Raw genomic sequence first — 133,658 nt, forward strand, 5'->3', positions numbered from 1 at the left:
ACTCCAACTTCCTTATGCTTAGTTTATTTCTTGATGGAACTTTTTTTCCATTCTGTTCTTTTAACTGGTCTGTGCCTTTTTTTAAAGTTTTTTAAATGCATTTATCCATGAGAGAGGCAGAGACCCAGGCAGAGGGAGAAGCAGGCTCTGTGGGGAGCCCGATGCAGGACTCGATCCAGGGACCCCGGGGTCACACCCTGGGCCGAAGGCAGACGCTCAACCGCTGAGCCCCCCAGGCGGACCTTTGTCTGTGTCTTTATCTGAAATGCATCTATCGACAGCATGAGGTTTGGTCTTTTTTAATCTCTGCCTTTTAATTGGTCTCTTTAATTCATTTACATTTAATGGTTGGGTTTAAGTCTACCATCTTGCTATTTGTTTTCTGTTCATCCCATCTGTTCTCTGTTCCTTTTCTCCTCCATCCCTGACTTCTTCTGGGTTAATCACATGTTTCTGGTCTTCTATTTGTTTCCTCCACTATTGGCTTGTTAGCTCTAATAACGGAGACCACTGATTCTCCTCAGGAGACTCCTTCCTGCACCATGATCTGAAAAGTGCCTTGAGGCAGAAGTCCAGGCTGCTCACTGGGGTCACTACATTTACTTTCCTTCTCATCACAGCCTGGCACTGCCAGTTGTTTTCAAAATTTTGCCTAGTATTTGAGTTGTTCACAAGCAGAAGGCTATTCTGGTATTTGTTATCCCACCGTGGCCAGAATGCCAGGTTTGTCTGTTCTGAGCGATTCTTCACTCCTCAGGTCACTTCATCTTTCTCCTGCATCATCAGGCATGTCCCAGTAGCATCCATTCTTGAAGAACTCCTTTGACCCAATACCTCTCCCCAGTCACAACCCCGATTCTTTGTTCCTCTTGAAACTGTTTTATTTTATTTTGGGGGAGAGGGAGGGGCAGAGGGAAAGGGAGACAGAGAGACTCTCAAGCGGACTCTATGCCCAGTATGATGCCCAACGTGGGGCTCTATCTCACGACCTTGAGATCATGACCTGAGCCAAAATCAAGAGTTGGATACTAGGGGCACCTGGGTGGCTCAGAGGGTTAGGCGTCTAACTTTGGCTCAGACCATGATCCTGGGATCGAGCCCCATGTAAGGCTCCACACTCAATGGAGAGTCTGCTTCTCCCTCTGCCCCTCCCCACACCTGTGCAGTTGCTCTCTCTCACTCATTCTCTCTCTCTCTCAAATAAATAAATAAAATCTTAAAAAAGAGGGACGCCTGGTGGCTCTGTGGTTAAGCATCTGCCTGGAGTCCCTGGATCAAGCCCCTCATCGGGCTCCTTGTGTGGAGCCTGCTGCTCCCTCTGCCTGTGTCTCTGCCTCTGTGTGTGTGTGTGTGTCTCTCATGAATAAATAAATAAAATCTTTAAAAAAAAAGTGTTGGATGCTTAACGGACTGAGCTACCCAGGCACCCCGTCCCTCTTTATAGCTAAATTTCTCAAAATAGTTGTTTCCTTCTCCACATTGTCTCTTCAACTCATTTAAAAAAAAAAAAAAACACATACACACATAAAGATTTATTTATTTATTTATTTATTTATTTATTTATTTATTTATTTGAGAGTGAGAGCATGAGTGGAGAGGAGGGGCAGAGGGAGAGGGAAAAGCAGACTCCCCACTGAGCAGGGGGCCCAATGTGGGGCCCAGTGCCCGGGATCATGACTTGAGCCCAAAGCGACACTTAACTGACTGAGCCAGCCACGTGCCCCTCTTCAACTCCTTCCAGTCTGGCTCCACCCCACCCCTCCACCAGAGTGGTATGTCAAGGACACCAGTAATCATGTTGCCAAATCAAGTGGCCCCTTTGACTTCATGGTCAAAATGGGGGTCAGCCGGCCCTCCTCTTGCGACCTCTGCAACAGTCCCCCCTGTTTGTAGAGGAGTCCCCGGGGGAGCACCCTGGGCCCACTCAGCCCTGTGCTGACCTCACTCATTCTCAGGGCTCTAAACACCACCTGTTTGGGTCATTCCCAAATGACATCCCCAACAATGAACTCTCCCCTGAGCTTTCCTCCCAGACTTCCAGCTGCGTACCAGACACGTCCTCTTCGATGTCCCGCAGCTATCACAAGCCGAAATGAGACAATGGAAAGTTGGATTCCCAGTCGCCGGAAGCTTCCTGTCTCAGTGGGTGGCAGCACCGTCACGGTCCACCTTCCCATCCAAGCCAGATCCTCAGAAGTTAGGCTTTTGCGATAGACGTCATTAAGCAGGTACAACTGAAAAGTCGAGAAGTTCACAAACTGTACCTGCACAGCTCAGTGACTTTTCCTGTGCGTAGACAGCCGTCGGCAGGCACTGGGTAGACTGCGCAGTTGTCTATCGCTATGTACCACTCCGCCCCAAAACTTAGGGGCTGAAACAATGACGTTTATTTGGCCCACAAACCTGCAATGTGGGCAGGGCTCGGACAGGATGGCTCATCGGCTAAAAAAAATAAAAAATAAAAATAAATAAAAATAAATTTAAAAAAAAATTAAAAGGATGGCTCATCGGTTCCACTCCATGGCGGCTGGGGTGGTCTGAAGGCTGGGGGCTGGAACCATCCAGAAGCTCCCCACACATGTCTGGTAGTTGATGCTGGCTGTCAGCTGAGGACCCTGCTGGGGCTAAGACACCTAAACATACCAGGTGGCCTCTTCCCAGCACGGGAGCTGGTTCTAAGGGTGTCTTAAGAGAGCCTGGGAGGGGCTGTGTCACCTTTCGTGGCCTGCATTCTGCCGCGCTCTTCCTTAGAAGCTGGCTGCTCAGGCCAGTCCGTACTCTAGGGGAAAGGCAGTACAGTCCAACTCTTGGTGGGAGGCGTGCCAGAGAACACATGGGCATGTTTAAAACCAGTACAAGGGCACTTCTGACATTCCAGAAAGATCCCTCACACAAAAGAGCCACATACATACATCAGTTTTGCATGGTTTTTTAAAAGATTTTATTTATTTATTCTTGAGAGAGAGACCCAGGCAGAGGGAGAAGCAGGGTCCATGCAGGGAGCCCAATGCGGGACTCGATCCCGGGTCTCCAGGATCAGGCCCTGGGCCGAAGGTGGTGCTAAACCACTGGGCCACCCGGGCGGCCCTGTCCCTTCTCCCGTCAATGGACGTCAGGGTTGCATTCAGTTTGGGGCTGGGGTCAATAAAGCTGCCATGGACACGCATGCCCTGGTGACGTGAGCCCCCATTCCTCTTGGGTGTTGCACCGGCCTCGGTCTGCGAGGTAGACCCGCCACAGGGCAGAGGGTAATCGTGCAGGTGACACCTGTGTCACCATATCCATGAGCTGATGGCATGGGTGGTCTGCAGAGCCAGGGTGCGCCCTTCATCACGAACTCGTAGGACACCTGGCCTGGAACGAGGAGGTTGGCCCCTGCTCCTGGTGGGCACGTGGCCCCCAGCAGCCATCAGGGCATAACAAGTGCCTACTACCTCACTCCCACTCACCAGACCCCACGCACGTTAGTCCTGTGGCCGGACATGGGCAGCTGTGTACGTGGCAGGAGTGGGCACGCCGGGTCAGCGGTCACCGGGGTGGCCTCCCGGACGGTATCGGAAGCGGCTGGGCCCCTTTCCTCCCCCGGCGGTGTGCGGAGCTCTAGATGCTGCACGTCCTCGGCAACACTTGACCTGGTCAGCGTGTTCGACCTGCGGCCACTCAGACAGGGTGACAGGCCGTGTCACCGCGGTGACCCTACATTTCCGCCACGACCGATGACATTGAATGCCGCATCCTTTGCTCACTGGCCCTGTGTGTGCGGGAGGCGCGTGCACGTCCCTGACGCTGCACGGGGGTGGGGGGGGTCGTCCCTCTTGTTAGCGGGTCGGACCTCAGTGAGTGGCCAGGACATGGCTCCTGGGTGACCCGTGTGCCACGGACGCCAGATTTCGCCTTTTCCCTCTCCTAGCGCGGCCTTCCGATGAATCGTCCTTGATTTCAGTGGGGCCCACCCTACCAGCCTTCTGCCCCCCATTTAAGAGAGGTTTGCCGGGCGGCCCGGGCGGCCCAGCGGTTTGGTGCTGCCTTCAGCCCAGGCCGTGATCCTGGGGTCCCGGGATCGAGTCCCCCTTCGGGCTCCCTGCAGGGAGCCTGCTTCTCCCTCTGCCTGGGTCCCTGCCTCTCTCTTTATGTCTCTTTGTGAATAAATAAATAAAATATTTTAACAAATGAATAAATAAATAAAATTTTTTTAAAAAAAGATGTTTGCCTACGCCAACGTCTTGAAGATAGTGTCCTTTGACTTCTAGATGCTTCGCTGCTTGAGCTTTTAAATGTAGGTCTATGCTAGGTGTCCAAGTGACTTCTGTCTCGGGCGCAGGCTCACATCGGACGCCCTCCTCCACGTGCCACAGCGGGTGGGCAACACTGTCTTGCCCCACGAACCAGAGAACCTTCTGGGCTCAGTCCTGCCGCACGCACACCACGAGCTTTGGTACTGTGACCCTACGGGAGGTCTGGGGTCTTCCCCATGACCACCTCGGGCAGTTCGGGTGGACAGACTTACATGCTGCCCTATAGACCTGGGCCCCTGGACACCCCCCCCACGCGCCCCGTGTCAGGTGGTTCCCCGCTCCGGAGACCGTGGGGCAGCGCAGTACCCCGGGCGGCGACCGGCCTGTAGGACGCACCTCGCCATCCACACAAAGTGGTCGCAGGGGCTCTGGGCACAACACCAGACGGCGGCAGCCACCCCAGTGCACAGGAGGCGCCCGGACGAGCAAGGATGTGTCCGCACAGCGGAGGACCACTCAGCAGTGGGGGGGGACGCCCCGCGGTCACAGTGACCACTCAGGGTGACAGCAGCGCGTCCCCACCCGCAGCTCTGGGCTGTGCAGACTTCTCTCTTGGGACACAAAGCTGCTCAGCAGCCGCCTGGGGGGGTCGGGGGCTGCAGGGAGGGGCTCCCCGGAGCCAGGAGGAAACCAGGAGGAAACTTGGGGGGATGATGCTTTCCCAGACCCCCCCTCACAGTGTGCACTTTAAGCACCAGCGCGGTTTTTCTATATCAGTTCTACCTCGAGCAACTGTTTTTGTTTGTTTGTTTGTTTAAGATTTATTTATTTATTGGGCAGCCCCGGTGGTGCAGCGGTTTAGCGCCGCCTGCAGCCCAGGGCCTGATCCCGGAGACACGGGATCGAGTCCCACACCCGGTTCCCCCCAGGGAACCTGCTTCTCCCTCTGCCCGTGTCTCTGCCTCTCTCTCTCTGTCTCTATGAATAAATAAATTAAAAAGTCTTAAAAAGGGATCCCTGGGTGGCGCAGCGGTTTGGCGCCTGCCTTTGGCCCAGGGCGCGATCCTGGAGACCCGGGATCGAATCCCATGTCGGGCTCCCGGTGCATGGAGCCTGCTTCTCCCTCTGCCTGTGTCTCTGCCTCTCTCTCTCTCACTGTGTGCCTATCATAAATAAATAAAAAAAAAAAAAAAAAAAAAAAAAAAAAAAAAAATAAAAAGTCTTAAAAAAATAAATAAAATCATCTTTAAAAAAAAGATTTATATATTTATTCATGAGAGACACACAGAGAGAAAGACAGTGACACAGGCAGAGGGAGAAGCAGGCTCCATGCAGGGAGCCCGATGTGGGACTCGATCCCGGGTCTCCGGGATCACGCCCTGGGCCGAAGGCGGCGCTAAACGCTGAGCCCCCCAGGCTGTCCCTCCATCAACTGTTTTTGAAAAATACAGTATCTCAAAAAAATAGGCCGCATCTTCTAAGCAGCATTTTGTTGGGGTTTTTTTCCCCCTTCAATCCAGCCTTGCGATCCTCGTTTGTCCATTGACATTTTAATGTATTTACCAATATGGGTGTGTGCGCGTGTACGCGCGTGTGTGCCTATTGTAGCCAAATACACATGACAATACCCATCATTGGAATGTTTTGGATACAATTCAGCAGCACTAAATATTCACAGTGCGGCACAGCCACCAGCACCCTCCACCCCAGAACTTTTCCGTCCTCCCAGCAGGAGCTCTGGGCCCCATCTGCTCCTGGTTCCCCGCCTTCCTCCTTTTCCCGTCTCAGTGTCCCTGTGTGATGACTGCAGGGTGACCATCATGCAGCCCTGCGTTTCCCTCTCCCCCTTGCCTTTGACACTGTTCTTTTCATATATTTCAAACCCCCAGAGGCGTTACCCTGTTATTTTATTTTATTTATTTATTTATTTATTTATTTTTTATTTTTTATTTTTTATTTTTTTTACCCCTGTTATTTTAAACAGTCCATTTTTACTTCCATTTACTCACATATATTCCTCGGGTCGGTTCTTCCATCCTGGGTCCCTCCCTCCTTCCCCCCCTTTCATCCCCAGATCGCTTCATTTCTTGGCAGAAAATTGGGTCAAGAAAAGCAGCACCGCTCTAGGAGACCTTAACGAACCTTCTGACCTCGGCTGCCCTGTGGACTCTGCCAGAGCCCCTCTCCGGGTCCCACCACGTGGACATCAGCGTATTTCAAGTCACACGTGCGTGACGAGCGCGCTCCGGGGCAAACGTGCGTGTCCTTCCTGAATTCCTCAGGAGGGCCGGGGGCACCTGCGAGGCTGTTGAGCAGCTCCATGAAGATATGCTCCGTCCCACCAGCACCGCGAAGAGGCCCGACTTCCCCTGTTGTCACCGCCGCTCGGCACTGTGCATCCGACTGATGACAGCCACCTAGTGCACGGCCCTAGGGACCGATGGTGCAGCATCCTTTCAGGTGTAGGGCCATTCCCCTCATCCTGAGGAACACCCGCAGCATCCCACAATCCGGGCAGGCCCGCTAGCGTCGAGTTGCCCCATCCTTGGCCGGAAACCTATTTCTTTTGCTTCTATGTATGCATGTATTTATTCACTTATTTTTTTTATTATTTTTGCCTTCATTTGGAGAGGCCACTCCTCTGGGTACAGACGTCCACGCTGGCGCCTTTCTGTTCCAGCCCCTGAGGGACACTGTGCCGTCCATCACCTGTTGGCCTTTGCGCTGGGAGGGCGGTCGGGGCTCACCGGCCTGTCACCGGCTCCCTTGGCCGGTCCTTCCCCGTCCGAGACTCTCCGCGCCTTACCTGCGAGGTGCCTGCCTGTCATTTGCTCCACGGCTGTGCTGTTCAATGTCTGTAATGCTGTGACCTCCTCGAATCTGGGGTTTCGGAATATCCTCGGCCACGATCTCTCCAAGTATTTCTTCCGCCCTCACCTCGGGTCATGCCTTCGCTTCCTGTTCTCCAAAATGTACATTTTGTCCAACTTTTTAGAGCTATTTTCTCTAAGGATTAGTCTCCTGTGCCCTCTCGGGGCCAGAATCCGATTCTCCCCCCCACCCCACGCACAGCCAACACCAAAGAACCAACACATCTTGCCTTCTTCCTTGCGTATCTCTCTCCCATTTGCCCGGTGCCATCTGCGCGGCCCGTACTGGGCCCAGGCCACTGTCATCTGTCATCGCACCGCAGGCACCCACCCCTGCCTCGCCCTGCGGCCTCCTCTGCGGCCCTGCAGGGAGCTCCGCACGGTGCAGCCTCTGGGCCCTCGGTTCTGTCAACATGAGCACAGCAGGGGCGCTTCACACGCAAAAATAATAATAAGATGTTGATCGGTGCCATTGGTTCACCCTCGTTTAGGACAGATGTGTGCCCAGGCCGTGAAAGAAGTCGCTTCCCACCTGTGTCCCTTAGCCTCTCTCTCGCCTGGTTAACGAGCCATATTCGGTTCCACCACTAGTGGCGGGTGGGTTGTTTTGGTTTGCTTTCGTTTTTTTCTAAATATCTCCCAGAGCCAAGCTCCTGGTGGATCCGCCACCAGTTGCTGTAGCAACCTTGGGGAAGCTTTACACTGGCAGCAGGAGGGTCTCGAATGAAGGCTGTGTACTAAGCAGAGCCAAAGGACAGGCTGGCACAGAGACGGGGACCGTGGTGTCCTCGGCACAGGACGACAGAGAAACGGTGCTCGCCTTGGGAGCACCTGGGGAGGGGGTCGACTGCTCTCCCCCCTGCATCTTGCATGACCTCACCAGGCTTCAAATGTGACGCCACAAGTCCTCCCCCGCTGTTGTTTTTGCAGAAGAGAACGAAAGTCAGCAGTGAATGGAGACCTCCCTCTTGGGTTGGCTGTTCTGCTGAGTCACTGCCTTCATGGCTACCCGAGATAACTGACTCCCCCACTTTTAGCTGGTTTCTAAGGCAACCAGTGAGCAGGCTGGGAGCGAAGCCAACCTGGGATCACAGGGAGTCCCATTCCCGGCCACCATGTGGCCATTTGTTTTTTCTAGCCAGAACATTTTTAGAGTCCTTTTTTTAAAAAAAAACAACAACTTTTCCTTTTAAAAATACCTGTGCATTACAAAGACGTCCAAACAGTACAGAAGAAGAAAAACCCTCTCTCCCTTTCCCAGCCTGGACTCTCCCCCAGCAAGAGTGGCCACACGAGCCTTCACCGTCGCCTCCCATGACTCAGGCCACACTCACAATCCTGCACCTTCCAGGCTCTACTGAGGCTGTTCCCCGTGGCACAGATGAACCTTACTTTTGTCCTCCCGCAGAGCAGACGCTGTGTGAATGCAGCATATATAGATTCGACCGGTACCCTGCGGAGGGTCAGGTCCTTTTCAGTTTTTCTTTTTTTTTTTAATTTTTAAAGATTTTATTTATTTGTTCATGAGAGACACACAGAGAGAGAGAGAGAGGCAGACACACAGGCAGAGGGAGAAGCAGGCCCCATGCAGGACTCGATCCTGGGTCTCCAGGGTCACGCCCTGGGCTGAAGGCAGCGCTAAACCAGGACACCAGGGCTGCCCCCTTTCCAGTTTTTCTGTTTGTGCTTTTGCCATCCTAAACCATCCAGGAGCTCCGGGCGTGTATTTTTGCACACTTAAGCAAGGGCATCTCTAGCTGAGAATTCTAGAAGCCGGATTACTCGGTCATTTTGCTGGATGTAGCCGAAAAGGCCTCTGAAACACTGGGTTTGGGCCAAAGTTTCACCTTTGTAACTCGAATCCATGAAAAAGCATAGTTTGCTTTTTACTTGCATTTCTTTCAGTACGAAAGAGGTTATGCACGCCTTCACTGTCTTCACCGGACTTCGAAGCTGCTTTCTCTCTTTGTAAAGAATTATTTATTTGAGAAAGAGCACGTGTGCACACATGCAAGGGGGCGGGGTGCAGAGGGAGAAACTCAAGCAGGTTCCCCGCTCAGCACGGAGCATGACGTGGAGCTCGATCTCATGACCCTGAGATCATATCCTGAGCCGAAGCAAAGAGTCAGACATTCAACCGACTAAGTCACCCGGGAGCCCCGAAGTTCCTTTCTGGGCACAATCTAGTCATTTCTGTGGTCAGATTTCCACAACATTTTCTTTTTTTTTTTTTTTAAGATTCTTAAAATTTATTCATGAGAGACACACAGAGAGAGAGAGAGGCAGAGACACAGGCAGAGGGAGAAGCAGGCCCCATGCAGGGAGCCAGATGTGGGACTCGATCCTGGGACCCCAGGATCACACCCTGAGTCAAAGGCAGATGCCCCACCACTGAGCCCCCAGCTGCCCCTCCACAACTTTTCCTTATTGGTAGGGAGAGTTCTTTCCATACTCGGGAGCATAACCTTGATTTGTGCACACATGGGTTGTGCATATTCTATCCCGGCTTGTGATGTGTCTTTGACTTTGGTTGTGGTGGTTTCCATGCAAAAATTTACTAATCTGTTTCTTTACGGCTTCTGGCTTGCGATATCAGGCTTCAAAAGGCTTTTCCCAGTTCAAGATCATTTTGAAAGGTCATCCGTGTTTTGTTATGAGTTTATCTTTTAACGTTTAAATGTTTTAGGTAAAAGACTAACGTTGAAAAAAAAAAAAAGACCAACGTTGATCCGATACACAGAGAATTGTACCCAACGAACAGAGAATACACGCTTTTCAAGCATACGCATAACAGTCGGAAAAATACCACGCTGTTTGCCACCGAGAAAATGTTACCCGATTCCAAGATATGGAAATGCGACATGTCACCGACTGCAATGCAAAGAAATTAGGATGAACCGGGAAAAGATAGTACCTCCTTCCTGCGGAATCTCCAACTGGAAATTTTTTTAAAAATATTTTATTTACTTTAAGTAGGCTCTGCATCCAGTGGGGATGCTCAAACTCACAACCTCGAGGTGAAGAGTGGCATGCTCTTCCCACTCAGGCAACCAGGCACCCCTTCAACTGGAACTTTTAAAACATCCTTGTAAATAAAGTTTGGGTTGAGGAAGAAATTCAAATAAGGGATCCCTGGGTGGCGCAGCGGTTGAGCACATGCCTTCGGCCCAGGGCGTGATCCTGGGGACCCGGGTTACGTGCACGGAGCCTGCTTCTCCCTCTGCCAGTGTCTCTGCCTCTCTCTCTGTGTCTCTCATGAATAAATAAATAAAATCTTAAAAAAATAAAAATAAAAAATAAAAAAATAAAGGGCCAGACAGGCACAACCCATGGTCGAGTTAAATAAATGGTTCTCGGCTTGCAGAGAGGCAGTGACTCCAGGTGGCGAGCCCGGGAAGCCTCGAGTGTTAGAAGAACCGACTCTTCCGACACCCGGAGGCCCTGCCCTGGCTTTGGACCTTACTCTGCATCTTTGGCTAATTAACTTGGGAACCAAACACAACCGACTTTGAGGACGTATATGGTGTCTTTCTACCTTGTGCGCAGCCACCAGAGCCACCAGAGCCATCAGAGGTCATAAAGGGGGTCCCCGCCTCATTTTCCGGTTGTACCTATTGGCCATGGGGCCCCTGAAATGACCACCGGAAAAACCTGTTGATCAAGCCAGGCTGAGTTTCTCGGACTCTCTGCAATGAGGAAGAACACCGCCTCGACAGAGGGAAGGACAAGAAACGCTCAGAGCCGTAGAGTCCGGGGTTATGACATCATCACAGTGGCTTGGTGGACGCAGCCTAGAGCATGAGTCAGCAGGCGCTCCAGAAGCGTTGGGCCGCAGGCTTATCTTCCGGGAATGAGCGTGTCCTGGCGCCAGAAGCCAGTTTACTTTGCTCTCACCCATTTTGACGACGGCATGAGAAGGGACACCTGTCCTGGACGTGTTCCTCACGGGGACAGGAAGCCACGTCTGCTGCCACCGTGGTTTAACACAGGCCTAGGAGAGGATGGTGGTTTCAGATCTCTCAACTGAGCCCCCTGGGCCAGTGCTGGCTCCCGCTCCCCTAGAGGCCAAGCAAAATCAAGCTTCTTGGAAGTGTGAGGTCAAGGGTGGGGTGTCTCTAATTAGGGCTGTTGGGCCTGGTTTAAGGTGGCAGCTTCCATGAGCGCACGTGATGGGCACTGGGAGAAGCTGTCCCAGATGGGTGGACGCTTCAAGGCACGGGCCCTCTGAAAACCCCACTGGGCGAGCCCGTGTTCTCCTGTGGGACGCCAGGGTATTACCCTGATGAGGGCTAGTTGAATAATTTCATGTTTGGATAAATGGATTTTGGGGAAGTTCCTGAAATAAACAATCAAGTTATTTTCAACTTCCTCTTCCCAGACGAGAATTTCCTGGCCTGGTGAAGGCATGTGAGTACTGGGAGACCAGAGGCTGGGTGATCATCTACGGTTTCAGTTCTCGGCCGGGTAGCTCACATTCTGAGGTCAAAAGCTGCTGCGTTTGGGGGGGCACCTCTGCTTGGAGCTAGCTGAGGGGTGTAACGGAGCAGAACTGGCCCTCCCGACACCACCAGCTGTCACACGCGCGTCCTGACAATGAGGGGCGTCAGCTGGTGTGACTTTGAGGGGAGTGAACGGGGAGCTTGCCCCCTGCTCGAGTCCCCCTGACTCATGCAGGCGTGGGAGAGCTCCCAGGGCCAGGGGGCTGCAGCCATCAGCGGCCCCGGAGGGCCCAGCCCCCGTTTGGCAGGAGGTGGTGGGTTTCAAGTGCTTGTCTCGCCGGCTCCTACCCACGAGGATCCCCTACTGAAGGGCCACCAGCAGCAAGGACTGTGGGGTAGGCAGGGCCGAGGGGTGAGGCAGGGGAGTGCTTTGCACTGGGTACAAGGGTCATGTTTGAAAACAAACACCAAAAAAAAAAAAAAAAAAAAAAAAAAGAACACCACTGCAATTAAGAACCAGAATGAGAATAACTACAGGATCCTGAAAAGCAGTGGATGTGGCCTCTGTTATCTTAGGAGGGATCATAACCGAAGGGAGGGGCAATTAATCGCCGGTAAAACTTAAATCATCACATGTGTCTGCTTCTACAGAGTTGAGAGTCCTCCCAAGACTGGGTAAAGGGGCCAACCCGGTGCCACCATCCCACAACCCTGGAGAGCAAGTGGGGCCCAGTCTCAAGTTAGGCCCAGTGGAGAGATGGGAGCCCAGGCTGGCAAGATGGTTCTAGCACATGGGACCACGGGACCCTGCCCTGGCTGATAAGGGGCGCCCGCCGGGCTCAGTGCCACCACAGTCAGAGCTGGGGCAGGGGACGAGCCCCTTCCACGGGGTCACCGACTGACATCTCACCCAATGGCACTTGATCACATACAAACCTCAGCTCTCTTGCGTACTGGTTGGTTTTTCTCGTTGGTGGTGTTGCTACAGGAAATGGGTACAGAATGGGGTCCTCCGCTACATTTTCTAACTTTTTTTAAAGAATTTATTTATTTATTCATGAGACACACAGAGAGAGAGAGAGAGAGAGGCAGAGACCCAGGCAGAGGGAGAAGAGGCCCCATGCAGGGAGCCCGACGCGGGACTCGATCCCAGGACCCCGGGGTCACGCCCTGAGCCGAAGGCAGGCGCTCAACCGCGGAGCCACCCAGGGGCCCCAAAATATATATTCCTGAAAAAAATATGGCTGGGACGCCTGGGTGGCTCCGTGGTTGAGCATCTGCCTTCGGCTCAGGGCATGACCCCGGGGTCCTGGGATCGAGTCCCACATCGGCCTCCCCGCAGGGAGCCTGCTTCTCCCTCTGCCTGGGTCTCTGCCTCTTTCTCTCTCTGTGTCTCTCATGAGTAAATAAATAAAATCTTTACAAAATATATGGTTGGAGTAAATATTTCCCGTCCCACTTGCTCTTCTAGAACATTTCCACCCCCCCCCCACCAGGAGGTGGAGTCTCCTTGACCCTGGGCGGGCCTCTCCGTGCCTTGGCTACATGGAGTCTGGCCAAAGGGACACTAGTGACTTCCAAGGCCGGATCCTCTCACGGGCCGCTCTCCCTTGGAGGGGAACACGGTGCTGTGAGGAAGGCCACATGGAAAGGCGCATGTGCCCCCCACCTTGAGCCCCGGCTGAGCGCCGGCCGACATCCAGCACTTCTTGGCGACGGCAGCTGCGGCCCTCTGGGAGCTGGGCCCGGCTGTGCCACCCACGGCAACAGGAGCCCTGCTCACTCTGTACATTCGCAAGCGTAACAAAGACTTGGCGTTGTTTTAAGCCGCTGTTTGGGGGGGATTGTTGCAGCAATAGTCACATCACTGATTCCTACATTGTTAAGAGAAGCGAATTTCATCAAATACCTTTTTCTTCTGCTTTGTTATTGGGAGAAAATATGCATGTAAAATTGCCTACTTGCACCATGTGGAGCTGTACGGGTCAGCGGCATTGAAGTTCGGGTCATTCACCTGGTCGCGTGACCATCCCCACCATCCATTCCCTCAATGCTTGCATCTTCCCAAACTGAAATCTGGCCCCATTAGACATCTGCTCCCCACCCCCGGCCCCCGCCCCAGCCGGGCACCCACCGTCCTAGGTTGCCTACTGCAGGCACCTCACAGAATGCAAGCGCACACTGCGCGTCCTTCGGTATCTTGGCTTCTTTCACTTAGTACGTTTTCGAGGCTCATCCCTGTTGAAACGTGTATCAGAATTCTATTCCTTTTTGGGGGCCCTTGTTGGCTCAGTCCGTAGAGCACATGACTCTTGATCTCCGGCTTGGGAGTTCGAGCCCCACATTGGGTGTAGAGATTACTTTAAAATAAAATCTAAAAAAATAATAATAATAAAATAAAATCTAAAAAATAAAAAATAAAATAAAATAAATAAATAAAATAAAATAAAATAAAATAAAATAAAATAAAATAAAATAAAATAAAATAAAATAAAATCTAGGGGATCCCTGGGTGGCTCAGTGGTTGAGTGCCCGCCTTCGGCCCAGGGCGTGATCCTGGAGTCCCGGGATTGAGTCCCACGTCGGGCTCCCTGTGTGGATCCCACTTCTCCCTCTGCCTGGGTCCTTGCTTCTCTCTCTCTCTCTCATGAATAAATAAATAAAATCTTAAAAAAATATGAAATCTATCAGGGGATGCCTGGGTGGCTCAGCAGTTGAGTGTCTGCCTTCGGCTCATGGTGTGGTCCCAGAGTCCCAGGATGGAGTCCCACATCGGGCTCCCCGCAGGGAGCCTACTTCTCCCTCTGCCTGGGTCTCTCATGAATAAATAAATAAAATATTTTTAAAAAATAAAATAAAAATAAAATCTATCTAGTTAAAAAGCCTTATTTATTTATTTATTTATTTATTTATTTATTTATTTGAAAGCGAGACAGAGAAGGGGGAGGAGCAGAGGGAGAGGGAAAGGGAAAATCTCGAGCAGACCCCTGGCTACGCATGGAGCCTGACGGAGGGCTCAATCCCAGGACCCTGAGATCAGGACCCGAACTGAAATCAGGAAAAGCATCCCCAAGATAAAGTCTTTTTTTAAAAAGGGAATTTTATTCCCTTTTAAGGCTGAATCACATTCCATTGTCTGTCTCTATCCCATTTTGTTTATCTATTCATCAGTTGATGGACACTTGGGTGGCTTCCACCTCTCGGCAGCTGTGAGTCACGCTGCTGCGAACACTGCTGTCTAAGTCTCTGTCCCAGGCCCTGCCTGCAACTCGTTCCAATCTACACCCCGAAGTGGAATTGCTTCAAATACCTTTGACATCTCCTGATGTCATGTTTTCCTCCTCCGACACATTAATATTACTAATGATAGTAACATCATGCCTCATTGAATCATCCGGGCACTGTCGGAGTGAACTCTGATTGTGCTTGCTCGCTCGCTTGCAATCGTGCCCTTTTATCATTTTTAGAAGTGTCCTTCTGGGGCAGCCCGGGTGGCTCAGCGGTTCAGCGCCCGCCTTCGGCCCAGGGCGTGATCCTGGGGTCCCGGGATCGAGTCCTGCATCGGGCTCCCTGCATGGGGCCTGCTTCTCCCTCTGCCTGGGCCTCTGCCTCTCTCTCTCTGTCTCTGTGTCTCTCATGAATAAATAAATTTTAAAATCTTTTTTTAATTTAAAAATCTGGGGATCCCTGGGTGGCGCAGCGGTTTGGCGCCTGCCTTTGGCCCAGGGTGCGATCCTGGAGACCCGGGATCGAATCCCACATCAGGCTCCCGGTGCATGGAGCCTGCTTCTCCCTCTGCCTGTTGTGTCTCTGCCTCTCTCTCTCTCTCTCTCTCTCTCTCTGTATGACTATCATAAATAAATTTAAAAAAAAAATAAAAAAAAAATAAAAATCTTTAAAAAAATAAATAAATAAAAATAAAAATCTTAAAAAAAAGGAAGTGTCCTTCTGTAGATGATAAATTATCTGGGCATAGTTCAATACAGGGGAGCTACAGTGGTTATTTCTACTCTATAGGTGAAAGGGGAAGGTTCAGAGAGGTTAGGTGACCTGCTCAAGGCCACGCTGCTAAGTGCGCAGAATTTAGCCAGTTAAAATAAAGGTGCGTAGCAGGCCAAGTGTTACTTCTGCCTGGAGTAGTCCCTCTCCTCCCACCCACGACACAATCCCACGCTTGATATTTGCACGTGTGTGTGTGTGTGTGTGTTTATTAAATCCTCTCCTCTATTAGATCAGCAGCCCCAAGGGAGTCCGAACGAGGCTGGTCTTATTCATGACCGTACGGCAAGATATATTCATTTCTTAATCTGCTTTTGGATCATATTAACGAATATATTTTTTTTTAACGAATATTTTTATTTTCAAAACGTGCATCAATGCTCACGGGTGACAGTGATCTGCAGCTTTCTTTGTGGGGTCTGTGCAGGGGGCTGTTATCCTTGTCAGGTGTGGAAAGCAGTTTCCCTTATTCGGTCGGCCTGGACTCCTGGGACGAACCCACAGAGAGTAACTGTGGCTGCTGGTGTTCTGGGAGGGGAAGGCTCTTCTGGTTTCATAAAGCACATTTGGAAGCTTTTCTTTATTTTCTTTAATGCACTAGAACGACCTGTTTCTGAAGGGCCTGAGGCTGTTGCAGGGGTGGCTGTCTGGTGTCTCTCCCCTGTTTCCTCTCTGTTCAGCTGTTCTCTTTCTTCCAGGGTCAGTTTTGGCCACGCAGCTTCCCTGCTCTCCTGGCTGTCCCACGACGGAGTGGGAGTGAGCCTGAAAGCCCTGCGGCCCACGGGGCCTCCCCACCCCCAGCCAGGAAGCCTGGAGCGAGGGCGGCAGGGGCCCCACCCAGAGCCCGTGGCTCTCCCCTGGCTCAGGGCCACGGACCCAGAAGGCAGCTCGCCTCCAGTTACTGCGGATCCAGAGTGGGGAGCCCGCCCGAGGCCCCCGTGCTTCTCCCTGCGGGGCTCTCGGCCCCCCGGCCCTCTCCTTCTCTGCTGTCCTTGCCTCCGGCCCTCCCCACTAGGGCGGACAGAGAGGAAGAGATGCCCGACCTCCTCATCAGTCAAGGGGACATGCAAGAGAAAAGCAGGGGACAGTGACACACACACAGACACAGACACACACACACACCCCAGAATGATTCCAGTAAAAAGACTGGTCATACTAAGTATCGGTGAGGACCTGGAGCCAGGGGAAGGGTAAATTGAGACAGTCACTACGGATACCACGGATAACTGTTGGGAAGTTTCTCTTTTTTTGCTTTTTTCTTATTTTTTTTAAGATTTTATTTATTTATTCATCAGAGAGAGAGAGGCAGAGACACAGGCAGAGGGAGAAGCAGGCTCCCTGTGGGGAACCGGGTGTGGGACTCAACCCCAGGACCCCGGGATCATGCCCTGAGCCACCCAGGTGTCCCAATAAAATCTTTTTATTTTATTTATTTTTTAAAATATTTTATTTATTATGAGACACAGAGAGAGGCAGAGACACAGGCAGAGGGAGAAGCAGGCTCCATGCAGGGAGCCCGATGCAGGACTCGATCCCAGGTCTCCAGGATCACGCCCTGGGCCCAAGGCAGCTCTAAATCGCAGAGCCACCAGGGCTGCCCTCTTTTCTTTTCTTTTCTTTTCTTTTCTTTTCTTTTCTTTTCTTTTCTTTTCTTTTCTTTTCTTTTCTTTCTTTTCTTTTCTTTTCTTTTCTTCTTTTCTTTTCTTTCTTTTCTTTTCTTTTCTTCTTTTCTTTTCTTTTCTTTCTTTTCTTTTCTTTTTTTCTTTTCTTCTTTCCTTTCCTTTCCTTTCTTTCTTTCTTTCCTTTCCTTTCTTCTTTCTTTCTTTCTTTCTTTCTTTCTTTCTTTCTTTCTTTCTTTCTTTCTTTTTCTTTCTTTCTTTCCTTCAGACCTAGAAGTTTATTGAATAGACCACAGAGGAGCAGAGGGCAGGACAGCAGAGCAGGGGCTCTCTGTTGCTTGGCAGTTTCTTACGATCTTGACCTTCACCCCAAGCAAGCAATTCCACTTCAAATTTTTATACCAAAAAAAGAATGGAAGCATATGTCCACACAAAGACGTGTGCGTAAGTGTCCGGAGCACTTGGAAACAACCCAAATGCCCAACAAAAGGAACAAATCCACAGAACTGCCCAGTACCCACACTGATGTGGGCCGGGTGGATCTGAGAACCCAGTCAGGGGCCCTAAGACCAGCCAGGAGGGTCCTCGGCTTTACGCAGGATAGAAACCCAATGCGAGCCAAGAGAAAGTGAGGGTAGAGTTCATTGAAGACCTAAGAGAGGGGGTTGGGGGTGACTGGGTGACGGGCACTGAGGGGGGCACTTGACGGGATGAGCACTGGGTGTTATTCTGTATGTTGGCAAATTGAACACCAATAAAAAGTAAATTTATTATTTAAAAAAATAAAATGATTATTACTAAAAAAAAAAAAAAAGACCTAAGAGAGTCTAGATACAGGTAGTGTCCAGGAGACTCAGAAAGGAAAAGGGAATGAGTCTCATGCTTGCTTGGGGCCGGGATTTTTATTGAGGACGGTAGGCTGGAGCACGGGTCTTTGCAGTAATCAGGGAACAAAGAGGAGTGTTTAGGTGTCCTCCTTAAGTCTCGTACGCACTGGAGCCAGGGGTCTTGATGACTCGGTGGGCTTGGAGAACGTTCTCGACAGCCCTGCCCAGTCCCCCCTTACGCGCTATCCGTTGCACTGGAAGACTCCAAAACATCACCACCTCCTTGACCTTCACAAGGAAGACATAGACTATCTGTTCCGTAAAGCGTGTGTGAGGGGCAGGTATAGGTCCTAGCAAGAACAGGAGCAGGAAAACCAGCGGGAAAGGCAGTTTTTCATGGGGTCCCTTTAGTTTCCCTGTGTCAATACGGTGGAATGACACTCGGTGATAGAAAGGAATGTACGTGCTGTTATGAGTATGACGGTCGCTCGGGACACGCTGCCATTTCTGTGAAGTTCCAGAACATGCAAAACCAATCTGTAGGGGATCCCTGGGGGGCTCAGCGGTTTGGCGCCTGCCTTCGGCCCAGGGCGCGATCCTGGAGACCTGGGATCAAATCCCGCGTTGGGCTCCCTGCATGGAGCCTGCTTCTCCCTCTTCCTGTCTCTCTCTCTCTCTCTATCATGAATAAATAAATAAATCTTAAAAAAAAAAACAAAAACCAATCTGTAGTGATGGAGGTCACCCTAGTGTTTACCGTCGGGGGTTGGTTTGATGGGGCCTTCAGTGTGCATATGTGGAGAGTTCCGGTCGTCCCCCTAATATGCTCATAGAAAGAATTTCTGTCAGCTTCTAAGGCCGTAGGACTCACTTGACGCGCCATCAGCCTCCAGTGTCATTATGTACTTGTTCCTATTAAGGTGGTTCTAAGAATCTTAAAATTCTCATCACGACTTTTAAAACTTTGCCATGTATGGCAATTGCATGTGCGCATGCTATGCGCCTCCGACCTAATTGCGCTGAGCTCCAAGAATGTGGTCTAACACCAAGTCTTTCTTTTATGTTTTTTTTTTTAAGATTTGATTTATTTATTCATGAGAGACATAGGGGGAGAGGCAGAGACACAGGCAGAGGGAGAAGCAGGCTCCCTGCGGGGAGCCCGATGCAGGACTCGATCCCGGGACACCCCCCCACGCCCCAGGCGTCCCGGTCTAACACCAAGTCTTCAAACTTACTTGCTTCTTGCTTTGTGGCCACGATGCTATTCTTGGGTTTCAATGCCACTCGTGGATGTGGGGGGACGTGGGAGGCCGCCTGCCCGTCAGAGCGCCCTGAGTCACAGGCTTGTTCACATTTGCTGCAACTCCACAGAGCTCTTGTCTCCTTGACCCGCACACCTTTGAGGGAAGCCCATAGAAACTTCCATCTGGGATGCTACATCTGTCTACTTCTCCCTGGAGTCCTGTCAATTTTTGCTTTGTGTGTTTTGAAAGTATGTTAACGGGATCCCTAAAATGTTCTTGCAGCGCATTTTATCCCATAGCTGTGCCAGCTCTCTGGGTTAGCAGGCGCCGAGGTAGATCTTCTTTCTCACTCGTCCGCGTGTAATCTTGCACAGTCATGTTGTAGGTGTGTCTCGAGTAAACAGCATATGCCTGGACATCATGGTTTTGATACAGTCTGACAATGTCTGACAGTGTCCCCGTCTGAAGTCCCCTCAGAGGTGACATCTGTTGTAAGTGGTGGCTGTGGCTCAGTCCCTTGGGGGCGTCACAGGCTCGGCTCCTCTACCTGTTTGGGATGTGCCATATAAGCAACAATCATCTGGGAAAACAGCCCATCCCAATGCAGAGATGAGTTTCATGGGGAAACATCTCTGACTAACTCGCCCGGCCAGGGCAGGGTTGTCTCCAGTGGAAGCGACGTTGGAGGACTCCCGTGTCCACTCCTGGCCCCCAGCTCTTGCTAGGGCACCTACTGTGGAGGTTCTGATTAGAGGCTTTGGAAATTTCAGAATGAGGGGCACCCGGGGGGCTCAGCAGTTGAGCATCTGCCTTTGGCTCAGGTCGTGACCTCGGGGTCCCGGGATCGAGTCCCACGTCGGGCTCCCTGCATGGAGCCTGCTTCTCCCTCTGCCTGAGTCTCTGCCTCTCTCTCTGTGTGTCTCATGAATAAATAAATAAAATCTTAAAATTAAAAAAAAAACTCAGATAGTGTTTTCAAAGCTTCACACCCACTAGAATGGCCATAATGAAGCAATAGTAACAAAAGCTGGGACGGAATGGCCTTGGTGGCTGGTAGGAAGCTAAATGGGCTGCGCCTGTTGGAGACAGTGTGACGGCTGGGACTTCCACTCGCAGCCAGACACCAAGGGAAGGGACAACTTCTGTGCTCAAAGACATGTATCCAGAAAGGTTCAAGCCGCGTTCCTCCTAAGAGCCAAGAGGTGGAAACAGTGTGTCTGACGAGCAGATAAGTGAAAGTGGCCTGTGCACGTACTGGGGTACGATAGGGCCCTACGGCCAGGGGAATAGGGACGCGCTACAGAAGGAACAGACCTCGCGCCCACGCTGGGTGAAGGGAGCCTGACTCCAAACACACTGAGCGGTCCCGTTCCTATCAGGTGTCCGTGACCGGCAAGTGCACAGGCGCAGAGCGCAGCTGAGCGGTGTCACGGGTGGGGGGGAGGGAACGAGGAGTGACCGCTCATGGGTCCTGGGATTCTTTTCAGGATGGTGACAACGTTCTGGAATGAGACAGTGGTGACCGTTGTACAACCCTGTGACTATACTAAAAGCCATTGAACCGTACCCTTTAAAAAGGCGAATGGGGGGCACCAGGGTGGCTCAGCGGTTGAGTGTCTGCCTTTGGCTCAGGGCGTGATCCTGGGGTCCCGGGATCAAGTCCCGCGTCAGGCTCCCTGCATGGAGCTTGCTTCTCCCCCTGCCTGTGTCTCTGCCTCTCTCTCTCTCTCTCTCTCTCTGTCTATCATGAATAAATAAATAAATCTTTAAAAAAAAAATAAAGCCCCGGAGCAAAGCCCACCTGGACTACTTCCCACCTCCAGGAACTTGACGGTCCTTCGACGTCTGTAACTCACCTTCCTGGACAGTAAGCCCTTGATTCAGAGCTGTTAGCTCCGCCGGTCGGACCCCTGTCTCCCGTCCCGGGGCAGCCGCAGCGGTGCCGCAGCGTGTGCCGGGCTGATGGCGTGGTCGCCTCGCCAGGTGTAGACGCTGCCTAAGGGCCTGCAAGCCCGCGGCCGCACAGGAGCGGCAGGTGAGGCACACAGAGCTCACAGAGCCCACCCACACTCGTGAAAGGCAAAAATCAACACTGATTTTTTTAAATGTGGTTAGGGGGCGTCTGGGGGGCTCGTCGGTTGAGCGTCTGGCTCCTGGTTTCGGCTCAGGTCACCATCTCAGGGTCCTAGGATCGAGCCCCGCATCGGGCTCCGGGCCGGTCGTGCAGCCTGCTGGAGGCTCTCCCCTCCTCGACTCCCCCACGCAACGCTCACTCTGTGTCTAAAATAAAAATGTGGTTAAACCCCGAGGACCTCAAATTCACCATGTTAACCATGTGCACGGCGCGGTGGCACCAAGAGGGTCCCTATTTTGTGCAGCCGCCCCTGCCACCCTGCCCCGGCACCTTTCGGACGTCCCCACTGAAACCCTGTCCCGTGAGACACGGACGCCCCCTCCGCCCCCCCCACCAGCGCGCCCACCGTCCCACGTCCCGTCCCTCCGAATCCGACTGCTCCGGGCACCTCGTAGACGCGGACTCCCGCGCATCTGTCCTTTTGTGTCTGGCTTCTCAGGCTCAGCAGGATGTCTCCCGCGTTCACGCGTGTCGTGTCGTAGCAGGTGTCTGAAAGTCCTCCCTCTGGGGGACCGCACGGCGTGCCATTGCACCGCCGGCCACATCGGGCTTATCCCCCCGTGCCCCCGGGGCCCTGGGGCTGCTCCTGCCTTTTGGTTTCTGTGAATTGGACTGCACTGCGTGGAGCATGAACACGAGTGTGCAAGCCTCTCTTCAACCCCCCACTTTCTCTTTTTTTGGGGAGACACCTAGAAGTGCCATTGCCGGCTCCTATGCTAGGTTTCATTGACGCAGGCAGCCTCAATTTTAAGCCGGGAGAGGCAACCAAGAAGGAAATGACATTCCAGGCCCCCCCGCGTTAGATCGGCCCACGGTAAGGCCTCTGACAGCACCCCGTGCGGGTGTGGACGGGGAGCGGCGGGACCTGTGCGGGGCAGTCATTCCAGCAACCTCTTCGGCGATGGATTTGGCTCCTCCGAGTCACGCGCGGCTTGCGAAGGGCTTGCACGTGAGAAGAGAGGCGTGGACGTGGCACCAGAGGAGGAACCCCCTGGGTGGGCACCCCGGGAGCCCCGGGGGGAGCCTGCCGGCGATCCACATCTGCAGCCTGCGAGAGAAGGGGTGTGGACCATGCGGTGCGTGTGTAGACAGTTGCAAACATCGCCAGTGCGCGGCCCCAGACACGGGAAGGGGCCAGGGCACGTGGGGAGCAGCCTGGATGGGGGTCACCTGCGGGGCAGGAAGGCAGGCCTGGGGCTCCAACCGAATCGGCCAGGTTTCATGTCTTTTTAAAAAAATATTGTAGTTATTTATTCATGAGAGACACAGAGAGAGAGAGAGAGAGAGGCAGAGACCCAGGCAGAGGGAGAAGCAGGCCCCTCGCAGGGAGCCCGACGCGGGACTTGATCCCAGGACCCCAAGATCACGCCCTGGGCCGAAGGGAGACACTCACCCGCGGAGCCCCCCAGGCGCCCCACGGTTTCGTGGTGTCGGGGCAGAGGGCTGAGCTGGCCGGGGCGCAGGCCGCCCACACGCCGTGGCGGAGGCCCCGGTGGAAGTCAGGCGGGGCCCAGAAAGAAGACACAGAAGTAAAACCAGAAGTCAGCGATTCTGAAGAGAAACAGAGGGCAAAGATCAAAGCGAGGGGCAGGAAGTGGAAGAAAAGACTAGAAAAACACGACCACGGGTGAAGGACCTGCCATGCGACCGTGGCCCGGGCCGCAAACTGAGCAGGCCCTGGAAGTCAGGCGGCCGGTGGAAAGGCAGCGGGCCCAGGGCCGCCGGGGGTGGGGGTGGGGTGGGGGGAGCACACCGCCTCTGGGCACCGGGCACGGGGGTTCCGGCAGGACCAGGGGCCCCGCCTCCACCGAGAGGCGGGGAGGTGCGCCCCAGCCACGTTGGTGTTTGGGGGCTCATAAACCGCCCGGTTCCGCTCATCCTAAGATTTCACCTGCTGGAGATCTCCCGGGGCAGGGGGCTGCTCTACCTGTTGGAAGGGCTGCGTCCCCCCAGGCTTCGCGGAAACCCCGGGCACAGAGCTTTGGGATCGCCTCGCCTCGACGGGACGTGACCCCAAGGAGCGCCGGCTGACTACTACCGTCCGGCAAACTGTCACGTAGACAAGAACAGCTGAACGGTGTTATTTCTAAATGTACTTTTTAAATTTTTTTTTTAAGATTTTTTAAATTTATTCAGAGAGAGAGGCAGAGACCCAGGCAGAGGGAGAAGCAGGCTCCATACAGGGAGCCTGATGCGGGACTCGATCCTGGGACTCCAGGATCATGCCCTGGGCCGAAGGCAGGTGCTAAAGCGCTGAGCCACCCAGGCGCCCCCGTTTTAAGGATTTTTTATTTATGATTACCGCTTTAAATGATTTTTGAGCGTACTCTCTATGCCCCACGTTGGGGAGATGACTTTCACGACCCTGAGATCAAGAGTCGCAGACTCCACCAACAGAGCCAGCCGGGCGCCCCTGCCTCTCCCGGTATTATAGGGCAGATTTTATACTGAAAAGGATCGGAAGCAGCTGTAGGAGATGTTAAGATTTGACAAAGCTGCCTGATGAGTAGACAGTAGGCACCTGGGAAAGCGTCCGAAGTGAGACCAGAAACAAAAGCTATGTAGAGAAACACAGCCGTGGACACGTAGAGGGCCATGGGAACCTCCAACCCCGTGACTTTGAAATATCCACAAAGTCCAAAGACAGATGATCAAGAAAACATATTCATCATCTGCACGCCAGGTGAACGGTTAATGTTTATAATATAAAACAGAGTTCCTACAAATCAAGAAGAAAAAAGATCAGGGCCTGATCCTGGAGACCTGGGATCGAGTCCCACGTCAGGCTCCCTGCGTGGAGCCTGCTTCTCCCTCTGCCTGGGTCTCTGCCTCTCTCTCTCTCCTCTCTGTGTATTCTGATGAATAAATAAATAAATAATCTTTAAAAAAAAGAAGAAGAAGAAAAAGATCAATAATGAGGAGGAACAGACCCAAACTTCCAACAGACAGAGGCCTGAGCCCTGGCTGCCTCCAGCCACACGGCTGACACGCGCTGAGCGGGGACGGAGCCAGGGCCCTGCGTGAGGGTGCGACGTCGGGGGAAGGCGCCCGGAGCAGCCCTGGCCACCGACACCTCATCACTCAAGCACGAAGGGGCCTGGGGCAGCATCTGCACCCAGCACGCAGGTGCAGGGGCGCGCGGCCCCGTGGCAGGGCCCCTGGAATCCTGACAGGCCTCCCAGGGGGCTAGTCCCCCCCCCCAACATGCAACCTCACCCCAACAAGCCCGTGTTACCTCCACGGTCAGCAAAAGCACCCCAACTACTTTCACTGGGGGGCAAGTGCCCGGGCTGTGGGCTGGGAGGGCGAGGCCGCGGCGCCAGGGACAGGTGGGGGCGCAGCGGGCAGGACCCCGGGCAGGGGTGGGATGTGGGGTTTCTGGTGCAACTGTCGGCCAAGTCCAACTTCTAGAGTTTCCGTTTCTCTGAAACTCGGTGGGGGGGGGGGCGGACAGCTCTGCAGATCCCTCCCAGCTTAGGGACCTCTGAACCGCTAGGGCCCAAAGCAGGGAGGGGGCCCCGCTGGTGCCCAGGGGCTTCTCGGGCTTCTCGGGCAGGGGCGGGCGGTGGTAAGACGGAGAAGCGAGCACACGGGGCGGGGAGGACATGAAAGTGCCGCAGGGCCCAGAGGGGGTGGGGGACGGGGTGGGGACGGGCGGGGGTGGCACCGCCACCAGCCTTCTTCCTCTAGCGCCTCCAACGTTGCTCGCACCCTGGAGCCCAGGGGCTGGGTGGGGGCGGTCAGCCCCGGAGGGGATGCAGGAAGCCGCGTGGCCCATGCTGGTCACACTTTGAGGAAACAGGGGGCAGGGAGAGAAGGTTCTGGGCCTCCGGGTTCGGTTGGGTTAGCTGATTGAGCAAATAAAAGTGTCTTTTTTGAGTGCACCCAGTTAAATCTGAATTTATTTATTTATTTTAAAGATTTTATTTATTTATCCAAGAGAGACAGAGACAGAGAGAGAGAGAGAGAGGCAGAGACCCAGGCAGGGGGAGAAGCAGGCTCCATGCAGGAGCTGGACGTGGGACTCGATCCCGGGTCCCCAGGATCACGCCCTGGGCCGAAGGCGGTGCTGAGCCGCTGAGCCGCCTGGGCTGCCCTAAATCCGAATTTAAGATAAACAACGGAACAGTTTCTTTTTTCTTTTCTTTTCTTTTTTTTTAATGCAACAGTTTCTTAGTATAAGTGCGTCTGGTGGTATTTGGGACACGCTTCCTTCGTGGAGCTGCACTTTATCTGCCAACCCGGATGGGAGATGGGAGGACGGAGGGTCTGGCCTTCGGGAGGTCTCGCCCCCGCCCCGTGTGCCTTCCACAGCAGTGTACACTTCGGGTGCCGTCCACCCTGCCCAGGGGCTCCCCGGGCCCCGGCGCTCCCCCACCCCCACAGTGGCGTGCATACTTCTCCATGAAACCGTCCTGAGTCACCCTAATCTGAGCATGCCACCTGTTTCCTGTGGGGACCCAGCCTGACACAGGGGTGGAATGAAAACCAGAAGGTTCTCGAGCTTATTTATTCAGTATTGGTAAGAAATGAAATGAAGTCGAATGAAAAGTCATTGCTCAATGAACAAGGCCGGGCGGAACCCCAGCCGCCCTCAGGGGACCTACTCCTCGATGAGGCAGACAGCGGCTGCGACAGAAACAGCCCAAGGGGGGAATCACCAGCTATTAGGTGGAGAGCCCACCCCGTGTAAGACCCCGGGGCCCTCTGCCTGCACCCCCATCCTCATCCCTAGCTGAGCCCCCCAAGCGGGTGAGTCTTCCCCTCGCTCCCGCCGGCCTCGCTGAGGTCAGGGTGGCCTCCCTACGGACACCCATAGCCTTTTTCCTCTTCTTTTTTTTTTTTTTTAAACTTTTTTTAAATTTTTATTTATTTATGATAGTCACAGAGAGAGAGAGAGAGAGAGGCAGAGACACAGGCAGAGGGAGAAGCAGGCTCCATGCACCGGGAGCCTGACGTGGGATTCGATCCCGGGTCTCCAGGATCGCGCCCTGGGCCAAAGGCAGGCGCTAAACCACTGCGCCACCCAGGGATCCCCCTCTTCTTTTTTTTTAAAGGTTTTATTTATTCATTCACGATAGACAGAGAGAGAGAGAGAGAGAGAGAGAGAGAGAGGCAGAGACCCAGGCAGAGGGAGAAGCAGGCCCCATGCAGGGAGCCCGACGCGGGACTCGATCCAGGAACTCTGGGATCGTGCCCTGGGCCCAAGGCAGGCACCAAACCGCTGAGCCCCCCAGGGATCCCCTTTTCCTCTTCTGAAGCATGCGGAGACTTCAGAGCTGCTTCCCCGAGCAAATGCCGCCCTGCTCCTCACCCACTAGCATGCCTCGCCCCCGGGCCCCACACCCTGAGCCGGGCCACGCCATGCGCCCAGGCTTCGTGGGCCGGGCAGACGCTGCTTGGCTGCTGCCCAAGCGGAGGCGCGGCTCACGGGCCTTCCCCTGCGGGGTTCCTCAGGCGAGGCTTGGTTCACTCCCCACCCCCCTTGAGAGGTGCTCGGGTGGGGCAGGACGTCCAGTCCCAAAAGCTTCTCAACGCTCATGGCAACGGTCTGCGGGCCAACCTGCAGGCTCCAGGGGGAGGGGCCTCGGGGGACACGGAGCAGGTGCATGTGGGCAGCCCGTCCTGAGATGCCACTGGGCACAGACGGCGTCCTCCTTACCTCCGCCTTTGTCTTCCAAACTTTTTTTTAAAGGATATATATATTTTTAAGATTTTATTTATTTATTCATGAGAGAGAGAGGGAGAGAGACAGAGAGAGGCAGAGGGAGAAGCAGGACCCACGCAGGGAGCCCGACGTGGGACTCGATCCCCGGTCTCCAGGATCACACCCTGGGCCGAAGGCAGGCGCTAAACCGCTGAGGCACCGAGGGATCCCCCAAACCAGATGCCCTTCTGAAGACGGGATGGAAAGAGCGTGTAAGGGCGTAGTAACACGCGGGAAGAAGGAACATGGCGAGAAGAAGGAACACGGCGCGGGTGGCCCCCAGGGGTCTGTAGAGGGCAGAGATCCTCAGCATGTCTTCAGCCACGGCGTCACCCCTGCGCTTGCTGCTTCAAATATTGTCACCTGCATGGCAAGCACGGCAGGGGGTTTCAAGACGCCATCCGGACACCATGGCTCCTAAGGGCCTAGGGTTGGGGATCCCCGGGGGGCTCAGCGGTTTAGCATCTGCCTTGGGCCCAGGGCGTGATCCTGAAGACCCGGGATCGAGTCCCGCATCGGGCTCCCTGCATGGAGCCTGCTTCTCCCTCTGCCTGGGTCTCTGCCTCTCTCTCTCTCTCTCTCTCTCTCTCTCTCTCTCTCTCTCTCGGTGTCTCTCGTGAATAAATAAATAAAATCTTAAAAAAAAAAACAAAACCCTAAGGGCCTGGGGTGACAGGGAGGCAGGGCTTGCTCAGACCATGCTCTGGGTCTCTCTCCAATGGAAACAGCCACACGACGCTTCAGTGACCCCTGTCGCTAAGAACATCTCAGCCACCGCCTGGTTCTGGGGGCGACGTTCCGTTGAGAACTCATTCTTTAAATTTTTATTCTTTTATTTTTTTAAGATTTTATTTATTTATTCATGAGAGACACAGGCAGAGGGAGAAGCAGGTCCCCACGCAGGGAGCCCGACGTGGGACTCGATCCAGGGTCTCCAGGATCACGCCCTGGGCTGAAGGCGGCGCCAAACCGCTGAGCCACCTGGGCTGCCCCTAAACTTTTATTCTTTTAAAGATTTTTATTTATCCATTTGACAGAGAGAGAGCAAGAGAGCCGATGCAGGACTCAATCCCAGGGCCCTGAGACCATGACCCGAGCTGAAGGTAGACACTGAACCCCCTGAGCCACCCAGGCGCCCCTCTGTTGAGCATTCAACTTTTGACGTTTGTGTTTCCTTCATCTAGACCCACCGTGCCCTGCCCCACAAAGGAGCTGACGTGGTGTGGCTTCTTCTGCGTGACCTGCTGTCAGCTTGGCAGTCGCACTGTTGATTTCCCCATCAGTCTGCTCACCATGTGTCTGATGTGACTCGGTCTCCCTGAACCCACTCGCCTCTGGGGACGCCCGCTGGCATCCCCGCTGCCTGGCCTGGCATGCGGGCCAGAAGCTACCCTGCATAGTGGTCAGCAGCCCACGTGCGTGACCTACAGCCTGGAGCTATTGCGGGTCACCATTTCTCTCCAACTGTGACAGCGATAGATTTCTTGGGGGTCATTTGCCCCCAACATTTTATTTTGAAAAAATGTCAAACTACAGAAAAGTTACAAGATTAGTACAATGCCCCCCACATCCCCTGCACTTGGATACCTGCTCTAGGTCTTTGAAAGTTGCCGACAGCATAACATTTCACCCCTAAATATCGAAGCCCGTAACTTCGAGGGGAGGGACAGTCTTTCATGTAAGCCACATGTCTTTTTTTTTTTAAGAATTTTTATTTTATTTATTCATGAGAGACACAGAGAGGGGCCGAGACACATGCAGAGGGAGAAGCAGGCTCCACGCAGGGAGCCCGATAACTGGGTGCCCCTTTTCTTCTTCTTCTTCTTCTCCTTTTTCCTCCTCCTCCTCCTTCTTTTCCTTCTTCTTCTCCTTCGCCTTCTTCTTCCTCCTCCTCCTCCTCTTCCTTCTTCTCCTTCTCCTTCTTCTTTCTTTTGTTTTTCTTCTTTAGGTTTTCCTCTCCACACTTTAGTGCACCTTCCCCTCAGGAGGAAGTCTTTGGCCAGTGTTTAAATTTGTCAGAAACAAAAATGCAAAGTGGAACTGGAGCACGTCACAGACTTTGGACCAGAAGTGGCCCGTGAGCCGCTGGAAGGGGTACCAGCGCGCGAGCCGATGGTCACACAGCTTGAGGACCACGAAGCCCAAGCAGGAGAGCGTGCCCAGAGCCAAAGAGGTTCCTGAGGTGGCACTGCCATAGCGCCTGTGAGTACGCAGGGCCTGGCCCACGACAGCTATGATGTGGGCGCCCAGCGCGACCTCAAAGCCATAGGGGTGCAGCAAGGCGAGGCCGTAACTGCCCAGAGAGAGACACTCGATGGCAAGGAGCAACCAGGGCTCCCAACCCCTGTCGAGGGAGAGGCACCAGGCCACCGGCCATGCGAAGATGGGCAGGGTGAGCCACTGGTCAAGCACGGCGGCGTGGTGCAGCTGCGTCGCGATCCGCAGCCACTGAACCGGGCCGTAGACCAGGGCCATGCTGGCAAAGACGTCCTTCAGGTAACGAGCCCTCCACACCTCCACGGCGCGCCCCGGGGCCCTGGCACGTCTCCGTAGCCAGTACATCCCCAGGAGGACGTAGGCCACGTTAATGAGGGAGTTGAAGGGCATGGCCAGGAAGGCGGGGAGGCTGGCCACCGGCGCTTCGGCATAGTGCTCGTAGCCCACTTGGATGAAGATGCCATCGAACACCCCGGCGTAGACGGTGGCCGTGCAGAGGCAGCTGGCCACAGCGACATGCAAGAGGGCCTGCCTGGACTCGGGCTGCATGTGCAACCCCGGGTATGGCTCGAGGCGGCCACCACTGCTGGTTCAGAGCTGAGAGAAACCGCTGCTGCGAGCCAGCTTCTCCGGCAGGAAGACGTCCCCGTGATTTCCGATGCAGATGCCGCGGCCTTGCCCCAGGGCGGCGGACGCCCGCGAGAGAGACGTCGTGGTCCTGCTGATTGGCTGGCAAGAGTGGAAGAGCGCGCTGCCTTTTTCCTCTGTGGTTACCAAGAGAGTGTGGTTAGAAAGCAAAGCATCCTAAAGACAGGCCCCGTCTTCCCCCCCTCGGCCTCAGGAGCCGCCAACAGTTTTCATCAGAAGAAAACAGACGTAAGAGTGAAGCGATACCCACAGCGCGTTCACCTTCTGGAAGCTTCTAGAATCGTCTGTCCCCTAGGGGCTTCACGCCTCTCTCCCCTGCCAGCCTGCTCATTGCACTAGTCCCCTTAGAGCCACTGCTTTTGGAGACTCAGACCTTTCCTAGGTCTGTCGTTACACTGCAGAACGGGCTTTCCCGCCTCAGCGGCAGACAGAGGAGGGGCATCACCCCTCTGCTTCTCAGGTGCGAGGCCAGGCAGCGCAGGCAGCTGGTCCCCAGGCCTGCCACCTCGGCCAGCCCTCCTGCCCTCCCCTGAGGTGCCACACTGTCCCAAATCACCTTCTTTCCTTGGCCCACGACAGAACCTTCCATTTCCTGCAGCTACAGAAGCAGAAGGTGTGAAAGCGGCGTGCACTTATCATTCGCTGTCAACTGCTTTGGGACCAGCTGTGGTGTGAGTTGGCCTAGTGGCCGAGAAATGTGTCACCGTCGTAGAGAGAAAAGGTCCAATGCTCTGAAATTGGCTCAGAAGCCAAGGTGGTGCCAGGTGGGGACGAGAGGGACTGCGGCGCTCCAACTCCGGCTCCCGCCACCTACCGATCATGTGCCCTCGGGCCTCAACTGGTCTGGGCCTCAGTTTGCACACCCGGACGGCGGCGACGCCGCCAGTGCCTCCCAGTGGAGTCATCGTGTGGATTAAGTCAGTTCTCAGACGTGAAGACCACAGAGCAGTGTCTATTTTGGAGGCATTACAATGCCCATGTCCCCTCCTGCCACTTAGGCCTGGAAAGGGCAGGGCGGGCTCTGACTCTGCTCTACTTCCCCGGCGCTCAGCGGACCCCTGCTCAACTCCAGTCCAATCCAATCGAAGCTTCCACTGGCACATTACCATTTCGCTTCCCACGCGGGCCCTGGGCATCCCCCTATATCCTCTGGGGAGGGAGCGGCTGCGCCTCCCACGGCCGTTCCCATCATGCCTTGGGGGTCCACTGTGGAGGAGGGCCACAAGGCCCCGCATTTCCACCAGTGAACTAAAGCCCTAACCTCGACTCTGCATCTCACTGACCATAAGCCTCCATCGCAGCTTGTGGCACTGTCACACACCTCCCCCAACCCCCTCTCTAAGGAGTTTCCAGGTCCAGGGGGCTGCCCCTGCCCTGGGGTTCCCATTTCCAGGCTGGCCACTGTCAACGTGGTCTGCGCACAACAGCCCCCAGTATCGTCCTCAAGTATCTCCGACGGGTTCGTGCCAGGTCCCGCTCAACACGGTTCAGTGGCTGGCTCTCCACGCCATGCACGAGCACACCCCAATCTCTTGGCCACACATCAAAGTACCATCCCCAGGGAGCCCTGAAAGCTCCCTAGGCCCAGGCTGTCCTTCAGCTGCGATGAGACTCTGCAGTCGTCATTCCCTCCTGCCTCGGGTCGGCTAACACCTTGAACTTGGCTTCCCCATTGAGCTCCTGGCTCCAGCTGGGACACCTTACCTGCACGTATCTGGGGCCTGGCTCTGTGGCATGAAGTGCCGGGCCTTTGGGACCTCCTGTCTGCCAGCCAGTATGGATGGGAGCCGGGGACAGGAGTCAAACAGTGTCAACTTGATAGAGAAGGAGGGCAGGAAGGGCGTGGAGAGTGAGTCCTCTCTCTGGCTGTGGGGCAGAGTCCACCTGAGCCCTTGTGCAAGCTGAGAGTGACATGTTATGAAACCAACTCACCAAGTTCACCAAGAAGACCAGTCTGGGTACTTTCTGACCTAGCTCCTCCGTCTACCTGAAGTGCCACGATGCTTGTTATGTGACACTACAAGTTCTTCACAGATTTCCTCAGCACCTGGCACACGAAGGCCAAAGGCACAACAGCATTGGCTTGAAGTTTTGGGGGAAGTTCTGCAAAGCATGACAATCACCTGGCTCAGGGGTTCCTTAGAGTCTCCTGATTCCTGGGATCCCTGGGTGGCTCAGCGGTTTGGCACCTGCCTTTGGCCCAGGGCACGATCCTGGAGTCCCGGGATCGAGTCCTGTGTCCAGCTCCTGGCATGGAGCCTGCTTCTCCCTCCTCCTGTGTCTCTGCCTCTCTCTCTCTAGGTGTATCATAAATAAATAAACAAATCTTAAAAAAAGAGTTCCCTGATTCCTGCAGCTATATGCCTTTAAGCAGGAGTCACTGTCACCCATCACAGTGGTGGCTTCTTTCCTGTAGTGTTTATGACAATAGCAAGTCGTGTCCCCTTCCTGCACATGAGGGGATGCCAGCCCGAAGGGTGTAATGTGTGGCAACCCCAGTGGGTGAGGCCAATCTGGGCCACCTGGATACCTAAGAAGCCTGGAGCAACTGCAGTGATCCCTGAACTCTAGGGAGCGAATAGCTGAATTCGGGCAAGACCCTTGGAAACCAGCAGCTTTTCTTCTTTATTTTACCGGGGAGGGCCTTGGGGCCACAGAGGTGAGGTGGATGCCCAAGGTCATTTAGGGCGGTTGGTGGCACGGCTATTTATAGGAGAGGGCTCTTGTCCTTTGGCAGTCCTAGGTATCTTTGGCTTTTGTCAAAGAAATCCTTCCAAATACATAAAAACATAGAAGTACACCATAAACTTAGTACATGGAAAGGTGATACAAAAATGTCTTTGAGGGACACCTGGGTGGCTCAGTGGTTGAGCGAATGCCTTTGGCCCAGGGCGTGATCCTGGAGACCCTGGGATCGAGTCCCACATCGAGCTCCCTGCATGGAGCCTGCTTCTCCCTCTGCCTGGGTCTCTGCCTCTCTCTCTCTGTGTCTCTCATGAATAAATAAATAAAATGCTTTAAAACAAAAAACAAACAAAAAAACCCCCCAAAATGTCTTTGAACATGACTACGTAACATGCGCTGCTCGGAGAGCATCTCGGAAGAAGAGTAACTACAGCCTTTGCAAAGTAGCTACTCTGCCCTCCGGGCAGATCCTGCTACTTTGGTTATCTACAGCGCACCTGCAAGAGTCAAGGATGTGTCACTTGCACTGGTAACAGTCACAAGGCTAACACGCTCTACTTTGAAGCCTACGGTGGTAATTGCGGGAAAGGCCACATTTTCATCAGCAGTTGGTGTAAAAAAAAAGGTACAATAAAGCTGAGCAAAAGTGGAAGAAAGCCGGGGTTGCGCCTGCAAGCTCCGAGACCCGGGCGCAGGCCGCCCGCAGGCGGCCCGAGGTGACAGCGCACGGAGGCGTCCCGCACGGCCTGGCCCGCGGGATCCGCGCGGGCACCCACCTCTCCAGGCGGCTGCGACAACTTACAGTATTGGCGCGAAAGGCCAGGGATCACCATCCGGGTACTTGCCTCTCTGTATCTGCTGGGGAAAATTCAAATCTCGGAAAAGGGCGGACCCGAAGGGCGGCCCCGCGCCTGCGCGCAGGGGCGGGACGCGGGTCTGGGAAGCAGGCGGGGCAGGGTGACGCGAGGTGACGCGAGGCGACGCGGAGCTCTCCCGCGCCCGCCTGCGCCGCCCGGGGACCGCCGGCCCGGCTGCCCGCCCTGCAGGCGGCGGCGCGGGGACCGGGGAGCGGCGCGGGCGCTCGGCCCGGCTCCCCTCGGCGCGCAGCGGACGGCGCCGCCGGCTCCCGGGGGCGGGGCCCGCGAGCCTGGGAGCCGGCGCGTCTCCGCCCCCCGCCCCGCCCCCGGCTCCCCCGCGGCGCGTCTCGGGCCGCCTCTCCCGCGGCCGCTGGGTGTGGGGACTGCGAAGGTGCCCGCCCCCGGGCCCGAGGCGCAGCGCATGTCTCCCGCCGGCCTCCCCCGGCAGTCCGTGCCCCGAGCCCACGGCTAGTGAACGGCAGCCCCTCGCGCGTGTGTTCCTTCAGCGACCCGGGGGACTGTTCCCAGGGGGGCGGGGCCGAGCTCGTTTGAGGCTTTCGCATCCGGGCACTCAGCAGATGCCTCGACCGCCATCTTTGTTTTGTGCTGAAAGTCGCTATTGACGCCCGTGAACGGCCGGGCGAGGGGAAGTGGCAAGATGGCGGCTCCCAGGGCGGAGGCGTGAGGGCGCAATGGGGGGGGTGGGCCGCGGGGCTGGGCGCGCCTGCGCCAGACCCGAGAGCGGCCAGAACCCAAGCTAAGTGTGCGGCGGCCCAGGGCCCTCGCCGCGGGGCAGCGCGGGGGTTCTTTAAGAAGCCTCGGCTCACAGAAGCTGCCGTGCGAGGGCGGGGGCGGGTGTGGGGGGGGAAACAGTGACGTAGCCAGACTCCGCCCCCTCGCCCGACCGTCGCTGCCGCCATGTTTAGTTGTTACTTCTTCACACAAGATGGCGGCTCCCAGGGAGGAGGCATGAGCGCCCTGCCGTTACCGCTCCTCCTGCCGTACAGTTGCCACTTCGGGGCCTAACTCTGGCTCTTTGAAGCGGCTCCTGTGGGAAGGAGTCATAAGGAGGGAAGCGAGGATCGGACGCTGCCTTGCGTTTGGTTTGCAGTGGAAGAACTGACCCAGGAGGAAGAGAATAGGGGGGAAGGGGGAGTTAGTCTCAAGATGGCGGCTCCCAGGGCGGCAGGCGCAGTCTGAGCAGCTGAGGCGGGCTCGGGGAAGAGGTTCGAGACCTCACAAGCTGTACGGCGCGAGTCTCCGAGCAGCCCCCGAGAGTTCGAGTTCGTTCCACCGGCCTCCGGCGCGCCTCTGTCCCTTACGAGTGTCGAGGCTGTTTCGGGAGCGGCGGCTGCACTAAGCGCTGGGCGGGGAAGCGGGACGGTCTCAAGATGGCGGCTCCCACAATTGTGGTGTGAGCGCCGGCGGGGCTGGGACAACCGCGGTGCTTGTGGCTCCTTTCCACCCGCCCCGGAAGCCGGCCAGTGCAGGGGACTTGGGGGGTGTGGGAACCGGGCCGGGGCTCCGCCATTTCCGGCGGGGGAGGGCTACGACTGAGGAAGGGAGGAGAGAGAGGCGGCTCAAGATGGCGGCTCCCAGGGCCTCCCGCCCGAGCTTGTAAGCGGGAGCGCCCGGGCGAGTAGTCAGGGCGGCGGGACTTGGCGGCCTCCAGCTTCTCGGGGCTAGGCGCTCGAAAGTTTCGGGAGGCTCTTGAAGAGACGGGGTGAGCTAGAAGCAGGGGAAGAGCCAAAGGGAAGGAGGGTAGTTAAGATGGCGGCCTCCATGGAGCCGTCCACCGCTGTGTGAGGAGCGCTTCTCCGTGAGAGCTACCTTAGACTGAAGGGGGTGTGTGTGAGAGCAGTTGGGGGGCTCCTTTCCCGCCTGGTGACTTTTTTCCACCGCGGCCTTTCCCGCAACTATGGCTTCGGCCGTGTCGCCCGCCAACTCGCCAGCGGTGCTCCTGCAGCCTCGCTGGAAGCGAGTGGTGGGCTGGTCGGGTCCAGTGCCCCGGCCCCGCCACGGCCACCGCGCCGTGGCCATCAAGGAACTCATCGTGGTGTTTGGCGGCGGCAACGAGGGGATAGTGGACGAACTGCACGTGTACAACACGGGTGAGTGCAAAGCCCGCTGGGTCCTGGGATCTTTCCCTCCCTCCATCTCCTCCCTCTCCCTCTCCCTCTCCTTCCCTCCCTCCCTCCCTCTCCTCCTCCTCCTCTTCCCCCACCCTCCTCCCCTCCCTCCTCTCCCCCTCCCTCCCCTCCTTTCTCTTCCCCTCCCCTCCTGCCTTCTCTCCCTCCTCCCTTTCCTCCCTCTCCCTCTGCACCGATCTGCTCTCTCCTCTGTTCTGCGACCCTTTGCTCAGCCCGGCTTCCCTGCCCCCCCCCGTCTCCCCGTACCCCCCCCGCTCTCGCCCCCCTCCCGCTCCCCTGCATTTGAGGGGCGCTTTTCATTATCAGAAATTCTCTAGTCCGCTTGGTGAGGGGGCGGGGGCGTTGCCGGCGTTGACTTGAGACCCACACCGTTACCCGCCGGGCGGGCTGGCGGATGCGTCCCTTTGGCGCAGGGAGTCCCACCCCTTTCCTCCCTCCTGCGCCTGCTCGGCTCTTCTTCATCTTTGATGCTTATTCGGGAGAAATGACAGCTTCTAGATTACGGATTAGGGGCAGAGTTGAGCAGCCTAATCCCGACTGGGTAGGGGGCGGGGAGGGATTGTGTGCCCGGCTGGGGAGCCCTGGGGACTGGAAGATAGGGCGGCATTGCTGGCTCCCCCCTTCGCCATTTACTTCTGTACTATTCTTCTTTTCGGGTTGCTTCTTTTCTTCATCTGGGGGCTCCAGTGTAGGAGCTGCATTCCAGGGATCCGTAGTGCGCTAGGTGGGCCCTTAGCTCTTCTGCTTCTGGGCTTGACGTTATCCTCTCCATTTTCATTTCTCCCTCAAACCCGAGGCGTTGTTGATTGGGAGGAGTGGGATTGTCGGACACGGAAAGACCTAGCGTCCTTGCTAGGTCTGGGACTGGGCCGCATATTCCCCTCTTCCTGCGGCCACTGGCCTGTAGTGGCCTCTTGGCCTGGTTTGCGCACCATGTTGCTGCCTGTTGTAGGCACGTTGGCCCACCGCACCTTGCCTCGCTTGGAAGGAGGGCTAGGCACTCTCCCTGAGGCCACTGGGCTTGCAGGCCGTCTTTCTGAGGAGAGCCTGACAGACCAAGACACCCTGAGGGGAAAGCACAGGATGGCTGGCGCGCGTGCACGCACACCCACACGCCTGTCAGCGGTCTTTTAGGAAGTTCCCCTCTGCAGCAGGGGGATGCGTTCGGGTTGGTGGTGGCCAGGAGCTGTTTTCCAGCTCTTCCTCCTGACATGACACCTAGCACAGTCCACTTGCTCCAGATCCATTCTTTCCCACGGCTCTGGCAATACCAGGTTCTCGAACCCGAGCACCTCCTCCCAGCTTTGAGGTTGCTCTGGCGTGGGGACCTGGCGCCCAAGGGAGAAGGTGGTTAGCATGGTGAGAACTGGGTGCTCCTTCTCCCTCCCCTGAGGCAGAGAGGGCAGCTCTCTGTGCTCCCGGTAGGTTGTTGCCCCTACCAAGTTGACTTTCAGAGGCTGGTGGGGTGCTGGTGACCCTTTGCATTCCGGGACTCAGCACCTGTTGCCTCCAGCAAGGCTGTGCTGCTTGGTGGTGCTCCATGCCAGCTCAGACAGCTGCTGTGGCAGCAGTTAGCTCGGTAAGGTAAGGCCGAGGGGCAGGGCTGTTTTTAGAGAGGCCACTGCCCTGAGCAGAACCTTCTAAACTCCTTGGACTGACTTTATTCTCATAAGGCCTGGAGCAGCCTCCTTAACAGGGAAATACAATTTTAGAAAGTAGGGCAGGGGCCTAATTACCATCCGCTCTAAAGTCCACTGCTTCCAGGGGCTTGTGCATATTCATTAGTTTATTAAAATGAATTGGCCACTTTGGCATTAATTCGTTCCCCATCTGCTAGGGCATGTCATGTACTAGAGGGTAGGCAGCTTCCAAAGGGCTGCGGCCCTGGATTCCTTCAGGTTAGCAGTTTGGAAACTGCGCTAATCAACTCCTTAGGCGACTTCTCAGGAGAGCCGCTAGCTGACCCAGCTCCCCGTTCCTCGCCAGGTGTTTACCCGTTATTTGAACGGAGCAGGAATTTGGCCTGTGTTTGGTGTCTGCTCCTGGTTCTGGTAGTGGAAGGTTTTTGAGTTCTTGGGAGACACCGGGCTCAGTGTTGCCCCTCTTCCCCCTGTGGTGGCACAGATGCACGTGCCCGTCAGCCCGAGCTGTTGCCTTGACAGATGCCCTTCTGCTTACCGTTACTGTTTCCAGGCGGGTCAGAGCACGTATTCCTTAGGCCTCTTCTACTTTGCTTTCTGTGGGATGAAAGACCTTTTGGAGAGAGAGCTGATCTGCCTGGAAACATTCCCTGTTGCTAAGATTAAGGGCTCCAGGGGGCGCTTTCGGGTGTATGTGAGCACTTTGCTGCCTTGGTTAGCTCAGCGATCTGGGGGTGACACTTGAAGTGTGTGTGCTTCCTCTTTCGCGACAGCTATCACAGCGGCTGGGGGACACTTGTTTGGCCTTTGGGAGGTCTTAGGGTAGCTACTGTGCTTGGCCTTAGGGAATTTTATTTCATCGTAGCCAAGTGGATTACCGAGAGGACCTGGTACTGACAGTGGGGTGCGCCCTGGCAAGGGGAGGGTGTGGCTGGCCACCGAACCAGTTGCCCAAGGCTGGTCTACCTCAGTGGTCCTCTAACATCTGGTGACTGTGACAGCTGCAAGGAGCCTTGGAAAACATGTAGTATAACTTCCTTGTTTTTGCACATGAGGAAATCGGGGTCCCAGAGGGGAAGTGACAGGTCTAGGGTCACCCTACCAGCTGGCGGTAGGGTCACGCGGAAACGCTTGGGGTACAGATCTTCATGAAGACCGTTGGGCTGTCTCTTCCTTCAGTTAACAGGCACAGGCCACCACCTTGGCAGTACCTCCCTGTGCCTCTGTCCCTGTAACTAATTGGCCGCTAAGTTAGGTTTGTGTCAAATCTGTTTGCCCTCTATTCCGAGACCTCCTCTCTTCTCACTTGGCTCTTGCAGTCACTTCCTGATTGGCCCTGTTAGTTTCATTTGTCAGGAAATCCTGTTCACCCTTCAAGGCCTGGCTCCAAATTCACCTTTTCTGAGAAGCCCCCCCTGCCAGATGCCCTGTTCTGTGCTCCCAAGGTTTGGGTGTGGTGCAGAGAGACCTCTCCCAGGCTGCTGTTCCCCTTGCAAGTGGAGGGCATGGCAGCCTTCCTACTAGGTTGGGAGTTCGAGGATGGGAGTGGTCTTCTCTGTCCCTCCCCACGTTTGGCATTGCGTCTGCCACACAGGAAGCGCCCCGGCATGACAGAGCGAGCAAAACGGGCACCTGTGGACTGTCTCCCCAACTGGGTGGTACGGTCTCTAGGGGGTGATGCGTAGAGGTTGACAGGAGCTACTACAGATGGGTTTTGGCGAGTGTGGAAAGGGGTGCGGCAGCTGATAAAACCCAGAAACTGTGGTTTCAGGCTTGCTGAGGAAAGAAAGGGTGGAGTCATGTTTCTGGTCATCCCATGAAGGGTCCTGCATGCAGGTGGCCTCGTCTCCTCAAACCCCCCCCCCCCCCCCAGCTGAGAGCACTGACAAGCCAGACTGAATGGAGAATGCGGGATCCAGAGGGGGTTACGAGATGCCCTGCTCGATGAGCTAGAGATAATATGATTACGGGACAGCTGAGCAGCAGGTGTGTTTGAGACGGCGGCTGTGCCATCTCGCGGGCAGAACCGGGCGTGTGGCTTCACACCAGAAACAGTGCTCGCTGACAAGACTGTTCTTGACATTGGCGTGGAGGGTCCCGGCCCTGAGTGTTCTAGAGCATCAGCTCCTCTTAAATGAGCTGGCGATTGTGAGCTCTTGGGACGTCGCAGGTCACTTCCAAGCTGGCCAGCTGGATCAGTGATTAGAGCGTGATGGAAAGCTGTGGGTTGATCCTGTTTGCCATGTGGCTTTGTCCCAGCCCTGAATACTGGGCCCCTAATGGCCCCAGAGCTCTGTGCAGCAGCTGTGAGGGTGCTCAGGTGAGTGAGGGCGGCCGATGGGTCTGGGTACATGGGGCCCTTGGGTGGGCACATAGTGATGACTTTGAAGTTGGTGACAAGGCTCTTGTCTGTCTATTTTGCTCTATGACCTCAGGTAAGTCACTTGCCCTCCTGGCCCTGTTCCTTTATCAACCGCGGGGTCTTGGCTGAGGTGGTCTCCAAGGCTTCTTTCAGCTGTTATCTTGGTAACTTGGGTGGAACCCCACCTCTTCCGATGTGTGCATGGGGGTCTGCCTCGGCGGCTCCACCATTGTTGCTTTTCACATGCAGTAGGGGTGACAGCAAGGTGGGGGGGGGGACTGGGGCCTGGGCGCATGCGTGTGCCACAGGCACTACAGCGCTGCACCCCCACCAGGAGAATGGCAGGCGGAGGGTGGGGGCGGCTTGCTCCTGGGTATCCTGGAGTCCTGGTGACTCCACTGAACCGTGGAGGAGGGATGGGGGTGCTGCGGAGGAGGATCAACAGCCTGTTCCAAACTGACTTGGAGATTTTGGGTAGCGGTGAGTGTAGGGGCACTTCTACCCCAGGAAAGGCTGTCAGAGTCTCAGGAGGTACAGTGTGCTTTTAGATGAGGGCAGGAGGCCCAAGTGTACATGGGGATTTGGGGTGGTGACATAGGACTTGTCACCTAGCATGCAGGAGAGAGCTGCTAGAGACCCGGTACGTGCCTATAGAGAAAGGCTGAGAAGCAGATGAGCAGCTGGGGGCTCTCAGGGCCCTCTCCATGGGAGGATCCTAACCCCCATTTGGACGCAAGGGCTGCTCCTTTCATGCTCGGGTCCCTTGCGCACCCCCCCAGGCACCTCAGTCTCAAGTCACTCTCATTTGACCACAGCCTGTTTAGGGACGTAGGATCAAATGTGTGTCAGGCACCCAGTTTTTGGAGAGAATGTGGTTTGTTGTTTAGGGACGGTTCTTTAAATAATTAACATGTAATGAAAAGGACCCCTCAAAAGAGGAGGATGTGTACTCTGACTTTTCTGGGAGGCCCTGGCTTGGCAGGTGTACAGGGAGCTGAAACCAGGACACAAGCCTGGAGTGGAGGGGAAGAGTGGGGTGATGGGTGGGGCAAGGGAGGACTTCTCATTCACCTTCTTCGGTGGTGGCCTCTCCACTCCACCCCCATTTAGAGATGATGGATTTGGGGGAAGCTTCCACAGCCAGCAGAAGCTGTAAGGCTGCCATAGAAGCTAATGCTGCTGCCACCACTTCTGGCTTTCAAGAATATTCTAGATCAGTATGGGTGTGGCACGAGGGGAGGGGTGGCTGGTTGTGGACCATCACCTAGGAGACGCCAGCAGAGATTGATTCTTGCCGCTGCCCCCCCACCCTCAGCCAGCAGGCTGGGCTGCTGTGATTGGTCTCCCTCACCTGCTCCCCCCCCTCCTGCCACTAGCACCTGCAGGGAGGGAGGGCCCTGGCTGGCCACAGTCACTCTTTGAGCCACTTAGAGGTGTAGCCCTGCGCTCCCATAAAGAGGTTCACACAGCCACTGAAGGGTGTTTTGGGTATTAGACATTTCTTTCCAATATGGGTCCTACTGAGCAGTGCGGAAAGGAAGTCAGTGGCCACATTCCCAGAAGCTAATAAATTATCTTGGTTAGTGACTTCCTGCTTATTAAGACAGGCTTGATGAGAAACGGGTGATTGCAGGCTGTTTTGAGGTGGCCTCTGAGGTCAGGGGGCTTAGAACTCTAGGTGGCTTGGAGGGAGGGCCAGCCCCTTCTTTCTCAGACTATGTTTGGCAGGCTGCTGGATTCGGGGAGTAAGAGGAGTGGGGACTCTGGTTCTTAGGAGTTCCTGAAGTGTTCTGACTTCTGCTTCCTTTCGTTCCCCAGCAACTAACCAGTGGTTCATCCCAGCCGTGAGAGGGGACATCCCCCCTGGGTGTGCAGCCTATGGCTTCGTGTGTGACGGGACCCGCCTGCTAGTGTTTGGTGGGATGGTGGAGTATGGGAAATACAGCAACGACCTCTATGAGCTCCAGGTAACGGCCCACACTGTGTTCTCAGTGTTTGAGGGGGAGGTGAGGCTGCCCTGAACACCCCACCCTCAGGAGAGGGGGCGACCCTGCGCTGCCCAGGACCTTCCTATTCCATTCGGGTGCCTACCTCCTCCTGCCTGGTTTCTCCCTCTAGGACAAATGGCCCAGGCCCCAATGGGGGCCAGTTCATCCCTGATACAATCCAAATCTTGATTTTACAGGCAAGCCGGTGGGAATGGAAGAGACTCAAAGCCAAGACGCCCAAAAATGGGCCCCCTCCATGTCCTCGGCTTGGGCACAGCTTCTCCCTTGTGGGCAACAAATGCTACCTGTTTGGGGGTCTGGCCAACGATAGTGAGGACCCCAAGAACAACATTCCAAGGTGAGGCTTTGTCCTCTTCATGTGGAATCATGGGGGTGGGTGTTCTTAGCTACGTGCCAACCAACCCCACCGTGCCAAGTCCCTTTCTTCTGAGAAATGAGAGGGTGACAGTAGGTGCCCCATAAGGAGCTTTCTGTCTCAGAGGTCTCTAACGCAGAGGAGGTGGCATGGCAGGAGGGCTGGGCCAAGAGGTAGAAACTCATCTTGCCTTTGGCTGACCCCTGCTCCTCAGACCAAGTTAGAGCTGGTGCTTTCCTTCCTAGCTTTTGCTGCCTGCAGACTTAGCGATGATATTTTCCAAGGCCGGTGGCCGAGTGCCTTTCTGAAGTCTGAAGGTAGTCCGAAACCAGCACCCCTCTTTACCCCAGGAGGCCTTAGCATAACGCCCGTTTTGTGTGCGAGGCAGCCCTGCACACCCCATCCCACTGCTCCTCTTGGACTCCCACTCATCCTTGGGAGCTTCTGGCAGCCCCTTCTTAGGACCAAGGGTAGAAGAACTTGCAGTCCATGTGGACCTAGCCCCTCTTTATCTCCTGCGGACTCTGCTGTTCACCCCTAGAAGCTGGTGAGGCCTCTGGTGCAGGCAGTCAGGGCTTGCCATAACTGACTTTTCTTCTCCAGGTACCTGAATGACTTATATATCCTGGAATTGCGGCCAGGCTCCGGAGTCGTAGCCTGGGACATCCCCATCACTTACGGCGTCCTGCCTCCACCCCGGGAGTCACATACGGCTGTGGTCTATACTGAGAAAGACAATAAGAAGTCCAAGCTGGTGATCTACGGAGGGATGAGTGGCTGCAGGCTGGGGGACCTCTGGACCCTGGATATTGGTAAGACATGGGTGCACCTGTCCCAGGAGCCTTGGAGCACAGCTAGTCTATGGGGTGGTGGGCGTAGGGTGGGTTTGTGCGGAGATGGAGTGAGCATACCACTTAGCTGCTCCTCCTCTTCGTGGCAGAGTAGGAGCGGGACCCTGTTTGCGGCTGTCATCTTTGCCTTGAGCTTGTGGCATTGCTTTTCAGAAAGAGTAAGGCTTCATTGACGGAGTTGGTGACTATCTTAGAGGAGGATAAGGGAGGAGATAAAGCTCTCTCTAGGGTGGTATTGGCTGGGTGAGGTAGCGTTCGTCTCTCTCCATTCGTCAGAGGTCAGACTAACGGGAATGACACACCTTGGTCTCTCACAGTTAGACCGGATGTTGAGAGACCATGAGACCTGCAGGGGCTACTTGGGATCGTAACCAGAGTGGGTGTCAGGAGTGGTTGAGAGAAGTTCAGGTTTTTGGCCTGAAGGAAAGCTGAGGGGACGAGATGGCTGATGACACATCTCTATAGGGTTACGTCGTCCTGTAGGTCAGTGTTGGCACTCAAACCATTTACCGTGAGATTCCTAGCAGCACGGCGCTTCCCAGAACTCGGTCTTAGACAGTGGAGGTGGAATGGGGGTGAACGCATTTTATGGAGAGTAGGGCGTATGAAGTGCGGTGCCTTTTGAGGATGTGCTTTCCGCTCCTACCCCAATCCCTGAGAGCAACACTGGCTCATAGCAGGTGCTCAGTAAGTGTTGGAAGAGATGCAGTTGCCAGGATAGTGAACCGAGCTTGGGAAATGCTGGAACCTGGTCACTAGAGGGCCTCTTGTGCGCTGTAGGGAGGCCAGGCATGGAATTCTTGAACTGGGTGGGCACCCACCTTCCAGAGCCTTCCCTGCATCTGGGGACCATCTTCTGGGGTGGAGGGCCTGGTTCTGACCTAGTGTAGCTAATCCTCCCTTCTCCATTGCTCTGCAGAGACCCTGACGTGGAATAAACCCAGTCTCAGTGGGGTGGCACCTCTTCCTCGAAGTCTTCACTCAGCCACGACCATAGGAAACAAGTGAGTAGCTGGCCATGGCTCCTCTCTTCCCAGCCCACCCCCGCTCCAAAAGGGCTCTCAGTGTTCGTTCCTGCAATTCCTAAGGCCCGAGGAGGCCTCTTCCTGGCTGGGCTAGCATTCCGCAGCCCCGTCTTTACATTACGACCCTGGGAGACCAAGACAGACTCAGGGTAGAGGGGCGCAGACTGTTCTAGATACTCTCCACGAGCAGGTGGGTGTCTTTGTCAACACCAAGGTCCCAAAGCACATATGAGAATGATGGGGACTGAGGTGAGCTTTAGGTGAGCTAAGGAACGGTGCCACATGGTGGAGGTGACACAGTTCTTGTGAGGGCTGAGCCACCTAGGAGAGGGCTGCATCGAGACCTTTCATGCGTCCTGGGGGACTCTCCTGGGGAGAGCTGGAGGACCAAGCGTGTTTAGAACTTTCTGGATGGAAGAGGTGGCCTCTAGCTTGGCACCTCCTCTACAACCCTCTCCTACTCTTCCCTCCCTCGTCCCAGAATGTACGTGTTTGGTGGCTGGGTGCCTCTCGTCATGGATGACGTCAAAGTGGCCACACACGAGAAGGAGTGGAAGTGTACCAACACACTGGCTTGTCTCAACCTGGGTATGGCCTCCTCGGGCTTGGAGTGGCCTGCGGAGGGCTGCGGGAGGCTGGCCCTCCTCAGTCCCGAGAGCTGTGTGGGGTGTGCAGGGAGTGAAGCTGCTTCTAAGGCCTGTGCCTCTAGAATCCACGAGCAGTAGCCACTGGTCAGAGCACTCTGAGGATGCTCCTCGCTTTCATTTTTTGAATAGGCTCTTTCCCTACACATGGTCCGGCATCTGAAAGCACGAAAGCTTAACTGTGCAGAGCCTCCCTCCTGCCTCCCATTCTGCAGAGACAGCCACATTGGTGGCTTCTCGTCCACCCGGCAGGGACTTTTCTACATATACAAGCACCGTCTATAGGTTCCCCTATAAACAAACCCACACCACGGCAGCCTGCTCTCCGCGGCGCTGCGCCTGGCCTTTTCCGTTTACTCTGTCTTGGAGACCATCCCATCCCATCCCCGCACGGCGAGCGGCCTCATTCTTTTGAATTGCTATCAAGGTGTTGAAACTTGCACAGACGCTACTCCGTGAGTATTCTTGCACCATTCTCGCCTACGTGCAAGTGCATTTGAAGGGCAAAAACCTAGAGGTAGAATCACTGTCGAAGGCTGTTGCCCAGCCATCGTGTGCAGAGCTTGTGCCCACGTAGATGTCCCTGGCAGTGCGGGCCCGGCAACCGTCAGACTGCACTTCAGTGAGTCGGATAGGTGATCGACTCTCCCCCCGCCCCCCGGGCCAGCCCCCGCCCCCCGCCCCCTGCTCACCTTGAGCCCCGGCTGCAACAGGCTCGGGAATCAATGCCAGGCGCCTTACGGTTTAAGTGCATTTCTCTTATTTTGAGTGAGGGTATGTATCTCTCTCTAGATCCTTCTGTCGCCTGTTCTGTAACTCGCGTTCCTCTTTGCCCATCTCTTTCTAGAGGCTCTTGTGTTGTTTGATGTGCAAGAAGTGAAACCTTTGGCTGTGCGTTTCAAATAGTTTTCCCAGTTTGTAGTTTGTGGTTTATAATTTTATCTTTTATGGTCTTTTTGCCATACTGAGTTATTTTTCGTTCGTTTGTTTGTTTTTAATTTAGTAATCTTTGATGACTTCCTGTTTTTAATTCCCCATCCCTGACAGCGAAAGGCCAAAGGGCCACTGGGGGTTATGGGTTCCTCTGCCCCCTTGCTGACCTCCCCCCTCCTGCCCTCCCCAGATACCATGGCCTGGGAGACCATCCTGATGGACACGCTGGAGGACAATATTCCCCGGGCCCGAGCTGGCCACTGTGCCGTAGCCATCAATACCCGCCTATACATATGGAGTGGGCGCGACGGCTACCGAAAGGCCTGGAACAACCAGGTCTGCTGCAAGGATCTCTGGTACCTGGAAACAGGTAAGGCAGCTGGATCGGGGTCATAGGCCGCCCCAGCACAGCTGCGCCACAGGTAGGGGTCTTATGCTGAGGCCCCTTCTCACCAGCTGTGCTCTATTGCAGAAAAGCCACCGCCCCCCGCCCGGGTACAGCTGGTGCGAGCCAACACCAACTCCCTGGAGGTGAGCTGGGGGGCAGTGGCGACAGCCGACAGTTACCTTCTGCAGCTCCAGAAATATGACATTCCTGCCACGGCTGCTACTGCCACCTCCCCCACACCCAATCCAGTCCCGTCTGTGCCTGCCAACCCTCCCAAGAGCCCTGCCCCAGCAGCAGCCGCACCTGCTGTGCAGCCGCTGACCCAAGTAGGCATCACGCTCCTGCCCCAGGCTGCCACCGCGCCCCCGACCACCACCACCATCCAGGTCTTGCCGACAGTGCCTGGCAGCTCGATTTCCGTGCCCGCTGCAGCCAGGACTCAAGGTGAGCTGGGGGCCTGGCAGTTTACCTGAGGGTAGGGGCTAGCCCACCAGGAGTTGGTGTCCCTGAGTGAGGGCTGCTCGAGACAGCACACCTGGCGGTCGTTAGCACCAGGGCTGGGAGAAAGGTCAGTTGTGCCTACGGACACACTCACTGAGGGTGTCTGGAAGGAGCAGACATGAAGCACGAGCAGGCACTTCACGTTTGCACGCTGAACCGGGCAGAGGCCTGGGACTCTGCTGATGTGGCCGCTTACTTACCTTACCAGGTGTCCCTGCTGTTCTCAAAGTCACCGGTCCTCAGGCTACAACAGGAACCCCATTGGTCACCATGCGACCTGCCAGCCAGGCTGGGAAAGCCCCCGTCACCGTGACCTCCCTTCCTGCAGGCGTGCGAATGGTTGTGCCAACGCAGAGCGCCCAGGGGACGGTGAGGATCCATTGAGTAGGGTGGGACTTCTTGGTGATCCGTGGTGCCGACTGGGCTTAGACTTTACCCAGCCCCAGCACCGTGCAGCCTGGGCTTTTCTTGGCTGCAAAGCACTGATGAGGCAACCCGTTGTTACCGAGTTAATACAAGTTTGTAAGCTGTTGCCTGAGAAAGACTTCCCTGTTGTCTGAATCTATTCCGATGAAGGCGTCTTAAAACGTGAACTTTCTTGTTAGGAAGCCTGAGGGGAGAATCTAGCCAGGTAGGGTTTGACCCAGGCTCAGGAGGAGAGCGCTGTATCTGACTCCGTGGTCTTTAGAAAAGATCTAGAGTTTCTGGCAGACTCTGGCTGCTGGGTTGCCGCACCTGGTCAGTGCAGGAGGCCAGGTTGGGGCCAAGAGATGCTGCTGAGATGAATGCTAAGCTGGCAGGGCTGAGCTGCTTGATGGGGTTCCCTGCTATGGGGACTTCAGCAGAACCCACCACTGCTGCTCTCTGTGGGCTCACACTCCCCGTGCCCACCACAGGTGATTGGCAGCAGCCCACAGATGAGTGGCATGGCTGCGCTGGCAGCTGCAGCTGCCGCCACCCAGAAGATCCCTCCTTCCTCAGCACCCACTGTGCTGAGCGTCCCGGCGGGCACCACCATCGTCAAGACCGTGGCTGTGACACCTGGCACCACGACCCTCCCGGCTACTGTAAAGGTGGCCTCCTCACCAGTCATGGTGAGCATTACTTGGGCCTGCTTCTGAGCCAGCAGCCTTGGGGTGAGGGCCTCCTGGGCACTAATAAGACAGGGCTCACTCCTTTCGGGCTTTGGACCAACCTGCAGGGCTGTTGGCCCACATGGCTGCTTGCCGTGGGCTGCGGCGTCAGTGGTTACTTTTGGGGGTGTGCTGGCCTTAGGCTAGATGTGCGGTCCGTATCCTCCCTTGCTTTACTAAAGAAAAGGCAAAGCAAATTGAGCCGTTGTTCAGGTGGCTTGGTGGGGGCAGGTAGGAGAACAGGCAGGTGGGAGCTGTCGGCCTGCCGGGACTTTCTGGGTGGAGGCTCGGCCTCTCTGTCCCGCTCATCAGCTCTTCTCTGCCCCTTCAAGGTGAGCAACCCAGCCACTCGAATGCTGAAGACTGCAGCCGCCCAGGTGGGGACATCCGTCTCCTCTGCTGCCAACACATCCACTCGCCCCATCATCACAGTCCACAAATCAGGGACTGTGACTGTGGCCCAGCAAGCCCAGGTGGTGACCACGGTGGTGGGTGGAGTCACCAAGACCATCACCCTGGTGAAGAGCCCCATCTCTGTCCCAGGAGGCAGCGCTCTGGTGAGTGACAGGTTCCACTCTGCTGCATGTGACAGCTACCAGGTCGTGGCACTGCCCTGGGCCTATGCCAGGAGAGCCCGAACCCAAGCCATACTGTTGATTGGTTTCCAGATCACTCCTTGCTCCATCCTTTCCCTTTTAGATTTCCAACCTTGGCAAAGTGATGTCAGTGGTTCAGACCAAACCAGTTCAAACGTCAGCGGTCACAGGCCAGGCATCTACGGGCCCGGTGACTCAGATCATCCAGGTGAGCTCGTGGGCCCCGGGCTGCAAGAGGGGCTTGTATCCCTGCCTAGAGCAGGTCTCTCAAGCACGTGTGGCACAGAGTCCCATGGCTTGGTCCCGTCACTCATGGTCTCCAAACATTCCCTGAGTGCTCAGGCCACCAGTAGAGAGGAGGCACAACAGACTTTGTGCCAGACTTTCCATGTTGGCAGTGATGCCAGTTCCCCTTGCCTTCTACCTGTTTGACTCTTGCAGACCAAAGGGCCCCTGCCAGCCGGGACCATCCTGAAGCTAGTGACCTCAGCAGATGGCAAGCCCACCACCATCATCACCACCACGCAGGCCAGTGGGGCTGGGACAAAGCCCACCATTCTGGGCATCAGCAGCGTGTCCCCAAGCACCACCAAACCTGGCACGACCACCATCATCAAGACCATCCCCATGTCAGCCATCATCACACAGGCTGGCGCCACAGGTAGGGGCCTCCCCTGATGACAGAGGGTGTTGGGAGGCTGACGCTGGACAGGCGAGTGGATGCTGGATGCTGGGTTAGGGCGTGCTTTTGGTTTGGTTCTGCGTTTCCTCTCTTCCTCTCTCTGCCTTTTTTTTTTTTTTTTTTTTAAGATTTTATGTATTTATTCATGAGAGAGACAAGGCAGAGGGAGAAGCAGGTTCCATGTAGAGAGCCTGATAAGGGACTTGATCCTGGGACTCCATGGATCACACCCTGGGCCGAAGGCAGGCGTTAAACCACTGAGCCACCCAGGGATCCCCCTCTCTTTGCCTTTTATTTCACCTTTGTAGGGAGGCAGCAGGGGTGCGGCTGTAATTGGTACTTGGTTTGAATCAAGGGGTGGTAGAAGGAACTACTTTCGAGAGGGCTCAAGGGAAATGGGGAATGGGCACTGACGTGGAGAGGAGCCCCAGAAGCCAAGCTGTCCCTCTCGCCCAGGTGTGACCAGCAGTCCTGGCATCAAGTCCCCCATCACCATTATCACCACCAAGGTGATGACTTCTGGAACTGGAGCACCTGCCAAAATCATCACAGCTGTCCCCAAAATCGCCACTGGCCATGGGCAGCAAGGAGTGACTCAGGTGAGGCATGCCTGCCTCTCCCCTCACCCCAGTGTCCAGTCCAGGACCCCAGCAGGCCACATGTGTCCTCCTGAGGGGCCCGGGGGTGGGGGTGGCACGGGGTCTGGGCAACGTTGGAGTGACATGGGGGTGCTTTCCTCTGGCATTCCAGGTGGTGCTAAAGGGGGCCCCTGGACAGCCAGGCACCATCCTCCGCACCGTGCCCATGGGGGGTGTCCGCCTGGTCACCCCTGTCACTGTCTCTGCCGTCAAGCCAGCTGTCACCACGTTGGTTGTGAAGGGCACCACAGGTGTGTAGCCTAGATTTCTGGGCCCGCCTCCCCACGGGAGAGGTGCCTTCTCCCAGCCTTCTGTTCCCATGGAGTGTGTTCCAGAGCCCCCAGTGCCCTGGCCCCACCAGGTGAAAAGTTGCGGGCAGGGGTAAGGCCCCAGCTGAGGGCCTAACCCTCCCCGTGGCCCCTCCCCTTCCAGGTGTCACAACCCTCGGTACAGTGACAGGCACCGTTTCCACCAGCCTGGCCGGAGCTGGGGGCCACAGTACCAGCGCCTCCCTGGCCACACCCATCACCACCTTGGGTACCATTGCCACCCTCTCAAGCCAAGTGATCAACCCCACTGCCATCACAGTTTCGGCCGCGCAGACCACACTGACGGCGGCCGGTGGGCTGACCACCCCCACCATCACCATGCAGGTAGGGTGCCTGCGTGCGTGAGCGTGCGGATGAGCCCCAGCCCGAGGCTGTCCCTCTTTTCCTCCCCTGTGTGGCTCCTTTTCCTTCCCTGTTGCGCCACTGCGATTCTTAGTCACCATCCGATAGTCTGTTGCGGTGAGACATCAGGTCTCAGGCGGTTACAGGTTTTGAACACTGGCCAAGTGTTTTTTCTTACGGCGTAGAGGATGCAATCGATAGTTCATCTTCGTGCGTGTATAGCGTTTTTCTCTCTTTTGTGCATCTTAAGCTGAACTGGTGGATGGCAAAAGTGGCTGTTGCTGGCCTTTGTGTGGTGCAGGGTGGGTGGGGCTCCCTCCCTCCCTCCCTCCCTCCCTCCCTCCCTCCCTCCCTCCCTGGCCAGGCACTAGCCTCAGCCTCTGCCTCTGACTTGACCCCACAGCCCCTTCCCAGTCCTCATGGCCTTGGAGGTGAAGCCATGCCTCTTCCCTGGTCTCTGAGCTGGGCGACAGGGCGAGCAGGTCCTGCATGTACTAGGGCTGTGGCTTTAGGAGCCAGCACGGGTGACATGATAGGATGGTGGGAAGGCCAGACACATGACAAGCTGCAGAGGTGTACAGGTAACTCTTCTCTTCTGTCTCCTGCCCTAGCCTGTCTCTCAGCCTACACAGGTGACTCTCATCACGGCGCCCAGTGGCGTTGAGGCCCAGCCCGTGCATGACCTCCCCGTGTCCATTCTGGCCTCACCTACTACAGAGCAGCCCACGGCCACAGTCACCATTGCCGATTCAGGCCAGGGGGAGGTGCAGCCAGGCACCGTGACGCTGGTGTGCTCCAACCCGCCCTGCGAGACCCACGAGACGGGCACCACCAACACGGCCACCACCACCGTTGTGGCTAATCTCGGGGGGCAACCCCAGCCCACCCAAGTGCAGTTCGTCTGTGACAGACAGGAGGCAGCCGCTTCTCTCGTGACCTCAACGGTCGGGCCACAGAACGGCAGCGTGGTTCGCGTCTGCTCCAACCCGCCGTGCGAGACCCATGAGACGGGCACCACGCACACGGCCACCACCGCCACGTCCAACATGGCCGGCCAGCACAGCTGCTCCAACCCGCCGTGCGAGACCCACGAGACGGGCACCACCAGCACCGCCACCACCGCTATGTCCAGCATCGGCACCAACCCACAGCCAGACGCCCGGCGTGCCTACGTGGCTGGCAGCACTCCCGCTGTGGTCCGGATTGGCGTGGCCCCTGGGGCGTCAGAGGGAGCCCAGGGTTTTGTCAAGCCCTTGTGCCAAACCCGCCAGACCAGTGTGACCAGCACCACAATGACTGTGATGGCCACGGGAGCCCCATGCTCAGCTGGCCCACTCCTTGGGCCAGGTCTGGCCGTGGAGTCTGGTGGCCGCGGCACCACTTTTGTGCAGCTGGCTCCCGTGAGCGGCCAGGTCAGACCCAGCGTTCCTGGTGGCAAGGACACCCCCGTGGCCAGCCTGAGTCAGCTGGTGTCCGTGGGGCGCCAACTGGAGGCCCATCACACCCACACAACCAACACCCCCACCACAGTCCGCTCCACCATGGGTTCCGGGGAGCCCAGCGAGGCCCGGGGGACCCCCATGCCCGCGTATGAGAGCTCACCTGGTCCTGCTGTGACTGTGACAGCCCTGGAGGCGCTGCTGTGCCCCTCGGCCACCGTCACCCAAGTCTGCTCCAACCCACCCTGCGAGACCCACGAGACGGGCACCACCAACACCGCCACTACCTCGAACGCAGGCAGCACCCAGCGGGTCTGCTCCAACCCACCCTGCGAGACCCATGAGACAGGCACCACCCATACACCCACCACCGCCACGTCCAGTGGGGGTGCGGGCCAGCCCGAGGGTGGGCAGCAGCCCCCTGCCGGCCGCCCCTGTGAAACACACCAGACCACTTCCACCGGTACCACCATGTCAGTCAGTGTGGGTGCCCTGCTCCCCGATACCGTCCCCTCCCACAGGACCCTAGAGTCGGGCTTGGAAGTAGCGGCACCACCCACCATCACCCCCCAGGCTGGTGCTTCGTTGCTGGCTCCTTTCCCGACACAGAGGGTCTGCTCCAACCCCCCTTGTGAGACGCACGAGACGGGCACCACGCACACAGCCACCACAGTCACCTCCAACATGAGCTCAAACCAAGGTGAGTGAAGACTGGCTTGGCGTTGGTTGTCTCCCAGAGCCCAGGGCTCAAAGGCTGAGGGAGGTGACCAGGATCCACCTAGGTAGAGGCCAGTAGTCAGATTTCTTGGGGCTCGGTGTTCCAGCACAGATCCAGGCAACCGAGTACCTGGAGGCTCTGGGGCTCCTGCTGGCCTAGTACTCGTCACCCTCCCATTTGCCTCCTTTCCCTACAGATCCCCCACCAGCGGCCAGTGACCAGGGAGAGGTGGAGAGCACCCAGGGTGACAGCGTGAACATCACCAGCTCCAGTGCCGTTACAACGACCGTGTCCTCCACACTGACGCGGGCTGTGACCACTGTGACACAGTCCACACCGGTCCCAGGTCCCTCGGTGCCGGTAAGAGCCCCAGGATCCCCTGTGCCACCTCCCTGCCACCCACTGCTTTCGGCCTGTGCTGTTCCCGAATTGGACACCAGGTGTCGCTCTTGCACCAGGCACGGGCTGCTCCTGGGCCTTCTTCCTGACCATAAAAGGGCAGCCTGCGGCGCACGCGCTCCCTGGGCCAGGAGGCGGGGGTCTCCCAGGCCCCAGCGTCTCTGAGACGCTTTGATTTCCGTGGCTGTTTCCCATCGCTTGTCGTTTGGCTGTAACCTGTACGAGTGACGCGGCGGGAGCTGGAGTGCCCTTTTGGCTAGACCAGGAAGCCTCTCTGAGGATGGGCGAAAATCGGCCAGCAGGTCCCAAGGGTCTCCCTTGCTGCGCCCCTCGCTTCTCTTGTCACCTGCTGCCCCTTCCCATCGAATGGGGTTACGCTGGCCCACGGAGAGTGCAAATCCAGGTCTCCAGGGAAAGATGAAGGCTGCCTGGTTCTGGCCGCCCTCTCCTCCCCTCTGACGGGGGCTTCTCTCCCTTTCTAGAAGATCTCATCAATGACTGAGGCTACCCCAGGGGCTCTGACCACCGAAGTCCCCATCCCGGCCACGATAACAGTGACCATAGCCAACACAGAAACTTCTGACATGCCCTTCTCTGCTGTTGACATCCTGCAGCCCCCAGAGGAACTCCAGGCCTCGCCAGGGCCTCGCCAGCAGCTGCCGCCACGGCAACTCCTGCAGCCTGCCTCCACACCCCTGATGGGGGAGTCCGCCGAGGTCCTGTCAGCTTCCCAGACCCCTGAGCTCCAAGCCGCCGTGGATCTGAGCAGTACAGGGGACCCGTCTTCGGGCCAGGAGCCCACCAGCTCAGCTGTGGTGGCCACCGTGGTGGTCCAGCCGCCCCCGCCCACACAGTCCGAAGTAGACCAGTTGTCCCTTCCTCAAGAGCTGATGGCTGAGGCCCAGGCGGGCACCACCACCCTCATGGTGACGGGCCTCACCCCTGAGGAGCTGGCGGTGACTGCCGCCGCTGAAGCGGCTGCCCAGGCCGCAGCCACAGAGGAGGCCCAGGCCCTGGCCATCCAGGCGGTGCTCCAGGCTGCACAACAGGCCGTCATGGGTAGGTGCTGGTCGGGGTGGGGGTGGGGTGGGGGCATGGAAGAGCTAACCACAGCATCTTCAGTCTGGGCCAGATGGGAGCCCCAAGGGGAAGATGGGTCCCTCAGGAGGAGCAAGGACTTGGGGTTCTGGAGCCTCTTGCTGACCGCCCTGGCTGGGTGGCTACAGTGATGGGCAGCCCCAGAAGAGGAGGCTCGCTCCCTGCCAGAGTGGCAGGAGTTGGATATGAACAGGAGGATGGGCCCAGCGAGTGGGTTGGGCTTGGCACCCAAGAAGTAGGCAGAGCGCCTCAGTCCAGGGAGGGCCAGGAGGTGGGGCCCACGGCCATCACAGCTGCCCCCAGGGACTCGAGGCTAGGAGGGGAGTGGAGCGGTGGCAGGAAGTGGGGCTGGGCCATGCCGTGTGGCACACCTCTTGAGTAGCACTCCTTGCCCCCCGCTCTCCCCACTGGAGCAGGCACCGGGGAGCCCATGGACACGTCCGAGGCAGCAGCAGCTGTGACGCAGGCGGAGCTGGGCCACCTGTCGGCTGAGGGCCAGGAGGGCCAGGCCACCACCATTCCCATCGTACTGACACAGCAGGAACTGGCGGCCCTGGTGCAGCAGCAGCAGCAGCTGCAGGAGGCGCAGGCCCAACAGCAGCACCACCACCTCCCCACTGAGGCTCTGGCGCCCGCTGACAGCCTCAACGACCCGACCATCGAGAGCAACTGCCTCAATGAGCTGGCCGCGGCTGTCCCCAGCACTGTGGCCCTGCTGCCCTCCACGGGCACCGAGAGTAAGCAGGGGTGGGGGCTGGCCTAGTGCGCCCTTCCCGGGGAGAGAAGGTCTGCGGGCGGGCGGCTGGGCCTTCCCCGCAGAGATGACAAGTGTGGTCCGGCCCCATAGAAGGGCTCCCCCGCAGAAGCCAGGTGTCCAGGGTGGCTCCCGCTGACGTTTTCCTTCCTCACAGGCCTGGCCCCCTCCAACACCTTTGTGGCCCCCCAGCCCGTCGTGGTAGCAAGCCCCGCAAAGCTGCAGGCTGCGGCCACCCTGACCGAGGTGGCCAACGGCATTGAGTCTCTGGGCGTGGTGAGTGTGCTATGATGAGGTTTCAGGGGGTGCTGCCTCTGGGCCCCAAAGGCTGAGGGTTTGATCTTTCCTTCCCACCTTCCAGAAGCCAGACCTACCGCCCCCGCCCAGCAAAGCCCCCGTGAAGAAGGAGAATCAGTGGTTTGATGTGGGGGTCATTAAGGGTACCAACGTAATGGTGACACACTATTTCCTGCCACCAGATGATGCTGTTCCTTCAGACGTAAGTTTTCCTGGGAGCTGATGCCCTGGGGGCGGGGGGGGGGGGTCGTGGCTGTGAGGCAGGTATTGGGACTTGTGGGAACTTCTAAAGTTCCCCAGGACCGTCTTCCAGTTTGAGGCCAGCCCGACGACAGCCACGTGGAGAGCGTGCTCCATATGCTTCCTTTGCCTGTGTCCCTTTCCCCAGGATGACTCGGGCACCGTCCCCGACTACAACCAGCTAAAGAAGCAGGAGCTGCAGCCGGGCACAGCCTATAAGTTCCGTGTTGCCGGGATCAATGCCTGTGGCCGAGGGCCCTTCAGCGAGATCTCGGCCTTTAAGACGTGTCTGCCTGGTTTCCCAGGGGCCCCCTGTGCCATTAAAATCAGCAAAGTGAGTGTGCTGTGGGATGACCGTGTGCCCAGCCGGAGTAGAGCAGGCCTAGGCTGAGTCCGTGCGCTGGGAGTGCCCGTCTGAGGTGCAGCTTCTGGCCGTCCCCCTCCCCGTCTCGGACACTAGTCCGAGCTGCTAGTGTTCAGTGAGGGTCTGTCACCTGCCATGTTGCACGTGTTTTTTTATGCAATCCTTCATCATCTTGAAGAGGTCTGGGATCTCATGAGGAAACTGAGGCGCCAGGAGACTAAGTGCCAAGTCGCATGGTCGGTGGCAGAGCAGGTGAAGGAAGGCTATGCTTTCAGTCCCTGTTCATTGTATTTCGCCGTTCCGTCAGGCCGCCTTCTGGGTCAGGGCAGGCGAGGCCATGTCCTCAGAGCTCCGTACGTCTGCTGTGAAATAGCTCTGTTGTGTCAGGAAGGGGGGTGAGGTATGAGCAGTCGGTTCTGGAAGCTGTGAAGCGTTCTCGCTCCTGTTCCTGGACAAGCAGAGTGAGATAGTCACAAAGGCCACAGGCAGCATGGCTTGACCTCTGGCCCCTTGGTTCTAGAGTCCGGATGGTGCTCACCTCACCTGGGAGCCGCCGTCTGTGACCTCCGGCAAGATCATCGAGTACTCGGTGTACCTGGCCATCCAGAGCTCGCAGGCGGGTGGCGAGCCCAAGAGTTCCACCCCGGCCCAGCTGGCCTTCATGCGGGTGTACTGTGGGCCCAGCCCCTCCTGCCTGGTGCAATCCTCCAGCCTCTCCAATGCTCACATCGACTACACCACCAAGCCCGCCATCATCTTCCGCATCGCCGCCCGCAACGAGAAGGGCTATGGCCCGGCTACTCAAGTGAGGTGGTTGCAAGGTGGGTGTCATTCGTCTGGCTCCTTGGGCGTCACGACATAGGGTGGGGTGCCCGGACTTGGAGCTTTACCGTTGCAGGAGTTAAGGGAGATAGCCTGAGGTGGGTGCTCCATGGTGGAGGAGCCTGGCGGGGGGCACCTTGCCTCATCCGTGGGTTCAGGGAAAGTTTTCCAGGGATGTTTGAGGCGAGATGAGGGATTGCAAGAACTTGAAGGGAAGGAGGTACAGGGTGAGGCCCAAGTCCAGGGGGCAGGGTGTGGAACGGACATCGTGGCATGCCCCGTCGGGCTTTGTGCCAGTTCCCATGACGCTGACTGGGGAGAACAGTGAAGGCCTCTGACCTGGGCCCAGGACGACCGCAGGAGGTGGCACATGCAGGTGGCACACATCAGTCTCCACGTGCCTGCCGGTGACGGCGGGGCCAAGAGGCTTCTCTAGGGTGCAGGCAGGGTGGCCACATCATGTCTGCTCTCGTCCTCTTGGCTGGTGGACTGCTGTGTGGCCGAAGTCGTCCTGCCTGCCCACCTCGCTGACCTGCCCATGGCTCCACTTTCCTTGCAGAAACCAGTAAAGACAGCTCTGGCGCCAAGCCAGCCAGCAAGCGGCCCATGTCCTCTCCGGAAATGTAAGCAGGAAACCCCTTTCGGGAGCCTTCTGAGGCTGGGGGTAGACAGCTCCTGGGAAGAAGCAGCATCGGAGGGGGCTGCTAACGGGGTGTGAGGTACCGGCCCGGGGGAGGCCCACGCGAGGCCCACCTGTGCTTTCCCCGCGTTGTCAAGATCCACGCTGATCCTTCCTTTTTCTTCTCTTCTCCCAAGGAAATCCGCTCCAAAGAAATCTAAGGCAGATGGTCAGTGAGAGGCAGCTCCCCTGCACCTGGATTCTTCGCCAGACCCCCCCTTCTGCTTCAAGAACGCCACCTGCCAGGGCCCACCCATCCTACCCACCCGGCGCTCACACTTCACCCTCAGGAGCCACTGGCCGCCACTCATTCTCTCTCTCTCTCTGTTTTTAAAATACTCTCAAGAAAGCACATCTTACCATTGCTGTGGGAGGAAGCAGAACGCCGATCTGGAAGAGCAGTGAGCAAGTGAGACAACAGTGTGCCCTCCTCCTCTCTTCTCCCTACCAGTGCCGTCCACTGGGAGCCGAGCGAGCCCGGAACTCCGAGGCCCTTGAGGGAGCTAGACAGACACTTCAGATGAAGCAGACACGACGCAGAGAACGGGAAGCACGCGCCTCCAGTACCCGCACGCCTCTTGCAGTTTGTCACCTTGGTTCCGAGGGGGCAGCCAAGGGTGGGAGGGGCTGCAGCATGGAAGCAGAAGAGAGGCGCCCCTGGCCCCCCTCCCCTGCCTCTGCTCCGAGAACGTTGGCGGGGCGCCCGCGCACTAGATGTCCACCTGGTTCCGTTTTACTTTGTTACCTTTACATATCCCACCACCTCTTGGCCCCGGGCTTCAGCTTTGTGCAACCCCGCCTCGGCGGCCTTCGTACTCCGACCCGATTCCCCTTCCTTCTTTCCCCATTAGAGAGCTAGAAAATGAGAAGAAAAAGAAAGAAAGGGGGAAGAATGAGCCCACGGTGGCCTGAGCAGCGTTCCGTGCAAATCTCCTGACTCCCAGCGGGGTGCAGAGCAGCCCCCGCCGAGCCTGGCTTTGGCCCCTGGGTCGGGGCCAGGGGCCACACCACCAACTGCTGCATTTGTTGTATTTTTTTTAAGTTGGAATTGATGAAGTTAACATTTTTATTGTAATTTTAGCCTTAGCGTGTGGGGTTTTGTCCCTTTTTTTTGTTGTTGTTGTTGTTAGCTGTGTACAGAATGTGTATCTTTTTTTTTCCTCCCCCCTTGCCCCTCCCCCCCTAACTTTTACTTTTTTCTCCTTGGCTAAGCCTTGGCAGGGACCTTTCTGGAAGAAAAGCTGGGGGCAGCCGGGACAGGAGAGGCGTGGGATCTTCCCTGCGGGCCTGGCATTTGCTGCCTGGCCCAGTCTCCTCTTGATGGCCCCTGCCATCCGCCCCTTCGCTTGTCCCTGGGCTTCTGGGACAAAGGAGGGGTGAGCTGTCAAACCTCACTCCCCATGGGTGATTGCTCTTTACCTGTAAGATTGAACTTGAGTCTGTTGGAGCCTAAAGTCAGGTTTTTAAGGAGCTGGTCCTGGGTCCACGTGCTCTCAACACCCCCGCCCCCAGGGTCCCTCCTTGGCCAATTGGCTTATAGTATCGCCACCCTCAACTGCTGCTTCCTGCAGCCACCCACTTCAGGCAGCCTTGTGTCAAAAGGGGTGGGGCGAGGGGATGGAGGGGAACTGGGTTTCGGAGAGCAGATATGTGTGGTGTCATTCCTGATGGACCCTGGGGAAGACGCGGCCCCTGGGAAAGACACGGACCCTGGAGAAGCGGGCTAGTAGCACCAGTCACCAGTTCTGTGAATTTGCAGGGCTGTGCCCATGTTCCCAGGACCAAACCTGGGAGGCTCGGGCTCTGCTTAGCGTGGCTCCTGAGTCAGCTTTTTGCCCCACGCCCAAGCTTTAGGAGCTGAGCAAGGCTTGCCAGCAGGTTGTGCAAAAGGAATTCAAGCGAGCAGCCAATCTTTCCAGATCCCCCATCTCTGCCCTGGAGATGCAGCTGCAGTGAGGGGCCCGGCCTCCGCAGACCCCTGCCACTGGCCCACAGCTCCTGGGGCCTCTGGTCTGTTGTACTATAGTATACTTCGCTGTGGAAAATGTCACGTTTAGTCAGTCACCTTGGAGCCCACTCGCCTGGTCCCGTTGTTTCCCTGCCCTTCTCTTGAGCGCCCTTTGATTTCTCTCGTTTCTGAGAACAGTACATCCGTTCATCTATTGTAGAGTAACCCCCGTGACTCAATATTACCATAGTGCGATGTCGTTTTGTGCTATTTTGAACAATTAAAAGACTTTTTTTGAAATAACTACCTACTCTTTGACTGTGTCTAGGGCTCCCGGGGAGGAGGCTAGAGGTGTGACACAGCCGTCCACCCCCGTGGCTCACCGACACCCCCCCGCCCAGGAGCTTCTTGCTCCGAAGGGCAGTGAGCAGGGTTCCCGATTGCCTCCCAAGCTTCAAGGCTCCAGTGAGGTCAAGGGACTCTGGCCAGCTGCTGCCCATTCCTTGCCTAGAGACTGGATCACCTTCCCTCCTGCACCCAGAGGACGGAGGACTGGGATAAAGGACTGGCAGGTCACTAGCCACCAGCCACCCTGGACAAGTGGGGAGGGCTGACCTGGGCTCTTTCCACTGAGAGCTCAGGTCCCCTGGAGCGTCTGTTCCGTAGGATAGACCTGGATCGCCTACGGGGTGGCTCTTGGGTCTGAGGCTTATTAGCAGGCTCTGTAGGACCGAATACCATGCACACACGAGTCAGGCCCCCAAAAGAGAAGGAGCAGAACTTTCAACTGTTGGCGGCGGCATCATTGATGCGGGTGGTACAGCCAGGGTGAAACGGATGGGCTTAGTGCCTAGCGCCACCTGGTCGGGAGGAGCAGCGCTCTAGCCTGGCACTCTGGCACTCGTGCTAGGGACCCAAGGGCCTTGTTACCCTCTCATCCAGTCGCTCCATCTCCACTCTTTGGGTGCGTGTACCCATGCAGTGCCAGCGCACGGCCACCTCTCGGAAAGCCTCTGAGGGCAAGCTTCTCTCTCCCTGGTGCTCACTCCAGTGGGCTCACAGTGTCCCGTGTGGGGTCCTGCCCTGTTGATCTTGATACCAGGAGCCGTGGGCTCTGTCATCCCCACAGCACCAGTTCTCATCTGATTCGGAGCCCAGGTCTGGTGGGGAGGGGGTGCGGACATGGGCCCAGGGGGAGGGGAGGGCGCACACACACACACACACACACACACACACACACACACGCCGGCCAGCTGGTGCAAGGGGCCCGTGGGGGGCTGGCCCCAGGAGGGGAGGGGCCTGTGCAGGTCTGCCGGCTGTTGGAGGGCTGCAAGGATTCCTGCCTCCCCCCTACACCATCCCTCCGCTTGCCTGCCCCCTGCCCCGCGGTGGCCCGCAGGGCACTTGGGGCCAGGCCAGTGTAGCAGCTTTGGGGCCGCGGTCTCCCGGGGAGAGGCCTGTGCGTGGGGAGAGCAGCGGTACCAGTTCTCTGCCTCAGGACTGGCCAAGGCCCCATCCACTGGACCCAAGGCCAGGGTGCTCACCCACAGGAACCTTAGAACCTTCCACATACCAAGGCTTGTCCCTGGCTAGGCATGAAGGGGACAGAGTCCAAGGAAAGCAGGGAGAGGCCGGTCGGGAAGGGGTTTACCGTAAATAAGGACACGCATCTGTGAGCAGGGCGGGTGAGCCCACAGTCCCCTGCCCACTGCCCCCTCAACTCAGTTCGACGGTGGGGAGAGGTGGCTTGGAGGAGCGGGTGTCGGGGAGCCAGTCCCGCCGTCCCGCCCCAGACCCGCCCCAGACCCTCCCGGCTCAGCCAGCGTTTCCCATCAGCAGGATCTCCAGCCTGCTGCGCTCCGCCCAGCATCGGGCCCGAGGGGCGGGGCCGGCGAGCGAGGGGGCGGGGCCTGCGGCCGCCGAGCCCCGCCCCCAGGCCCTACGGAACCTCCCGGAGGAGGGGGCGGGCGGGGCGCGGCTGGGTCAGCTGAGTGACAGTCACGGGACCCAGACCAGCTCGGTCTGGCTTCCTGGAGGAGAAGGAAGGATGAGCGGGGGTCTCCGAGTGTGGCAGGCCAGTGGGGGGGGCCTAGTGGGGAGGGTGTTGTCCTGGAGGACTCCCAGGACGGTGGGGTCATCCCGGGGCGGTCCCGGGTCGGAGGACAGCCCCGTGCAACGGTGTGGGGAACCCTGAGGTCTGGGCTCCGAGGCCTGGGGGCCGAGGGGAGACGGCTCAGGCAGCCTTGGGGTGACCTGGAGCACAGAGGAGCCTGTTCGGGAGGTTGGGACCTGGGAAGATGGGGAGGGCTGTGGGGAAGCTGCGCTTCCAAGTCCCGAGTCCCCCCCAGGACATGGACAAGGAGCGGGAGGCTCTGCAGGCCTGGAAGGAGCGCGTGGAGCAGGAGCTGGACCGAGTGGTGGCCTTCTGGATGGAGCACTCGCACGACCAGGAGCATGGGTGCGCCTCGCCCTTCCGCCGCCCTGAGCAGGGGTCCTTGCCCCTCCTGAGCCTGCACCTCACTCTCAGCTGACTCAGATCTGCTGAGCCCAGCAGAGCAGTGGACCGAGGGCTGGATGCAAGGCCCCTTCCCGCCTTTCAATACCGTGCATCCCACAGGGGTTTCTTCACGTGCCTGGGTCGAGACGGGCAGGTGTATGATGACCTCAAGTACGTCTGGCTGCAGGGGAGGCAGGTAGGGGTGTGCCCAGCCCGGAAGCTCTCCCAGAGGCAGAAGCCGGAGGCCGCCTGGCCTGTCCTCAGTGTGCACACACAAGGCCGGTCATGTCCACACTGTCCCCCCCATGACGGGGGCCCCTTGGGACTCCCTCTCATCCCAGCCCTGAGAACCCCCGCAGCTCCCACTTTAGCCTTATTCCCTCCACTTGCGCACAGGTGTGGATGTACTGTCGCCTGTACCGAAAATTTGAGCGTTTCCGCAGCCCCGAACTTCTGGATTCAGCTAAAGCAGGTGCCCTCTCCCCCCCCCCCCCGCGCCCACCTCCGCAGAGGCGCCTCCCAGTTTACTCTAGTTCCTAGAGAGGTCCGGAAGCTGTCCAGGGCCTGGGGGCACTCGCGAGCGGAACGAAGGCAGGGGAAGGTGGGGTGTCCTCACCTGGGTTCTAGCGAGCTGACTTCCAACCACCAGGTGGCGAATTTTTGCTGCGTTTTGCCCGAGTGGCACCTCCTGGCAAGAAGTGCGCCTTTGTGCTGACGCGGGACGGCCAGCCCATCAAGGTGCAGCGAACCATCTTCAGCGAGTGTTTCTACACCATGGCCATGAACGAGCTGTGGAGGGTGACTGGGGAGGCGCGTTACCAGGTGTGCGGAAGGAGGGCGGCCCCGTGGGTCTCCGTGCCCTCACTCGAGCCGGAAGGGGCCACCTGATGCGTCCCCGATCTGCGCAAGCCACCTTCCTGGGCTCTGGCCGCAGGCTGGGTTGCTGCCCGTCCTGTCTCTGGGCCTCTGTGGCCCCAGGGCTGCTGGCAACGCCCCCACCCCAGCCCCGCTGTGCTGTGTTGTCATGGGTGTCCCCTCCCTGCCGTCTCTACCTCTGAACCCACGGTAGAGGGTAGAGCACAGGAGCACAGAGGGACCAGTCCTTGCAGGGCCCTGGCTGGAAGGGAGCGCTCCCTCCGCCCTGAAGCCCCCCCTGCTTTCTGGCCTCGCTGCCTGGGAGTGGCCTGCAGCCACACACTGGGAGCCCGAGGCAGGGTGGAGCAGAACCCCTCGGGGGCGAGTGGGCCAGCACCCAACCCAGGGCCGGGCCCGGAGTAGGCCCTTGGTGGAGGTGTCTCCCTGTGCATGGGTGGGAGGACGAGGCTCTCCCAGCCCAGGTCAGGACCCGAGGGACCACACTGCACGGAACGCAGCCTCGGCCTGGGCCTCCCCTCGCCTCCTTTCTCCCCACCCAGAACGAAGCGGTGGAGATGATGGATCAGATCGTGTACTGGGTGCGGGAGGACCCCTCGGGGCTGGGCCGGCCCTGTCTCCCGGGGGCCCCCGCCTCTGAGTCCATGGCGGTGCCCATGATGCTGCTCAACCTGGTGGACCAGCTCGGGGAGGCGGACGAGGAGCTGGCGGGCACCTACGCGGAGCTGGGGGACTGGTGTGCCCAGAGGATCCTGCAGCATGTCCAGGTGGGGGGCACACCGGGGGGGGGCGTGGATAGGAGGCTGACACTCGCCTGCTGGACGGGGCCTGGGAGCTGGGGAGTGGGGTGACCCCAGTCCCCACTCTCTGGGGCACCTCCTGTGCCCACACCCACACCCCCAGCTGGGTCCTGACGGCCCCCTTTACAGATGGGGAGACACGGCGGGAGGGGAGAGCTCGGCCTAGACCCTGGGAAAGGTGGGGACCCCGGGGAGCCCGGTAAAGGGCCTCTGGCACCTTAGAGAGCAGGAATCCCAGCCAGATCCAAGGCCTTCTGGGCCTCTGGGGGCAGCCCAGCTGACCAAATCTGTCTTCATTCATTTTTTAAAAGATTTTATTTATTTGAGAGAGAGACAGAGAGGGAATGGGTAAGGGGGCAGGGCAGAGAAAGAAGCAGTCTCCCGGCTGAGCCACCCCTGGACCCTGGGACCGTGACCCGAACCAAAGACCCCCAACCAACCGAGCCCCACCCAGGCACCCCCGAAGCCCCCATTGGGTGTGCCACTCTTCTCACCTCGGGGGCCCAGGCAAGGGTCAGAACTCAACCAGGTCCTCGGGCCCCTTCTCAAGTAACCCCTCTGAGCCAGGCCTGCCCAAGACTGCAGATCCCGGGGTGGAGGCGAGGGCGGGGGGACGGAGGGACAGAGGGACGGAGGGCCTGCCTTCCTGGTTGGACGGGCAGGAGCTGAAGGCAGATTTACCTTCTGTTCCTCTCTTGGCAGAGGGATGGACAGGCTGTGCTGGAGAACGTGTCAGAGGATGGCGGGGAACTTTCTGGTTGCCTGGGGAGGCACCAGAACCCAGGTGAGGAGTAAAGTGGGCTGGGGCTGGCCCAGGAGGAAGGGAATGCTCGGTCTGGGGTTCTGTGCTTTAGCTGTGGGGAGTGCCTGGGGTCTGCCTTCCTCCCCGCACCCTCCACCTGCTGCTGAGGACCAGGCAGGGAAGCCGGGACAGGCCTCCTAGGCTGGGGTGTCCCCAGCAGGGACAGACCCGGAGGGCAAACTTCCTGCGGGGCGGTGGCTATCGTGTGAGCTCCGAGCAGCTCCCAGTGGAGGAGGAGGGAGGGAGGCACAGTGCTCAGCACGGGAGGTTGAGCCCCCCCCCCCGGAGCATCTGCTGCCTGCCTTATCTGGAGCACTCACCAGGCCATGCGCTGGAAGCCGGCTGGTTCCTGCTCCGTCACGCCATCAGGAAGGGTGACCCCGAACTTCGAGCCCGTGTTATCGACAAGTTCCTGTTGTTGCCTTTCCGCTCTGGATGGGACCCTGACCACGGAGGCCTCTTCTACTTCCAGGACGCCGATGGCCTCTGCCCAACCCAGGTGGGGATGTGCCCAGGGCCACACGGTACCGGCCTGTTCAAGGCTTTCTTCCCTGGGAGGTGGGTGCCGTCATCACCCGGGTGGGTCATAGAGGCGGCCTGGGTCTCAGAGCGAGGAACTTGCCCAGTGAGACCCTGGGGGTAAACTCCTGACTTCGACACCAGCCACCAGCGGCCCTCGACCTCCTGTGCATAGGGAGGCTGTTAGGGAAGGCAGACAATGCCAGTTCTGAGACATGTGTCCCCTTCATCTGTGAAAGGCTCTCGGGTGGGTGACTGCAAGGTGTCAGTGGCGGGGGCAGATCGCTCCCTTATGTCTGTTGCCTCTGATCGCGTTTTGATCCTGCTGAGATCCGCGGGGGTGACTGACCCTGCCACCGGCAGGAGCTGGTGTCCAACGGGCTTTAGACAGACAAGACATGGTTTCGAGTCCAGGGTTAAAGGGGAGGTCACCCCGCCCTGGCCCTTTGGAAGGGGCATCTGGTCAAGAAGCTAGTCCCATTCAGACGGGCCATTCAGACCCTCAGGGACATCCATCCCATGACGAAGCTCCAAGTGCTTGGGCCGCGCGGAGTCTGAGCCATGATCTGGAGGATGGGCTGAGAGTGGTGGCGGGCGGGGTGGGGGGCGGCGGGTTCTCAGACACCTGCCCCTGCTCTGCTCTCAGCTGGAGTGGGCCATGAAGCTCTGGTGGCCACACAGTGAAGCCATGATTGCCTTCCTCATGGGCTACAGTGACAGCGGGGACCCCACCTTGCTGCACCTCTTCTACCAGGTGGCTGAGTACACCTTCCGCCAGGTAGGTGCTGCTTCCTGGTCCAGAGCCCTCTATGGGCTCAGGGTGGGTGTGGATGAGACGGCAGGCAGCCACTCCTCTCCAGGTGGGCCTCAGCCAGGCTTCCTTGGGCTGTGGGAGGAGGCTAGGCCCCGAGGGGGACGCTCATCCCACACCCCCTTCTTCTCTCCCTCACTGGGCACGGTCCCTCAGCTGGCCTGAGTTCCTGGAGGTCCGGCCTCTGCTCCTCTGGAGCTGATGTTTTGGTTGCGGGGTGTGTGTGGGGGGGGTGGGGGCAGACTATAAACAAGTAAACAAACATATAGACGGTAATGACAGCTTTGGAAAACAGATCAAGGTCAGGGGACTGGGGGATGAGCAGGAGGCAGCAAAGGCAGAGGGGGTTGCCCTGCACAGAGGAGTTACCTTGTGGGATTTAGGCATTACTGGGTCCTGGGGCTTCGGGAGGGGAGTCTATAGAACATGGGCAAAGGCAAGGAGACAGGAGGCCAGTGAGGATGGGGGCCTGGCCTGGGGTGTGAGCTGCAGTGGGCAGAGGGGTCAGAGTCTGCACTGGCCACGGTCACTTGGGTGTTTTTTTTTTTTAAGATTCTATTTATTTATTCATGAGACATACACAGAGAGAGAGGGGCAGAGACAGAGGCAGAGGGAGAAGCAGGCTCCATGCAGGGAGCCCGATGCGGGACTCAATCCCGGGACTCCAGGATCATGCCCTGGGCCAAAGGCAGGCGCTAAACAGCTGAGCCTTCCCTCACTTGGGTGTTAGAAGGAGGTAGAGGATACTGTGAGCCGGGAGGCAAAGTAAGCTTTTGGGTACAGAAGGGGAAGAGAAGAGAGAATAGGAGACAAGGATCAGCTGTGAGGTAGGAAGGAAGCCAGGGGTCTCCCAGAAGCAAAGCCCTGTGAGCGGAGTGATGTACCAGCTGGTGCTCAGGGGTCACCTTGGGTGCAGCGCCTGCCGACGAAGACTCTTCATGTGTTTCTAACGCCGTGATCCCCTGGCTGGTCAATCCCAGTACAGTAGGGACGCTGTTATTCTGGGGTGTGTGGGCTTCGAAACCTGGGAGAAAATTATACCTCCATTTGCACCAAATTGGAACCCAGCGTTTGCTTCCACAGTGGTGTCAGTGGTGCCAGACTTTGCCATCAGTAGAGGTCCCCAGTGTGTTCACATTACAAGCATTGCACAGACACACATCACTGCTTCCAAACACAGGAATCCGGAGACCTGAGGCTGTTCATATCGAATGCACTGCTAAAGAGCATGTGTTAAACAGCACCAGTTTTAACTGCATGAAAGGGGATTTAAGGAATACCTTTTTTTTTTTTTTTAAGATGTATCTATGAATTTGAGCGAGGGAGGGCCAGAGGGAGAATCTCCAGCCCAGGCCTCTGTGGGGGAGCAACTTGCTTCAAAGTTACATGGAGGTCCCCGCCTCCACCAGGGTTGTTTCTTTAAATCATTTTTTATTTAAATACAATTTATCGACATGATCTGTGTCCACGCACTCAGCTCAGCAGAGGGGACAATGTATGCATTTGTAACCACCAGGTCTGGAACATTTTGGTCATCCCCAAACAGGGTGCTTCCCAGTCCCACTTGTGGGGTGTCGAGTCCGAGCCCGTGCCCCCCCCCCCCAGGGTTATGTAGCTGCACACTCACATCCCCGGGCAGAAAGGGGAAAGCCCCACGCCTTCATCTCGGCCCTGGACGCGGTCTCGCCTTGAAAAGCGCTGATTCTGGAGCCACCGTCCTGAGCCGTGACCGCGGGGGAGCGGTGCGGTGGGGACGGTGAACGCCCCTTTCCCTGGCCTTGTGGCCCCAGGGAGACTCCTGCAGACCCTGGCTGTCACCGTCTTGTGATTGCAGTTTCGCGATCCTGAGCACGGGGAGTGGTTTGGCTACTTGACCCGAGAGGGGAAGGTCGCTCTCACCATCAAAGGGGGTCCTTTCAAAGGTGAGTGGGGGACGGCAAGGGCGGCGCCGCAGGGGCTTGGGGCCGTCGGCTGCCCCTCGGCCTGCGACCCGCTGTCCTGCCTCTCCCCGCAGGCTGCTTCCACGTGCCGAGGTGCCTGGCCATGTGCGAGGAGATGCTGGGCGCTCTGCTGGGCCGTCTCGCCCCGGCCCCGAGCCCCGGCCCCGGCTCCCCCGCCGCCGTCCCCGCCCGCCAAGCCGCGAAATAAAGCTGAGCCTGCTCCACTGGCCGTGTGCGCGCGTCTGTGGGGTCGCGGGGAGGGGGCGGCCGCCCACCTGGCGGCAGGGTACCTGCGGCCCCCGCCCGGCCCCGCCCCCGGCCCGGCCCCGCCCCCGGGCGCCCGCCCCGCGCCGCGGCCATTGGCTCGGCCCCGCTCCGCCCCGCCCCGCGGACGGGTCCCGCCCCCGGTCAGCCGCGGGGGCGGGCTCGGAGGCGCGCACTTCCGGCCGGTGGCGGGGCCCGGCGCGCACCGCCCCTTCCGCCGCCGCCCCCGCGAGCCCCGAGACCCAGCTCCAGCCCCGGCCCCAGCCCCGGCCCGGCCGCCCCGGCGTCGCCTTGGAGCGCGGCGGCAGCAGCTGACTGCGTCTAGACCCGCTGGGAGCCGCGAGCCCCGCCGCCGTTATGAACATCCGCAATGCGAGGGTGAGGGGCGGGGGCGGGAGGCTGTCCGCGCCGCGTGGGTGCGGGGCCCGGGGCCGCGTGCGCATGCTCCCGAGGGACCCGGCCGGGCCCCGGGCGGCTCGCCCCGCACGCCTGCGGCCTCGGGGCACGGACAGGTGAGGGCCCCCGTCCCCGCGGCGTGGACGTGCCGCAACGGGGATGTCGGGGCGCCCGTGCACGGTGTCCCGGAGCCTCCCGGCGCTCCCGGCCGTCCCTGGGACCGAGGAGCTCTGCACGGCGGCTGTGCAGACGGTGACGGCGCCCGCCCGGCCCCGCGGGGGCGGGGGTCGGGGAGGAGAGCGACGGGGAGCTGGCTGCTAGGGCGGCTGAGGCCTACTCGGTCACCACGGCCCCTGGCCCGACCGCGCTCCCTGCCCGCCTTCCCGCAGCCGGAGGACCTGATGAACATGCAGCACTGCAATCTCCTGTGCCTGCCCGAGAACTACCAGATGAAATACTACTTCTACCACGGCCTTTCCTGGCCCCAGGTGGGCAGCTCGGAATTTCGGGAGGGGGCAGAAACCAGGCCAAGGAAGATCCACGTGGGAGGAGCAGCAGTGGGCTGTGCGGCAGGCAAGCCAGCTAGTGGACCTAGGGGTCGGGAGCTGTCACTAAAGCCACCCCTTGACCCGTTTCTGTCATGCACCCAGTGACAGGCCAGCAGCGGGACCAGGGGTCTGCCACGGGCTCGTCCAGCTCTGACAGGAAGTTATTTTCTGACTTCTTTCTCTTCCTTGTCACCCAGCTCTCTTACATCGCAGAGGATGAGAACGGGAAGATTGTGGGGTACGTGCTGGCCAAAATGTGAGTCACCAAAGACGGAGACAGAAGCCTGGTGCCAGAGTTGGGAGTGGATGGCGGGAGGGTGAACGCCAACACCACGTGTGTCAGCTGGATGCTGCCCTGCCTCGCTACTTCCTGTTTTAAGGGATTAATATACTAGTCTTCACTTCACTTTCCAATTTACAAAAAACTGGGTGGGAAGGATAGACTTCCTGGGTACTCCTTACCCTTTGCCCCCTAGTTTTCTCGATCGTTAACATCTTGCAGTACGTTTGTGACCGTGGATGAACCGGTATTGCCACATGACGGAGATGTGCTTTGTGTTGTACTTTCTGTGGATTGGGGCGTGTGTCTAGGAACGCGTATCTGCTGTTCCACACGCAGGAGCTTCAGTGTCCTAAAAACCTTCCGGGTTACTTCACTTCTCTCCCCACACCCCACGGGAACCACAGACATAGTCACTTACCACGTCTGTAGTTTCTCTTCTCCAGAATGTCATAGGATGGGAATCCTACAGTATGTGGCCCTTTCACGTTGGCTCCTTTCGCTTAAGTCTTGTGCATCAAAAGTTCCCCCATGTCTTTTCATGGCTTCGTAGGTCAGTTCTTTATGGCACGATCAGCATTCCCATTGTACCCCCCCAGACGCTGCATTTGTCTTTGGGCCACTGTGTGGGCTTGTGAGCGTCCCAGCTCTCCTCCCTCTGGGGTCCAGGGAGCGAGGGACTTCGGAGCCACCAGAGGACTTTGTGCTCCTGCTTGGCACGCGCCCCGGGAATGTGGGGTGGTGACTGCATCTGCACCAGGCTCCTTTCTAGCCTCTCCTTTCTTCTTGTTCTAGGGAAGAGGACCCGGATGATGTGCCCCATGGACATATCACCTCCCTGGTACATGAGGCCTGCCCAGGTCCTGGCATGGGTGGAGGTGGGCTTAGTTGAGGCAGCCCTCAAGGTCCCACTCTTCTCCCACCAGGCTGTAAAGCGTTCCCACCGGCGCCTTGGCCTGGCTCAGAAGCTGATGGACCAGGCCTCCCGAGCCATGATCGAGAACTTCAATGCCAAATACGTCTCCCTGCATGTCAGGAAGAGGTGGAAGCCAGGCTGAGGGAGGAAGGGAGGGGTGGGGGGAGGAGGTACTGTCTTCATGTGGGTCCTGGGGTGCCTTGGCTCTTGGAGAAGATCTGGGACTAGTGGGGAGGGGGGCACAGGGAGGGGGGGCCAGGCCTGGACGTGCCGTCCCTGTCTGGCCCAGTCTGTGCAGCTCAGCAGCGCCTTGTTCCCCTGCAGTAACCGGGCCGCCCTGCACCTCTATTCCAACACCCTCAACTTTCAGTAAGTAGATCAAGATTTTTCTAATGGAATGGGGTGGTCCCAAGTCTGGCACATCCAGGCATCTGAGACAGGCTGAGCTGCCTTCCAGGTGGAAGGATGTGGGCGACTGGGGAGAGACCTGGGCTCAGCTGAGATGGCGAGCAGGCCGTGGACTTCCAGACATTACCAGAATGTCTCCTTCAGGCTCTGTGGGGACGACAGCTGCCTGCTGCAGTCTGCTCAAAGCACGTTGTGATGCAGGAGTGTTTGGTGTGGCTGGTTGTGTCGCTCGATGCCGGCTAGGGCTAGGTGGAGGGCCATGTGGTGAAGCGCAGTCTTCTCAGTAGAGGTTCGGGAGTAGAGGTGAGGGCCCGGGACATGAGCAGAAGCAGGGCTCAAGGTGGCCTGGCACCTAGAAGCATCTAAGAGCAACCAGGAGAAAGGAGAGTGTGGTGCTATGGAAACCTAAGCACGTCCAGGCAGGTAGAGTCATCGGCAAGAGCAGTGGAGGGATGCAGAGCCCTGGGGTATCCTGGTGGATGAGGGCAAGCCCACTTGAGGACATGGGAGTCTCTGTGTGCCTGGCGCAGAACAGAGAAAACCTGGCAGGGAAGTGATGTGGTGGAAGCTGCTCGAAGGGGAGGCTGGGGGTGGAGGACCCCCAGAGACAGCTTCAGCTTCAGTTTGCTGGGGGTGAAGAGGGACCGCCAGGAAAGGCATTCAGGGAGGGGTCCTGATCTGGATATAGAGTCTCTGGTGGCCAACAGTTGTGGGGTCTCGGGGCTGGCCAGCTCTCCTAGGCCATCAAGTCCAACACCCTTCCAGTGGCAGGGTACCCGAGTGTGTGCATCCATCCTCCACTGCAGGCTTGGCCCCTAAGGTCCTCAGAGCAGGGGTCACAGGGCCTGGCAGTGACTGTCAGGAACCAGAGGTCCCAGCTCCCGTCCTCCTCCATTCCAGTGGCTAGGCCCAGGAGTCAGCCTTGGTTGCTCAGTGAGTGACAGGGAACAGGGCATGGAGGGAAGGGAACAGCTAATTCAGGGCTTGGGCTCACAGCAAACCACAGAAACAGATGTGTGGGAGCCAGCTTAGGGACACAGGACAGTGGGAACCCCCAGAGGGTGCAAGGCGCTGGGTGCTACTTGCTGCCTACTGCTGGCGAGCGCAAAGGGCAGGCCGCGTCGGAATGGGCTTGCTGTCTCCGTCAGGGAAGACAGACGTGCCGCCGCACTAGCGCAGGATGCCAGAAGACTGAGGAGACTTGACCCTCTGATTTGGGTCGTTCTTTTCTGCTCCTCCTGCTCCCAGGATCAGCGAAGTGGAGCCCAAGTACTACGCCGATGGGGAAGACGCGTACGCAATGAAGCGGGACCTCACCCAGATGGCTGACGAGGTGAGTGTCCCTTGGGGTGCCTGAGGCTGTCGGAGGCCCTCAGAGGCTGTGCTGCCCAGTCGGCGCCCCTTCCCCTCACGTTCTCAGCTGCCAGGCAGGGAGCAGGCCATGGCCGGGCTGGAAAGGAGGTATCACCCCAATGTTCCCTTCTCTGCCAAAGCCTGTCCTGTCTGAGGCGTGATGGCAGAGGAGAGGGAGGAGGCTCTTGGAAGTGCCCAGAACTTGGTCCCCTGGTCTCAGGGGTGAGACTCGGCTGGGCAGAGGAGAAAGTCAGGGTCCTGCCCCAGGCTCGTCAGGGGCCAGGGCCGTTCTGAGGGCTTGGTGGCAGCCCGTGTGAGGGAGGCATGTGCACGCTCACTCAGAGGAGATTGCAGGGCCCAAGAGGTCTCCTGCCCCAGGCCTGCCGCCCTTCATCCCCGGTGTGGGGGGCGGCGGAGGGCCTGCGTGCTCAGGAGACTTAGGTCCCGTCTCCCCTTCCGTCCCCCCGGGCTCCTGGCGGCAGCTGCGAAGGCATCTGGAGCTGAAGGACAAAGGCAGACACGTGGTGCTGGGCGCCATCGAGAACAAGGTGGAGGGCAGGGGCAGCTCGCTTCCGAGCTCTGGAGACGCCTGTCGTGACGAGAGAGGCCTGGCTGCTGACGATAGCGGGGGCGACAGCAAGGATCTCAGCGAGGTCAGCGAGACCACAGAGAGCACCGACGTCAAGGACAGCTCAGAGGCCTCTGACTCTGCCTCCTAGAGCCCGCACTTGCTCCTCACCCCACCCTGGCCTGCCCATCCTGTGCTCGCCCCTCGAGGTTTCCCAATAAACTTCCCCCAGTGGCCTTGGGGAGTGTGTGTGTGCGAGTATGCACATGGGGGGCGGGCGGGGGGCCACCTCTCTCCAGCCACTCTGTGTCCCTGTGGTTATGGACATCACAGCCTTTCAGCACCGCATGCCCTCCAGAGCCAAGTAGAGGGGATTTGGAGGTGGGGCTCCCATGTCTGATGGCTTTCGGCACCTTTGGGCCCGGGAGAGGGACACCCTGGAGTTCTGGAGGCTGGTTCCTGCCGGGAGGCAGATGCTCTGCTGCTGCCTTGCTGGGCTCCTGATGCCTAGAGTCCAGCTGCTCACTGGGCTTATCTGGTGCCGTCCTGTCTTGTCATGGCCCAAGCAGCCACCCAGTTGCTCAAGTCCTGGCAGCTGTCCTTGATTCCTCCCTCCCCTGCCATCCAGAAGATCAGGAAGTCTGGTGTGTTCGACTACCGTAATACCCATGGAATCTGCCCCCTAACCTAAGCCTTCATTTGGAAATAGTTGATAAACTTTATTTTTAGTACAGCGTTAGGTTTACAGAACTGAGCCATTGGATAGTTCCCTGGAACCTCCCTCCGGCCTCCTTCACCATCCCTGAGTTACTTTGTATCAAATGTTATATTTTGTATCAAATGTTACATGAGCCAACATTGATACATTATTAGCCCTAGTCCCGACTGATGGTTCCTTTTTCTGTTGCACATTCTGGTTTTGGACAAAGGCATAAAGTCATTTCCTTTTTTAAAAAAGATTTTATTTATTCATGAGAGACAGAGAGAGAGAGGCAGGCAGAGACCCAGGCAGAGGGAAGAGCAGGCTCCATGCGGGAGCCCGATGTGGGACTCGATCCCGGGTGTCCAGGTTCATGTCCTGGGCCGAAGGCAGACGCTAAACGGCTGAGCCATCTGGCCTGCCCTTTTTTTTTTTGTTTAAAGATTTTAATGTCATTTTTAAAAAATTCTTTTGAAAGATTGATTTGGGAGAGTGTGAGCATGAGCAGAGGGAGGAGCAGAGGGAGAGGGAGAAGCAGACTTCCTGCTGAGCAGGGAGCCCCATGTGGGGCTGGGTCCAAGAATCCCAGGGTCTTGACCCGAGCCGAAGGTAGATGCTTTACCTACTGAGCCACTCAAGTGCCCTGCACAGGGTCATTTCATACAGAACATGAGCCCTGTTTTTTTTTAATTGGATTGGTCGGCATAACAATGTTAGATCAATTTCAGGTGTAAACAGTGCTGCGCCACGTCTATAGGTGATGCTACGCTCAGCACAGGTGGAGCTCCCATCTGTCACCACGCGCTGCTGTTACGGTGTCCTTGTATTCCCGGTGCTGTGCCTTTTATTCCCCATACACTCATCCCACAACCGGAAGCCTGTATCTCCCCCTCCTCTTAACCCAGTTTGCCCATCCCCCTTCCCCTCTGGCAACCAGTTTGTGCTCGGTATTTTATTTTTTATTTATTGACAGAGCGGGAGCGGCCACACGCAGGGGGAGTGGCAGGCTCCCCGCCCAGGGCGGGTGCAAGCGGGGCTCGAGCCCAGGACCCTGGCATCACGACCTGAGCCCGAGGCAGACGCTTCGCCAGGCGCCCCGCGCTCTCCGTGGGCGGGCTTCTGTAAGCCGTCCGTTTTCCGTGGCTTTACTCCAGCCCGGAGATTTGCTCCCGCGCCTTTGTCCCCGTCCCCGTCCCCGCCCGGGGCTGCACAGCGTCCCCCGCGGCGGTTAGGCTCGGGCAGGCTCTGCCTGGGCTGCCCGCCGCGGCGGGGCTCAGCGCCCCGGAGCTGCCCCTGTGCTCGCTGCGGCTGCCCGTGCAGACGGTGCGCGGCTCCCCGGCGAGGCCCGCTAGGCGCCCCCGCCCCCGGCGGCAGCTCGCTGCCCTCTCCTGCGCCGCCCGCCACGCCACGTGACCGCCGCGCAGCCGGAGCCCAAAGCCGAGGGGGCGGGGCGCAAAGCTGCGCCTGCGCCAGCCCGCCCGCCCGCGGCGCCCCGCCCCGCCCCGCCCCTGCGCCTGACGTCAGGGCCGCTCGCGTCGCCCGCGCGGCCGCCTCCTTTCCCAGGCTCTGAGTGGCCGGGCGGCGGCGGGGCGGGCCTTCCCGCGCGGGGCGGGCATGCGCACTGCCTCGGCCGCGCCCCAGCGCGGGGCGGGGGCCCGCGGTCGCTCCCACGGCGCCCGGCCGCACCCTCCTCCGCCGCGGCCGCCCGGGGCCCGGCCCGCCCCCTGCCCTGCGTGCCCCGCGGCCTGGGGCGGCTGGGCGGCTTCCCGCGGCCGGGTTTCCTGGGCGGAGGTGGGGGCCGCGGCGGGGGCGGGGCGGGCGGGGGAAGCCGCAGGCCGCCGGCCCCTGGGGCCCAGCGCTTCCCGCGCCTCTGCGGCCGCCGCCCGTGGGAGGAGCGGCTCCGGGGCGGGGCGGCGCGGCGCGGCGGGGAGGCGGGCCCGCCCCTCCCTCCTCGCCGCGGGGCTGGGGGGCTCCGGGGACGGCCCCGCAGGCGGAGCGCCCGTGCGCCTGAAGCCCCATCGCTGGCGCCTCCTAGAGAGCTCGTGGGAAAATAGGGGCCCCGCGGCGTCTCCCGTGGGACCTTCCCTGCCCGCTTAATGCTCCCCCCCTTCTCGCTCTGACGCCCAGGCTTAACGTGGAGCTCGTGTCCCTCTGGCCCATCCTCCGCGCCGCACACCTGACCACGGCGGCCCCGAGGTCGCCCTCAGGACCCAGTGTTTACTCCGCTCCTCAGCTCCTGGACCGAGGTCCCAGAGGTCCCATCGGGTCCTCGCCCTCTGCAGGATAATGGGCTTTGGGATTCTTTGAACGGGAATGGAGGGGCGTGAGGATGGAGAAAGCGCTAGGCCCTCAAAGGCCAAACAAGCGTCCTTTTTTTTTTTTTTTTTTTTTTTTTATTTAGTCATGAGACACGGGGATGGAACTGGAGGGTATTATGCGGAGTGAAATAAGTCAGTCGGAGAAGGTCAAACATTGTATGGTCTCATACATTTAGGGAATATAAATCATAGTGAAAGGGAATAGAAGGGAAGGAGAAAAATCGAGTGGGAAATATCAGAAAGGGAGACAGAACACGAGAGACTCCTAACTCTGGGAAACGAACTAGGGGTGGGGGAAGGGGAGGAGGTCGGGAGGTGGGGGTGACTGGGTGGGGCACTGGGGGGGCACTTGATGGGATGAGCACTGGGTGTTATTCCATATGTTGGCAAATTGAACACCAATAAAAAATAAATTTATAAAAAATAAAAATAGTCATGAGAGACAGGGAAAGAGAGAGATAGGCAGAGGGAGAAGCAGGCTCCACGCTGGGAGCCCAATGTGGGACTCGACCCAGGACTACAGGATCACAACCTGGGCTGAAGGCAGGCGCTAAACCGCTGAGCCACCCAGGGATCCCCAAACAAGTGTCCTTACAGCCAGGGCTTTTTATGTCAGTTTTATTTTTAAAGATTTTATTTATTTGTTCATGAGAGACACAAAGGAGAGGCAGAGACACAGAGGGAGAAGCAGGCTCCCTGCGGGGAGCCCGATTAGGATTCAATCTCAGGACCCCAGGATCATGCCCTGGGCTGAAGGCAGATGCTCAACCGCTGACCCACCCAGATGCCCCCCCTTTTTAAAAAGATTTTATTTATTCATGAGACACACACACAGAGGCAGAGACACAGGCAGAGAGAGAAGCAGGCTCCATGCAGGGAGCCCGATGCGGGACTCGATCCAGGACTCCAGGATCACGCCCAGGGCCGAACGCAGGCACCAAACCGCTGAGCCACCCAGGGATCCCCCTCCTCCTTTTTTTTAAGTCAGTTTTAAAGCAGCGGCCAAATGGGGCATCGCATGAGTATTTCTGGAGCCATAAAAGGATAGAAGAGAGCATTTGAAAGTAGGGGCTGAGGCGAGTTCAGCAGCAGTTTCCTGTGGGCTTGCCCTCCGTGCATGGCTCTGCTGGGTGGGCGAGGGACTAAAGGGGGCCGGTCAGGGCACAGTTGGAGGGTAGGGGCCAAGGCATGTTGGGGTTAGCTTATGAGGTATGGGGCATGGGTTCCTGACACAGGAACAGGTTTGGGGGCGGGAGTGCCTGGACATGCTTCGGGAAGGGGTAGGAGGCTTGCCTGCCTTGCTGGAGGACTCCCAACAGTGGTAGTGCTGACGTCAGCTCCTGGAAGCCCAGGTCCTGGGCCTGCTGGTGTCTTGCCAGCCCCGGAGCCTTCCAACCCCAGGCGCCTTGGACGCGTGGTGTCTTAGAGAAGGGCCTTGGTCCTGGGTGGGAGTTAGGGTTGTAGGGCAGGGAGGTGGGGAGGTCTGTTTTCCCCTTCTGAGCAAGAGGATTGCTCGTAGCTTACAGGCAGGAAGTGCCTGCACAGTCTCCCCCACTCTCCCTCCCCCTAAGCTGCGGGTCGAGGTCCCATGTGCCCACATTTGCACTGAGACTGACTTTGACATCCTTGCACACACGTGTCTACATGGAGTCCTTGCACTAGTGCTTATAGGCTTGCCTCACCTCCAGGGGCACAAGTCTGGAGTTCAATTGCCTGGCCCCTCGCCCCCCGCCCACCATCTGTACCCCAGGGATTCCCTCCCACCCAACTGAAGACCGTTGTCTGGTCTGCTTTGTCAACTGCCACCTGCATCCTGCCTTCCCAGTTTACTGGACCAGATCCATTGCCCTTTGGCTTCAGGTTGGCAGAGAGGGGTGGAGGGCGACTCCAGCACCCCCGGATGAGGGAGGCCCCCAGATTGGCCCCCAGGCTTGCTACAGCTTTGCGATGGCTGAGGGGGGGAGGACGAAGGCTGAACCCCCAGCCCCAAGCCTAAGACAGGGCAGGTGCAAGGGCAGGCCAAAGAAGGCAGAAGAGGCTCTTCCGGCAGCAGGAAGTGGTAGGAAGTGGTAACTACCTATGGGGAAATGAGGCTTGTTCCTCCCTATGGGGTTGAGCAGAAGGGGAACCTCAGCCATGGCCTGGGCTCCCCACCATGAGGGGGCCTGAGGGAACAGTGGCTGAGGTTCTGATCCCTGGTGGTGCCCTTCCTTCCCTTCCCACCCCGGGCGTCCCAGCAGGCTCCCCAGGCTCCTAGCACTTGGCTCGCTCGGGTGGGGCGGGGTGCGTTGCGATCGGGAGGTCCGGCGCGATGTCCGGGGGGAAGCAGGTGGCCCGGGGCGCCCAGGGCCTGGAGCAGCTGTGGCATCAGTGCCCGCTGGCATCCAGGGCCCGGGGCGGCGCGGGAAGCGTGCGGCTCGGGGCGGGGGCGGGCCGGAGGGTGCCAGCCTGCTGGACGCCGGGCGCTGGGCGCGAGGGGGCGGCAAGGTCCGGCCGCCGGGGACCCCGCCGGAAACCCCTCCCGGCGGTGCCAGGCTGGGGGGCGCCCCGCCCAGGGGCCCGCGGCGGGGGCGGGGCGGGGCGGGGCGGGGCCGGCGGGGCGGGGGTGCGGGCGGCAGAGCCCCAGGGCCGGCCCGGCGCGCTCGCGGCCGCGTGGGAGCAGCGGGGCTCGACGGCGCGGCCGCCCGGAAGCCATGGCCGCGCACGGGAAGCTGCGCCGGGAGCGAGGGCTGCAGGCGGAGTACGAGGCGCAAGTGAAAGGTGAGAGGGCGCGGGTGCCTGCGGAGACCCGGCGTCGGGGGGGCCCCCCCAGGCCCGCCTCGCCCGGCCGCTGCTCGCCCTCCCCGCACCCCGAGCCCCGCCGGGCCCCTCAGCCGCGGGCTGTTTCCCTTTCCTCCCCCCGCTCCCTCCCCCCTTCCTTTGGTCGCTCTGCCCTCCTTGCTGCTCCCTGCACCTCACCCAGGGAGGGAAGGGGGCACCCGCTGCCCCCCAGAAAGTGACATTCTAGCCAGAGTGAAATGGAGCACCTTGCTTTTGCTGAGGAGGTCCGGGTAGGGGAGCCTGAGCGCCTCGAGCGCCTGGATTGGGGATAGCTTGGCCTGGAAACCGGTTCCTTTGCCCTCTCTTGGGCACTGAGGTGGCTGGGAGCTGAGGGCCGCCGTGTCGGGGTCTCGGGGTCTCGGGGTCTCGGGTCGCCGCTTAGAGATTCAGCGGGCCAGCTTCAAAGCCTGCGGGGCGCCGACCTCCTTGGGTTCTGATAAACACTGTGCAAATCACATGCAAATCAGCTTCGCAAACCCTTGGGCGACAGCTTCTGCCCCTCTTATCCAGGGCGTGCTAACTCTTGCAAACGAAAGAAGGTGGCATCCAAGTGCCCGCAGTTGGGGCTCTAAAGTTTCCCTGAGTCTTCAGATGTGTGACCCCATATGTCAGTGTCATTCGCTCCGGTTTACCAGTGAAGGAAGCCAAAGCTCAGCGAGAAGGGCCTTGCGCTCGGTCACCCAGCACAGCCCCTTCGAGGGAGAAGGAAATGACCCTCGAGGTGCCTGCCCGACCCACAGATGCGGGTTCTAACGTAATTTCCCAGTTCAAGCCATTTACACCAAAGTATGCCTGAGTCCTCCCCGTCTGGGAAAGGTGGCCTGCTGCCCGGAGCCGGCCTCAGGTGGCCTGCGGTGGCTCTGTGCGGGCCGAGCTGCCCCTCCAAGCCTTGCCCTCATCCTTTCACAGGTGAAGACACTGCCCCCCATCCCTGCTTCCCCCAAATGTCAAGAAGCTGGAGGACTTTGGAAACTCTTCAGTCGGCAGATATGGATCAGTTAATTCACACTGAAAAACTGGGGATCCGAGCAAGGCTGTCTTTAAAAAGTTTCTTGCCTGCTCCGGACCGCCAGTGACTTTAGCTCCTGAACCCTTCCTCTCCCCAAAGAAACTTCTTACCATGCTAAAACAAACAAACAAACAAAAAACCCAGGACCACTGTCTTGACACCCTAAATTCTGAAAGGTCAGCACAGTCGCGGTTTGGGTGGCCATCTTCTCTTCTGCTTTATTTGTCAGCAGAAGTGAGACCGTACGCCTTGCTCACAGGAAGTGTTGGTGGGGCCCAAGACCCAGCCGCGCAACTGAAGCAGATGTGGAAGGCTTCCATCCTTCCTTTTCACAGATGTTCTGCGCGCGTCTATTCTCTCCCAGGCCCTGGGAATACAACCCTGAGCAAAAGACCCAGGCCCTGCCCTCGTCCGGCTCGCAGGTCCTGTGACGGAGGGAGACACGTAGCAGACGACCCCTGACGGTTAGGCTCGTGTATGATGACACCCCCTGTAAAGGGAAAGCACGGATGTCAAGAAAGGAGGGAGGAGGGCCAGACCCAGTTGCAGGGGAGGTCCGGGAAGGGTTGATGACGGGGTGCATGGGAGCTGAGATCTGACAGCTTGAGGGTGACGGCCCAGGGGCTGGGGGCCGTGCACCAGCTCACTGCACTCCGGGGAAGCTCCGTCACGGGTGTTCTTGACACCAGCCAGTGTGGGAGTCCGGGTTGGAGGGTTGGAGGGCAGGCCTCGCAGAAGGAAGAGCCCCCCCCCCCCCCCCTCCCCGGGAGCTGTTGTCTTCACAGCGCTCAGCTGCCATTGGTCTCCAGGGACAGATTGCTTGGGAGGGCGGGGCAAACACCAGAGGAAGGTGAGGTGAGCTGGGACCTCTCAGGTCTTCCTGAGAATGAAATGCGAGGTCCTTTTAGCCCCCAAATGGTACCCTGATTCGGTGACGAATGTCCAGACTGCGAGGGGCATAGAGCCCACTCACCTGGCCGGGGAGCTGAGCGCCGGAGCCGGCCCCGGAGGGGACAAAGAGGCTCTGGGTCGCTTGGCGCTGCCCTCCCCTGCGCTGCTTTCACTGTCGGAAGGGAAGGGAGCAGCTGCCACCGGCCACCTCTGGCTCCTCTTCACCCAGCTCCACCCCGCCCTGGAAGGAGCACTCCCTCAGTAATCCCCCGGAAGGCGCGAGCGCTGTGGCCCTGGCCCATCCCTGAGCACTGCTGGGGGCGGGGGCAGGGGCTGGAGGACTGTATGTGGGTGCAGCCAAGGCCAAATTGGAGAGAGGGCCGGGCAGGAGGAAGGATGCCTTCTCCAAACGGAGAGCAGAGGGGGCGATGGGGATGCCGGGCAGGTGCACCCCGGGGAGGCTGCCCCGCACCCACCGCCCCTGGGAAGTCGCTGGCAGCACAGAAATGCCATTTGTCACCCCCTCCCAGGCCCGCTCCCTGCTCTGAGCCCTCGCTGACTTCTGCCTAGACTGGTTCAGGAGGTGCCAGCCTGGCCGGGCGCTTTCTGTGTGTCACCCGCCCTCTGCCTGGCCTCCCCGCAGCAGCCCGAGGGAAGCCCCACCGTGTGGCCCAGCTGCTGGGGCTCCTCCTTCCCTCGGCGACCCGCTGCACATCCTCCCCTGACCACGGGCCTCTCGCAGGACTCCGCTTTCCCCCTGCAGCCACACTGCTTCCAACAGCCTTCTCTGTTCTCTCGGCCAGAACACTCTTCCCGAGTGGCCCCGTGGCCCCTCTGTCACCTGCTCACTTCCTGGCCACCTGTTCTAAGAGAACTCCTCCCCGCCCCCACCTGCCACTCTGACCTCACCTTGCTGTTCGCCTCCTCAGCGCCCCTTGCTCCTGGACATTCTAGTGTATATGTGTCCGCTTGTGATCTGTTTTTTTTTTAAGATTTAATTTATTTATTCATGAGAGACACAGAGAGAGAGGCAGAGACCCAGGCAGAGGGAGAAGCAGGCTCCATGCGGGGAGCCCGATGCGGGACTCCATCCTGGGACCCCCCGATCATGCCCTGGGCCAAAGGCAGGAGCTAAACCGCTGAGCCACGCAAAGATCCCCGTCTGTTTTTTTTTAAAGATATTTATTTATTGGAGAGAGAGGGAGAGAGAGCATGTGCATGTGTGCCTGAGCGAGAGGAGGGGCAGAGGGAGCCAGAGAGGCAGCCCCCCCTGCCCCCGCCATGAGTGCAGAGCCCAACTCAGGGCTCGGTCCCAGGACCCCGAGAGCATGACCTGAGCTGAACTCAGACGCTTAACCAAGAGAGCCACCCAGGCACCCCCACTTGTGGTCGGCACCCCCAATCCCATCCCAGCTTCACGGGCACAAGCTGCTGGTCGGCCCTCTTTGCCGCTGTGTCTCCTCATGTGGAACATGCCCGGCCAGACTGGGTATGTCATCAACAGTCTGCAAGATGGGGAAAGCAATCAGTGTGCCTCCCTGGGGACGTGGATGGGGTTAGTAAGCAGGCGACCTGTTTGCCGGAAATCCAGACAGTGCATTATTCCCCGGGATCCCCCGTGCGCACCTGGGCACCCAGTGGGCGGCAGAAGTGTTTGTAGCAGGTTGCTTAAACCTGCCATTCAGGCGGTTCTTTGCTTTGGTGGGGAAAGCAGTGTTGCCAAATCGAGCCAGCGATAAGGTGTCAAAAGCCAGCAGTGTGGGGGCCCCGGGTGTGGCTGTCTCTGGCGGGGGGTGGGGGTGCCCTGTGGATGGGTGATGCCGAGTGGAAATGGGGGACAGAAAACAGGCCTGCCCTGTCTGTCCCTTGGCTTGCCAGCTCCAACCAGCCTGCTCTGGCCATCGGCCCTCACTGTGGGGCTGCCCTTTCTCCTTGGGGGGCCGGGGGCAGGGTTCCCAGCTACTAAGGCCACGAGTTCGCTGCGGGTTCGGCAGGGTGCCGTGGCAGCCTGTGTGTGTTTGCAGGAGAGGCCACCCTGCCTGGGGTCGTGGGCACCCGAAAGGCAGGAAGTGGCAGGGCAAACAGCTCAGGGGCTTTCCAGGAACCAGGGAGTGATGGGAAGCCGAACTGAAAGGCACCTGGCCGGGGACAGGGCGACGCGGGGCCGGGGCCGCTCTGGGTTCCCGCCGCCAGCGCAGGCCCCAGCCCTCCCTCTGCCCCTGGAACAGCAGCCTTCCCGTCTTCCCCGGCTGGGTCCGGCCCGGCCGTTAGCCGTAGCCCAGAGCTCCCTTTCCCCGAGGGCTGTGCCCAGCACGCGTCCCCGGCCTCGGGCCTGGTCCTGGGCCGGTCGCGGGCCTGAGCCGCCGTCCCCCGCAGAGATGCGCTGGCAGCTGAGCGAGCAGCTGCGCTGCCTGGAGCTGCAGGGCGAGCTGCGGCGGGAGCTGCTGCAGGAGCTGGCCGAGTTCATGCGGCGGCGCGCCGAGGTGGAGCTGGAGTACTCCCGGGGCTTGGACAAGCTGGCCGAGCGCTTCTCCGGCCGGGGCGGCCGCCTCGGGGGCAGCAGCCGCGAGCACCAGAGCTTCCGGTAGGTGCTCGCGGGGCAGGGTGGCCCGGCAGGCTGCGGGGCCCCGCTCCCGCCCTGAGCGCCCCTCTGCCCCAGGAAGGAGCCGTCCCTCCTGTCGCCCTTGCACTGCTGGGCCGTGTTGCTGCAGCAGACGCGGCAGCAGAGCCGGGAGAGCGCGACCCTCAGCGAGGTGCTGGCTGGGCCCCTGGCCCAGCGCCTGAGTCACATCGCAGAGGATGTGGGCCGCATAGTCAAGAGGGTAAGGCCGCCTTCGCCCTGGGCGCGGGAGGCGTGCACGGCGTTGGGGTCCAGGGAGGCCCGTGGGTGTCGGGCACAGGGAGCTGGCGGAGCCTCGAGGGCCGATGGGTGGCAGCGGGGGCAGCCGCACTGGGGCTCACGCTCGGCCTCCTCGTCAGAGTAAGGATCTGGAGCAACAGCTGCAGGACGAGCTGCTGGAGGTGGTGTCGGAGCTTCAGACGGTGAGGACAGGGCCCGCCCGCCCATCCCGGCTCCCCAAACTCCCCAAGGCCGGCGCACGAGGACCGAGCGCCCGGGAGAGGCCTGGGTGGGGGCACGGCAAGCACAGCCCCTCTCCCTGCTCTGGGCACGCGGTGGGGATGGGCCAGCCGTCGGCTCCGAGCCCCAGATGCGCTGGGGGGGGGGGGGGGCGGGCTGGCCGCGGCCTTGGACTTCAGGAGGGCAGCCTGGCCCCGGTGCTCCCTGCAGGCCAAGAAGACGTACCAGGTGTACCACATGGAGAGCGTGAATGCTGAGGCCAAGCTCCGGGAAGCCGAGCGGCAGGAGGAGAAGCGGGCGGGCCGCAGTGCCGCCTCTGCGGTCGCTGCCGCCGCCGCTGCCGCCGCCGCCACCGCCACCGCCACCGAGGCGGGGCCCCTGCGCAAGAGCTCCCTCAAGAAGGGAGGACGGCTGGTGGAAAAGGTGGGCCTGGGGCACCTATCTGTCTTCGAAGGTTCTGGTTCCAGCCTTTGTCCCTGGAATCCCCAGCCCTCGCCTGTCGGGGCCTGCTGGGAGGTGGGGCTTGGAGGCAGAAGGCAGGGCTGGGGAGAGGAGAGCCCCGGCCCTCTGGTAAGGCTGGGCCTAGTCAACTCTGCTGGCTTTGGAGTGCTCCCCTAGCGGGGTGGGTGACGCGACGGGAGGGGGGGTGTGTGGTGGAACAGTCTCCCCCCACGCTCCTACGTGCTCCTAGCTCTCCCCCACCAGCCGGAAGAGAACTTCCGTGCTCCCAAGTTAGGAAGCCTTCCCCGCCCCCCACCACCCCTGCCTCACGCAGTGCTCTCAGGTGTCAGAGGGGCAGCAAGGCACATAGGATGGGCGATTGGGTGATGTGCACGGAGAGGAGGCTGGAGGTTGCCCCCAGAGGTTGGGGAGGTACCAAGCCAGGAGGAGTTGATGCAGAACTGGGGCTACCGGCCCGGGTTGTGGGGTGTGTGTCCGTGGCAGGGTGCGGCAGAGTGGGGCAAGGGAAGAAGACATTGGGACTTCTGGGCCATGTGGTGGGAGGGGCCTGTGGGACGTCGGCTGCAGGTGTCCCCGTGGAGGTGGAGATTCTGTGGAAGGCCGCAGATGGGGGCTGGCCTGCTGGCCGAGTAGGTGACCCTGCTGTACTTGTGTGGCCTTGAGCAGCGTCAGGCCAAGTTCTTGGAGCACAAACTCAAGTGCACAAAGGCGCGCAACGAGTACCTGCTCAGCCTGGCCAGTGTCAATGCTGCTGTCAGCAACTACTACCTGCGTGACGTCTTGGACCTCATGGACGTGAGTACTGGGTGGGCAGGCAGGGGCTTGGGCCCGTACTCCGGGGGCCCACCCGAGCCACGTGCTTGCCTCCTCCCCAGTGCTGCGACACAGGATTCCACTTAGCCCTGGGGCAGGTGCTCCGGAGCTACACGGCTGCTGAGAGCCGGACCCAAGCCTCCCAGATGCAGGGCCTGGGCAGCCTGGAAGAGGCCGTGGAGGCCCTGGATCCTCCAGGGGACAAGGCCAAGGTGTTGGAGGTGCATGCAGTCGCCTTCTGCCCCCCACTGCGTTTTGACTACCACCCCCACGAAGGAGATGAGGTGAGGGTCACTGCCCCGGCCCCTAATGCCCCAGGCATCGGCACAAAGGTCTTTGCAGCTCTCTGGCCTTCATTGTGACCCTCCTTAAGTCCAATGAATGCCACTTTGCAAAGGAGTGGAGACTCCTGAAAGCAGCTTATTTCTCCGACCCTCATTCAATGGCCTGGAGGCGAATGAGGCTGTCTAGAAGTTTCTCCACTGGCATTTGAAACAAGCAACCTGCAGTACTGCCAATGAATGCACCCCTCCCCCACCACAGCAAACACAGTAAAAATACCGCCAGGTGGACGCCAGATAGTAGGTGGGCATCTAGCTGTTCATACATTTTTCATCCAAATGTTCTGCATGTTTAGACATTTCATCATGCCAAGTTGAGGGGAAATAAACCATACAAGCAGTAGAATGTAGCTGGCATCCTTTTACTTGTTTACAATTATTCCTTTTCTTTTCCCAGTTTGTCCACATGGGCATTGTGAGTGGACAGGGGTTTCATGGAGCTTTTAGCTTTTTAATCTATATTTTGTTTTTTTTTTAGCTTTTCTTTTTTCTTAAGATTTTATTTATTTATTCATGAGAGACACAGAGAGAGGCAGAGACACAGGTGGAGGGAGAAGCAGGCTCCATGCAGGGAGCCTGACGTGGGCCTTGATCCCGGGTCGCAGCTAAACCACTGCGCCACCAGGGCTGCCCTATTTTTTTTTTAAGATTTATTTATTTATTCATGAGAGAGAGAGAGAGGCAGAGAGAGAAGCATTAATCTATTATTTTGATCCGAGTCATATTTGAAAGAGTCAAGTGTTACTCAAGGCTCACGATGGCACATGGCAGTTCTCTGATTCACCTTTTCTGTTCTCGATTCCGCTCCTCACAAACGCTACTTCCTAGTCTCCTAGCTGCTGCTTCTGGTGCTTCCCTCCCTGGGTTCAAATTGCATAGCACGTGGCTAGTTGCTTTTCAACTGACTTCCTTCCACTCAGGGCTAACCCTAGCGCAGCCCGGCCCCCGGCTCCTCATCTGTGACTTCTCTTGTCTGAAAATGCCTGGATTCTAGCCTTCAAATTGATTGATAGTTTAGCTGGATATCGAATTCAGAGTTGAAAATCGGTTTCCCTTTCGACCGTTGGGCATCGCTCCAATGCCCTTCTGATTTCTGATCCTTGGTGTGCGACCTGCACATTTTCTCCCTAAAGTTTTCAGGAGTCTCTTTCCTGCCTGGTGAAATTTTATGATGATGCTCCTCGGGAGATCCTTTTTCCTTCACGGTGCTGGGCAGCCGGTGGGCATTGTCTGGAGTGGTGTGGCCCTAGGTTTGGGGATCATATTATTGCTTTGATAATTTCCTCCTCTTAATTTTCTTTTCTCTCACTTTTAGGAATGCTTATAATTGGATGTTGGACCTCATGGATTGATTCTCTAATTTTCCTCTTTTCCCTTTCCTATTCCCTCACCTCTAGGCCTTTTAGTTCTGCTTTTTTAGAGATTTCTTCAACTATCTCTTTCAACCCTTTGTTGAATATTCTAAAAAATTTACTTTTGTAGTTTTTGTTTCTGAAAGTTCGGTTTTGTTTTCCAGGTTCCTATTTAAAATGATGCTTTGGGGGTCCCTGCCTGGGTGGCTCAGTCAGTTAAGCATCTGCTTTGCCTCAGGTCAAGATCCTGAGATCTTGGGAGGGAGCCCCACGTGGGCTCCCTCCTCAGTGAGGAGTCTGCTTCTCCCTCCACCTCTGCTGTCCCCCATGCTCATTCTCTCTCTCTCTCTCTCAAATAAATAAATAAAAATCTTAAAATAACCCTTTGTTCTTGTTTTGTGGGCATATCATCTCAAATCATTCTGAAATGTTCATTTTTGTTTTCTGGACATTTTTCTCTGCTCCCTGCATTTTCTAGTTTCTTTGCAGTTAAAAAAGAAAGAAAGAAAAGCTTGCTTTCGCCTTTCTCTTTCATTTTAGAGCTTCCCTCAAATGGCTGGCAATTCTTGGCCATCAGGTCATATTTCAGAGGAGGTGCTGAGTGGTGGATTAGATATCCGATGTGCTTGAGCAGAGCTTGTCAACAGGAGACTTCCCCTCGGGGACTTGGACCATTGCTTTGAGGGAGACCCCCATGGTGGGGAGCGTGGGGCATCCTGGTAAAAGGGTGCTAGAAAGGACTAGTAGGACCTGGGCTGAGACTAGAGGATTTGGGGGAGGGACCCAGCTCCAGCTCTGGCCTAGATACTGTGGGGAAGCAGGGGTAACTCTGATTGGATGTCTTCATAAATCTTGTCTAGAAGGCAGGAGGTGGGGGGGGAGATGAGGGACGCTAAAGCAGCAGTCACTCCTGTTACCTGAACAGGGGGAGGTTTGGTTATTTTTGTGGCTTGGATAAAGTTCTTGTTTTTGTCTTCACCTCTCATGGCCACCGAGTGACCTTGTCTGATGCTGATGCTCTGTGACATTCCTTATGTTCAGTAGGATAACACCAAGTCCCGTCTGGACAGCTCCAGATGGCAGCGGCTGCTTGCTTCCTTCGCGTCAATAGGAATTTGTTTCTCCTTCTTTAGCTGTGACTAGTGTCCCCAAGTCCAGAAGCCCTCTGATTTATCCTTTCCAGAGGCTACATCTCTAGTTTTCTGCTAACTGTATGGGTTGAGGGGAGGTTCTTCTAATGTTAATGTTCCCTAGGACCTGGAGAGACTTTTATTTTTTTTTATGATTCTGGTAAAGCATATATAAGATTTACCATTTTAACTCTATATGTACAGCTGATTGTATATATGTGTGTGTGTGTGTGTGTGTGTTGGGTTTCTTTGTTTTTTTTTTTTTTTTTTTTTTTTTTTTTTTTTTAGTAATTACTGTAGCCAATGTGGGGCTGGAACTCAAGACCCCAAGACCAAGAGTCACATGCTCGGATCACTGAGCCAACCAGGTGCCCCCATTTAAGCCATTTTTACCATTTTTAAGTGTGTTGTTCGGTGGCACTAAGCACATTCACACTGTTGTGGAACCCTCCATCTCCAGGACTCTTCCATCTTCCCAGACTGAAACTCTGTCCCCAGGAGACACTCACGCCCCCTCCCTTTCCCCCAGCCCCCCAGCGCCCACCAACCTACTTCCTGTCTCTATGAATCTATATCAAGACTACTCTGGGTCACTCATATGAGTGGAATCATCTGTGATTTGCTGGTTTTGCTCCGCATAGTGTCCTCGAGGTTTATCCAAGTTGTAGCCTGTGAGAGGATCTCCTTCCTATTTTTTTTTTTAAGATTGTATTGAGTCACCATGTACCTCAGTGCTCTGAATGCAATCTGAAATAGCCTTATGTGCTTCTCTATTGCCTGGGCCGCCCTCCTGGCACTAGCCTCCCCGAGCACAGGGACCACGTCTGTCTGTCTTTTTTTTTTTTTTTAAGATTTTATTTATTTATTCATGAGAGACAGAGAGAGAGGCAGAGAGAAAAGCAGGCTCCCTGTGGGGAGCCCAATATAGGACTCAATCCCAGGACCCCGGGATCACGACCTGAGCCAAAGGCAGATGCTCAACTGCTGAGCCACCCGGGCACCTCGATCTTCTTTTTAAGGCTGAATAACGTTCCGGTGTCTGGACAGAGCACATTTTGCTTATCCATTCATCCCTTGATGGGCACTTGGGTTGCTTCCCGCCTTGGGCTGCTGTGAACACGAGTGTGCAAATCTCTCTTTGAGCCCCTGCTTTCACTTCTTTGGAGGATACACCCAGCAGTGGCATTGCCGGCTCGTGTGGCAGGTGTAGGTGCGGTTTTTAGAGGAGCTACAGTATCGTTTCCCAGACAGACTTGAGCCGCTCCCGGCCCCCTGCGGCCCCCTGCGGCTCCCTGCGTGCCCCTGCGTCACCGTGACCTGGGCCTTCCCGCACCCCTGTAGGTGGGGCCTGCAGAGAACAGAGCGGGGTGTGTTTAGCCTCCCGTGGATAAGCCACGTCTTCACTCTCAATTTTCACCTGATGCCAGGGCTCTCTGGATCCTTAAATGTTCAGAGGAGACGAATTTCTCGATTCTGGGGGCCTTCTCCCCCATCCTCCACTCTCCCCACCCCGCCGAGCCACTCACGTTTTGCCTCGGGAATCTATTTCTGCCTGATGAGAGGGGGCCGTTCTTCTGTCTCAGGCCCCAGTCCTCCTGATTATGTTTTCAAAAATAATCAACAGCGTTGTTGAGGTCTGAATCACCTGCCGTGTAATTCGCCAAGTTGAAGCGCACCATCCCATGTGTTTTGCACTATTCGCCGAGTTATGCAACCATCACCATGAGCTCGTGGCAAAACACGTCTACCCCCCGAAAGAAACCCTGGGCCCATGAAGCAGCCCCCACGCACCCCCTGCCCCAGCCCCCCGCACCCGCTCGTCTCCTTTCTGTGTCTCGCTTTGCCTCTCCTGGACCTTCCGTGGCAATGGGCTCGTGTGATGTGTGCCTTCTGTGGCCGGCTCCTTTCACTGAGCAGAATGTTTTCTAGGTCCCCCCCAGCCCCCCGTGTAGCGCCCATCAGCCGGGGGGCCACTCGTTTTTGTGGCTGAGTGACATCCCCTCGTATGGACGTGCTGCTCTTGCTTTTCCACTCATCAGCTGCTAGACACTCGGCTCGCTTCCGTCCCCGGGCCCTTATGAGTAGCGCTGCCGTGGGTGTCAGGGCGCGAATGTCAGTGGGCGAGAAGTGCTGGGGTCCCGCGCGGGGCCGCCCCCCGCCACGCGCCCCCGCCTCTGGGCCCGGGCTCAGCCTCGGCGCCCTGCATGCTGCCCTGCACAGGTGGCCGAGATCCGGGTGGAGATGGAGCTGCGGGATGAGATTCTGCCCAGAGCCCAGAATATCCAGAGCCGCCTGGACCGACAGACCATCGAGACGGAGGAGGTATGAGCACCCTGGCTCGGGGCGGGGACACAGACCCGGACCCCTGGAGCCAGGGGGCAGCGGCCTCCACGCCCCCTTCCTCCCGACTAGGCCTTCCTGTCCCTCGCTCCTGCCCCATTTCTTCCGGCCCTGGTGCTGTCCTCTCCCCAGGTGAGCAAGACTCTGAAGGCCACACTGCAGGCCCTGCTGGAGGTGGTGGCATCGGAAGACGGGGACGTGCTCGACTCCCTCCAAGCCAGCCCCTCCACCGAGTCCCTCAAGTCCACCAGCTCGGACCCGGGGGCTCGGCAGGCTGGCCGGAGACGAGGCCAGCAGCAGGAGACCGAGACTTTCTACATCATGGTGGGAAGGGGGAGTGGGGGTGGGGGGCAGGCCACAGGGAGGGGCCAGAGCTGGGATTAAAACTTCGGACACTTCTCGGGGCTTCGCAGAAGCTGCAGGAGTACCTGAGCGGACGGAGCATCCTTGCCAAGCTGCAGGCCAAGCATGAGAAACTGCAGGAGGCCATTGAGCGAGGTGGGCCCTGCCTCTGGCCCTCGACCCTCCTGCGTGGGGACCCCATGCGGCCCATGCTCCTCTCCGCCCGGAGAGCTTGGCGGGCATGCTGGCAATACCCCAGCAAGGGTCCCGGCCCCTACCCTGTGAGCCCGGCCCCTTGGCGCTGCCCAGGGCGGTGCTCACCTCCTGGCCTGAAAAGCTCACCAATGTTTTCTACTCCCCAGGTGACAAGGAGGAGCGGGAGGTGTCTTGGTGAGTGCGTCGTGCAGGGCCGGTGTGCTCTTTTTTTTTTTTTTTTTGATTTATTTATTCATGAGAGACACAGAGGGAGAGAGAGAGAGAGAGAGAGAGGCAGAGACACAGGCAGAGGGAGAAGCACGTGGGACTCGATCCCGGGTCTCTAGGATCACACCCTGGGCTGCCCCAGGGCCGGTGTGTTCTTTGCAGTGGTTGTTCCGCGGGGGCCAAGCTGCAGTGTCACCAGCCCACCCCTCCTCGGGGCCCAGCTCTGCTGCTCACGGTTCTATCTCTTAAATTTGTCACTTGGCCCCGTGGGTTCTGGAACCACATCGCGGGCTCCAGGACTCGGGGTGGGACAGCCTTTACTCCATGCCCGCTCCCCTCAGAGCCAACTTCCGTTCACCACAGGACCCAGTACACACAGAGAAAACTGCAGAAGAGCCGCCACCCCCGCCCCAGCTCCCAGTATAACCAGAAACTCTTCGGGGGAGACATGGAGAAGTTTATCCAGGTACTGGCTTTGCCTCACGCTCCAGCTGAGTGCGGGCGCTACCCCGCATTTTGGTTTCTGTCCAGCCCGGTGCTTGTGACCCCAGTGTCGCCTCCATTGCCAACAACTGGTCAACCGTCCTTCCTGGATGGGCCTTTGTCAGGTCTCCACTGATGGAAGGGAACGTCCTTAGCTAGTAACAGGCATCTAGAGCAAGCCTCAGGCAGGCGCATGTGCGACGTGGAACCCACAAGCCCCGCTTCTGGCTGACGTGGTGTGGAGGGGGGGTCCTAGAGGTCAGGGTGCGGGGGGCGAGAAAGGTCCAAGAAGAAATAGCGCTAGCCTTTGTTATGAAGCGACTATGCAGTCCGTCCGTATTCAAAAGAGCCAACGGACGATTTAAATGAACAAATTTGAGATTTGCAGTGTCACTCGATTCGAGGTCAACACGCAGAAGTTGCTTGCAGTAGACAGACAGCAAACAATGTCAGGCGCTGCCCAAACTGGCGGATGTCACAAACCACACGCCAACCTTGTTGCCGATACCCATGGCTTGTAAGAGAAAGATACAAGGGAGCGAGTGACACGGAGGGACAGTGAGTGACACGGAGGGACAGTGAGTGAACCCCCTCTGTCCGCAGAGCTCAGGCCAGCCCGTGCCCCTGGTGGTGGAGAGCTGCGTCCGCTTCATCAACCTCAATGGTAAGCCAGACCCAGGCCCTCCTGCTGCCGGCCTGGCCCTTGGCCCTGGCACCGGCCCCGGACCGGCTGGAGAGGGGACCCGGCACCCACCGGCTCTCATCCTCCCTCAGGCCTGCAGCACGAGGGCATCTTCCGGGTGTCGGGCGCCCAGCCCCGGGTCTCTGAAATCCGTGAAGCCTTCGAGAGAGGTAGGGACAGGCAGGATGGGGCAGGGGCGGGGGCATCGCCAGAGCCGGCGCGATCGCCTCCTGCGCCCCGTGCCGCCCTCAGGGGAGGACCCACTGGTGGAGGGTTGTACGGCCCACGACCTGGACTCGGTGGCAGGGGTGCTGAAGCTCTACTTCCGGAGCCTGGATCCCCCGCTCTTCCCACCGGACCTGTTCAAAGAGCTGCTGGCTTCGGCCGGTGAGGCCGGGGCCTGAGGCTGGCCGGGTGGGAGGGGCCGCTTCCCTGTGGCCGTGGCCACACTCACGGGCTTCTCTCCCCACGGGGGGCGGCCCGGGGCCGCAGAGCTGGAGGCCGTGGCCGAGCGGGTGGAGCACGTTAGCCGCCTCCTGGCCCAGCTGCCCGGACCGGTGCTGGTGGTCCTGCGCTACCTCTTCGCCTTCCTCAACCAGTGAGTGCTTCTTGGGGGCGAGGGGGGCTGGCGCTGGGGGTGCAGGGGACCCCAGCTGGGGAGTCCCCTGCCTGTGACCCGCGTGTGCCCACAGCCTGGCTCAGTACAGCGATGAGAACATGATGGATCCCTACAACCTGGCCGTGTGCTTTGGGCCGACCCTGCTGCCCGTGCCCGCCGGCCAGGACCCAGTGGCCTTGCAGGGTCGGGTGAACCAGCTGGTACAGACTCTCATCGTGCAGCCCGCGCGGGTTTTCCCACCCCCGACCCTGCTGCCCGGCCCCATCTATGAGAAGTGCATGGCACCGCCTTCCACCGGCTGCTTGGGGTATGCCCGTCGCGTGCCAGGGTGGGGGGTCCAGCAGGGGGAGCCCTCTCGTCTACTCAGATGCCTCGCTCTGACCTCAGGGACGCCCAGCTGGAGGGCCTGGTTGGGGAGAACGAGCCGGAGCTGGAAGCCGGGACCTCGGCCCAGGAGGATGGTGAGGGGGAGAGGAGGAGGGCCCCGTCCTGTCCCCGCCCTGGGTGCCCACTCCCCCTCCCAGCTCGGACCCCCTTCTCTCCCCAGACCTGGACGGCGGCGTGGAGGCCGTGGCCTGCTTTTCCTACACGGGCCGCACGGCCCAGGAGCTGAGCTTCCAGCGCGGGGATGTGCTGCGGCTGTACGAGCGGGCGTCGGGCGACTGGTGGCGGGGCGAGTGCGCGGGCGCCCGGGGGCTCATTCCCCACAAGTACATCACGCTGCCCGTGGGGTGAGTGAGCTGCTTCTCGTTCACCCGGGCCTCTGGCCCTTCCCCTGCCCGAGTCCTAGCCTCCCTAGGCCTGGGCGCCCCAGACCCCTTCTGGCCAACACTGGGCCCGCCGGCCCCCAGAGCCTGGCCCGGAAGGCGCGCTTTCAGCAGGCTGTCCCTCTGACCCTAGTGCAGAGAAGCACTCGGCGGGCCAGGGGCCACAGGTCGCAGCGGAGCTGGTGAGCAGTCCAGAGGTCCTCCTGGCCGTGGAACTTGGCCATCGGTGAGCGAGGGGGAGACTCATATTGGTGGCCCCACTTGCCCACCTCGGCCTGAGCACTGCTGTTGGGGAGTGAAACCTGTCCCAGGCAGCAGGTGCTGGGCCAGGTCACAAGGGGTGGGCTCTGACTTTGGCCACGTGCAGAGGGGCCCAGGTGGGGGAGAGCCGTCCAGGTGAGGGACCCGCTGGGCCGGCCTCGCTCTTCCCCCTACCTTGGCAGTGCCCTGCCCCGGGAGGGGCCCCTGTGGGCTCACTGTCTGTACCCTGCAGGCCAGAGCCATGCACCCCGCCTGAGGCCCCCCTGGGCATACCCGGGGGGCCCTTCGGGCACAGACGACACTGCTTGGTCCCCACCTCCCCGGAGCGATACGTGGAGGTGGACAAGGTGAGAGCCGGGACTGGCTGTGTGGCAGGTGGGGGGGGCGGGGGACACCTCTCCCGGGGAGTCTGCGTCACTTTAGAAACCAGACTTTTTCCTCCTGATGCTCGGGTCTACCCTTCCTGGCTCCACACCTGCTGGCTGAGCCCAGCCCAGGGAGGGGCAGGCCAGTAAGGGGGTGAGGCCAGAGGGGAAGGACGAGCCCAGAAGCAGGGTTGAGGGGCACACGGGGGCTCCTGCGGTTGGGCTTCACGTTCTGGAGTGGGGAGTGGCAAGTGGGACTCGCAGGCAGGCATGGCATCTAGAGCCAGGGCGGGTGACAGGCAGTCACCCAGCAGGTGTTTGGTGCCCGAGGAGGATGAAAGGGACCGGGGGAAGAGATGCCGGAGTGGGTGGCCGCCTGGGAAGCCCGGCAGGGTGCTGGTTCTCAGTGCGGGAGACCGTGGGTGTTGAACATGGCCCCGGCCAGGGGGCACCCTGGGGAGACACGGCTTTCTGCTCTGGGGAGCGTGCCCACCTGTGGGCTCCCAGTGAGCACCGCTGGGCTAAGACAGAAGCCCTGGGGACATGCGCCAGGGAGAGAGCCCAAGAGCACGCGGTGTGCCGGCGGAGGCCCAGTGGCCCGGCCAGGAGTCGGGGACCAGGGGGCGAGCTAGGTCACATGGCCGCTAATGCCAGAGAAGCCAGAGTCAGGCGTAGGGGAGGGGTGGGCAGCCAGGACATGGAAGGGGGGTGCAGGCAGCAGGCAGCGCCAGGTGGGGTGCGGGTGGACGCTGACCCGTGAGGCTCCAGCACAGTGGTGCTCCCGGGGGTCGGGGGTGGCTGTGACCTCAGCCAGGGAGAGAGTAGGTAGGAGGAGAGAGGGGACCTGGGACTCAGCCAGAGGGACCCCCACGTCAGGGCTGGGCTGAGAATTGCCGTCCCCAGAGGTGGCTGTGACCCACCCCCCCACCAAAAGCGGCAGGAGGGAAACCAGGCAGGGAGGAGGGGCGGCGGCTTCGGGACCGGTGGGTAGGAGGGGTGTGGTGACAGGAAGGTGGCCAAGGACCTCGGTTGTGGAATGAGAACGAGTTCCAGCGGACGCTTGGGCAGCAGAGGGAGGAAGGCCCCACGTGTGGCTCGGGTGGCGACAGCCTGACCGGAGGGTGGGAGAGGGGGCTCTGCAGATGCTGTCCCTCGTCTTCTGTCCTCTAGGCTGTGGCACAGACCATGGATTCCGTGTTTAAGGAGCTCCTGGGAAAGACCTCCGCCCGCCAGGGCGCGGGGCCCGCGTCCACCGGCTCCCCCGGCCCCGGGCCCTGCAGCCTGAAGCCTCCGGCCTCCGGCCGCCTGGGTAGGAGCAAAGGCTTCTCCCGCGGCTCCGGGGCCCCGGCGTCCCCCTCGGCGTCCCATCCCCAGGGCCTGGACTCTCCACTTAAGCACTGAGGCGCTGCCGGCCGCTCTGCAGCCGTCCCCCCCCCCCCGACGTGGCCACCTGTGGCATCTCCCTGGCCCTGTGTGGCCGGTGCCGGGCTCCTGCTCTTGCCCCTTCGCAGAGGAGGAGACGGCTGCCCCGACGCGCCCCTGCCTGCCCCGACCCTGGCTTTGCTGTGAGGGCTTGGCGGTGGCTGCCGGGCGCTGGGTGCGAGCCCGGTGGCGGCCGGCAGGTGCTGGCTGCCGTTTATAAAGGCCTGCGTGTTGACCCCCGTGCAAGCCAGTCCTCTGTCTCGGGGGGCAGGCGGGGGCACGGCCAGATGCGGGGCGCTCGGCAAAGGCGGCGGGGGTCTCGGCACACGGCCGTCCGAGCGGGGGTCCGGTGTCCGGTGGGGGTCCGAGAATGCCGTTGCACGCTGCCCGACAAGCGCCCTTACCCTGATCCAAGGAGACCCGCTGGGTGGAAAAAGTGCTGGATCTTTTATTAGGGACAGAGTGAGAGGGGAGGGCAGAGGGGGAGCAGAGAGGCCCCCTACCCCTTTCCTTCCTCCCGGGCTCCGGGGAGCCTCCATGTCAGGGGCAGGCACCCGCTGCGTGGAGGCCTTGTGCGCCCCCCAGACGAGGCCCCCGGCTGCCGCCCTAGCCCCCCCACGCTAGGCCCCAAGGAGCTGACCTCTGGCTCCTAGTCCCAGAGCCCCCTCCCAGAGGGTCTCCTCCCCCCAGGGGTCCGAGGGCCAGCCCCAGGTAGGCAGCCGGGCCTCGCAGAGCCTCTGGAAGGAAGGCGCCCCTTGGCTCCTCAGGAGGAAGTGTCCTTGGCCAGGAAGGAGCTGGCCGTGGCGCAGGACTCCTCTTGGGGCCCCAGGCTGGGTGGGGCCCGACTCCGGGCCCAGCAGAACAGGCTGCGCAGCTCGGAGGAGACGCTGCTGCTGAAGAAGGCGTAGATCCAGGGGTTGGTGCAGCTGTTGAGGCTGGCCAGCAACATAAGCAGCACGAAGGGGGCCCCTGTGGGTGGGGAGAGTCCGGGCTGGGGCTGAGGGTGTCCGCGCAGAGGTGCAGTGACCCCGTCTGCTCACTGGGGCATATGTCTGCGGGGTGAGGGCGCGTGCGCGGCCCAGCCCGAAGGTCCCCCACCGCCCTGGCCGCAGCCACACCCACCTTCCAGGGGCGCCTGCGGGTCCCACGCTGCCCACAGCTGCACGAGGAAGAAGGGCGCCCAGCACAACACGTAGACGATCACAATGACCAGCGTCATCCTCACCGTCTTGGCCATGGCTGCGGACACCCGGGCCCCCTCGCTGGGGCTGCCGGTCCGGTGCCCTCCACGGCACCCCCCAGCCCTCTCTGCTGGCCCCGGCACCAGGCTGGAGTGAATCTCCCGGAAGATGAGCACCTGGCAGGCCGCGATGCCCAGGGCAGGTGCCACAAAGACCATTAGGGCGATCCAGGTGACATAGGCTCGGAGGCCCCAGGGCTCAGCGAAGTGGGCCCAGCAGTCAAGGACCCCACTGCCATTTCCCACGTCACGCTGGGCAAAGATGAAGAGCTGGGGCAGGCTGAGAATGAGCGAGAAGGCCCAGGCCACCAGCACCGGCCGGTTCCAGCGAGCTCCACCTCCGTGGCGGTATGCCAGCATGGGGCGGCAGATGGCGCGGTGGCGGTCCAGCGTCATGGCCAGGATCATGTAGGAGGAGGCATACATGCCCACCATCTGCAGGTACTTGACTGCCCGGCACAGGGCATCAGGCCCACGGAAGCGGTCCGTGGCATCCCACGCCAGCTGGGGCAGTACTTGGAACAGAGCCACAGCCAGGTCGGCCAGGCACAAGTGGCCAATGAAGACGTGCATGGGTGCCCAGCGACCCCGCCGGACCCGGCGCGCCAGGGCCCCCAGCACCAGGCCGTTGCTCAGGGCCACAGCCACGAAGACCGTGGAGAGCAGGGCTAGCTCGGCCTGGACAAGCAGCGGGTCCCGGGTGTCCAGCAGCTCCCTGCTGCCGTTGCCAGCTGGAGTAGGTGGAGAGAGGGTCCGGGGCACAGCTGGGCGGGTGGAGGAAGAGGCCCCGTTAGGGTATGTGCTCTGCGGGGGGCCCTGGGCCCGATGGCAGGGCCAGTGGCTGAGCCGCGTCAACCTGGGCCCCCGCTTCCCTGCCGCCTCCCAGGCCCCGGCCCGAAGCGGAGCGCTCACCACTCCTGGCCCGTGTGGGGGGGCAGCCCCCCCCATGAGCACGCAGGGCCGTGCCCGCGCCTCCCCGCACTGGCAGCCCCGACAGGGAGGGTGAAGGAGTCTCCGAAAGGGGGGCTTCTCTGCTTCTGCAAGCCCACTCGGCCTACCTGGCTCGTCCCCGAGGAGGGATTGGTGGGGGGACAGGTTGGGGCCCGGGGGCTGGAACCTTACCCGAGGTGGTGGATGCCAGGAGCATGGTGGGGCCGGGGCAGGTGTCTCGAGCGCCTGGGGGACACAGGGTATCGGGCTCAGCCTCCCAACCGAGGGGCCTAGTCTCTCGACAGGCGCCCCTAGAGACTGGGTGCCAGGGTGGCGGGGTGCCTGTGTGTGGGGGGGTCCCAGCGGTGGGGAGGCACGCTCGGTCGGATGGAGGTCGGTGAGGTCATGGATCCCGGGCCCCGCTGTGCTCCCCAGTACCGAGCAGGTTAAGATAGAAAGGAGCTGTCGCGCAGATGCGTGAGCGTGTCCTAGGACCCACGTTGCAGCCCGCAGATCCGGAGCACACGTCCAGACCGCCTCCCCCCACGCACCCTCGCACAGCCCGGGAGAGGCGGCCGGCGGAGGGCTGGGGCTGGGCAGGAGAGGCCACTGTCCCCGGGGCCCCCCGAAGCCCCTTACCTGGCTCGGCTCTCTGGGCTCCGGGCAGCTGGGCAGTGGCGGCTGCGAAGGTGGCCCAGGAGCTCAGATCTGCTCCCCATCCCCTGCCCCGCCCCAGCCCGGCCTCTGGGAGTGACCTGCCCAGGAGGGGACTTCCTCTCCCTCCCCGCCCCCACGTGCCTCTCCTGGCCTCCTGCCTGGGGCACCGGGAAGTAGGCTCCTGGCCTCCTGCGCTGCCCTTCCTGTCCGGGCCCTCCTGGGTCTGTCCCCAGGACGCCTTGTCCCCCCCGCCCCGGGTGCCTGAGCCCTCCCAGGCTGGTCCCCGGCTAGGCCTGGCTGTGACCGGCAGGCAACCGACACCCCCAGCCGCCGCCTGTCCCCCCATTCCGTCCTCACGGGGTCCACCTTATTGGGAGGTCAGGTCCGGCGGGGTTCTGGGAGATCGCTCAACTCAGCAGCTCTGCTGTAAAAGTGGGGAAACTGAGGCCAGAGATGGCTGAGGCTGACTGAAGGCCACACAGCTTCTTGGTGGCACGGCGCGACTCCTTTCCCAGCCAGGTTCCTTCTGTCCCTGCTGGGCCCCGGGGAGGAAGGGGTGAGAGCTCGTGGAATCCCCACTACGTGAGTGCTGGTGCCCGCCCCTCCTCAATTAGGGCCACCGGAGATGAGGGACAGGAAGGGAGGGGGTGGGGCGGGTTCAAGCCAGGGCTTAATGCACCCCTGTGACAGCCAGCTTCCTCCCCAGGATCCTGTGGGAGCCAGGGACACCCCCACCCTCTTCCTCCCCCCCACCTGCAGCTACCTGCCCTAGGAGGGGGCGGGCTGCAGGCCTCTGTCTCCCTCCCGCACCGCCGGACGGCCACAGGGGCGCACGCACTCGGCACCCACACAGGCACGGATGGGCTCACGTCCGGGCACGCGTGTGGAGGGGCTTCCCTCCGGGGGCTCCAGGGCGGGGCCTGCAGCCCACCCACCCACCCACCAGGGCTGCCCCTGCAGCCCACCCTCTCCCTGCTGTCCCGGGCGCCCTCTGCCCGCCGACCCTGCTCTCGCCGCAGAGCCTGGCCTCGCTCCGCCAAGGCTGGTGCAGCCCAGCCCCGCGCCGTGGCCCGCTCGCCTCGAGTGCCAGGCCCTGGGCCCACTTGGCCCTGTTTTCCTGTTTGTCCGTCTTCTCTAATGACCTGCAAGGCCGGAGGCCAAGACAGCTTCGCGCTGACCAGGCCCAAGTATGGCCAAGACTCGGGCCTCGCCTTCCTGGCCAGAGAGCCGGGGGGGGGGGGCAGCCGGGGGGGGGGGCGGCGTCTCGCACACTCACACGCACCCACCCCTGCAGGGGGCACACGTACCGCATCCACACGTGCTGCACATTCACTACAATCACACACACACACTCTACCCCGCTCCCCCCCCCCCCCCGCACAGTGCACACGCATATTCCAGTGGTTTCCGCTGCACCATTTGGACGCAGGTTGCAGAATGCTGACACCCGGCATCGGAACCCTTCACTCACACCTCCTGAGACCTAGAGCATCGTCACTCTCTCCCCTGTAACCACTTGCCGTTATTGACCTAGCAGCGTAGAAACAAATTTCTTTTTTTTTTTTTATTTTTAAAGATTTTATTTATTCATGAGAGACCCAGACAGAGACCCAGGCAGAAGGAGAAGCGGGTCCCTGTGGGGGACCCGGTGGGGAACTCGATCCCGGGACCCCGGGGTCACGCCCTGAACTGAAGGCAGATGCTCAACCGCTGAGCCCCCGGGCGTCCTAGGAACCACTTTCTGCCACTGTCCGGGTGGACAGGAATGGTCAGAAGGGGAGCTCCTGGGAAGACTCTAAAACAGATTATTCAAGGGAAAGTTTTGAGCCGCTGGTAAAAAGTCACAGCATACCCAGCAGCCTTTGTCACACACCCCCCCCCCCCCCCCCCGGTGCTAGCCTGGCCGGTGAGATGGGACCTCCCTCGTCTGCCGGAGAAACTGAGGCACCTGCGCACCACACATGCTCACCTTGCCCCTCTACAGCTGCGTGACCCTGGACAGCCTAGGCCCAGCTCCACTGGGGTCTCTGAAACGGGGAGCCCCCCGCTGAAGGCTGCCGGGGACAGGACGGGCGAAGGCCTGGAGCCGAGCCCACGGAAGAGCCCACTTTCACGGCGCCCGGGGCCCGGCCGGAAGCCAGAGGCCGAGCCCCCGCACCGCGTCCCCGCCCAGCTCCCAGCGGAGAGCTGGCATCTGTCGCCGGCCCTGCTCCCCGCACTCCTTGTTTCCTGTTGCCGAGTCCGGGGCAACCTCTGCGGGAAGCCCCTGCCCTCCTCGGTGCTGTATCCCTGAGGCAAGGGGAGGCGGCGGCGCCCAAGGCCACCACATGCTCCAGGGACATTGGGCACGCGGAGTGGCTGCTGGCGACTCCCGGAAGAACCGAGAGGCCACCAAGGCAAGAGAGAGGCTGGGGCCTTCGCCCAGAGCCCCCGGGCCTGGGGGACCCACGGTGCAGGCGCAGGTGCCCGTGGGCACTGGGCCAGGCCGGCTGAGTCACATCGCCTGCAGCGAGGAGCTGATCAGAGGTGACAGGCCTGTCGCAGGCCCCCCGCCACCCCCAGGGGACTAAAATGGGGCTGGGCAGCAGTTCATGGGGAAGAAGGCTGACGGGCGCACTCACCGGCAGGGCCACAGGGGGCTCGTGAACAGGGCACGGCTGGGGGCCCTGCAAGACACGCAGGTGGCAGGGGACCCCGGAGACGGCAGAGAGGGATCCCCGACCAGAGTTTCAGGGGGCGGCCGGAGGCACCCGCACTCCCCGCAGGGAGCACCGGAGGCTGGTTGGGAAAGGCCAGAGCAAGGGCCGGGGCGCAGGGCGGAGCACACCCCCAGACGAGCCTGCGCGGCAGAAGACACGAGGCCTGGGGGGGCACCGACCATCCCAGGCGCCAGCACCAGGGCAGGGCATCAGAGGCCACCCTGTCTTCCCCTAGCAGTGGCTCTCTGTCCCCACAATCCCTGGCTCAGGGCCCCCCGGGGGCTCGGGCGGTGACGCGTCTGCCTTCAGGTCAGGTCATGGTCCCGGGTCCTGGGATCCAGCCCGTTCTCCCTCTCGCCCCTGCTACTGTCCTCTCTCTCCCGCGAATTAATAAATAAAATCTTAAAAAAAAAAAAAAGGACCCTTTGCTCAGCGAACAGCAAGTGCCGCAGGCCCCGGAAGGAGCCAGTCCCTGCCCCCGTGCGGGGCCCTGTGCGGGTCTGGGCCGAGCGGGCTGCGCGGGGAGGCATCGCCTGGCAGAGAAATGGTGACACGCCGCTAGCTGGTGGATGCCACGGCGAGGAAAGACATTTGTCGGGCTCCTGAACAAATGCTCAAGGGACATTTCGGGGATGAGAGAGGAAGAGGGGGCAGCTAGACGCATGGAGAAGAGGTGATAGAGCCAGGAGAGGATCTGCCCAGGAGGCCGGGGGCAGAGGTGGGCATCCTACGGGAAGGGCGCAAGCAGAGCCGCTGGGGGGTATCGGGCGATGGGGGGACTCCGGCTACGCATCCCTCCCAGTGGGGTCCTCGCTGCAGACGGCTGGCGCTGCATGGCAGCCTGAAGTGATGAGCAAGGAGCGGAATGAGGAGAGCCTGATGTCAACCAAACACCCAGGAGGGGCTCCAGTGGGGTGACAGGGCACTGGGGCACAGGGTGGGACCCAAAGGGGCAAAATACATTGAATAAAAATGCGTGTGTGATATAAAAAAATACACAAAAAAATGTGTGTGTGCGCACGCGCGGGGACGTGCACGCGCCAACGCTGACCCCAAGACCGGATGTCCACTCACCTGAGGTCCAAATTCGAGTAAATAATAATTTTGAAAATTAGACAAAGCCTGCTTGCAAGCTTTGGGAGGGAGGAGACTGGTCCTTGGATTAAGACCCCGAGGCTTGGGAGCGGGGGGTCCCCAGCAGCCACTGGGAGCATCCTCTCTCCTGGGCTGAGGACCCGGGGGCAGAGGCCGGGGAGCTATTGACGGCTGTGCCCCCAGATGACCAGGAGGTCCTCATCTGGCGGGAAGGCAGCCTGACAGAGGCGCCTCCTTTTTGGTCAGGGTTGTCCCGGCCTGCGGTCGAAAGGGCCACCGCCACGCGCAGGCCCTCCTCCTGCCAGCCTTCCATGCATGGCTGCGGCTAGGGCCACTTCAGCGTTGCTCAGCGCTTCCACCATTCTTTTTTTCCCTTTTTCTTAAAGATTTTTATTTATTTATTCATTCATGAGAGACACAGACAGAGAGAGGGACAGAGACCCAGGCCGAGGGGGAAGCAGGCCCCACGCAGGGAGCCCGACGCGGGACCCGATCCTGAGACTCCAGGGTCAGGCCCTGGACCGAAGGCGGCGCCAAACCTCTGGGCCACCCGGGCTGCCCGCTTCCACTCTTCTTACGGCCACCACCCGGGCAATGATTTCTCTCCTTGTCCCGCCTGCTTCTTAAAACCAGACTTTTTGAGGTATGATTCGTAGCCAGGAAAATGCACAAATTGTTTCATGAGATCTGGCCCGCGTCTACGGAGGCGTGCCCACCAGCATAATCATGATGCGGAACATTTGCCTCACTCCGGAAAGTTGCCTCGTGGCTCTTTGCCATCTCCTCTCCCCACCTGGAGCCTGGCAACCACCATCCATCACTATACATTGGTCTTTTCTCGAATTTTCTATAAATAGAGTCATAGACTATGTAGTATTTTGTGCCTGACGTCTTTTACTTAGCAGAATGCCTTTGAGTTCACATCTGCTGGTGTGTGTATTAGGATTTTGTTCCTCTCGTGTGCTAAGTAGGGTTCTGTTGTGGGGATGGGCCACAGATAATTGATTCCCTTACTAGTTGCTGAACACACGGGTTGTTTCTAGTTTGAGGCGGTTATGAATAAGGCTACTCTGAATCTTGAGTACAGGCCTTCATGTGTGCGTGTTGTACGTCCTTAGCACTGAGGCTGCTAGCTCTGTTGCTTTGCAGCTGTGCCACCACTTGCCTCTTTATTTTTTAATTTTTTTTAAGATTTTTATTAATTTATTCATGAGAGACCCAGAGAGAGAGAGAGGTAGAGACCCAGGCAGAGGGAGGAGCAGGCTCCATGCAAGGAGGCCGACGTGGGACTTGATCCCGGGTCTCCAGGATCACGCCCTGGGCCGAAGGCAGGTGCTAAACCACTGAGCCACCCAGGGATCCCCCTTCTTCTTCCTCTTTTTTTTTTTTAAGCACATACATTTATGTAAGTTTTACAAGACACAGGAACCCTTGTAAATAAAGGAAGACTTGAAGAAATGGTGAAACCACGTGCGTCTTTATTTTTTTTCTTTAAAGATTTTATTTACTTATTTATTTGTTTGTTTATTTATTTATTTATTTGAGGAGGGAGGAGGGAGTGCATGAGCAGTGGGAGGGGCGGGTACAGGGACAAGCACACTCTGTACTGAGCTCGGTCTCATGACCCTGGTATCACGACCCGAGCCAAAATCAAGAGTGAGCCGCTCAATTGACTGAGCCCCCCAGGAACCCCTGCCAATGGTACTTTTAATGGCATAATTTCTGGGCACCTGGGGGGCTCAGTGGTTGAGCGCCTGCCTTTGGCTCAGGTCATGATCTCAGGGTTCTGGGATCGAGTCCCACGTCGGGCTCCCTGCAGGGAGCCTGCTTCTCCCTCTGCCTGTGTCTCTGTCTCTGTCTCTGTGTCTCTCATGAATAAATAAAACCTTCGAAAAAAAATAAATGTCATAATCTGTGATTGGTTGTTGCTAGTATATTGAAATACTACTGATTTTTGCATATTGACTGTTTATCCCGTGACTTTGCTAAACCTACTCAACAGTTCTGTTGGTTTCTGTAGATTTCTTAGGATTTTTTTTTATAGGGATAACAATGTCATCCTGAATAAAAACACATTTCTTTCTAATCTATGTGCCTCTGTTTCTTTTCCTTGCCTTATCGCACTAGCTAAGATCTCCAGTGAGTAAAAGTGATGAAAGATATCCTTTGTTCCTGATCAAAAGAGAAAGGCAGTGAGTGTGTCACCATTAAATATGATGTTAGCTGTGGGTTTTTCATAGATGCCCTTTATCAGGCTGAGGAAGTTTCCCTCTATTCCTACTTTACTGAGAACTTTTATCACAAGTAGGCATTGAATTTAGTCAAATATTTTTCCTGAATCTATTAAGATGATCATGTGCTTTTTCATTTTTGTTGTTGCTCTGTTTTTTTTTTTAATTTTATTTATTTATCCATGAGAGACACAGAGAGAGGCAGAGACACAGGCAGAGGGAGAAGCAGGCTCCATGCAGGGAGCCCGAGGTGGGACTCGATCCTGGGACTCCACGATCAGGCCCTGGGCTGAAGGCAGCTCTAAACCGCTGAGCCACCTGGGCTGCCCTGTTGTTAATATGTTAATCTGTTAATATGGTTGATTACCTGGCATAGGTTTTTCCCGGTGTTCCCTTATTATCCTTTTAATATTTGTAATGTGTAGTGATAGCTTCCCTTTCATTTTTCTTCTCTCTTTCATTTTTTGATATTGGTAATTTGTATCTTCTCTCCATTTTTTCTGATCAGACTGGCTAGAGGTTTATCAATTTCATTAATCTTTTCAAAGACAGCTTTTGGTTTCATTTATTTACTATATTGTTTTCCTGTTTTCTATTTTTTTTAAGATTTTATTTATTTATTCATGAGAGATACAAAGAGAGGCAGAGACCCAGGCAGAGGGAGAAGCAGGCTCCCTGTGAGGAGCCCAATGTGGGACTCGATCCCAGGACCCCGGGATCATGACCTGAGCTAAAGGCAGACGCTTAACCACTGAATCACCCAGGTGCCCCAGAATGTATATTTTCTTGTTATTTTCTTGATTTATAAATATCAATTAAGTCACTTTGGTTGATAGTGTTGTTCAAACCTACATTCTTGGGGCAGCCCGGGTGGCTCAGCAGTTTAGTGCCGTCTTCGGCCCAGGGTGTGATCCTGGGGACCCGGGATCGAGTCCCACGTCGGGCTCCCTGCGTGGAACCTGCTTCTCCCTCTGCCTGGGTCTCTGCCTCTCTCTGTGTGTGTGTCTCTCGTGAATAAATAAATAAAATCTTTAAAAAAAACCTACATTCTTACTGATTTTTTCCCTCTCTGTTTTACTAATTATTGAGAAAGGGATGTTTTAGTCTCCAACTATGTTTGGAGATTTGCCTATTTCTTTTTCCTTTTAAAGATTTTATTTATTTATTTCCGAGAGAGAAAGAGCGAGGACACACAAGCATGAGCAGGAGGAGGGGCAGAGGGAGAAACAGATTCCCTGCTGAGCAAGGAGCCGGACGTGGGACTGGATGCCAGGACCCTGGGGTCTTGCCCTGACCCAAAGGCAGATCCTATTTAACATTATTTATGATTTTCTGACATAAATATTTAAAATTAAAATTTAAGATTATTATGTCTTTTTGATTGTTCCTCTTTATCTCCGGTAATATTCTTTGTCTTAAATTCAACTCTGATATGAATATCGTCATACCAGCTTTCTCATGCTGAGTTGGCGTGATGTATCTTTTTCCATCCTTTTACTTTCAACTTGTCTGTGTCTTTATGCTAACGGTTGGCTTCTTCTTCTTCTTTTTTTTTCTTAACAGTAGGCTTCTTGTAGTAACATAGAGACATTTTATGTGGCCCGACAGTCTCCGCCTTTTAACCGGTGTGTGTGGCAGACCGTGTTTGTCAAAGGCATCCCCGACAATATCTACCATTCTTCTGTTCTGGGTCCTTGCCATTTTGCCATCAGAAGGTGGAATTTGGGGCACCTGGCTGGCTCAGTCGGTGGAGCACGCAACTATGGACCTCGGGGTTGTGGGTTCGAGCCTCACATTGGGTGTTGGGATGACTTAAAATCTTTTTTTCTTCTTGATAATTTAAAATCTTAAAAAAAAAAACAGGTGGAATTAAGCCTCCCTCTCCCTATAATTCGCAAGCTTGTGACTTGTTTGTCATCAACGTAACATGATGTGAGTGATGCTGCTGGATCTCTGAGGCTGGGTCAGAAAAGGGGGTGCAGCTCCTGCCTCGTTAGCAGCCTTTAGCCACCGCAGTCCAGCTTCCCCGAGGCTGCCGGGCTGTGAAGAGGCCCACGGTAGGCCTCGTGAGAGACTGCACGCAAGGGCTCTGAGACGTGAAGAGAGGGAGATGCCCAGGCAGCTCTAAGGTGCCCGGCTCCGCGCCGTCCCGGCTTCAGCTACCGCAACCACAAGAAACACTCAGGCAGGGCTGCCCGGGGTTGAGCCCTTCCTCAATTCTTCTTCTTCTTTTTTTTTTTTTAAGATTTATTTATTTATTTATTTATTTATTTATTTATTTATTTATTTATGATAGAGAGAGAGAGAGAGAGAGAGGCAGAGACACAGGTAGAGGGAGAAGCAGGCTCCACGCAGGGAGCCCGACGTGGGACTCCATCCCGGGTCTCCAGGATCATGCCCTGGGCCGAAGGCAGGAGCCAAACCGCTGAGCCACCCGGGCTGCCCTGCTTCCTCTCTCTTAAACAAATAAATCATTTTTTTTAAAAATTGTGCATTTGTGATCGTAGTGCCTGGGGATATCTTTCTTCCAGCTCCGCCTCACCCCTAGACTTCAGGGGATCCAGGAACTTGGGCCCCAGAGCGTGTTTCGGGTCTTCCGGCTCGAGTCCTGCCAGGCTTCGGGGTAGGACTTCGGGCGCCTGGCAGGTTTGCGCCAGGCCTCCCACCTGCCTTGAGTCCTGTATTTCCTCAGCCCCGGCGTGACCTGTCCCCTGCCAACGCCCCTGGAAGGCCTGCGGTGGCCTTCCTCCCAGATCTCCTGCCCTGCACGCAGGCTTCAGCACCCCTAGCACGTGGGTGCCCCAGAGACAATAGGGCAGCCCCCCTGGGCCGCCTGCAGACTTTCTTGGTGAAGCCCACGGAGAAGAGTCGGTGGGCGAATGCCAGCTCTTTGTGTCTGAGGCCCCTGGGGACTCAAAATGTCATGCCATCCCCTATGTGGCCTCTACAAATGTGTTACTAGTTCCTGTTTTCTTTTTACCCGAGCCTATGGCAGCTTCCTCCTGCTGCTGCCGCCGCTGCCAGGAACAAAAGTGCCAATGGGGCTTTTTCCTAGGAAGGGCCTGCTGTTTTTTTTTTTTTTTTAATTTTATTTATTTATGATAGTCACACAGAGAGAGAGAGAGGCAGAGACACAGGCAGAGGGAGAAGCAGGCTCCATGCACCGGGAGCCTGACGTGGGATTCAATCCCGGGTCTCCAGGATCGCGCCCTCGGCCAAAGGCAGGCGCCAAACCGCTGCGCCACCCAGGGATCCCCGGGCCTGCTGTTTTTATAGATTTGAGCCCACTTTTTTTTTTTCTTTTTGGCAACTTCAGCTCCCTGATAGGCTTAAGACAAAAACAAACAACAACAACAACAACAAAATCTGTGCTTCTAATATCTAGGAATGGAACCTTCCGCATCCTGGGGAGAAGCAGGAGATCCGCGTACACCGACTTCCTAATTCATCCTACCGCAGGAAGCTCTTACTTGTTCTTCGAATGTGCCCTCTCGGAGCACCCTGCTCTTCGTGAATACTCACATTCTATTATCTCCCTGAGGATGCGAAGGAGTTTTTAAGAAATCTCCTTAAGGAATTTTAAGCAAATACTTGTTATCCCTCAGGGTCCTGTTTCCCACTGATTATCTCGTCTTCGTTTTGATCTCAGTTAGAGGCTTCCTCGGAATGATCCTTCTCATCCTCTTATCTTTAAGAATGCGTGTTGGGGGCCCCCCGGGGGGCTCAGTTGTTGAGCACCTGCCTTGGGCCCAGGGCGTGATCCCGGGGTCCCGGGTTCGAGTCCCGCATGGGGCTCCCTGCATGGAGCCTGCTTCTCCCTCTGCCTGTGTCTGTGCCTCTCTCTCTCTGTGTCTCATGAATAAAAAAAAAAAAAATTAAGACTGCTTGTTGGGAGCAGTGGGTTGCCACCTATGGCCTCCAAGGTAGGATGATGTGCTTGAGGTGTTTTAGTGGAAAATCCCAATGTCACTGTCTTTAGTATGTTTTTTTTTTTTTGAAGATGTGAAGGAGGGAGTGCTTATGGGGGAGCGGGTAGGGGGGCAGGGGAAGATCACTGTCACCCACACGTCCCCCTCAGGATCTTATGCTTCCTGAGTCCCGAGGCTGCTTCCGATGACACTGCTTCCTTCCACCTGTGGGTGCGTTGGCAGGTGCTGCACGTTGCAGCGGCCAAGCGCGCGTGGCGAGGGCTCGGGCTCGGGCTCGGGCGGCTCCTCCTGGGGCAGCCCGGGGCTCGGCCTGCGGCGCGCGGGATTCGGGTCGCACAAACATCTCCAGGTGGTCCGGGCGCTGGGGGTGGAGGCAGCTTGTAGGCCTCTCGAGTCCTGCTGTTGGTGACCCCTGAACTCCCATCGTGGGGCGGGGGCAGCGGGGTGAGCTGGGCCACATTCGGGCTCGGGGCATCCGCAGGCCCCGCAGATCGGCTGGACGAGGCCGGGTCCACGCTCCGGCCACACAGCTTGACGGCGCGGCTGTCGGGTCGCTGCGGCCCAGGAGCCTGTCGGCCACCTCCGTCCCCCTTTCCTCCGCTGGGCAGGGAGGCGGCCGCACGGCCCTTAGCTGGGGACTCCTCTCCAGCCCACATGGCGGGGTGGCTGTGGGCGCGGGAGCTGGGAGGGCAGAGGGGTCAGTGCTCGCCTGCCCCAGCTCCTGTCCCCAGCATGGTGTGCCTCAGCTGTCCCCGGGGCTGGCCAGCCGAGGCACCCTTTGTCTCCTCGTCTCCAGACAAGGAACTTCCCCTTCTGCTGGGACGGAGGACAGCGTGGGGGAGACTGGCTGCCCTTTGAACAGATTTTGGCCCCCGTCGTCACTGTGACCCCTCAGTCGCATGTGAGCCCTGCCCTGGGACTCTGCGCCTCCGGCCTGCGGCTGCTGTGTCATCTCCTTTGCTTCTGTCCTCGGCAATGTTTGCTTTTAAAGAGTCTTTCAGGGCAGTCCAGGTGGCTCAGCAGTTTAGCGCCGCCTTCGGCCCCGGAGTGTGATCCTGGAGACCCGGGATCGAGTCCCGTGTCGGGCTCCCTGCATGGAGCCTGCTTCTCCCTCTGCCTGTGTCTCTGCCTCTCTGTCTGTCATGAATCAATAAATAAAATCTTTTTTTAAAAAAAGTCATTCGCTGTCATTTTAGGAGAAAGTCAGTGCCTGTGCTTAACTTAGGTCCGGGCAGCAGGTTGGAGGGGGCCCGCGGCAGCTCTGCGGGGAGCCCGAGTGACACCCGTCCCGACGCGGCACTCTGCGGGGTGGGGGGGGCGACCGCACGCGTCCAATGGGCAGTTGGGTTCGAAGAATCACAAGAGCCACAAGAGCAGAGGTGACCTAGGAGCACCGAGGCTCCCTGCCGCGGAAGCACCTCTAACCAGCGGCTGGCACATGGGTGCTCTCAGCCGGCTCGAGCCGCCGCAGCGAATACCCTAGACCGTGTGGCGTGAACAACAGACATTTGCTTTATCACAGCCCTGGAAGCAGGTTCTGACAAGGTTGCTTTCCTGGTGAAAGCTCTTTTCCTGGCTGGTAGATGGTTGTCTCCTTGCTGTGCCCTCACGTGGCAATGAGAGACAGAGAGACAGAGAGGAGTCTCTGCTATCTCTTCTCACAAGGACACTAGTCCTGTGGGATCAAGGCCCCACCTTTAGGACGTCATTTAACCTTACTTTCCTAGAGGCCCCATCTCCGGATATACTCACATGAGGGGTTAGGGCTTCAACACATTAATGGAGGGAGTGTGGGATGCCCGGGTGGCTCAGCGGGTGAGCGTGTGCCTTTGGCTCAGGGCGTGACCCCGGGTCCTGGGATCCAGTCCCCGCATCGGGTTCCCCGCAGAGAGCCTGCTTCTCCCTCTGCCTGGGTCTCTGCCTCTCTCTCTGGGTCTCTCATGAATAAATAAATAAAACCTTTAAAAAAAAGAATGGGGGGAGTGCACAAAATTCAGTCCATAACAGATGGCCCCACTGTATACCCCGTGGCCTCCCCCAACTGTGGCCCCAGCTGCTTGGACCACGAGCAAGCACCTGGCCAAGCACAACTGGAGTTTCCCCGGGGCCCTGCCCATCCATCAGTCTACCTGCACATGAAGCTCCTCCCACCTAAGGATGGTGACTAGTGGGGCCAATCAGCTTCTTTCTTACTTAAACTGCAGTGAGGTCAGAAGCCAACCGACCTTGGGAGAAAAGGGAGCCTCTAACCGACCCGAAGCAGCAGAAGCCAAGTGGAGGCAGAAATTAGGATCAGGCAGGGGCACCTGGGGGGCTCCTTGTCGGCTAGGCCTTGGGCACAGGTCATGATCTTGGGGTCCTGGGATTGAGTCCCTGCTCAGCGGGGAGCCTGCTTCTCCCTCTCCCTCTGCCTGCTGCTCCCCCTGCTTGTACACACGGCTCCCCTCAAATAAATGAATAAATAAAATCTTTATTTTTTTTATTTTAAAGATTTTATGCATTTATTCATGAGAGACACCGAGAGAGAGGCAGAGACACAGGCAGAAGGAGAAGCAGGCTCCCTGCGGGACTCGATCCTGGAACTCCAGGATCATGCCCTGGGCTGAAGGCAGACGCTCAACCACTGGGCCACTCAGGAGTCCCATACGATCTTTTTAAAAAAAGAAATTAGGATTAGGCAGAAGCAAAAAGATGAAGCAGGGGTGCCTGGGTGGCTCCGTGGGTTGGGCATCTGCCTTTGGCTCAGGTTGAGAACTTGGGGTCCTGGGATCGAGCCCCACGTTGGGCTCCCTGCTCTATGGGAAGCCTGCTTCTCCCTCTCCCTCTGCCCCTCCCCTAGCCCATGCCCCCCCCCATAAATAAATAAATCTAAAAAAAAAAAAACGATGAAAAGAGAGACACACAGGAGGGTGGGAGGGAGTTGGCTGACGGTGGTAGAAGCAGCAGGAGCTGAATCACCGGGAGAGCAGCTGAGCGGTGGGAGGTGTGCCCTGCAGATAGGATCACCTGGTCCCTAGAGCTGCTTAAAACCCCACTTCCGACTCCCCAGAGCTCAGGTGTATGACTCTGCCTGGGCTCCCGTCCACACGTCTGAGATTTTTTTTAAAGATTTATTTATTTATTTATTTATTTATTTATTTATTTATTTATTTATTTATGATAGACATAGAGAGAGAGAGAGGCAGAGACACAGGAGGAGGGAGAAGCAGGCTCCACGCAGGGAGCCCAATGTGGGACTCGATCCGGGTCTCCAGGATCACGCCCTGGGCCAAAGGCAGGCGCTAAACCGCTGAGCCACGCAGGGATCCCATGAGATTTTTTTTAAAGATTTTTAAAAAAGATTTTTAATTTATTTATTCATGAGAGACACAGAGAGAGACAGAGACGCAGCCAGAGGGAGAAGCAGGGTCCCTGCGGGGAGCCCCATATGAGGCTTGATCTCGGGACCTCGGGATCACGCCCTGGGCCCAAGGCAGACGCTCCCCCGCTGAGCCACCCAGGCGGCCCCACACATCTGAGCTTACCATTATGATAGTTGGATTTTATGTGTCAACGTGACCAGGCCACGGGGTGCCCAGAGATTTGGTCAAGCATCACCCTGGTGTGTCTGTGAAGATGTTTCTGGATGAGATGACCTTTCAATAAATAGAGTGAGTAAAGCAGATCACCCTCCGTAATGTGGGTGCGTCTCCTCCAACCCACTGAGGACCTGCAGAGAACAAGGAGCCTGCTCTAGCCGGGACACTGGCCTCTTCCTGCCCTTGGACTGGAACTTTCCCCAGCTTGCTGTCTAGATCTTGGGACTTTACAGGCTCCATGGTCCCTCGAGCCAATTCCTTATAATAAATCTCTTCACACACACACACACACACACACACACACGTATCCTGTTGGTTCTGTTTGTCAGGAGGGCCCTGACTAATGCAAATGGTATTCCTCATTCCCCACTAATGGAGAGACTGGAGCGTGTCGAAGACGTACACCGTGAGGCATGAGTGGGATGTGGAAGAGAAGGAGGCCCGGTGGGATCTGATAGACTGGGTACAGGGGTCAAGGGACTGGAAGGATCTAGTGAAGGCCAAATGCAGGGGCGGTACAAGGGTGGACATTGGAGAACTTTGGAGAACAGGAAGGAACGCCCTGGAAGCCAGGCCCAGAGACTCGGCATTTGGAACGTAACGCGTCACAGCAATTCTGTGGATGATGACGATCTCTTTAGGGCATAACTGTGAGAGGGGGAGGCTGAGGTGAGGTCGAGGTCTTTGGAGATAAGAAGAGCAGGAAACAGAGGGGTAGGCATAGGCATGCTCTGTGGGTGAGGGGAAGGTGGCGAGCCATTGGTGGGTGAGGCAGGGTGATGGCACAAGGAGGGGCAGCGGGTGGCCAGGCCCACGGACAAGAGCCTCAACGGAGCCTCGCCATAGGGCTGCTGGGTGCCCTCACAACACGGCCACGACTTGCCCCAGACAGAGCAATCCGGGAAAGAGAACAAGGAGGAAGCAGCAGGACCTTTTATGATTCCCCAAGGTTGCCCACCGCCACTTTTGTTTCATTCTATTCCTTAGAAACGAGTCATCAAGGGGTGCCTGGGTGGCGCACTCGGTCGAGCATCTGACTCTTGACTCTGGTTCGGGTCATGATCCCAGGCTCGTGAGACTGAGCCCCAAGGGCGGGCTCCCAGCTCTGCAAGGAGTCTGCTTGGGGGTTCTCTCTCCCTCTGCCCCTCCCCACCTCCTCAAATACACACATACATGCATCAATCTTTAAAAAAAAAAAATGAGTCATCAGGTCCATCCCACACTCAAGAGGAGGAAAGGAGGCAGGACCTCTCGAAGTGAGGAGAATCAAAGAATTTGTGGCCATAGGTTAAAACCACCAGAGCAGAGATATTGATTGGCTTTAGGCTTTATTAGGAATGCCCGCTGAAATACCTACAGTAACTACTAAAAAATTCATACAGTGCTTCTAAACAGAAAGGAAAATGAAACGAGAAGACAAATTCAATCTGTTTAATGATGACCAAGAGCAGAGGGAGGGGCTGGGATCGTCTTTTAATGTCTTTTTTAAAAAATATTTTATTTTTTTGTCCATGAGAGACACAGAGAGCGGCAGAGACACAGGCAGAGGGAGAAGCGGGACTCGATCCCAGGACTCTGGGGATCACCCCTGAGCCAAACGCAGGTGCTCAACCACTGAGCCACCCAGGTGGCCCTTAATGTGTCTTTGACCTTCCTGTGCAAGCGCCATTTGGGGCTGGTCCCCGCGGGCCAGGCTCTGGGAGGCAGGCTGGCGGTCCCCAGTCAGGCACACTCCCCTGCAATCTGGAAGGCTGAGGAAGAGGCCACCAAGTCCGCCGCGCAGAGCTGTCCCGCTCGGTTCCCAGGACGAGGAAGCTCGGGGCTTCAGCTGCGTGGCTCCTTCGTCGGGCCTCCCCTTCTTGTGGCACCAGTGACCTCCTGGGCCCGGCTCGCTGGCCCCTGACTCTCGGCCGTGGTGGGGTCTTCCTGAACCCCGCATTTACACCGGGGGGCCGCCTATTCCCCACCTTGCTGACGGTGGCGGGGGCAGCTCCTCCGGGGAGCTGGATTTGAGGTGCTGTTCCGTGGATCCCGCCCGATCACCCCCCTCGGGCCCCTCCAGTGGTTATGTTCCCGTTCTTAGGCTTACAAAATCCTTTTCTGGTCCCTTGAAATCCCTTGATTTCTGCTTCCCGCCCTGAACTTTTGCTGATGGAAGGTGGGGGTGGAGAAAGAGACATCTGGAAAGCAGGGCAAATAGAAAGCACGTCATAGGGGGAGGCTGGGATGGGAACATTGGCCTCCCCGAGAATAAAACCACATTTTCTACAAAAAGAAAGAAAGAAAGAAAGCAAGCACTTAATGAGCAGGCAAGGGGCAGCTCGGGTGGCCCAGCAGTTGAGCACCGCCTTCAGCCCAGGGCATGGTCCTGGGGTCCCGGGATCGAGTCCCACCTCGGGCTCCCTGCATGGAGCCTGCTTCTCCCTCTGCCTGCGTCTCTGCCTCTCTCTCTCTCTCTCTCTCTCCTCTGTGTCTCTCATAAATAAATAAAATCTTAAAAAAAAAAGAGCGGGCAAGAACAAGCCCAAGCCCCCAGCACACACCACCACCATGATCAGGTCAACCCTACGGGTAAAAAACGATGGTAGAAAAAGGCACCGAATCCGCCAGCAATCCCACTCGTTGGTCGGGACAGAAACGCGAGCCCGTCGACACAAAAACCTGTATGTTGATGTCTAGAGCCCTCTATTCAAAGTGGCCAAAAGCTGGAAACCGCCCAGCGGGTGTGTGGCTAAACAAACTGGGATCCATCCAAACACTGGCATCCTACTCGGTAATAAAACAGAACGAGCTGCTGACACATACACATGCGCAGCGACATGGATGACTGAACCTCAAAAACTGCGCCGCAGACCGGTGGGGCCCAGGGCCCAGGGCCACACCGCGTGCTTGCCTTCAACAGGGTATGAGGGAATTTGGGGATGTGATGGAAACCTATATCCTTTATCTTTTTTAAAGATTTTTAGGGGATCCCTGGGTGGTTCAGCCGTTTAGCACCTGGCTTCGGCCCAAGGCCTGATCCTGGAGACCCTGGATCGAGTCCCGCATCGGGGTCCCTGCATGGAGCCTGCTTCTCCCTCTACCTGGGTCTCTGCCTCTCTCTCTCTCTCTCTCTGTCTTTCATGATTAAATAAATAAAATCTTTTAAAAAAGTAAAAAAATAAAGATTTTATTTATTTACTCATGAGAGGCACCGAGAGAGGTAGAGACCCAGGCAGAGGGAGCAGCAGGCCCCATGCAGGGAGCCCGATGTGGGACTCGATCCCGGGACCCCGGAGTCACGCCCTGGGCCGAAGGCAGATGCTCAACTGCGGAGCCCCCCAGGCGCCCGGAAATGTTCTATATCTTGATTTCAGTGATTGTTACAGGACATTTATCAAAAATCATTGAGCCGTACCCCTCCAAAGGACAAGTTTTACTGTATGTATATTATGCTTCAATAAAGCTGATTTAAAAAGAAAAAAAGCCAAGTGTGGTTAGGCTGGATCAAACTAAACCCAGCTGTGTGCTGTTTTAAGAGACACACCTGAGGCAGGACGACACAGAAAAATTGAAAGGAGAAAAAGAGAGAAAGATGTCAGACTTCCCAGTCCCCCGCCCTTAACCTGCTGGCACCGTCTTCCTGCTCCCCTGGCTTCGGGGACCCCCTCCCTCAGCACAAGGCCTCCGTCATGTGGGGGTGGGGGAAGGTCTGGCCAGACCCTGGGTGGCTGCCCGAGCCCAGGCACCCACGGTGGCTGCGAGGAGCTCTGGGGGTGCACGGGGCTGAGGGGGCGACACCCAGCCGTCGGGCTCCGCGGCGAGCGCGTGGCAGTGAAGGTGTGGTTCGCCCCGTGTTCGGGGCCCGTGTTCGGGGCGCTCTCATTCCTGCTCGCACCCCCACCGGCCCCCATCTGGGCGCTCAGAAGTGGGAGGAAGGGCTTCGAGAAGCGGGTGCAAATCCCGGCTCTGCCCTTTGCCTTCTGGCCGACCTTGGGTCAGTCACCTGAGCCGTCTGAACCTCAGCTTCCTCGTCTGTGAAACGGGGGCAACACTGCACCTGCTCCACGAGGGGTGAGCGGCCGCGCGTGGCCGGCTCAGCAGCGCCGCTCCCAGCTGCCGGCCGGCCTCCCTGGACCTCGGGGTCCCGGCCTGGAGACAGGATGACAACCTCCGTCACAGGGACACGCGCAGGTGCGACCATGTGGCGGAGAAAGACAGGCCCTTTCCGGCTGTGCTCCCGGGCACATTCCTTGAGCTCTGGGCACTTTGGTCTCCTCACCTGTCACATGGGCTACTGAGCGACCGAGGTCCCCGACTGCTGTGCTCGGTAAATGACTTGAACCATGCTCCGAACCACGGATGGCGACGGCTCAAGAAATGTGATTGAGGGCAGCCCGGGGGGCCCAGCGGTTCAGCGGCGCCTTCAGCTCGGGCATGATCCTGGGGACCCGGGATCGAGTCCTGTGTGGGCTCCCTGCATGGAGCCTGCTTCTCCCTCTGCCTGGGTCTCTGCCCCCCCCCCCCGTGTCTCTCATGAATAAATAAATAAAATCTGTAAAAAAAAAAAAAAAAGAAAAGAAATGTGACTGAGCGTCATCATAGGAAGGAGTGCTCGGCTAATCAGGGGGGCTGAAGCCATCATATGCGTTTAGGGGGTGCGAGCTCAGGGCTCCGCGTTTCCTCCCTCCTGTCATTGCTGTCCCAGCCATCAGCCTCCCACCCGACCCTGGATTCCCGAAAGGAGTAAAGGAGCTGTGGGGTCGGGGGTGGAGGGGGAGGCCGGGATCTCTGTGGGGTGAGCGGGAGGCAGAGGAGGCCAGAGCGGAGAGAGGCTAGGCCTCTCAGAGGTGGGATCAGAGCAGGCGGGGAGCAGCTAGCAGCTCAGGGCCCGTGGAAGATGCTCCCCTCCCGCGCCCAGGGGGGCCCTCTGAGCGATCCCCGCTGGCCTCCGGCGCCCCAGCGTCTGCCCTGCTCCTGAAAGGGCTGCGCCCCGGGCACAGGCGCGCTGCCAGCACTCCCACGCTGGGTGTACTGGAACCAAAGGGGGTGGGGGTGGGGAGGCACTGGCAGCCCTGGGGGCGGGGCAGGGCTCCCTTGGCTTGTCCTGCTCCCCAGCCCTCCATCCTCACTCAGGAGCCTGGACCCCTCAGCGAGGCTCCTAAAGGCCCCTTGGAACTTCGCCTCCAGACCCCACTGAGGGTCCCCTTCCAGGGGAAAGGGAAGCTGGCGCCTGGGCCAGCGGGAGGGAGGTCCAGGCCAGGATGCCCGGGGCCCTCCCACCTGGGCCTCCTGCGGGCTCGGAGGGTCTCAGAGGCTGAGTGGAAGGCCCCGGAATGCTTCACTGGGCAACAGGCATGCTCATAAAAATACCGTGGCCACCAGGGCTGCAATCTGCCATCTGGGCCCTAGGCCTTCCTTGCCCTGCGGCCGGCTCGGCTCAGTCCGGAATAGCTGCGCCCTCCGCCTCCCGACGGAGGTCACGGCCGGGGTGGGGGTGGGGGAGGGGCGGGGGCTTGGGGGGCGCTCTGGGGAGGAGCTCCTTCCAGGCTCCCAGTGCCAGGCTGCCGGGGGCAGCGGGGCCTCCGGGAAAGGTCGAGATGGGGCCAACCCCCGCGACAAAGAAAGAAAACGCGGGCCGGGGAAGCTGGCAGGGAGCTGGAGGGGGATCTAGGAATGGAGAGTGGCAGCTCGAGGGGCTCCCTTCCCGGGACCTCCCCGCCCCCGGCTCCGGGCCCCCTGCGCCCCCGGAGCGTCGTTAGGGTGGGCTGAACTCGAGGCCCGCGCGCCCTACCGGACCGGGTGGCCAGGATGGGAGGGATTCGGGGAGACACCCCGGGGACTCGGGAATCTTGTCCCTGGGTGAGGGGGCGCGCAAACACCCCGCGACAGGGCGCGGCCGGGGACTGCGTTGCGTGGAGGCGCCCACCGCTCGCCACCGCCCTCGAGGGCCGGGGGAGGCCCGGGGATGTCTCCCCACCGCCCAGCCCCGCGCCCCGGGGGCACCCCAGGCCCGCGATTGCTGCCCCGAGCCAAGACTGCGGCGCGGGCGCTCCCGGGCCGGGGACTCCGGGGCCGCGGGCGCAGGTCCGGGGGGACCTGGCGGCGGGGGTCGCACCGAGCTCCCGCGGGGGGCCACAGGCGAGTCCCGGGCCGCGCGCGGCTCAGCAGCCGGGGTCCGCAGCCGGGGTCCGCGGGGACGAGGGGCGAGGGCGCGGCGGGGCGGGGCGGGCGGCGGGGGAGGTGATCTCACTCCCTCCTCCCCCGCCTCCCCTGCGCTCCCCTCCCCCTCCCCGGCGCGCACGCCCGCCCCGCCCCGCCGCCGCTGCCGCCGCAGCATCGGCATCGCAGACGCGCTCGGGCAGCGGGTCCGAGGCCGGCGTGCGCGGAGGCTGGGCGGGCGGCCCGAGCGGCAGCCGCAGCGCAGGTAAGCGGGCCAGGCCTGCCCTCGCGCCCCGGCTGCGGCTGCGGCTGCGACGCCCCCGGCCCCCCGCTCGGCCCTGCCCGGGCGGCTGCCCGCACTTGCGGGCGGGGTGGCCGGAGCCCCACCCAGGCCGGGCACCGGGCTCCGGGCCCCGCGCACGGGAGCCGGGCGGGGGAAGGAGACCGGGGGCCGGAGCCCGACAGGTGAGGGGTACCTGGGCGACGCCCAGAAGGCCGACCGGGAGAGGGACGCCACGCGGGGAGCCAGGCAGGGCCTGTGCGGGCAGGTGGGGGCTGAAGTTGGCACGTCCCTGCGGGTGTGCGCGGGGGTGAGGAAGGGAGCGCGGTGGGGACCGGTGACCCCCCATCGGCCGCCGCGGGGTGTGGCCCTGGGCGTGGCTGCCCCTCTCCCCCAGCCCGGGGCTCCGTTGGGCTGAGGATCCGGCCGCCGGCGTCGTGGGGGTGGCCGGGCCGCCCCTGCCGTGGGGGAGGGGTGGGGACGGGGCTGGGCGCTGCCCGGCCCTCCGCCCCAAGGCAGGGTGGAGGGGGTAGGGGGGCTTTGTTCTCCTCCTCCTCCGTTCCAAACCCCGGCCCGGACTCCCCGGGGCTCCCCCGCACGCCTGCTCCGGGACCGGGGTCCCCTGCGGAGGCGCAGGGTGTGTCTGGAGCCTTAATTCCTGATAGGCTCTCGTGGCCAAGAAAGGGTGCGCTGCGTGAGGTCAGCCTGGGCGCCCGTGGGTGTGCGGCAGTGCACTGGGGTGCAGAAGGTGGGTCGCTGGAGGCGAGGCAGGGAGGGTCTCAGTGGCTCCGGGCCAGGCTGCGGGAGGCGAGCTGCCCAGGGCGCTGTCCCTGCCCGCCGCCTCCTTCCCCGAGCCGGTCCCCGAGCCGGTCCCCGAGCCGGTCCCCCAGCCGGTCCCGAGCGTAACCGCCGGGAGGGGCCTGTAATTCTGCTTTCCCCCTCCTCAGGGCAGACTTTTGGGATCTCTTGCTTGGCAAGGGTTGCACAGAGCACCTAGTACAACCTGCTGCCCCCTACAGGGATCTGGAGCCCCGCTCATCCCTGCCGGTCTTAGGAGGCAGCCCCGGGGCCATCTGCCAGCCCCGAGGAGTTGGAGGCCTGACACTCCCTCCAAGTAGGTGCCCCGCTTCCAGTTAACTCCACCCAACGGGCAGGGGCTTCTGGGCAGCCCAGTGTCATCTCTGCTGACTCACGTGGCCCTGACAGTGAATAAGCCAGTCAGCCTTTCTTCTCATGAACGGCTGCCCAGCATCATCTTTCTTGTCCCTTGTGGGGCGACTGGGGCACAGCCCTGTCTGGGGCCTCTCACTCCTGACCAGCTCCTTGCTGCAGGTGGTGGCACTCAGTCTGGCCCAGCCTCCCTCCTGGCACCGCACCCGTGCAGCACCCACACGTGCACCCACGGGCTCCCCAGCCTTCAGGGGCTCTCGGCTAGCTGTGGCCACAAGGCAAGTTGGGGTCAGGGCTGAGACCCGGAAGGTCCTCCGGCTCCTCGTCCTTTCTCTTTGCTGCATTCTGGTCTCCCCCTTTCCCTTCATACCTGTGTCTGCGTGGTACCCTTCAAATACACGGAAAAGAACAAAAGAAATTAAGGATTGCTGGCGATCTGATCGCCGCTCAGCACAGCCAGCCTCAGTCTCCCCGGTTTGCTACCGCCCGCTCCCCAGAGGCTCCTCCCCCAGTGCCCAGCCTCCAGCCCCCCCTGCAGAGCCCCGGGTGGGTGCACAGCGCCCCGAGGCGGCCGGCTCCCCTTTCTGCACACCGATGAGCCCCTCCCTGCCCAGGAGCTCCGGCCGGCGCGGGCGGCCCTCGGCCGGGCAGCTGCTCACTGCCAAGCGCCCACTTGGGCCGGGCTCCGTGCTACCGATGGGAAAGCCGGGCACAGACCACGCCGACACCGTCTTTGTCCTCAGAGGGAGTGAATTGGTTTTCTTTTTTCCTTTGTGACTCTGAAGGGAAGAGGGAGGCAAGGAGTGACGGGGGGCCCGGTCCGAGGTCTCCTCCGGCGGGTGGGGCGTGGGCTCCTCTCCCAGTGGCCTCGTCCTGCGGCCGTGGAGGGTGGCTTCCGTGGCACGCACTTGGGCAGAACCGGCTGGGGAGCATGGACGAGGCGACCCACGTGCCATACCTGCCATTCCCCAGCCCAGTGACTTGGGCCCCCGGTCCCTTCCCTGCTTGGTCTCAGCCCTCTTGGCTGCACAGGAGGGCGCAGACTCGTCCATCTCCAGGGTTCCTTCCGAGGCAGCCTCTGTGCCACTCTAAATGGCCGCAGCTGTAAGAACGTCTCGGGGCGCTCTTGCGGCCAGCGGGGGCTGCGTGGCCTCGCCGAGAGGCCCAGCCAGGCCATGCCAGTCGTGGCCCACCGTGCCAGGCCAGCTGCCAGGAGAGCCAGGGCAAAGGTGATGGCAGCTTTTCCTGGACCCCCTTCTTGAGCAAAAGATTAAACAGTTCTGGGGCGAGGGGGATGGGTTTGTAGGGTTGTCCTGGGCTTGGCGGGGAGGCGGTAGGGGAGAATGGAGTAGAGACGGGGGTCCTGTGCAGAGGTGGGCCGAGACGGGCATCTCGGCCAGCCACCCTGCTCTGCAGGCTCCCCTCTGCAGGTGTGAGGTGGGGAGATGACAAGCCGAGTGCAGTCCCAGGGGCCCCGCCCCAGCCTGTGATTCAGACAATGGGGCACGCAGGGGGTCTGATCCTTCCCTTTAGGGTCCCAAGCAGGCGGCTGCCTTTCCCTGCCTGCTCCTCCCGCGAGCTTTGGGTCCCTGGGTGGGGCCCCCGCCGGGATGGGCCTTCAGCAGGCCCTGCCCTCCAGTCTTTCACCCTCGGGCTTGCTCCGACCCGACCCGGCCCGGCCCATCCTGAACGCCTCCCTTCTGCTTCCCCTGCCCCCCCTTGCTCTCTCCGGGCCAGCCACCCAGCTCTAACGCGCTCCCCCACCAAGGTATCGCCTTTCTCCCCGCTCAGTTGAGTTTCGCCGAGGGGAGTGCACTACTTCCCTCCTCCCCTCCCCCTGCCTCTGCCTGCCCCACCCCTCCCCGCTGGTGCCCTGGGCTCTGTCTCTGTCTCTTTGCTTCCCCTTTTGTCTGTCTCCTCTCTCCACTCCTCCCCTGCCCCACTTGCAGTCGCCCTGAGCTTGGCCCCAGCTCTGAGCCTCGGCCCTGGGGAGACAGCGCTGCAGTCCCCAGCACTCCTCCAGTGGGCTCCAGGCCTTTGGGTTGGGCCCAGACCGCCTGCAGGGGCCTCATCTGACCTGGACGGTGGGCAGGAGGCGCCTGCTGGCCACCGGCCAGAGGACTGGGGGACAGGCAGTTAGCAAGGCCAGTCTGCCTTCCCCCCACATATCAACAGGATCTTTGTGGCTCCTGAAGGCTATGGTGTATTGGGGGGAGTCCCTCTGCAGGGGAAGGGTCTAGACCCCTGGCCTTTCTGGAAGCTTTCTTTGTCCAATGCCCCAGTACGCCGGGCCTCAGGAGCTTGCCCGGGCCCCTTCATGTTCTCCCCACGTCAGGAAAACTCAGAGGGAGCGCCCAGCTGCTGTCCCGCCTCTCACCAGCCCATGCCAACCTCTGGCCCTAAACCCACCAGGGATGGCTTTGTCAGCCTTGGATTGGGTGGAGCAGGAGGGGACAGCGGCCTGGGCTTTGTGCGTTCAGCCAAGGGTGCCTTGTGAGCCTGTCCATCTTGATGTCACTCTGCCCGAGGAGCTGGACGGGAGAAGATGCGTCCCAGGAGCCCCTCCCTAGCTCGCCAGTCCAGAGCATTCGGAGCCAGGCCGATTGGGAGGGGGCAGCCAGGCTGGACGTTTGCATGGGGGTGGTGTTGGGCCCGGGTGTGTGCGTAGCTTCCAGTAGTCCTCTTTGCATGTGTGGGGATCGTATATCTGGTTGCACGTGCGCATCTGTGTGTTCGTGAGGGAGCATGGGCACACGCGTCCTTCTGGACACGAATGGGTCCCCTCAGATGCCCCATGGGCCTGTGCCGGGAAGGGGCGGGGCGGATGGCGGTGGCAGCAGAGGCTGGCATGCCTCGACGCACGACACACATGATATGGGGCTTCCCGTTGTGGAGGGGGGCGCCCTCTGACCCCTCCCCCTGCCTCCTGCGTTCATGCCTTAGGAATGCTGAGGCCCTGGAGACAACAGAGGCTTCATTGTCCACCCCAGGCTTCCTGTGCCCCCTCTGCTCTTTAGCCCTTTGGGAGCGGGGAGCCCTGAGGGGCTGGAGGGGCCTGGCAGTCTCTGAGCCATTTTTAGGCACCCCCTCCCCGCCTCCTCCCCGCTCCTCGGGCCAGGTGTCCCAGTACTGGCAGATCTGAGCAGCAGCCTGGGGCTCCTTGCCTCGCCTCTTCGCCTGGCACCTTCCCTGCACCGCTGCCCGCTCTGCTACCTTCTCGTCCCTCGGGTTCCCCAGGCCGGCCCTGCCAGCCCACAGCAGTGGCACGTATGCCAGGCCCCTAGCAGGGCCCCCAAAGCCCCCTCTAGTGGCAGGTTCACTTCTCAGGTGTGTGTGTGGGGGCTAGTCTGGTCTCGTTCTTAGCCCGCTTGCCAGAGCTGAAGGGAAGGCTTGGAGGGGGGAGCAAAGGGGGGCAGCTTTTAGGCCGCGGGCATCAGTTTCCCCAACTGCGCATGGGAACCTTGGCTGTAGCCCTGGCATTCTCGGAGTCTGGGAGGCTGGAGTCTTGGCCCCTGCTCCACTGGGCCTCAGTTTCCCCTTCTGCACGGCTGTCCCCAGGCCTAACAGGGAAAGGAATGTGCCTTCTCTTGGATGGAGTCCTTGGTGGGGGGGGGTCGTGTAAATCCCAGGGCCTAGCCATGGGATGGTTTCTGCTCTGTGCTGAGGCGTGATATGGGTCACATCCTACTTCCACGTGGCCTCCTCCCAAGATTTCCCTCCCTGCCCCCCGCATTTGCCTGCCATCTGCCTAGCAAATAAGCCCTTCCCTAGGGGGCAGGACGGCTTGGAGGCTCAGAGGCCATCCTCGTCCAGGCCCCCTGGGAACACAAGCAGGTACACATGTTGGGGTGCCCAGTGTCTGAGAGGTGAGCTGACCCCCCCGCCCCCGCCAGTGGTGTTTGGTGGCTCTGGGAACCTCCACCCTGTCTCGAAGCTCAGCCCTGGCGACCATGACCTTTCTCTAAGCCTCAGTTTTGTCATCTGTAAAATTGGGATCAGGATAGCACCTCCTTCCCCGGGGGGATTTGAAGGATTAATTGCGTGACGTATGTAAAAGTGCGTGGAAGAGTCCCTGGCGTGTGGTAAGTGGTATACGTGAATTTATTTAATAAAATAGGGCACCTGACTGAGACACACGTGAGGGGGTGGAGGAAACCTGTCCTGGCCGCGGCCCTGAGCCCCCCCCCCCCCCCACTGGAGACTGTCTCTTTTCCCTGCTCTCCCTTGAAGGGTTAACCTCTGTCCCACCCCTTCCTCATCCTTTAAGGAGAATGGTCCATTACAGGTGAGCTGCTGTTGCCTTGGAGACTGCAGCCTTGAGGGGGCTGAGGGCTCACTCTGGGGAGCGCCTTGGGGAGGGGCGAGGCAGGGGGGACCACAAGGACAAGGTGGCAATCCTTTAAGACTCCCAGGCCCCCAGGTACGTGTGGGGGCGCCCACTCAGCAGCCTCCTTTATTATCTAAATAAGCCATTAGGCTGCGGCAGGCAGGCAGGCTTTCCTCTCGCTGCCAGTGGAGGGAGTTGGGCTCCATCTCCATGGAAACCCGCCAGCCACAGCCTGGGGGGGAGGGTGAGGAGGAGCCTTAAAGGAACACGGTGTACGGGGTGCAGGTGACACCCACGCCCTCTCGCACACGCCCACAGGCTCCCAGGCCCCCCGCAGCCCTGCTCAGGACCCGGCGCAGGGACCATCCCGTCCCTGCACGCAGCCGTTCCCCAGGCCCAGGCCGCGCGGACCCGGTGCGCGCTCTCAGAGCATCTCACGCACCTGGCACCCTGAGCCCCCAGCCCTGCCCCTGCTCGGGCCTCGCGGCCTGGGGACACTGCCCGTCTCAGCAGACCCTGGGCTGGAGGGCCCTCTCGCCACGTGTCCCTGGAGCAGGTGCATTTTTATCAGATGGAAGGGGCAGAGAGGACGGGACAGTCAGAGAGGACAGGAGGCCCGAGGAGAGGACTCCCCAGGGGACCCGACCGAGGGCCAGGATCCAGCCAGGGTGTGGCAAGGGGCGGAGCTCCCGTGGAGTCCGGAGCTCCGCGGCCTCCAGTGGACCGCAGTCTGCCTCGGTGCCTGCCGCGCCCTTTCTTCCTGCCTGCGCAGGGGGGCCCGGGGGAGGGGTTCCCGGCTGGACCCCCTTCTGAGCAGCCTGCCTTTGTGCGTCCCCCCTGCCCAGGGTGCAGGCGTGCACGCAGTCGCCGTTGGGCCTGCGCGGGCACTCTGCCCTGGCAGAAATCTTGGAAGGACCCCACTGGGATCCTCTGAGAGCTTCTCCCTCCCCACTGCGGGGGTCCCCGCCTCCTCTGGGACTCACTCATCTTGCCCACAACCGTCTCCTAGCCCCAGTGCCACAAGTGGCCAGGGACCTGCTGCTCTGTCTGTTGTCGTGGGCTTTGTCTCTGTGGCCCTGGCTCAGCAGCATCTCTGCCATTTGTCTGTCTGTCCAGCCTGAGCTGCAAGCCCATGAAGCCCCCGTCCTCAGGCCCATCTCCCTCCTCATCCTCTGTCCCTTGCCTGGCACACCCCCCAAGGCACAGGGATGCCCAAGGAGGCAGCACTCGGGCCCATGCACATGTGCACACACACACCACTCACCCTTCTTGGTCTCTGGACCATTTCCCATCTGGGCTCTCTGCAGCCGTCTCTCACCCTTTGTACCCCCTTTTCTCCCCCCCCACCCCTTCCCCAGGGCCAGTCTCTGTTGCTGGATTTCTCCATCTTGGCTACTGTGGTGGTGGTCCAGCATCCTTTGTCTCCCATTCCCTGTCCTCCCTCCCCCAGCCCCACTTCTCAGCCTCTCCTGCTCCCTCCTGCCTCTTTCTCACCCTGTCTGTCACCCTTCAGTCTTCCCCAGCCCGGCCCCACCCCTCGCAGACACGGCCTTGGCTCCATCTGTACACCAGCTTGTGGAACACTCTCTTTGCCTCCGTGCCCCTGGAGGTGCTGATGGGGGTTGGGGGGCCTGCTGAGCTGACAACCTGAGCTGCTTGCTCCGTAATTGCCTGAGGAATGATGAGAGATCAGAGATCCAGCAGCAGTGGGAGTGGAGGAGGCAACCCCCTCCCAGCTGTCAGGGGCCTCAACCTTCTGGCTCCCGCCTGTCTGTGTGCCCGGGCCAGTGGCAAGCCGGATGGCAAATGCCAGGAGACTGTGGCGCGTTGGGACAGGGCGGAGCATGGGGACCAGGGGCTCCGAAGTATTGTATTGATCCTGCATATGCACCCACAGTATGTATGCTGAGCCCCATTCTGGGAGCCTGGATTTTGAGGACAAAGAGGAGCCACAGTGATCGTCATTCCTGCGAAGGGAACACTCAGGTCTCCTCCAAGCAGGAAGGCCCTTCTTTGAGCTTCCCTTCCCTGGTTTCTCTCCCCTCCCCCTCCTCAGACTAGAGTGCTCAGAGCTCCCAAGGTTGTTGTTTGATCGCCTGCCCTCTGATCTGAGTCTCCTACTGTTTCCTACAGGCCTTGAAGTGGAGGCCAAGGCTGCCTGGGGCCCACCCTGCTTGTACTGGCTTTGTGGGGGAAGGTGGGGGCAGAACAGGTCTGCTGTTGCTCCACCCTTCTGGGCCCCAGCTCAGTTCTTGCAAGTTGGGAATTGGCCATGTGTTCACCACTCCCTGCCCTCCCAAGTCATTCTCTTGGCCTTCAGCCCATCGATGTTGGCCTATCCTGGTGCTTCTCCTCCTGGCCCTCCAGCTCTGGATGTGGGAGAGCTCCAAGCTGACTGCTCTTCACCACCATCCATCTTCCCTACCTACTCCCTAGGCAGTCTGTTGAATCACCACCATTATTGGGTCACCTTACACAAGACCAATTCATGGCTCCCGGTTGCCTCCTGACCGAGTCTAGATGCCTTAGCATGGCATTCCAGGCCTGCCTACCTGCTTCTTAAGGTGTTTGCTGGGCACAATGAAGCTGTCCAATACGGTCTTGGGGAGGGCATCTGGACCCCAGCTCCAGCCTCAAGCTCTCTTGACAGACCAGAGACCAGCAACCTACTTTTACAACCCTCTTGCACTTTCTCTGTTTATCTCTTTCTCACACCACTTCCTGTTTGGAGTCAGAGTCAGCTGTGTGCTTGGGAGTGTGTTTCCTCTTCTAGTCGTTGGCAGAGAAATCCCCCTTCCCTGGGCCTCCAGTCTTCGGGGCTTCTTGCATACAGGTGGATGTGGGTGTGGTGGTGTCCTTGGGCTTGGGTGGACATATCTTGCAGCTGAGCCCTGAAAACTCAGAAAAAGACCTGGGCCTGCCAGACACTTGGGAGGTTATAGAAACACTGACCCAAGCTCCCCTGATCCCCGCCCTGACCCTGGCTTGCAGCATCTGGAAGGAGAGAAGCCACAGTCACTTCTCTTGCCCCCCAGGGGCCTGAGGGACAGAGAGGTGCTTTCCTTTTTTTTTTTTTCTGAGAGGTGCTTTTTTTTAAGATTTTATTTATTTATTCATGAGAGAGACCGAGAGAGAGATTGAGAGAGGCAGAGACAGAGGCAGAGGGAGAAGCAGGCTCCATGCAAGGAGCCTGACGCAGGACTTGATCCCGGGTCTCCAGGATCACGCCCTGGGCTGAAGGTGGTGCTAAACCTCTTGAGCCACCCGGGCTGCCCCTGAGAGGTGTTTTCCTACTTCTCTTTGTCCTGTCAGTTCTTGACGTCAGGCTTCCTTCCCCCTTCTTCCATTTCCTCAAACTGCTCTGTGAAATGCCACCTTCCTGGGCTCCTTTCTTCCCTTCCTTGTCCCCACTTCCCAAGATCCCACTGCCCCCCACCAGCTTTTTAGCCCTGAAGAGCACCCAGAGATCAGTTGGCTCTGAAACCCACAGCAACGGGACCGAGAAGAGTTCGAGTTCTCTACTTACATGTGCAACCGCGCTTGTGTGCACACACAGAGATGGCAAACGTGAGGGTTCATCCCCCTACACATGACAAGACACACACATGCTCCTGTGTGCACACACAGCTATCTAGACGCATGCATTGATTCTCCCACATACCCACTCGTGAGTGCGCTACCTTTCGGAGAAGACATACACAAATGTGCTCCTGCACACACACACACACAGCTGCATAAATACACATGTGCGTATTTGGCTACGTGCCCATCCACATCCACACTCATGCAGAGTGGCCTGTGGCATGCCCGGGGGAGCTGATTGGGGCAACAAGTTGATGCTGGAGAGGCAGCTGGTGCGGAAGGCACAGACAGGAGAAAGGGAATGGAAGAGCACCTGGAGGCCTAGCCAGCGCTAAGACTCTTCTAGGTTTCTCCCTCCAAAGTGCGGGGGAGGGAGAGGTGGGGGAACCGGCCAGCTGGGGGCGGGGCGGGGGGCGGGGCCAGGAGCCCGGGCTCGCCCAGATGTTAGTCACTAAAGTCGTCCGTTCTCTCCTCTCTCCTCCCCCACCTTTCCTTTCCCTCTTCCCTCTTCCAGCGCCCCCACCCCCGGTTCCCGCCCCAAGCCGCCCACCGGCCCCCTTCTCTCCGGCCGGAGCCTGAGCCGAGCCCGGCCGGCTGTGCCGTGCCGAGCCGCCGGCGCCGCCGGGAAGATGGCCGTGTCGCTGCGGTACTTGTGGCCTCTCCTTCTCTGCAGCCCCTGCCTGCTCATCCAGATCCCCGACGAATGTGAGTAGCTCGAGGGAGCCTTCACACCTCCCTTCGCCGCCGCGCCGGCCTCCTCGTTATCATCTGCCTCCTCGCCTCTGCTGGCTCCCACTTTCCTGGGCACGGACTGGGCGCACGGTCCCCGGCCCCGGAGAGGGGGGCGGCGGGCGCGCGGCGCGTCAGCACCACGGACAGGGGACGGGCGGTTTCAGGACCACGGACAGCGGGCTCGGCGCGCCCGGGCCCGCCCTCCCCCACCTGGCGCCGGGGTGGGGGCGGCCGGAGGTGGGGGGCGGCCCGGGTCCCCGCTGGCTTGTGAAAGGCCTGCATTCAAGTTTCGCCCTCCTGACGCGGGTAATCCCGTCTCGGGCCTTCGGTAGCCCTGTCTGTGAACGGAGATGGGACAAAACTCCTTACAAAGGCCCAGCCACTTTCTGGATCCTTAGGATTCTGTGGGGCCGAGGGGTGGGACTGCTGGAACCCTTCATTTGTGGAGTGTGTACGTGGGTAAGTGTGTGGAGGTTGCGGAGTATGGCTGGAGGCTTGTGACAAAACATGAATGTTTGCGTGTGCTTGTGAGTCGCACAGGCTGTGTATTTTGTGTGTGTGGCCGGGGGTGGTTGTGATTGACTAAATGTGGATTTTCTTGAGTGTGACTTCGATTTTCTATATGCGTAAGTTTGTGAGTCGCTATAACTGTTACTTATTGTACCTACTGGTCAGGTGTGTGAAGGTCTGCAGGTATTTGTTAGCATTTGATCATAGTGGCTGCATGTGACTTGGGGCCATGTGTGAGTACCCGTTTGTGTGTGGGGTGTGTGTTACTGTGATGATGTTTATCCTGAGCCTGCTCCTTGGTAGTTCGAGTCCTTTCTCCCTCACCTTGCCACCTTTGTCTCTTGAGTCTGGACCTGGAGCAGGCCAGTGTCACCGAGAGATGAGCTGGGGGCTGGCAGTGGGGAGGACTGTCTGTGCCACGAATGGGACAGGGGCCGAGGGAGGTGGGCTTGGAAGGTGCCTGGCTTTGGAGGAAGGCAGCCGAGGGTGTGGAGGAGGTGGAGAGGGAGCGACGGGACAAAGAGTGGGGATGTCCCCTTCCATACGCACATGGAGATCCACGAAGTCATGCCTATGCAGACTCCCGTTACAGATGCACGCAGATGCACGTGTGGGTAGACACAGACAAGCCACCTGTATCCAACCAGGCACAGATGTACAGAAGGAGCAGAGACCCTCAGAGGATGCATAGGCGGCACACACACACACACACACACACACACACAGTCACACACAGGCGAGGGGTTTAGACACAAAGGAGCAGAGCCATCCACACAGACGGAGGCAGGTGTGCAATACTGAATGCAAGCACACGCGCACATAGCCTTCAGATATACTGTGGCAAGACACACCCATGTACAAACACGCTGGGAGGCAAACATACCGCATGCAGTACACCCAGGAGCATTCACTTGCCTGCCTGGAGTCACACTTTTGCACACTCACACACATGTACTCGTCCTCCTTCCCCTCTGTCTCCTCTTGGTTGCTTCTCAGGCCTGACCCTGGGCACCAGTCTGGCCTGCCCTGCTACCTCGCCGCAGGCTGGGCCATCTGGCCCCGTGTGTCTGCGTGTGCAGGGCAGGGAGGATTTGGAGAAAGGAGTGAGGAGAGAGAAGGAGGCTGCCCTGGGCACTGGCTGGCGCTTGTGACTGACCCCAGTGCAATATGATGGGTGGCCTGGTGCCTCCCTGTTGGAATCTGTCCTCCAGCTAGAGCTGTCTCCCTCCCTGCCCCTCCAGGCCCCTTTGTCTCTTTTCCTGCTTCCTCCACCCAGGCGATTTCCCCCATCCCGTTCCCCATCCCAGTCACTATCTCTTGCTCTTGGGCTGCCTGCACTGGCCCCTCCCCAGTTCAGGGCTCCCGCTGCAGTGTCCCCAGGAAGCCGCCCCCTCTCTCCTGGGGGCCCTTAGTGGAGGTCACTCTGCAGAGACAAAGCGCACGAGTGCCTCCCCGCCTCCTCTCCCGTCCTCACAGCCGCCCCGGGCCCCGGCCGAGTCCTGGGGCAGGGAGGCAGCAGCTCTGGCCTCCGCTCCGGGGAGCTCGGTGGCAGGCAGGCGGGGAGGAAGGAAGGGGAGAAAGGGGGCTGGCGTCAGCCCTGCGGGCGACGGAAAGTCGGAGGCAGCCGGGCCTTTGGGAGGCTTCGGGGGGAGGGGCCGCCGGCTCGGAGGGCTGGGCCTGGGTAATTGAAAACACTGAGCTGTGCTAATTGGATTAGGAGGGAAGTGGGCTGCAGCAGGGGAGGGTGCCCTGCATGCTGGGCTGCCTGCCCCCCCACAAGCACCCTAGGTGGAAGGGGGGTCAGTTCCGAAGGCCTTGCGGGGTGGGGTGTGGGGGGGATTCAAGGGCCGGTCCAAAGGGCAGCCTCATAAGAGGCACAGGTGTCTCCAGTCTTGGCTCCCTGTGGGCATTACCCACCGGGAGACCAGCCATCAGGCTGCGGCCCGTCCTCTGGGCCTCCGCCCGCCACAGCTCCAGCCTGGCATGGAGCCCCCACGTTGGGAGGGGTCCCTCCCTCCCCGTCCGCAGGGGGCCTGCGGGGGGGCTCAGGCCCCCTGGGGCCTAGTGTCAGCATTTCTCTCCGCTCTCTCCCTTGCTGCCTGGATTTCTTAGATGAAGGATACCGCGGTAAGTTGGGGCCGGGTGGGTGGGAGTGCTTCCCAGCAGGCCAAGGAAAGAGGGGTGCAGCGGGCCCCCTCTCCCCGTAAGCCCTGTGCCCTGCGCGGGTCGCCCGTCGTTTCTGGCTCTTGGCTCCCTGTCGGGCTCCCTGACCCGTGGGCCATCTTTGCTCTGTCTCCGCCCTGGCCGGGGTTTTCTTGCTCCCTCTCCTGTCCTCTGCTCCCCTCTCTCCCTGTGACTCCCCGCTTTCTGTCTCTGGCTTCGTCTCTCTCTCAGGTGTCTCTCCTTGTACTTCTTGCTCCTGGTTCTCCCTGTTGCATCTCTCTCTACCTGTGCACCGTGTCCCCATCTCTCCCTCTGTTCGAGGCCCAGCCTGGTTCTTCGCACACACACACCCCCTTAGCCTCGGGGCCTCTAGGGGTTTCAAGCCCTGCTTCCCTCGCGGTGGGACAGGGGTCGCGGCCGTGAAGCCAGCCAGACACCATCCTTACCACGTGTCTGCCTATCCTGTCCCCAGTGATGGAGCCACCTGTCATCACGGAACAGTCCCCACGGCGCCTGGTCGTCTTCCCCACAGATGACATCAGCCTCAAGTGTGAGGCCAGTGGCAAACCGGAAGTGCAGTGAGTGACCTTCACCTCCCGAGCCCCGGCGTTGGCTGCTGAGCTCGGCTTCTAGTGCTCACGCCCCCCAGGGCCACCAACTTCTGCGCCCAGGCGTCCCCCAGCCCCGCGCTCTCGCTCATCACCCTTGGTCCTTGCCCTGGCCTGTTCCAGCCCCGTCCTGGGGTCCAGCGCCTTGGGCCTCTGAGCCCTTTTCTGCCCGCAGGTTCCGCTGGACTCGGGATGGCGTCCACTTCAAACCCAAGGAAGAGCTGGGTGTGACCGTGCACCAGGCGCCACATTCTGGCTCCTTCACCATCACGGGCAACAACAGCAACTTTGCCCAGAGGTTCCAGGGCACCTACCGCTGCTTTGCCAGCAATAAGCTGGGCACGGCCATGTCCCATGAGATCCAGCTCATGGCCGAGGGTGCGAGGCGCTGCAGGGGCCTGGGAGGGCCCGGGGCACATGAGAGGGTCCCCGACAGGTCTCAGGGAGCCCTGCACCCCCAGCTGGTGGCTGAGTGTGGGGGGGGAGACCGGGTGCCCTGCCAGCCCAGCCACCTTCCTCCTTTGCTCCCCAGCGGTGGCCCCCTCCCGTGCTTTGTCCCTTTCTCCACTGTCTTCCCGGTCACCTCTAGCTCCCCTTCTGTCGCTGCTTCTTCCTCTGGCCTTTGCCCCGTCTTGGCCTCGGGGCCTGCCTCGTCCCTCCCTGTGTCTGTCTGAGTCACCGCCTGGGCTTGGCCTCCCATCCCCTCTGCGCCTCTGCAGTCCTCCGGTCATGTCCACCTCCCCCATCACTCCGTGGCCTCTTTCCTCCGCTCTCCCTCCTCCCTGCTGCCCCGTCTCCACCTCCAGCCTGGCCCTCCTTCTCCCTCCTCGCGCTCTGCAGCTCTGTCTTTATCTGCGCCGCGCTCTCCCTGGGGTTTTCCCTCTGCATCCCATCCTCCCTGAGCTTTCTGCCTCCCGAGCATGCTCCTCTCTCCTCTCCACCCCTCTGGTTACCTTGGGAACTGTTGCCATGGTTTCCGTGTCAGGATGATGGAAGGGTCTGTGACTCCCACATCCTTCCCCGGCTCCCCTCCCCCATCACCGCACCACAGCCTCCCCACCCCCCGCCCATGCTAGGCCTCTGGGTGGGAGCTGAGAATTGTGAAGGGTTAACCCTTCGCAGCCATCTGGTCCCCTGCCCAGCCTCCGCTCTGCACGCAGCCGGCCTCAGCCTCGAGCCCAGAAGGCCCCCCCAGAGCGGCTGCCTCCCGATGCGGGGACTCCCTCAGCGGCTCTCCCTCCGCCTCTCCCCGGGCCCCGCCCCGCCCCGCCCCGGAGGAGAGTTGGGACCCAGTGCCAGCTTCCCTGTCCCTTCTAGGTGCCCCCAAGTGGCCGAAAGAGATGGTGAAACCCGTGGAGGTGGAGGAAGGGGAGTCGGTCATTTTGCCTTGCCACCCGCCACCCAGCGCCGAGCCGCTGCGCATCTACTGGATGAATAGCAGTGGGTGCCCGCCAGGGGCCGCCGACGGGGCGGAGGTGTCAGGGGGTAGACCTTCCCGGATGGGGCCTGACCCTCGCCTTCTTGCCCCCCGCCCGCCCCACAGAGATCTTGCACATCAAACAGGATGAGCGGGTGACAATGGGCCAGAACGGCAATCTCTACTTCGCCAACGTGCTCACCTCGGACAACCACTCAGACTACATCTGCCATGCCCACTTTCCTGGCACCCGGACCATCATCCAGAAGGAACCCATTGACCTCCGGGTCAAGGCCAGTGAGTCCCAAAGACTCATGCACCTCCCCCCCTTCTCTCTGACCCTCAGGCACTGTCCACCCCAAAGATCAAATGACCTCAGTCTTCCTCCCAGGCCAGATGGGGCCCTCCCTTGAGCAGAGGAGGGGACACGGGCCCCAGGGCCTCCCAGGGGAGTCCCCTGCTTGGTAACTTCGACCGTGAGAGAGCATGGGCCACGCCACCCACTCCCTTTCTCCCCGCAGCCAACAGCATGATCGACAGGAAGCCTCGCCTGCTCTTCCCCACCAACTCCAGCAGCCACCTGGTAGCCCTGCAGGGGCAGCCACTGGTCCTGGAGTGCATCGCCGAGGGCTTGTGAGTCGGGGTGCCCCGGGTGGGGGGGGCAGACCCTGGGGCCGGTGTCGCAGCACCGGGCTGAGCAGCCTTGTGCTCTCCCGCCTGGCCTTCCTCCACGTCGGCCCCCCGCAGCCCCACACCCAGCATCAAGTGGCTGCGCCCCAGTGGCCCCATGCCAGCCGACCGAGTCACCTACCAGAACCACAACAAGACCCTGCAGCTGCTGAACGTGGCAGAGGAGGACGACGGCGAGTACCGGTGCCTGGCCGAGAACTCGCTGGGCAGCGACCGGCACACCTACTACGTCACGGTGGAGGGTACGCTGCCTCCGCTGGGTGGCACGGGCTCCCGGAGTGGCCTCGGGGGACAGCCGTCCGCGACGCCCACTGTCCCGGGGCTGGGTGGGCGCAGGGGCTGGGGCTGGGGGAGCGCTGGCTCAGGGCAGCGCTCCTGCCCCCCGCAGCTGCCCCCTACTGGCTGCACAAGCCCCAGAGCCACCTGTACGGCCCCGGAGAGACTGCCCGCCTGGACTGCCAAGTGCAGGGGAGGCCCCAACCCGAGGTCACCTGGAGGATCAACGGGATTCCTGTGGAGGGTGAGTGCGGCCCCAGGCAGGGGCAGGGACCACGGGAGCCCCGGGAGGGGGGCACGGCGAGGAGGGGCCTCAGCTGCCTCACTGCTCTGCCCTGTGCCGCCCCCCACCCCGGCCACCCGCTGCCCCCGCAGAGCTGGCCAAGGACCAGAAGTACCGGATCCAGCGTGGGGCCCTGATCCTGAGCAACGTGCAGCCCAGCGACACGATGGTGACGCAGTGCGAGGCTCGCAACAGGCACGGGCTCCTGCTGGCCAATGCCTACATCTATGTCGTTCGTGAGTAACCCGTCTGTCTGTCTGTCCGTCCTGCAGCCCACCCGGCGAGGCCACCGGACTGACTCAGCCCGCGGCTGCTTTGTCTACCGTGGCTGCCTCTCGCCACGCCGGGGCCCTTCGCCCCAAATCTCGCCCGCCTTCCTCAGCGGTGCCGGGTGGGGGGTGGGGGGTGCACACCATTTACAGATGAAAAGGTGGCTTCGGAGAGTGCTCTGGCCACCACATGGCCGAGTGGAGGCTCACCCTGGCCCGGATGTGCCGAGGCCGGCCTGGTGGCTCCTCTCCCGGAGATGGGCCAGGAGGGCCTTCAGGAACAGGTGGACGGTCACTGGGGCGTCAAGTAATCGGGAAAACCTGGGTGCTTGGGGTGGGAGGCGTATCTGAGGCATGTCGGAGGGCAGAGGGAAGCCAGACGGGCAGGGCTCTTGGGGACCCGAGGATGCCCAGAGCCCGCCTGGGAGAGGCTGCCCTGA

At 59.2% G+C, this 133,658-nt stretch overlaps 7 protein-coding genes across 29 annotated transcripts in view; 5 read left to right on the forward strand and 2 right to left on the reverse strand.

Moving 5' to 3' along the window:
* Positions 1-28,766: 28,766 nt before the first annotated feature.
* Positions 28,767-33,622, reverse strand: TMEM187 (transmembrane protein 187). Of its 9 annotated transcripts, none has more exons than XM_072815201.1 (3): positions 33,427-33,593; positions 31,872-31,986; positions 28,767-30,055 (listed from the first exon to the last, which is right to left on the reverse strand). In XM_072815201.1, the coding sequence occupies exon 3, from the start codon at positions 29,838-29,840 to the stop codon at positions 29,040-29,042; it is 801 nt and encodes a 266-aa protein (XP_072671302.1). In that variant the 5' UTR covers positions 29,841-30,055; positions 31,872-31,986; positions 33,427-33,593; the 3' UTR covers positions 28,767-29,039. The 9 variants fall into 9 exon arrangements, with proteins under 9 accessions (XP_072671302.1, XP_072671304.1, XP_072671307.1 ...); XM_072815203.1 differs by having other exon boundaries at positions 31,872-32,042; XM_072815206.1 differs by lacking the exon at positions 31,872-31,986 and adding an exon at positions 32,063-32,236.
* A 1,278-nt stretch (positions 33,623-34,900) lies between these two features.
* Positions 34,901-59,120, forward strand: HCFC1 (host cell factor C1). 6 transcript variants are annotated; one of them, XM_072816926.1, is made up of 26 exons: positions 34,901-35,592; positions 41,452-41,600; positions 41,819-41,979; positions 42,601-42,809; positions 43,768-43,852; positions 44,355-44,461; positions 45,641-45,820; positions 45,923-46,282; positions 46,548-46,708; positions 47,236-47,433; positions 47,805-48,029; positions 48,172-48,276; positions 48,510-48,729; positions 49,207-49,349; positions 49,501-49,639; positions 49,821-50,041; positions 50,671-52,198; positions 52,413-52,576; positions 53,098-53,674; positions 54,127-54,450; positions 54,625-54,743; positions 54,829-54,966; positions 55,153-55,338; positions 55,889-56,189; positions 56,750-56,813; positions 57,007-59,120. In XM_072816926.1, the coding sequence occupies exons 1-26, from the start codon at positions 35,400-35,402 to the stop codon at positions 57,044-57,046; spliced, it is 6,297 nt and encodes a 2,098-aa protein (XP_072673027.1). In that variant the 5' UTR covers positions 34,901-35,399; the 3' UTR covers positions 57,047-59,120. The 6 variants fall into 6 exon arrangements, with proteins under 6 accessions (XP_072673027.1, XP_072673028.1, XP_072673029.1 ...); XM_072816927.1 differs by having other exon boundaries at positions 54,130-54,450; XM_072816928.1 differs by having other exon boundaries at positions 53,101-53,674.
* A 1,626-nt stretch (positions 59,121-60,746) lies between these two features.
* On the forward strand, positions 60,747-67,283 carry RENBP (renin binding protein). Its single transcript, XM_072816932.1, has 11 exons — positions 60,747-60,891; positions 61,166-61,275; positions 61,435-61,510; positions 61,711-61,786; positions 61,964-62,136; positions 62,730-62,954; positions 63,690-63,771; positions 64,113-64,288; positions 64,955-65,086; positions 66,954-67,041; positions 67,134-67,283. The coding sequence occupies exons 1-11, from the start codon at positions 60,865-60,867 to the stop codon at positions 67,265-67,267; spliced, it is 1,299 nt and encodes a 432-aa protein (XP_072673033.1). The 5' UTR covers positions 60,747-60,864; the 3' UTR covers positions 67,268-67,283.
* A 236-nt stretch (positions 67,284-67,519) lies between these two features.
* NAA10 (N-alpha-acetyltransferase 10, NatA catalytic subunit) lies at positions 67,520-72,028 on the forward strand. 3 transcript variants are annotated; one of them, XM_072816933.1, is made up of 8 exons: positions 67,520-67,701; positions 68,109-68,207; positions 68,465-68,523; positions 69,343-69,388; positions 69,474-69,589; positions 69,788-69,832; positions 71,120-71,204; positions 71,707-72,028. In XM_072816933.1, exons 1-8 carry the CDS (start codon positions 67,681-67,683, stop codon positions 71,941-71,943), a joined length of 708 nt encoding a protein of 235 aa, XP_072673034.1. In that variant the 5' UTR covers positions 67,520-67,680; the 3' UTR covers positions 71,944-72,028. The 3 variants fall into 3 exon arrangements, with proteins under 3 accessions (XP_072673034.1, XP_072673035.1, XP_072673036.1); XM_072816934.1 differs by having other exon boundaries at positions 67,548-67,701; positions 68,465-68,505; XM_072816935.1 differs by lacking the exon at positions 67,520-67,701 and adding an exon at positions 67,780-67,835.
* Positions 72,029-77,439: 5,411 nt separating this feature from the next.
* ARHGAP4 (Rho GTPase activating protein 4) lies at positions 77,440-94,646 on the forward strand. 6 transcript variants are annotated; one of them, XM_072815251.1, is made up of 23 exons: positions 77,440-77,570; positions 78,540-79,103; positions 81,907-82,114; positions 82,190-82,352; positions 82,510-82,572; positions 82,820-83,032; positions 83,738-83,866; positions 83,947-84,168; positions 88,928-89,029; positions 89,180-89,371; positions 89,461-89,545; positions 89,752-89,779; positions 90,176-90,278; positions 90,899-90,959; positions 91,070-91,147; positions 91,230-91,364; positions 91,470-91,575; positions 91,670-91,903; positions 91,984-92,057; positions 92,144-92,327; positions 92,497-92,589; positions 92,857-92,971; positions 94,160-94,646. In XM_072815251.1, the coding sequence occupies exons 3-23, from the start codon at positions 81,909-81,911 to the stop codon at positions 94,388-94,390; spliced, it is 2,817 nt and encodes a 938-aa protein (XP_072671352.1). In that variant the 5' UTR covers positions 77,440-77,570; positions 78,540-79,103; positions 81,907-81,908; the 3' UTR covers positions 94,391-94,646. The 6 variants fall into 6 exon arrangements, with proteins under 6 accessions (XP_072671352.1, XP_072671348.1, XP_072671350.1 ...); XM_072815249.1 differs by having other exon boundaries at positions 77,442-77,570; positions 78,141-79,103; XM_072815250.1 differs by lacking the exon at positions 77,440-77,570 and adding an exon at positions 77,974-78,351.
* Positions 94,647-94,839: 193 nt separating this feature from the next.
* AVPR2 (arginine vasopressin receptor 2) lies at positions 94,840-97,826 on the reverse strand. Of its 2 annotated transcripts, none has more exons than XM_072817746.1 (4): positions 97,605-97,826; positions 96,774-96,827; positions 95,534-96,415; positions 94,840-95,380 (listed from the first exon to the last, which is right to left on the reverse strand). In XM_072817746.1, the coding sequence occupies exons 2-4, from the start codon at positions 96,796-96,798 to the stop codon at positions 95,175-95,177; spliced, it is 1,113 nt and encodes a 370-aa protein (XP_072673847.1). In that variant the 5' UTR covers positions 96,799-96,827; positions 97,605-97,826; the 3' UTR covers positions 94,840-95,174. The 2 variants fall into 2 exon arrangements, with proteins under 2 accessions (XP_072673847.1, XP_072673845.1); XM_072817744.1 differs by lacking the exon at positions 97,605-97,826 and adding an exon at positions 97,221-97,338.
* Positions 97,827-126,784: 28,958 nt separating this feature from the next.
* Positions 126,785-133,658, forward strand: part of L1CAM (L1 cell adhesion molecule) — a 14,124-nt gene continuing 7,250 nt past the window's right edge. Inside the window, exons 1-10 of one of the 2 annotated variants that reach the window (XM_072817765.1) lie at positions 126,785-126,975; positions 129,625-129,639; positions 130,148-130,253; positions 130,459-130,661; positions 131,601-131,723; positions 131,827-131,997; positions 132,222-132,333; positions 132,448-132,632; positions 132,779-132,910; positions 133,042-133,185. In XM_072817765.1, the coding sequence (XP_072673866.1) occupies positions 126,900-126,975; positions 129,625-129,639; positions 130,148-130,253; positions 130,459-130,661; positions 131,601-131,723; positions 131,827-131,997; positions 132,222-132,333; positions 132,448-132,632; positions 132,779-132,910; positions 133,042-133,185 (1,267 nt within the window). In that variant the 5' untranslated portion in view covers positions 126,785-126,899. The remainder of the gene's footprint in view (positions 126,976-129,624; positions 129,640-130,147; positions 130,254-130,458; positions 130,662-131,600; positions 131,724-131,826; positions 131,998-132,221; positions 132,334-132,447; positions 132,633-132,778; positions 132,911-133,041; positions 133,186-133,658) is intronic. The other variant, XM_072817766.1, reaches the window with a different exon arrangement.

The sequence above is a fragment of the Canis lupus genome, chromosome X (genome assembly GCF_048164855.1).
Source record: "Canis lupus baileyi chromosome X, mCanLup2.hap1, whole genome shotgun sequence".
Lineage (NCBI taxonomy): Eukaryota > Metazoa > Chordata > Mammalia > Carnivora > Canidae > Canis > Canis lupus.

Excerpts from the sequence above, each read along its gene's own strand:
- TMEM187 (XM_072815207.1), bottom strand. The coding sequence starts at position 29,840 with ATGCAGCCCGAGTCCAGGCAGGCCCTCTTGCATGTCGCTGTGGCCAGC.
- HCFC1 (XM_072816926.1), top strand. The coding sequence starts at position 35,400 with ATGGCTTCGGCCGTGTCGCCCGCCAACTCGCCAGCGGTGCTCCTGCAG. Across the intron at positions 43,853-44,354 it reads GCCACGACCATAGGAAACAA|AATGTACGTGTTTGGTGGCT; the intron begins GTGAGTAGCTGG and ends CCCTCGTCCCAG. Across the intron at positions 53,675-54,126 it reads TGCACAACAGGCCGTCATGG|CAGGCACCGGGGAGCCCATG; the intron begins GTAGGTGCTGGT and ends TCCCCACTGGAG.
- RENBP (XM_072816932.1), top strand. The coding sequence starts at position 60,865 with ATGAGCGGGGGTCTCCGAGTGTGGCAG. Across the intron at positions 61,276-61,434 it reads TCGCACGACCAGGAGCATGG|GGGTTTCTTCACGTGCCTGG; the intron begins GTGCGCCTCGCC and ends TGCATCCCACAG. Across the intron at positions 62,137-62,729 it reads CTGGGGAGGCGCGTTACCAG|AACGAAGCGGTGGAGATGAT; the intron begins GTGTGCGGAAGG and ends CTCCCCACCCAG.
- NAA10 (XM_072816933.1), top strand. The coding sequence starts at position 67,681 with ATGAACATCCGCAATGCGAGG. Across the intron at positions 69,833-71,119 it reads TCCAACACCCTCAACTTTCA|GATCAGCGAAGTGGAGCCCA; the intron begins GTAAGTAGATCA and ends TCCTGCTCCCAG. Across the intron at positions 71,205-71,706 it reads TCACCCAGATGGCTGACGAG|CTGCGAAGGCATCTGGAGCT; the intron begins GTGAGTGTCCCT and ends TCCTGGCGGCAG.
- ARHGAP4 (XM_072815247.1), top strand. The coding sequence starts at position 77,504 with ATGGCCGCGCACGGGAAGCTGCGCCGGGAGCGAGGGCTGCAGGCGGAG. Across the intron at positions 82,115-82,189 it reads CGCGAGCACCAGAGCTTCCG|GAAGGAGCCGTCCCTCCTGT; the intron begins GTAGGTGCTCGC and ends CCTCTGCCCCAG. Across the intron at positions 84,169-88,927 it reads ACCCCCACGAAGGAGATGAG|GTGGCCGAGATCCGGGTGGA; the intron begins GTGAGGGTCACT and ends TGCCCTGCACAG.
- AVPR2 (XM_072817746.1), bottom strand. The coding sequence starts at position 96,798 with ATGCTCCTGGCATCCACCACCTCGG. Across the intron at positions 96,416-96,773 it reads CCTGGCATCCACCACCTCGG|CTGTGCCCCGGACCCTCTCT; the intron begins GTAAGGTTCCAG and ends CCACCCGCCCAG. Across the intron at positions 95,381-95,533 it reads CCCGCAGGCGCCCCTGGAAG|GGGCCCCCTTCGTGCTGCTT; the intron begins GTGGGTGTGGCT and ends CCCCACCCACAG.